Source organism: Ammospiza nelsoni, chromosome 4 (genome assembly GCF_027579445.1).
Source record: "Ammospiza nelsoni isolate bAmmNel1 chromosome 4, bAmmNel1.pri, whole genome shotgun sequence".
Taxonomy (NCBI): Eukaryota; Metazoa; Chordata; class Aves; order Passeriformes; family Passerellidae; genus Ammospiza; species Ammospiza nelsoni.
The window spans coordinates 49832064-49953959 of NC_080636.1; the positions used below are offsets into that span (position 1 = coordinate 49832064).

At 39.9% G+C, this 121896-nt stretch overlaps 5 protein-coding genes across 14 annotated transcripts; 3 read left to right on the forward strand and 2 right to left on the reverse strand.

Moving 5' to 3' along the window:
* The first annotated feature begins 1658 nt into the window (after positions 1-1658).
* Positions 1659-45864, forward strand: TBC1D9 (TBC1 domain family member 9). Of its 3 annotated transcripts, none has more exons than XM_059470667.1 (21): positions 1659-1920; positions 15320-15430; positions 17887-18005; positions 19613-19841; positions 20771-21032; positions 22133-22340; positions 25118-25324; positions 26699-26869; positions 27324-27474; positions 28860-29074; positions 30422-30539; positions 31467-31752; positions 32448-32577; positions 35287-35385; positions 35513-35581; positions 36855-37095; positions 40139-40204; positions 41448-41534; positions 42422-42496; positions 42635-42735; positions 43675-45864. In XM_059470667.1, the coding sequence occupies exons 1-21, from the start codon at positions 1794-1796 to the stop codon at positions 44392-44394; spliced, it is 3792 nt and encodes a 1263-aa protein (XP_059326650.1). In that variant the 5' UTR covers positions 1659-1793; the 3' UTR covers positions 44395-45864. The 3 variants fall into 3 exon arrangements, with proteins under 3 accessions (XP_059326650.1, XP_059326651.1, XP_059326652.1); XM_059470669.1 differs by lacking the exon at positions 1659-1920 and adding an exon at positions 11752-11873; XM_059470668.1 differs by lacking the exon at positions 42422-42496.
* Positions 45865-47060: 1196 nt separating this feature from the next.
* ELMOD2 (ELMO domain containing 2) lies at positions 47061-57106 on the reverse strand. The gene is made up of 8 exons (XM_059469882.1): positions 56902-57106; positions 55691-55719; positions 54996-55090; positions 54005-54134; positions 53070-53203; positions 52426-52494; positions 51245-51378; positions 47061-50885 (listed from the first exon to the last, which is right to left on the reverse strand). The coding sequence occupies exons 1-8, from the start codon at positions 57044-57046 to the stop codon at positions 50728-50730; spliced, it is 894 nt and encodes a 297-aa protein (XP_059325865.1). The 5' UTR covers positions 57047-57106; the 3' UTR covers positions 47061-50727.
* Positions 57107-62209: 5103 nt separating this feature from the next.
* Positions 62210-83061, forward strand: MGAT4D (MGAT4 family member D). The gene is made up of 15 exons (XM_059470725.1): positions 62210-62300; positions 67921-68084; positions 69511-69640; positions 70369-70502; positions 72337-72383; positions 73210-73323; positions 74593-74668; positions 77731-77842; positions 78402-78532; positions 79065-79172; positions 79594-79787; positions 80742-80820; positions 80929-81007; positions 81715-81827; positions 82338-83061. The coding sequence occupies exons 1-15, from the start codon at positions 62210-62212 to the stop codon at positions 82362-82364; spliced, it is 1599 nt and encodes a 532-aa protein (XP_059326708.1). The 3' UTR covers positions 82365-83061.
* A 1588-nt stretch (positions 83062-84649) lies between these two features.
* CLGN (calmegin) lies at positions 84650-104789 on the forward strand. Of its 5 annotated transcripts, none has more exons than XR_009418399.1 (16): positions 84650-84917; positions 88469-88639; positions 89411-89481; positions 91257-91315; positions 92571-92712; positions 92896-92977; positions 93705-93897; positions 95730-95919; positions 96296-96409; positions 96973-97129; positions 98016-98231; positions 99050-99169; positions 99347-99485; positions 100859-100950; positions 101270-101350; positions 103027-103148. XR_009418399.1 is itself a non-coding variant. In XM_059471319.1 (16 exons), exons 2-16 carry the CDS (start codon positions 88478-88480, stop codon positions 103711-103713), a joined length of 1926 nt encoding a protein of 641 aa, XP_059327302.1. In that variant the 5' UTR covers positions 84650-84917; positions 88469-88477; the 3' UTR covers positions 103714-104789. The 5 variants fall into 5 exon arrangements, 4 of the variants coding, with proteins under 4 accessions (XP_059327302.1, XP_059327304.1, XP_059327303.1 ...); XM_059471319.1 differs by lacking the exon at positions 100859-100950 and adding an exon at positions 103642-104789 and having other exon boundaries at positions 103027-103154; XM_059471318.1 differs by lacking the exon at positions 100859-100950 and adding an exon at positions 103639-104789 and having other exon boundaries at positions 84653-84917; positions 103027-103154.
* A 1573-nt stretch (positions 104790-106362) lies between these two features.
* On the reverse strand, positions 106363-115129 carry SCOC (short coiled-coil protein). Of its 4 annotated transcripts, none has more exons than XM_059471323.1 (4): positions 114965-115129; positions 109332-109403; positions 109148-109231; positions 106363-108593 (listed from the first exon to the last, which is right to left on the reverse strand). In XM_059471323.1, exons 1-4 carry the CDS (start codon positions 115026-115028, stop codon positions 108451-108453), a joined length of 363 nt encoding a protein of 120 aa, XP_059327306.1. In that variant the 5' UTR covers positions 115029-115129; the 3' UTR covers positions 106363-108450. The 4 variants fall into 4 exon arrangements, with proteins under 4 accessions (XP_059327306.1, XP_059327309.1, XP_059327307.1 ...); XM_059471326.1 differs by lacking the exon at positions 114965-115129 and adding an exon at positions 111363-111386; XM_059471324.1 differs by lacking the exon at positions 114965-115129 and adding an exon at positions 110046-110121.
* Between the last annotated feature and the right edge of the window lie 6767 nt (positions 115130-121896).

Here is a 121896-nt window from a genome sequence, read left to right on the forward strand (position 1 = left end):
TTCCTTGCCAGTATTTGTTTTCAAACATTCTCACTCCTGTCATGCTAAAGAAGCAGTGCTGAGGAAGCTGTTGGTGAACTGGTTTGGTGACTTCTCATCTGTCTGCTTGCTGGTGGCTCCAGAGGTGCCAAAAGGAAGGTGCATGATGGATTTGGATCACTGAATTTCAGAAAAAGGGCCAATTCTGCTGTTACCAAGATGTATACCTCCTTTTTTCTTCTTTTTTTTCCCTAGCATCACACTGAAGCATGGTAGTTGTGCCATTTTTAGGGCACTGCTACATTAAAAAATCAGCTGCCATTAAATGTTTGTTGCCTTTCCTTTTACGTTAGTAACTGGCTCAGCTGCATGTAGTCTCCTAAGGCATGTTCAAAGAGCTGTTTTTCTTCTCAGCTTTATCATTGTCACCTTTGTTATCATAGGAAGTTTATTAACTTCTTTGGAGTTTTCATTCTTAAACTTTTCCTGTTTTCATTCTTAAACCTTTCCTGTTTTCATTCCTCTGGAATATCGCAGATGTTGGAATTCATACCTTTATCTGTATAGTGATGCAGTTTGCACATGTTAAAGCAAGCAGCTCTATTAATTAGCTAGTCAGACTTAACTATGGACTGGTTAGTGTATCACTGAACTTTGTTACAATAACAGAATAATTAATCTGCCCAGTGCTAACAAATACTTCCAGGGTGAGAATACAATTGTTCTTGCACAGTCTTGTGGAAGCAGGTCCTGACAAACAAAGCTTCCTTCTGTTGTGGCAGGGTGAAATCTTTGGTCAATAGAAATAGTAGGGTTGATATCATATGTCTGAATTTTGCCAAATAAATTTTATTTGTAACAACAGATTGTATATAAAATTAACTTGGTCATAACATCTGGGTGTAAAACCAACCCACAGAAAATGGTGGGTTTTGGCCAGCTCATGAAAGCCTGGACTCCACTATAAAGTACAGCCTGCATGAGCAGTTTGTGCCCAGAACGTGGCTTCATGTCGTGTTTGGGGCTTAATTTAGCCTTATCAACGTCTTTAATAAAACAAAGACACATATCTGATCGGAAAGTAACAATTTTATACCTCAAGGGAGGGAGGTCAACGTGTACAGTCCTTTCCTGACAACTTGGAAACCAAATGGCATTCGGAGCTACAAGGGCAGAAAATGTGTTATCTATACACACTAGTGTTCCCTTTGAGTATGCTTTGTTCTAGGGCTCTTGAGGTTCCCAGAAATTACCCCCGACTTTAGCAGGCGGGGTCTCGCCGGAGCAGAGGGGCAGCATCCCCTCCCTCACCTGCCGTGCTTTGGATGTGCCCAGGACGCGTTTGGCTCTCCGGGGGGAGCGCCTTGCCGGTTCGGGCTCACCGTGTGCGCTCCGGGCAGGGCGGCTCTCGGTGCGCGGCTCCGGCCCTCAGCGTCCCCGCGGAGCGATGCCGGGCGCGGCCCCGCCGCCGCCGCCGCCGTGCCCGTGCCCAGGTGCGGGGCGGGAGGAGCGATCGGCGGCGCGCACGGCGCGGGTGCGCGCCGGTCCCGCGGGTGTTGGGCGAGAGGCAGCGCGGAGGGGCCGGGCCGGCGTTGATGTCACCGCTGCGGCGGGAGCTGCCGCCGCCCCCGGCCGCTGCAGCCGCCCCTCCGCGGCCGGTGGAACGCGGGTAGGCGGCGGGGGCCATGCGGCTGCTGCCTCCGCCCGGTGTCCGCCGGTGCCGCGGCGGCCGGGCATGGTGGCGCCCGGTGCAGGCGGTGCGTGCGTGAGCCAGCCCCCAGCCCGCCGGGCCTGCTTTTGTCCGCGCCGGGAGCATGTGGGTGAACCCCGAGGAGGTGCTGCTGGCCAACGCGCTGTGGGTGACGGAGCGGGCCAACCCCTACTTCATCCTGCAGAGGAGGAAGGGCCACGGCGGCGATGGCGGCGGCGGGGGACTGGCGGGTAGGGGCGGCGGCGGCGGGGCCGGGCGGGGCCCTCGGCGGCTCCCGGGTGCGGGGTCCCTCAGGGCCGGGGTCCCTCAGAGCCGGGGTCCCTCGGGGGCCGGGGCGCGGCTCTCCCCGGTCCCACCGCCCGCCCCAGCCCGGGAATGCGCCGCGGTTCCCACGCGCATTCGGTGTGGGAGCGCACCGGTGACCCACGGCTCCGTGCATCAGGGTGGGACTGCCGCACGCTCTGGGAGAATTTCCTTGCCGAACCTTTAGCACGCGTTCCGTAAAAAGAGGCGGTGTTGTAATTCAGAAATTTACGAAGGAAATAGATTTGCTTCGCCTTGTCCGTATTTTGCAGATGTCCTTGTGAAGTATGTTGCCCAAATGCTTTGTTTCCGATTGCTGGCAGCTGGAGACGTTTGGGTCATACTCATCTAGGTCTTAATAATACTGTGCATGTATGTTCATCGAGGTTTTCCACCCTTTCTTAGGCAACGCAGAGAGATATATGAGATATATGAGATTGGAGATGCAGAACCCAATGGTGTTTCCTCTGGTACTTCTTGAATTGGTACAGAATAATGAAGCTGCTTCTCCTGAAACCTGCACACTGTGCTTCCTTCTGTGCGCACTTCCATGATGATTAGTACTTCAGGCTAAGCAAAATAAACATACGGACTGCATCTGTGTTTGGTTCAAGGTTCTGTACGTGTTTACTGTGAGATTAAGTGTTTCTTCAGACCTTCAATGCTCTACGGACTTGTAAACAGTTCATAATGTAAGCTAAGGCACTGCTGTGAAGTGTGTTTTCATTTCAGACTGCTGAGGCCTCCAGGCAGTGTTGTGTGTTGCTATACTGCCTTGTTCCTGTGTGGGAAATGACCAGCAGCCACTCCACATTGGCCGTACATTTCTACATTTTTTAACAGTCCTTTGAAGTGTGGACAGGATTGACAAACCCATATAAAAAAAAGTGTTTTGCCTCAAAAGTTCATCCTTGCTTTGCTTACTGAAAATTTGTTTTCAGGCTCTCCTTTCATGGATTGCCCCCTGGCCTCATAAGGTCTGAAAAGACATTCTTCTACCTTTCTGACTTTGTTATCTTTGAGTTAGAGATGGTTTTAGAGAGCCATCAGTTTTCCAGTCATTTCTCAGTTATTGTGGAGACAGGTTGAGAGTTTGGGGTTCTGTTCTTCAACCTGCTTGCACAGTGCATGCATACCCAAGTGTTCTTGCAGCTGGATGTGTAATAGTCTGATTGGTGATACCTCTTTACAGATGGAGAATAGACTTCTGGAAGATCTTGTCCTTGTGTGGAAGTAGGATTCATAAATGTGCACTCTTTTTTTATTTCTCTGTGGAGGCCAGAATAAGCCTGCAGCGTTTGTTAGAAGCTCAGAACAGAGAAATAGTTATTTGTTTCTGCCTTTTGGAATTTAAATATTTGAGTGCTGTATCCATTATTTTAGTATGTGAATGAAGTCTGTATAGTCCGGATATGAGTATTATTTAGAAGGCGAAATTCTCCATATATTTTGAAATGGGCTGTCAATGCTCTTACTCTTAGCTCTTTTTAGTGCCTGGAATTGCAGCTGCTGTGGCATTGAGGTGGTAGCCACGAGTCAATTTCCAGGGGTTTTGTTTGTTTCTACCAGAAAAGGGCTGGTAAGAAGTTGTAGCTTTTTCCAGTGTGTTGCCAAAACCATAACGAATCAAACCCCTGTAACTAACTCATTTGTTAGAGTCAGCAGGGTTTAAAGGAACCTATGGGAACTTACCAGACCTTGTGCTGAAAAGACAAGGGTTTGTGACACACAGAAGGTGGGAGAGCAAGGGAGGGATGGATGTAATCTCCAAGCCACTGCCAATGTGACAGGCACAGTAATAAGTGCAACTTAGGTTTAATTTATTTTTTTTTTCATGGAAATGCTGGAGTTTTCTGCTGGTTCTGTTAACAGCTGTTCTGCCAGTAAAGGGACAAGGAAGGTGGAGAAAGCCAGTGGGTTGCTCTTGGTAGGAAAGACTGATTAAAAGCAAGGTATTGAAGGATCTAGCTGATTCTGAGATAAAGAATGAACATAGTAAACAACATACATAATTTGTAGTAATTACAGCATTTAGGATGACCCTTTGGAAGCTCCCTAGATGACACTGACCTTGTGACAAGGGTGGAGTTTACCTGGTCAAAAGTACTTTGGGTGTGGTAGGTTGCATTTTTTTTCTCCTTTATTAGTGACATAATACTGAAATTTGGTCAGATATAATCTAATAAGTTAGCCACCCATGAATATGGTATAAAATTTAGCTTAGTTGCTCTGTGGGAAACTAACTTACATGTCCTTGAAGTTGACTAGAAATATTGTATACAAGATTTTTAACTGTGCTAGGGATGATCTTAATTCATATTTGCAAGAGAGGATGTAAATACAGCTGTCCTTTTTTTGTGTGATCTAATTTTTGCTGACTTACACTCCCTCATTATTGACTCTTGAAGTCATTTGTCTTGAATTGTAGAGTGAGAATTGACTTTCAGATTGATGGGACTGTGGGTAAGATGGCATTAGATGGCTGCACCATGTAACTTAAGCAGTGGCTAGACGACAAAAAGCATTGATTCTCTGGCATTGCCCTCAAATCTGGGTTTGCCATGAAGCTGTCATCACCAAACTGATCAGGGCTAAGTGTACTGCCCCTCTCTCCATCTGTGAATGTGGCAAACTTCTTTTGGTGTGTCAGTCTAAGGCCAAGTATTTTATGTAGCCTTGGGGGTGGGTGCAAGTGCTTCCTGTTGGCTTTGTGTTGGAGCAGAACAACAGTGCTGGAGTTCTCTGTTCTCCTGGATCCACTCTGAGTGCCTCAGTGCTTTGCAGGAAAAGGACTGTCAGTCACTTTGGGGGAAGGGGTGGAAAATCTGGTGTTCTCCTCTTGGACTTGGTTTATGCAGCAGTTGAACAGAGAAACTCTTATTTAAATACCTGTTTGGACATTGGAGACCTTTTCTCAGCTGTATTGTATTGTAACAAGCTAGGAGAATGATGGTGACCTCTTAATGTGTCAGGGCAGCGCTGATTAGTGAGTCCATAGCAGTAATCTCTGCTAACAAGGTGCATTAGATCAGTGGTTTACTTCAGAGATAGAGCTTTCCTCATAAGCAGTGTGGATCCATTTTTATACTGAATCAGGGTCTGGACCCATTTAAGTTATTGTGTCACTGTCATTACTGGTCACATCAGTGGGGCTTTTCTTCGTAATTGTGCCTTAATTGAAGGGCTGTTTGGATTTTATTTTCCTTTTTAACAAGGATAAAATAGAAAGGATTTTAAATTGGATTTTAAATTGGATTTTCATAGCTGTTCTGCAAACTCACATTATCTTGCATCACTGCATTAATCTTTCAGGACAAGACCAAAAAATGTACTTTTCTGCTTTAAAGGTATTTGATGGTTGATGAGCTTTTTCTGTAATTAAATTGTTTCATGCCTTCCACATAATGCCATGGTCAGGAGTTTCATCTTCCTTTAGTTCACCAACAGGGAAAAAAGTATTTTCTTTCCTCATATTCTTCTTGCTTCTCTGGGCAGCCAGGTCCTTTGGCCTGTATGACATAATTCCTTCTTCAGAGGAATGTGGTGTATTTATTTCCACAGCAGCCTGCATCATCTGTTGTTGTGTGCAATCTGTAGCAGAGGCATTTGGACAGAACACAGACCCAGATCTCCGCCATCATTTGGGCACTGTGCCCTCTGGGACAGTATTACTTTATGGATGTAAAGATCTTGAACATGCCATAAACCTTTTAAACAACTAAAAGGTAATGTGTTAAGTATATCTTGCATTCAGATGCAACGAATAGGTTTAAAAATGCCTCTTCTTTCTGCTATACTGTGATAACGTTTGCCAGACTACTTCAAGACATTACAGTAAGGAATTATTGCACCTGGTAATGGGTGGCAGAGCAATGAATTCACTTGGAGCTTACAGGAGGAGACCCTGAGGTGTGGTACAGTCAGCTGGTGGCTGCTGTGCTCCTTTTGCCTGTGTACACCAGTGTGTGTGAAGCAGAGGTTAAATTCCAAGTGACTTTGTTTAAATGTTATTGTGAGATCTCTGAATCCCAAGGGAAGTAAGTTGTTCTTAGCAAGAACTGTTTTAGAAGTGAATTCCTTTGCAGGCAGGGTATCTGTACTTACAGCTGGGACAGTGCCTGTGTGAGAGATGCAGGAGGAGCTGTAAGTCCATGCCATGTTGCCAAGAATGATTCAAATGTTTCAGCAGAAGAGAGCAGATGGAAATGTGCTGACTTCTGGTGATAAAAGGATCTGATGAAATACTACTTCTCCCCAAATATTTTTGCAAAAGGAGTTGTCATTTAATTTCCACACTGGAAAGGCAAAAAGGAGAGGTTCTGAGCTCGGCTGGCTGATATGACATATCAATGTCAGATCTAATATAATTTTTAATGCTGTGACAGTGTTCTAAATTGAAAAGCTTTTCTGCAGCCTGGCTGGACAGCACAATTAGTATTTCACATTTGGAGCTGAGATTCTGTCTTGCGCACAGCCTCTCAGTTCAGAGAGTTGAGGAAGAGATTACTTGAAAACTTGTTTATGCTTAAGACTCAGAAAAGCTTTTGGCCAGTTGATCATCTGCCTGAACAAAGTATGGTCCATGTTTTAACAAAGTTGTCACTTTCTGCCTTTGTTGACTCAAGCAGTTGGGGTTTTGCATGTCAGACTTGCATGAGTACAAAGCATGTGCTCTCTGATACTTGAAATACAGTGTTTATCAGAATGGATGCAGTTAGCATAATGGGTAAGGGTGGTCCGCCTATCCAGCAGCTTTCTGTGATTGTTTTGGCACACAGAGTGGAAGCTGGTCTCTCTTGCTCTGCTTTCCTTTCTCAGTACATCGAATCTGCTCTGATTCTCTGAGCTGCTCCTTAGGCTCTGCTGTGGGTGTGTTTGCTTCCCCACACCAGTCCATTTCCACTTCAAGGAACCTGCAGATGTCTAGGGCTGAGTTGGTGTTTGATTCCCCACACTGACTCACAGTCATTCTGTTGAATTCCCAGATGCTTTTCCTGGTTCCTCACTTCCTGCCTAATACTTCTCTGCATCTCCAGCTCTTCTGTTGGCACTAGAGACAACATCTCCAGTGCCTGAGATGTAGCTTTGCTTCTCCCTCTAATATTTCTTGGTCAAAGACTTTCCTTGCACAGTAATTTACCTCCGACACTGTGAGCAGTGTGGCCTCTCCAGGCTGCTGAGCTGAGCTGCCTTTTGCCATCTTTGCCCTTGAAATCATGTTACTGTTTGACACGTGGAATTCCAGGGTGGCCTGCTCCTTTTCCTGAGATCTCTGTAGGAAACTGTGTTGGAAGTGTTGCACAGGATCACAAGATAGTAACCAGTCAGTCTAGGCCACTGACTGATTTTCTGCATTATACCAGAGTTTGTATTGCTTACAGGGTTTTTGTTATTGTTCTTTGGTCCTTCACTGAAAGGGGTAGATGTAGCACTTCTTCACATCAGTTTCCATATTTCCATTACTGCATCCTGATCAATGTTGATATTCAGAAATTACATTTGCGTTTTGACTTTAAATCTGGTGCTTAGGTGATCTTAGGTTCTAGAGGGCTTCTTCCAAATCTTCCCATTTGTTTTCTTTCCAAAAGAAAGGTTGTGTTTTCTATGCTGGATTTGTGATTTTTTTTTTTTCCCCTGAAGTTTCCAGGTAGGGGTGTTTGAATTTCTACCACAGCAGTAATCTTGATTTCACCAGTACATTTTTAATGTTTTGGATTTTATTGTTCTTTCCTCATAATCTGTCTTGTTCTTCCCCTCTGTTTTTTCCAGTATTTTATCAGCCAGAGTTATTGGGATCTTCCATTCAGCATTGCTCATTTCCCTGGTAAAGTGCCTCCTGTGATAGCTATTGAAATCTGATTTATCTGCAGGTGTCCAATCAGAACTGTGAAAATTTAAAATTCTCTATTTCTGAAGCTATTGCTTCTTTTCAGATTTAGCTTGTATTTCAACATGCTTCAGGTCTGCTCCTTTGAGTTCAAGCTGAGTTTACTGTGCCCCCTTCAGTCCTCAAACTAGATTCAGTTTACAGTAATTTTTCTTAGGTTAGGAGTGATGTTTGGAGGTTTTTTCTGTTTTGTTGTTGTTGTTTTTTCTTAATTTGCTCATACTTACTTGATTTATTCTTTCATCTTACACAGTTTATCTGAATCTTATGTTGGTGCAGATTCAGATTTAAATTTTCCTGTTGGATGAAATTTATTAAATTTGCTTATGCTCCTGTGACAAAATGGGATACTTTAAAATAATTAGTTGTGAGTGAAGTTCAGTGACTTCTCTGCTGTTTTGATACTTGATTATGCTTTTCCTAAGTGTTTTTTACAAACTTACGAGTAATTGTTTATATCACACCTGGAAGGCATTTGATAACTTCATCTATATTTTTCTCACCATTTTCCCTTAATTTCATAAAGTCTGGTGTGATTGATATGTAGTATAAATTTTTTTCAGTAGTGTGAGATAAGTTGTTTGGGGTTTTGTCAAAATACCAGTTTTCTCAGTGCTGTAAGCCTTCACATACTTGTAACTGTGGCATGTCCTGTCAGTGCTCATCTCTTTCTGTGAGCTCCAGTTTAGCAGAAGTTACAAAATGTTGAAAAAGCTGAAAGTCTAAACCCAACCAGATTTAGGTTCAAGTTAAGATACAGATTTTTTACAGGGTTGGTCATGAGTTGTTTGGACACCTTAACAAGTACAGCTGATAGCTTTTAAATTAACACATTTGGAGATAAGCTGATTCAATCACAATTGTTAAACTTGAAGGGTGGACGAAAGCTTTATTGTTTCTTGCTGCTTTATCTCTTGGTAATCAGGCCAGATATCACACCAGCCCTTCCCAAGCTTTTTCTTTAAGTATTGGTGGTTAGTTTTTCAGTCTTCTCTCATTTGTGTTCATCAGCTTGAAGACAGAGAAGGTAACTACTGGTTTTGCTGCTTTTCTCACTAAATGTCAGTAGAGTGACAATTCTTCCTCAGAAGCAGTCTCACTGAACATGTTTGAAAACTCCTGTGCAAATAAAAGGGTGGCTGGACAAATCTATAGAACTATGTTGGTCAGAAAAGAGAGCAGCAAAGGCAGGCATCGGGGAAAACTTAACCAATCCTATGAATTCCTTCTTAATTATTTAAGAAATATATATAATTATTAATTTATTATTTCATTAAAGAATATTAATTGTTGTAAGTCCAGAGGAAGAATTTTGTTTTCTTGATGCTACATGAGATGCCCATATAGGGCACATGGGAAGACAGTTAGAAAGTAAGTCTTCAGAGGTCATTTGACCTTGATTTATATGAATGAACACCTGTTAAAAAAGTGTAGCCCTTCATGAAGTTTTAAGGGCAATGTTGTGGGTATTATTGCCAGTAGTGGAAGTTTAAGACTCGGTTATTTTTGTGTGGTCTGTAATATTTTCAATTTATATAGGCATTCCTGTGAAATTAAATCAAGTAGCATTGACCCTCCCTTTGAAAAGGATTTGTCCATAGTATTGCCCATGGAGTTCAGGCTGTTGCTCTAGGTCGAGTTTTGACAGACAAGTAATGGGATGATCTCATCCTGTAATAAAAAATGAGAGAGCTAATAACATAAACTGCCTTGAGAAAGAGTGGAAGAGTGAGGATTCATTATCCTTAGTATGAAAAACAATACCTAGTGCTTTATGCTTCAGTTATGTGTTGTTAGGAGTTCTTGTTTTTATAGCTTAGGAAGCAACACTCCAATTTTAGGAAGAGTTTATTCATTGTCCATTAAATCAATATAAAACTGAATGCTCAGGGTGTAAATAAGATTTAAATCAACCCTATTGATTAGAGCTTTCTTAAAGATCAGCTGACATCTACAATCTGAAGAGGTGCCGTGGGTGTTTCAGGTTTATGAGCAGAGCTCATTATGTGTCCATCTTACTTTGCTGGAAAGACGAGTCATCAGCATGCTTTAAATACTGAGGGCCTTTTAAGCAGTATGTGTTTGATTCAGTGTTGGAATGTCACAGTGCCTGTTTTGAAAAGGTCCTGCTTGTGACACATGTGACATTCCCAGTTTTCCTGGTTGTGCTGTTGGGCTCCTTCACAAACAGGCTGCTGACATCCATGAGACTCTTTGAGTGACAGCTCATGAGCCTGGCTCTGAGAGTCACCTGTATTATATCTCAGCTCTTTTGCAGGGTATTATTTTCTGTTTACTCTTAATGCTAAAAACATGTGTGCTCTTTGTTTATACATTTTGAGATAAAGATCTCCAAACAAAAGGTATTTTGAGGTGTGGATTCATGTGCACCTGGAAGGAGGATGAGACAGGGCAGGGCTCTTGTCCCTGTGAAGAGCCATGTGAATAACACACATTTTGCACTCTGGCAAACTGGGGAAGGGAGGGCCCAGCAGTCAGTGGCACCAGGGCATCCTTCAGCTCGAGGCAAAGGGTGACACATGTTGCCTGTGTCACTGAATGGATGTGTCACAGCTCCCTGGTGTGTGCTGAAAGCACCTCTACTCTGAGGTTTGAAATTGCTAGGAAGCACCACTGTCTGTTACTATCCCAAGCTTTTTGGTGCTTGCTGTGCAAGACAGCCAAGGCTGCTGGTAGTTCTTAAGCTTTGAAGTGCCATTATTTATTATAATTCATTGGCATCAGTGTTTTAATAAGGTACACTAGAGGTAATATATAATCCAGATCCTTACTTTTGAATATGTAATCCAATTTAATTTGAGCAGGTAAAACACAAAAGCTCTCAATTATAATACTGCTGTGAGGGGGACTGTAGAAGGGTGATAAAGACTACTCAGTCTTTGTGGTTTTAATGACAATGTGGCTTTCTGTGGAAGAGGGTTACTGTTTGTCATAAGAAAATCCTTTGCTAATAAAGAGTTTGTTCATGTGTACACTGCATAAACTTGCTTTTCCTTTAAAAACACAGGTAATTGATGTTTTACAAAGACATTTGCAAGTTATTATGAAAGAAAAGAAAGAGAGAAATATTCCTGCGGCAAATATCTGTGTCATGAATATCCAACTAGTCACAGATATTGCGACTTAGGGCAGGTGTTTGAGTCATGTACTCTGAGGTGTGCATGCTTAAAGTGTACCAGGTTGGTTCTGCAGGTGATCACCTGATTTCATTGCTGTTTGTGGGTAGTTTGTAATCAGTCTGGACTGTAAGTCATCTGAATACTGGTCTCTGAGGAGCAAGGACTGCAGTGGTGCTTGGAAGAATCTCGTCTGGCTGAAGCTGTTGGCTTAGTTTTCAAACCAAGATGACCTGTCTTTCTGAAAAATGCCCTTTGGTGAGATAGGAATGATTTGTGAAGGGGGTCTGTGTTATGGAGGAGGTCAGGCTTCATGTGGTCTTAATCCCTTGTAGCAAAAACAACAGGTTGAAAATTGGTTGTGGTTGGAAGGATGCAAGTAGAGCACATCATACATTAATTAATGAATATAAACGACTAATCTGTACTTTCTGCAAGGGTTATAGGCTCCCCCTCCAGCTTCTGACTAAATATGAGCCACCACTGAATGTGGTCAGGTAAGTAAAATGCAGTGTGATTTCTTCCTTCTGCACAAAGTGCATTGGGTAACTGAACCTCTCTTCCAGTAATTCCCTCTGGTGCATTGTATGTCCTTCCAGTAACATGATGCAAGAGCAATTGCCCAGGCCCTCAGCCAACTGTGGCTTTGTATTCCCTGCTTCCAAATACTACATATCATTATTTTTCCTCTGCTAATGCCTGTGTTTTACAGAAAAGAAAGAGAATACTGATCAATCTTCTGGACCTTCACTTTAGAATTCAAGATTGCAAAAGAGGAACCTGACTTTATTGAAAAGTTGTATCAAGCAAAGTGAAGGCATTATGCCTCCCTTTTCCCCTCCTGCCCCATGTATAGGTATGGTTGCTCTGGAAATTTGGCATGTGTGTGAGGGGACTGTTTGTCCCCTCATGGTTACTTACCCAGTGAGGTGGTAGAGGCATCATCCCTTGAAGAATTTAAAAAAAGACTGGATGTGGCACTTGCTGCCATGATCTAGCTGAACAGTTAGAACATCGGCTGGACTAGATGATCTTATAGGTCTCTTCCAGTCTTGAAAATTCTGTGATTCTGTGATTCTGTGAGTGCCTTTAGGACTGGGGCTCCCATCAATTAGCCAGATGCTAATCCTACAAATTACACCGTGTGCTTTAAATAAAACTTGTCTCATGAAAACCTCTTGCTTCAACAAGGGCTTGTAGATCTAGTATTCTTACATTGGAAATTTCTCCCCTTAGTTCATTATGCAGTCAGAAACCTGATGAAATAATGGGAAAAAATTTGCAGTCAGTATAGTCATGCGATTTGATGCCTGGGTAATTCACTGGCTCTTGCCCAAGGGCCAGTCTGATATAAGGAATATGATTCTTGGTTGCCTGTTCTGTTTCTATAGAAACTCAGTTACCTAATCATGTCTGAAAAGGTACTTGCTACGTGAAGAATTCATGAGCTAATGAACAGTATTAAAATTCTCTTAATTTTTTTAAAATTTTCATTTCTACTTCATGTAGAAAATCCTCAAACAGATTATCAGTATGAACTGCTGTGATTTCATTCTAGTTGCATCACATGTCTGCATTGCAAAAAAACCCAACAAACAACAAATACCCAAACCCAAAGCAACCAACACTGATCTAACAACACAAAAAGGAATAGAACAGTTCATGAAGGAGAGCAGGCAGGCCCAGCTGCATGATTGCACGAGTTTTCATGTGATAAAAACACATGCTTTTTTTTAATATCACACATATCATCTGTCAGAACAGCTATTGCATGATACAAGTAAATGTTACTGATAAACTGTCAGTTGCAGTTAGCTTGCTAAGTGCGGATTTGAATTTCCCTGTGATGTTCTGGAGTTCTGTCAGATTTCTTCCTTTGACCTCGCTACATGGTTATTTTTTCAATTTGTTTACTGAAAAGCCCCTGAACAACTCCTACTTACTGCACCATTGGAGAGTATTCTTTGTTTTCTTTTCTTTTCCAACCTGCCATGTGTTTTTTCAGTCCCTGCTGGCTTCTCTCTTTTGTTGGTGTTTGGTTTTTTTTTTTTTTTCATAGTGCTCTTCATATTTCTTAAATACATTGCTCTGTCTTATAGTGTTTGTTGGCACAGGGCGATGTTCATCTCCTCTCTACCATATCCAGGGGAGAAGAAAGTAGGATGGGAAGTTCCTTTGAACCTAATGTTGCTGTACAAGTCAGTTGGTTTATTCTGATTTTCTAGTCTTACCTGCCTATCTCAGGTTTTACAGCACTCCAAGAACTAGGGGCAGAATTGTTTGGCAGGACCACCCATATGCTAATGAATTTGGAAATACAGCAGGAGGAAAGAAACAAGCGTGTTTTTAAAGAATACAGGGAATGAGCAGTGTTTCTGTATCTCAGAACAGATTGCATTTGGCCAGCATACAACTTTATTTAGATATTACATCATGCCTGTTGCATATTTATTACTGTCAGTAGTCATGTGAAGCTGAAAAGCAAAAAGAAAATATTCCTGCTGTATTTGCAGCAAACCCAGCTAATGAACAAAGTGCAGTGTCTGCTTGGTCCCCACTTTAGCTGAGCAGTACTGGCGGCTTTGTGCTGTACCTTGGTTGAAGTGACATGTGCTTTCTGGGCCAGGGCCATACTGCATTTGTGAAGCTCAGATGGAGAGGAAAAAAATAATTAAAGGCACATTTTAACCTACCTCATTCTCCCGAGTTTGAACGGAGCCAGGGTGTATCTAGAAGGGCTGGTGGAGAGTTGTTCAGAGGAAGCTTGTCAGTGTACAGCCAGTAATCAAAATGTGAGAGAGATGAGGGGCAATGAAAGCTAGTGAGACAAATGCACGCTGGGGTATTTTACAGTCATGTTTTGTGTTTGTGTCCTGTAATTGTCAGATAGCTTTGGAGCACACCTTACCAATGGCCTGATGTGCCCAGACTTGTTTCTCATGTCTTGCCTAACTCTTGCATTAAGAAGTGGTGCATGTTAATTCATTGAGCATAAAGAGATTACAGTTGATCCAACATGAGAAGATCTGTATAAAACAAAATGCAAATAAAAGAGATAGAATGGGAGAAGTACAAAATCACTGCTAGGTGGGGCATTTCTTAGTATCAGTTTCAGATCACATTTGAGGGATCTACTGAGACGGAACAAGGGTACTGCTTTTATATCTTTATGATGCACAGCACAAATCTGAAGAAACAGCAAGGGAAGCAGTATTGCATATACCAGTTTCAGCAGAGAAGAACTAATAAAACTATGACAGTAAAAGTTTAACACATGAGACTTGAAAGGAGAAGAGAACTTCTAACAGGAGAGTTTTAAAATGCTTTTGGTTCATGCAGTTTATTTTGGCTATTTGAAAAAAACCTCTAATTTCTGCCCTAATAAATATTTTCACAAAAAATCTCTGAAAATTCATCCATTTGTTGTTTATGTATTTCAAATTTTTTTTTTCCCAAACAATTTTCTGAGAACTTCAACATGAAAATTTAAATCTGACATTGCTGCAGGGGAGATGAAAATTCTTTGTGGAAGTGAAAAACGGGAAAACTTTTATGCAGTTTTAAAAAAAACTATGTAAAAAACCCTCTCTTCTTGCAGAGAGTTTGGGAGGGTAGAGTTTTGTTTTATGTGTGGTTTATTATAAAAATAGGATCTAGAAATTTTGGAAGTAGAGTTAGGAATTATTGGTAGCTGTTGGTATGCGATTGTTGGTGGTTCTCTCAGTAGCAAAGAATTTTCAGTGCTACTTCTGGAAAACAGTATGGCTTTGTCTTTCCTCAGTATCCTTTCATCTGAAAAACAGCTTGACTCTTAAGGCATTTTAATCCTTCCTACCCTAAATAATCAGCTGTTAAGTAGCAGAATTATTTTTGCTGGAAGTCTTTAGTTTTACCTAGCTGACATTCAAGTTTTGAACCCTTATAGGATGTATTGTCTGGGACTTCTTGTTGGTGTTGGAGGAGGGTTTGTAGTTGGTAGGTTTTTTACTGCTCAGCGTTCCAGCAGTGTATGAAACACAGGAGAAAACAAAATAACTTTTAAACATGAATTTGTAACACAGCTACCTTCTGCTTTGCTTCAATTTGCCTGTCTTTATGCTAGCATTGATGTACATTAAAGAGTTGAAGTCTTGTTTAAGCTGAAGATGTTTCCCTGTTAAATCATTCTCCCTCTTTACAGCCTGAGACAAGAAGCACGAGGATGAATATGTAGATCTGGGTTTTGCTGTGGAGGGTCAAATGGAATGGGGAGGGGCTGCAGAGCCCTCTCCTGTGTATTCATCAGAATTTCCTCTCCTGCAGGTCTCCTTGTGGGTACTCTTGATGTTGTGCTGGACTCCAGTGCCAGAGTGGCACCATATCGAATCCTCTACCAAGCACCAGACTCCTTGGTCTACTGGACCATTGCCTGTGGTAAGGACAAATGCACTGATGTGGGTTTTTATTCTTCCTGGACTCTGTCACATAACATAATAGAGAGCATCCTTCCTGCTGAGCACAGTCCTGTCAGGACAAATAAATGGGTCAGAAGGAAAACCTGCTGTAGTGCTGAAATTCAGTGGCACTGGAGTTTCTGCTAGTCAGACTTGGAATGCCAGAATGGGAGAGTGTGTTAACCACAATGACTGAATGCAAACAGAAATGGAGCAGGGATGGAACATTATTTTTTCCTACTTTTCTTCTCCCAAAGGTGTTCCTAGACCAGCAGTACCCATTCCTCCTCCTTGCATGCTCTTCTCCATGGCCAGGGCTCACTCCTAGAGCACCTCTGAAGTGAGCATTCCTGGGTGAGAGAATGGTGGGAGGAACACCTGAATTATAGCACCCCAGTTACCCACGCAGGGCACCTGGCTTCCCTTGCAGTGGTAACCAGGAAGAAAATGCAGCACCAGCACTCACACAAACACTGAACAGCAAACAGTGAGACATTTCCTGTCTGCTCCAGGATAAATACCAGCTAGATCCCAGGGATGCCCTGCTTCCTGGATGTTTATTTCAGACACTGTGTGGTCTTTCTATGTATGATGTACTTAGAAGTCAGCAAGATGGTAGCTAGGTTAAAGTTAACTATAGAACTCTATGTTCTTACACAGATGCAACAACTTTTAAGAGCTTTGGTCTTTAATGCTCCAACTTGGACAGATCTGGTTATGGTCCCATAATAAATAAATGTACCATACATGTAGAAATGTATGGTGCTGCTGAACTGTGAGAATTTTGTTGTTCTTCTGAGAAAGATATTGTGGATTTTATGTAGAAGTACTCTGTCTTCATTTAGGCTAGTATTAATAAACATGCTCTTCAATTCTGAATCTTAGCCCTAATTGAAATTGCTAATATAGTTAATTTATATATCTGTGATTTCTGTTTGTGGAGTATTTCTTAAATGTTCGGTCTCCTAATACCTGGTTGATAGTTTAGTTGTTTTGATCAAATTAAAAGACTGCATTGGTGTAGTCTTGTCACTTGACTTGAGGGGAATAGTGTGGATCTTGCAGGGAGATAAAATTTTACAGAGAGCAAATAATTTATCTCTGCAACCTTGAAGCTGAGCAGCCCAGTGTTCCCTAAGGCTCTGTGCTGTGGTTATTTTATGAATTTGCAACTAAGCAATTCTTTCTGAACTGATCAAGGGTTGTTGAAATTATACAGGTTACTAAGGGCTTTGGCTGCTTTTAGCTGTGCAACTCTCATTTGTTCTGCACTGTTCTCTAAGGGTAGACTGTTGGTTGTTTGGTACTTGTAATCTGTTTTTACAGAAGTTTGTCTTTTTCTCCTGCCTTCAGTAAAGAAACAATCTCCATCTTCAGTAAGTAGCTGTACAGAGCGACTTGAAGAAATGCGATTGTTTTGTGATTTGTTTGTGATGTTTGGTCTTGCTCAGTGCAAGAGTATTCTGAGGATGAAAGCAATCCAGGGGGGTTTGTCTGTTCTAAAATGACTGTTTAGACAGATTTGGATGTGAAATGTCTTGGATATTAACACTACTGATCTGGGCCCTGTGAGGATTCTGGCTGGTGAATCTGAAGCCTTATGGCTCTGGAGAGAAGCCTTGTGAACAGCCCTTTCTCCAGTGCAGGGTTGAGTTAAAGGTGTCACAGCTTAGAGTTCTGTTTATTGAATTATACAGGAGAATTTTTATTTACTTTTCAAGAACAGTTGATGGTCTGGGAATGCAAAATGCTGTACACAATCAGCCTTTCATATTGTAGTAGCACTTCTGTGTCCCATGCCAGTGTCCCTCCCAGTGTGCTGTGCTCAGTTGAAGGTGAAAATGGTGCTATATTAAGTTCTGTTTGGAAGTGAACAACTTTTTTAGATCCTTCTCCACCTATAAAGTTAATTCTTCTAACAGTGGCTTTGTGTGTTTTTCAGTTATAGAACTGCTATAAACAGGTTTTTTGTGATAATGGTAATTATATGCATTTTCATGCAAGTTGCTATGTTGCAGCTATTTTCATTTTTATTTCCTGCCACTCTTGAGGGCTCTGTATTATGAAGTGCAGTGTTTTAACTGTTAAATTTGGTTTCTTCCCCTTTCCTGAGAGTCAGAGTTACTGAATAATTTACCTTAAAGGCCAGTGTTGGTAAAATGGTGAATACTTTTAATATGCTAAGATAGGTAAAAACTTTCCAGCAATAGTGATAAAATAACCTGTAATTTAAAACATTGCAGCAAGTATGTATTTTAGCCCTGAACAAAGAGAAAGACCTTGCCTGTCATGATGAATTGTTGAGAAGTGGGGTGTAGGTTTTGGGCTGATTGTGTGGTCTGCTGTAGGGGAGACTGGGAATTAAAGGGACATTGACACTAGTGAATTATTTATTTTGTGACTTTTGGTTTGTTTGTTTGTTTGTTTTTTATATAGGTTGCTCGAGGAAGGAAATCACTGAACACTGGGAATGGCTGGAACAGAATTTGTTGCAAACTCTTTCAATCTTTGAAAATGAGAATGACATAAATACATTTGTCAGAGGAAAAATACAGGTAGTGTATTAATTACTGCACTTGTTGTTAGTGATAAATATGACTGGGGAAAGAAAAATGATGTGAATTTGAAATAAATTGGAGCTGGTAGTTCCCAGGCTGCTCTGCCTTTTTGAAGGACTACCAGATGCTAAGTAGCAACATGTGTGTAAAAATCAGGGAAACTGGGAATAGTGCATGTAGCTTAGAACAGTGTGATTTTAAAAGAAAACCATATAAATATATAGGCAGGTCTTAAGGCATTGCAAGTTCTAAAATTAATTGCACTGTCTTAAACTTTGACAGTTGTCTGTGCTACTGTTTTTCCATTGCAAGGCTTAATTTTAACTTTTTTCATGCACTCATAATGTCTCCTCCCCCTCTTCTGTGCAGTTAAGTCCTGTAGTATTGGTATTTGCACTCCGTATAGGTGTTAGGGTTGCTGGTTCATTGATTTGTTTCCTTGGTGGCAAGTGGGAGTGTTGATTTTCACAGAATTTCTTTTTCTCTTTGTAGGTCAAATAATAACTATTATACTGGCAAAAAGTACTTTTTTTGTACTAAGACTTATCTAAAAATACATACTTTTTTCAAAGATTGTAAGAAGAATTGCTGTATTTATTGGTGTGTGTTCAAAGTATTGGCTTTGTCTCATTCCTCTTTTAACATTTTGTATCATATGTCAGCTCTCTTAAAAATCCTACAGTTGCTTGTGTTTCCTCAGTGAATCAGGCATGAGTGCTATAGATGGTCATGGAAATACCTTATATGTGTGTTTTGAAATATAATCCTTAAGGAAATTGTTGCTTCTTAGATTTGGATCAATACTAAATGTGAACGATGTTTCTCTGTCTTATACTCTGCTCTTCGTGTAAATATGGAGCAAGTTGAAGGCAAAAAGTCACAAAAAAGGCAAAAATTTTATAACTTTTATATAAAAGACAATAGAGATTGGGAAAATAAGCAAATAAAACAGAGTATAGAACAGAAGGAACCGTAGTCTTTAAAAATATCAAAAAACATCTTTTGACCTGTTGCCTCTTCAAATTTCATGAGGGTCATCTGCACGTGAAAGTGGGAAATTTTTTCCACTCTATTAGTAAGTCTGATTGAAGATTTTTTTTTTCTTCTTTCTTCTCCCCCCCCCCCCCCCCCCCCTTTTTTTGCTCTTTTATGCTCAAGGTCCAATAAGAGGGGTCATAGAAGTAATATAAAATTTTCTGTAAAGAACAACAGTTCCTTTTTTTCTTCCCTTCAGAAAAATGTCATGTGAAATCCTGTGTCTGTTTCCCCAGGAAGAAAGAGGAAAATACTGCAGGCCATGGGTGCTTCACGGGGCTGTTAGGAGTGTTTGAGTTAGGTTGGATAATTTAAAACAAGGCATTGGCAAGGGGGTTGGTGTTTGGTTGCTGTTGACATGGGCACAGCAGGGAGTAAGGCCATCAGAAAGAAAACCTTGAATAAAGTGAATAACTACACAAGCCAAAGAGTGAGCAGAACAATAAGAGCTCCCTGAACGACTTCCTTGGCAATGCAGTAACCATTGTGGCCTGGATGGCAGTGGGAATTAGGATATCTGATAGCCCACGGCCACTAACAGGATGTGTTCTGGTTTTATTCCCTGTCAGGGCATCATTGCTGAGTACAACAAGATCAATGGCATCAAGGAGGATGACGACACTGAAAAATTCAAGGAAGCCATAGTGAAATTTCACAAGCTGTTTGGGATGCCAGAGGAAGAGAAATTAGTGAACTACTACTCCTGCAGTTACTGGAAGGGAAAGGTTCCCCGGCAGGGCTGGGTGTATCTCAGCATCAATCACCTCTGCTTTTACTCTTTTCTCATGGGCAGGGAAGGTATGTTAGCAGTGGAATGGTAATTTGTGCATCTCACAATGGTTAGGAAATCTCCTGTAGCTTGTTTCTTTTCACGTACTGATCACTGAGGGTACAAAGACTGCTGAGGAAAGGAGAAGCAGGGAGCAATTCCCTGATTTGTCACACTGTTTAACTGGGTGCTTGTTCCCTTGTTTGTTTGGTCTTTCTCAAAGTAGTTCTCTGTAAAAAGGAAATAGGGACAAGATCACACCAGTTCTGACTTTCTTTTCTGCTCTTGCACAATCCTCACGTACTACTCTGGCAGACTTTGCAACCTTAAATCACACATCTACATTTGTTCAACACCAGAACATCAAAAAGGTTTCAGAGGAGACCCAGAATAAAGAACTGCTTAGTGTGGATGCAACCAGTCTGCTCTGCAGGGAGCTAATTCAAGGCACAGTGGAGTTGAGCAATTCAGCACTATTTTTGGTTATGGGCAAGGGATCACTCTTGGGATTTAGCCCCTGCTTTAAGGACACCATCTGTATTGGTCCTGGGAGAAAAGCTTAGGTTCTGTGTGGCTGTAATATTTGAAACTTTTTGCTGTATAAAAATAAGACAAGCCTGTCTGATGTGTTCAGACTGTGTTTCTTTGCTTCCATAGGAAAAGGAGATCAGAGTCTGAGCTAGTGCAGTGACAATGATAAGTCATGTTAGCTTACCTGGCCTTGCAATGCTTGTGTGGTGTTCTAAATAAAGTAAATGATATTTAAACTCTTTTATCTCCTGTTTGTCAGGTGACAGTGGTTTGTTTGTACAAACGTGATCTATTTATGCTGTGCTCCCAACTTTTCAGGGTGCTAGAAAAAGTCAGTTGAATGCATTTTATAGGACGAAGAAGCTAAAAGCTCCTGAATATGCTCATTTTTGTACTGAACCTTGTTTTTTTGTTTGCTCCTGTTCAGCAAAGTTAGTTATCCGTTGGGTTGATATCACTCAGCTTGAGAAGAATGCTACGCTGCTCTTCCCTGACATGATCAAAGTGAGCACGAGGTCAAGTGAACATTTCTTCTCAGTATTCCTTAACATCAGTGAGACATTTAAACTGATGGAACAGCTTGCCAATATAGCCATGCGACAGCTTTTGGACAATGAAGGATTTGAACAGGACAGGTCATTGCCCAAACTGAAAAAGAAATCCCCCAAAAAAGTGTCTGCTCTAAAGCGGTACGTAGCATTGCCTCTTACTCATTTGTTCCTCCCCAGTCCTTGTACTTGCAGGATTTTGTCCAAAAGTTTTCTAATGTTGCGGCCATTTACTGCTACTCCAAAAGAAATTATTGATTCCAGCAGTGGCAAAATGTGAATAATTATTTAAATATAATTACTTGGTATCTTGTTGAAATAGGAATACGAGCATGTTGCAGAAATAAGCTTTCTTGAGCCAAATGCTCATTTGTTCAGAATCTGTTTAGTGTATCTCCTGATACTGGCCACATTTTGGTATCTGTTATAAGGCCATTTTATGTCTGTATGGGAAGGTAATAAAGTGATTAATGTGCTGTTAAGAACTATACCTAGTATTCATATTTTATCTTATCACTGGAATTGAGGAATTAGAGTCTAGATTAACAGTTCTGTCTGGAATATAGTTTAGGTAATAGCAATACAGAAATTGACATAAAATTCTAAGGAATGAAAAGTTATCTGAAAAATATTTCTTCTTCTTTTATATCACACTTCAGCTTGTTAGTTTCTTTTTCATTTTTTCTTTATATGTCATTCATGTTAGTGTACCATACAGAATTATAGCCAGTGCTTGTTTATATTTCTCATTATTTAGTGACATCTGACACGCATTGTATCACTTTTGTTTGTCCTTACTGTTGAGTGTTTTGCGCTGAATGCATTATCAAAACTAAGTCTTGAAATTGTTACCAAACTCCAACCTTAAGGATTCCATAATGTTAATAAAAAAGCCTCAAAGAAGCATTTTTTTATTACTATTAGCAAAAAATGGATTCACTGTAGTGAATCCAGAGAGTGCAGCTGAATATGGAAAGCTCACTCAGTCTTTCCTCTCTGAGAAGTGAGGATGAATGTCTGAGTCAGTCATGGCAGACTTTTTTCTCAGGTGGTTTTAGAACCTTCCAACAGTGATGACTGTATCTACACTATAGGCAAATTATTTCCAGCTTTTTGCTGTACACTCCTTGCTTAGCTGAGTTATATGTTGCAGGTAACTTGCAATGATTTGCATAAAATATATCTTAAAATGTATTAATACGTTCCCTAAACCAAGGAAATCTTTCTGTGGGTTTTTTTAGAGATCTTGATGCCAGAGCAAAGAGCGAGAGATACCGCGCATTGTTCCGACTCCCCAAGGATGAGAAATTAGATGGACACACAGACTGTACTCTTTGGACTCCTTTCAACAAAATGCATATTTTGGGTCAGATGTTTGTGTCTACAAACTACATTTGCTTTACTAGTAAAGAAGAGAACTTGTGCAGCCTTATTATCCCTCTTCGAGAGGTAAATACTTGTATTTTTTAATTTATATGGCAATTTAAATAAGCAGTGTCTTATTTAGCTTTGATTTTTTTTATTTTGGTGGGGCTTTTGACTATATTTTTTTATTATTTTTGGAGAAAAGCCTCTTTTCATCCTTTTTATCTCTTGTGAGCATACCATACTGATGTGTTCTAGGTAATATTTAATGACTATCTATCTTAGTTCATGGTTCCTACTACTGAAGCTTGCATGGAATTTTTTCTATCAGTTTTCATAACCCTTGTGAATTCTTCCTCTCTCATATCTTGTATTCTGATTTACAGCCCAATTTTACGTTTTTTGTGCCTCATAGGGAGGAGTGGAGGGTGAAACTTCCTAGAGTGGAAATTCTGTTAAAGAATCTGTCAGATAAGATTTACTTTTGTCAGATGTAATAAGATTCATAATCCTAAAGTTTTGAGTTGCCTCTTCACACAGACTTGCAATTGTTTATTCTTGTATGTGGAAAATATTTTGTCTGTATTTTTCAAATTGGTGTGTTTCCCTTTTCAAAGCTGGTTGCTTAAAGCAGATCATCAGTAAGAAGAGTTTCTTTGATGCAATTAAAAAATAATTATGTTGGGGAGTTTTTTTATGGTTGACTTGATTTGTGGGTTAATGGAAAATTGTGGTAAGTAAGTTTTGGAAGTAGTAGCAAAGCTGATGTAACCAAGGACAGTTTGGCTTGACTGAAGAACCATGGAATACTTCAAGGCACTGTTGTCCCCTGCAAATCATAAAGAGTAAAACGAGTACATGTTCAGAAACTTTGAAGTACAGGTTCTCAGCAGCTTGTTGCAACAACTTTGGTTGTTTGGGATGAGACATTCAGTTATGGTTTCACTGTTTGTCTGAAAATCAGAGGGAATGGCAGTCCTGCAGGTAAAGTGGTGGAGAAGGAGTCAAAGTCTTCATTTAACAGGACCTCTTTTCCTGAATGCAGATTCAGCAACTGCTTTTGATAGCCACAGTCACAGCTGCACAGGATTCAGAGCAGCTCCAAAGCTTTAAGAGACAGAAGTAGGTGAAGGAATAAATGCTTCTGTTTGAACAGCTTCAAGTCTCAGCACCAGCAAGAACAGTAAACCAGGGGGGTAGTGCCAGTCCTCAGAAGATCTGATCAGTACCTGTAGTAATTAAAGGAAACCTTTCTATCTAATGAAAGCTTTGGGTTAAACCTTAAGTTAATTCCAATGTTCTGTAATATCCTGGAGGTGTTTTGACAGATGAGACAATAGCAAAGCATTGATTCAGAAATTATGAAGGGGAAAGATGCTTTTCAGTGGCTGACTGCACTGCTCACTGCACCTTCAGCAGGTGCCCTCTCCAAGATAAAGCACCTCAGATATGTGTGTGTCTCTATTGAATAGGAAATAAGTGGATATCAGCTCTCATTATAGCAGAGCTCTAATTAGGCTTGCTTTAATAATGACTGTCCTGTCCTGTGCCTTTAGAACCTGTATTGTGTGCTGATTGTACTCAGACAGCTTTTAAGTGGAACAGGAAACATAGGGAACACTGTTTAGCTAACTTCAATATGCTATTAGTGAAGTCCTTTAAGTTAACAAGTAGCTAGTAGATTTGTAGTTAACAGAAAAATAAAAGGAGGTGGAGAGAACAGAGAAGTGGTTTAGCCCCTGAGTGGTGCACTGCAGTCTTTAAGTCTTCAAAGAGAATGCATGAAAAATAGTTACCCTATCCATTTACCTAGAGCTATTAATATTGTAGTACTCATGTCTTACCATTGATTTCTGGTTTTAAAAAGGTTAAAGGAGCAAGAGTCAAAGTCCTAGTGAAATTAAATGTCCTGCTTTCTGTTCTGAAGGCAGTAAGTCAGTTTTCATCAAGAAATCATCTAAAGTAATAAAAGCAATAGTTCAAAGTATTTATAATTGTGATTTGTGTTTTGTTCAGTGTATGAACTGCACAAGCTTGATAGACTGATATGTTTATGAGGTAATAGTTGGTAATGTTTAGGGCACACAACTGTTACATAATTCATCAACAGTGTATGACTGATCCCTGAGATTTCTGTGTGTTAATGTGCTTTACCAAAACCTCAGGGAACTCATTCTCTGTACTCAGTAGATTGTGGTATGAGTACTGTTTACAGGCTGCAGTTCAGTTCGATTAGTGACTGTTCCTGTAACAACTGAAGGCCATTGAGAAGCCTCCACCTCTCAGGGTTAGATATTTTCCTTTGTAAGGGAAGACATAGGGCTAATTTCCCTTTGTTGCAAGTTCCTGCGTACTGTGAAAATGCATTTAAAATACCGCTGTGCAACTGTTTTCACAGTATGCAGCTGTAGTACAGTTGTGCAGGAGCATCATCTCAGAAATTGTTTATTCACATGTATTGGCACTAAAAGGTAGGCCAAGGTTTCTGTGACCTGTGCTGATGATGTTAGGAAGCAAGAGAGGGATTTGGAAGTCCTACAAAAAAGCTGATAGATTTGTATCCCACAGATGGAATTTTGTTTTACTGATTATTTTAAAATGCAGTCTGAGTAAAATCAGCTAAGTAGTGCAGGGGAGTTTTGATGGAAAATGTACTGAAACCAGTTGTTTGAGGGATTACAGCCTTTATCTTTCAGGCTTGTAAGCCCTTGTATGCAAACCATGTTTTCTGGCAAAGGGTTGTCCACTGAGATTTGATATAAGGGTGGAAGGAGAATGGCTTTATTGTATTAAGATGGTTTCTTACACCAAGCAGCTTGATTACCTAAAGATCTTAAGCTGTAGCAACTGTTTGTTCCTAGGTGACAATAGTGGAAAAGGCAGACAGCTCCAGCGTGCTGCCCAGCCCACTGTCAATCAGCACGAAAAACAGAATGACATTCCTCTTTGCCAACTTGAAAGACAGAGACTTCCTTGTGCAGAGGATCTCAGACTTTCTGCAACAAACCACCTCAAAAATATACTTGGATAAAAATATTTCTGGAAGCTATATCAGCTCGGATGATGAGGTATGTGAAGGAACACGAATAATTTACTAGAAGAGGATTTTAACTGGTGTGGGGAGAGGAAGCACCTTTACGTTTTTGTAAAGCTAAACCTTTAGGCACAGAAATGTGACCTCTTTTTTGATAATGCCTTTGAGCTTAAGTGTTAAGATTTGTCAGTTAGGATATCTATCTTTTTCATGTTAAACCTAAGAGAAGTGTCATAGTTAATTAAATGGTTAATTGAATAGTACTTTTAATATCTATTTACTTGTCCAACTGAAATGTAATTCTGGAATTCTAATAATTTGAAGAAATTATCAGTTGGCACGAAACTCCTTTTATTCAAGACTTTAGCTGCTAAATCCTGTCTTTTGATTCTTCTGAAAACAATGCCTGAGCTGAGCTGGCTTGTATGTGCACTGCTAGTGAACTTTGGAACATTTGACCTAACAGGAAAAAACCAGCTCTGTCCTGGGCATCAAATGACCCTATTCTGAACCACCTCCTTACATATGTGTGCAAAGTAAATAGTTCTTAAAAGTTATGACTAGATACACTTTTTTAGGTGCTTTGAATGTCAAGCTGCCTGCTGAATTCCAGGTCATATAACAACCTCATCAATTCTGTTAAACCCAGCAAAGTATAATAATTCAGATCTCAAAGTAGAAGAGGCTTTTGTGGTGTATCATTTTGGTATGATGTTGGTATATCTCACATTCCAAGTCTGTCCTAAGCCATACCTTAGTACTGTCCTGTGGAGCCCTACCCTGTTTGCAATGTGTGTGTTCAAAGAATTTTTCTACTTGCTTTGTTGGGGGTGAGGTATAATTCCTGTGCTGTTGTATACCAGAGCATGTAGGCATGTATAGTGCTGGAACTTTTGCTGTAAATGCATCTAAGTGTTCTACCTACTGAATTATAAACACAAATTATTGTAAGCATTTACTACAATTCATAATATGACTGCATATCTAGATATGCATGACTGACTTGCAATTTCAGGCATTTGGTGTGAACTGCTCCATGAGATTTTACTATGATACAGTTTCAAAGCTGTTTGAGAAGTCAGAAAATCCTTTTTCTTCAAAACACTTTTCTTCCAAATCACAACCTAGTAGTCCTATGATGTTGCCAGATCGAGGGAGCTGTTCTGTTGCCCAGGGCTACTTAGGGCTGACATTACCCTAGCAGCTCTAGTTCTAAAATTTGGTTATGTTTCAGGAGAGCTGGTGAGAAACTGGAAGCTATTCTGTTATTCTCTCTCTACTGGTTAATTTCTGCTGGCTTATGTTTTTATTAACCGTTAGCATGTATACATTTTGAGGTAAAGTGAAGTAAAAAGTCCAGACACTGGCTCATCTTTATGCCTGTATTGCTTGTGACTGCTTTCTCCAGGTGTTTACAAGGTCAAGTAGTTTAATTTCTGCCAGCCCTCACAAAAGCCTGAGCTCTGAGTCAGAGGGAGAGCGGCAATTCAACCTCAATGATAACGGAATTCCAACAGCAACTCAAGCTTTAATGACAATGTATCGGCGCAGGTCACCCGAGGAGTTCAACCCTAAGCTGGTAAAATACACTTCTGAGTGCTCCACCTGACTGGAAAGGCTGTCAGATTATGTTTGCCTTAAAACCCATGTTGCTGACCCAGAAGAGTTTGATTCTGACAGACAGTTAAGAAGAGGCAGTATTTTTCACAGAAGTAAAGGCTTGAACATATTGTTGTTTTACCAGTACAAATAACTTCACTACATAAAAGCAAATCTGGATGTAATTCAAGGGGATGTTGTTGTATTCCTGCTCCGAAGTATAACTGCTTCTCTTAGCAGCAAGGTCTACTGGCATAGAAACTGGGGAATGGGAGGAGGCAGCCCATTAAGAAGGTAACTGGACTGCAGCCAGGTTACTTCTTGCTCACTTGGAAGGTTAGGATATTGCAGGCTTTTTAGCACTCAAGATTTTAGTGCCTCGGAGTGTTAGAAAGAGAAGCTGCATCTTTATGCCTGCCTTTCTTTGCTTTTAGGCCAAGGAGTTCCTGAAGGAGCAGGCCTGGAAGATTCACTTTGCTGAATATGGCCAAGGGGTCTGTATGTATCGTACAGAGAAAACAAGAGACCTTGTGCTAAAGGGCATTCCAGAAAGCATGAGAGGGGAGCTTTGGCTGCTCTTTTCAGGTAGGTTTCCCTTTGAATGTGTCTGTGGGATATAAGCAAAGGCAAGAGGGAAGAAGGGAATTCAAAGGTGATTAAAGGTGCACATAATAAGTGTCTGAAAATATTTGGAGTAAGTAAGGCTGTGATTGTTAGCGGGCACCAGACAAGTTTAGACAAGATTTCTCCAAGACCAGCAAATGCCCTTCCTCAAACAGGCTCACATAATTAAGGAAGAATACATAAAAAGCAGAACACATGCTTGGCAACCAGAAGCCAGTTGTTTAGGGACCTTCTAGGCGTTCAGCAACACCAGCAAGCCTAATTCCCATTTATTTAATAATTTCTGGATCCAGTTGAGCTTTTAGCCTTCACAGCAATTGTTGCAAGGAATTCCAAAGGATACTCTAGATATGTGTCCACTTAAAGTTGTTTTTTTTTTTTAAGTTGAACAATTTTATTACTAGTTATATGGAAATCCATCCTACCTCAGACATTCTTCATAACCTATCACCACATGCCTTCTTTAGCTCTACCCTCCCCAAGATAATTACCACAGCTACCCACTCCACTTATGATATGAGCACAAGGGCCTTTTATCTGATGACCTCGTGATGCTTTCAAGTTTGTTCTCTATTTCTTCCCCAGTAATATAGTCATGTACATTTTCTCTTTGCTGCTGGGCACTAGAGGAGTGTTTTTGGAAGATAGACACAGGAATGCAGAGCTCTGTTTTGCATCCTATTAACAGCTAGTTTGGACTAATGTTCACTGTGTATCTGTAACTCATACTTTCTGTGTAGATTACTTTGTGCTACTGACGCTTGATTTTGTTTCTGGAGAAGTTGTAAAGCCAGTAGTGAAATCTCATAGCAGCTCTGTGAGCATGTAGTGGTATCCCTAAGGCTGAGTGCCTTGCCCAGGATGACAGCATCATTTTCAGAAGTAGGAGCAGAACTCATGAGTTTTTGTCTCTTGCTTTTGGCTGACATGTCATACTCTCCGCAACCAGACACTAATCTACTCTGTTCCCAGGGCATGTAGCTTTCTCAGAGACAAGTTTTGAGTTATTTAGGATAACCAAACCCACAGCCAGCTGCAGAGGGAGCTCATGATACCATGTGACTGCATAGTTGGTTTGTTCTTCACGCCTCCTGTTTCGTTCTGGCTGAGAGGGATTTTAACCTCATTATAAAATGCCTGTAGAGAAGACAGGAAGGGCTGATAATCACCAAAGCACATACTTCTAAATTTTTTAATCACCTTTAAAGAAATAATATTTTCATATTTGCTTTTAGAGTTCTTGGTGACACTTGGAATGGAAGGGGAGCAGACTATCATGTTGAAGTACTGTACCTGCTAAACCTTCCATTTTCTCCTGGTTTTTTACGCTGTTCTCCTACTCCTAGGAGCCATTAATGAAATGACCACTCATCCTGGCTATTATGAGGACCTAGTGGAGAAATCAATGGGAAAATACAATCTTGCTACAGAAGAGATAGAGAGGGATCTGCACCGCTCCCTTCCAGAGCACCCTGCATTCCAGAATGAGATGGGTATTGCTGCTTTAAGGAGAGTCTTGACAGCTTATGCTTTCAGAAATCCAAACATAGGATATTGCCAGGTAATTGAAATCCCCTGCACTCCTTCAGTTTCTGGAGTTCCAGTTCTGTCCTTGCAGTCTGTTCCTTCAGTCATGCATGTGAGGGTTTGGCTGTGTGAAGCACACTGAGCTGTGGATGGTGCTGTGAGCTCAGTGCTGCAGAGAGGCAGGAATGCTGAGGCCAGAGGGATGTCACACAAGGACCTGCTCTAGCAGCACTATTAGCAGCACACATTGAGAGATTTTCTGTAAGCATAATTTCTGCTCATAAATCTACAAACTGGACAGATGATAACAGAGCTGTCTACAGAAAATGACAATGTACCCTGAAGAAAGGTTATTTTCATATTAACAAAAAATACCCTCAAAACCAAAACACATTGTGTTCAGTCTTAAGTTTTTATCTATTTTTACCTGTCCATCTTATAATGAAATGTTATTCAATGTATTAGTTATAACCCTCCAGAACCTCCTTTCCTCTTTCAATGATGCCATGTCATCATTCAAAACAATGAAAAGAAACAAAACCAGAAAACAACCGAAAAACCAAGCAAAAACCCCCCAAACACTTGGGAAAAAATAAAGTATCCTAGGAGATATCACTGGGAGTCATAACCATATATCTGTGGAGTTAATGCTGACCCCAGTGCATGGTTTTGAGGTTCTTATACCCATAATTCAAGTCACTAGTTTCTGGTCCTAAATATTTCTTTCATACTATATAATTTTGGTTTATCGCTGGGTCTTTTTTTGCCTTCCTACATACTTTTGCAAAGAAGAAACTTAGATTTATTAGTGTTAAGAAGCCTTATTAATGTCTAACTTTTAAGACTTCCAGATGCAACTTGAGTAAGTGCAAGCAGCTGTAACAAAATGCCATCATAAATTATTTAATGACACATGAGGTACTAAGTAATAGCTACAACGTTTTTAAAGATTATTTAACAGAGAAGCAGTAGAAAGACATTTCAGTTCTGGTCCCTAGAACTGTCACAGTAATTAATAACCTTGAGGTTTGGTTCAGCTACAGTGAGAATTCAGGCACATCACTAGTGCTGTGGGAGGTGTTCTGGCTGCACCAGACCCAGATTCCCCAAGAGCACCTATGGCAGAATATCAGTAGCAGTGTAACAGATGCTTGCAGACCTGGCTCAGCCCTTGATTAGGAAGAAAAATCTTGATTTCTTAAAAAAAAAAAATCTGCCACACAAAACAAACAACCCAAAAAAACCCACCAAAAAGCCCCAGTGAAACAGCAACAAAACGAAAGAAAAGCCTTACAATTTTCTGTGATTTGAAGTTTCCTAACCACTTTTCCGCCCAGGTACAGTGCTAGATATTAAATAATTGTATTTCCCTTTCTTTTAGGCTATGAATATTGTCACTTCAGTGCTCCTCCTTTATGCAAAAGAGGAGGAAGCTTTCTGGCTGCTGGTGGCTCTGTGTGAGCGTATGCTGCCTGACTACTACAACACAAGAGTTGTTGGTATGCTTTGGGGACATGTTTGAAATGACACTATAAAAACTGACCAAATGAACTGGTGTTATTTGTACTGAAACAAATATATGGGTGGGTGCATCTGTGCATGCTGGTGATGAGCCAGCCTGCTCAGGAGAATAAAGGCAATTTCCTAAAGAGGTAATGTTATTGTTAATAGTTTATCACCTACTCAGGGTCAGATGACATTCTAAATTGGGGTTAAGTAAAGTAGATTGTTAAGAAAAGATGGGAGGCTAAAATTTGAGTTTTAGATGATCCAATTAGCTGATTAAGGTAAGGTGGAAACAGGAGCTTTAGCAGTTTGCAATAGAAGTCTTTGTGCCTGTACCTCTGATGTGGAAGGGCACAAATATCAGAAAGCTGTTGTTGTCAGATGAGCTTCCTTGTGCATGTCAAAGACAGTGACTTCAATTTATCATGGAATCTGCTTTTACTATAGCTCACAAATACTTGAGATACTCAGCCTTAGAAATTGTTCTTCCTGGCCTGTTTAAAACAGTAATATTGTGGCATGGGAATGTATAATACAGAGTTCTCTTGAAGTAAATGTGAACCCTCACAGTCACTCTGGCCTCATTCAACAGGTGATGCTGAGGTCTTGCTCCAATTAGTAATGGTAATATCAAGCCACTATTTAACTTCTGCTACTGCTAGACCAAATTACTCTGTTCTTATTTATTCTGAAGTGTATTATTAAAACAGAAAAAAACTTATTAGAGTTCAATTTGTATGTATAGTAGTGTAATGGAGTCTATTACTCATTTGAAAGTGAGAAAATGTGCATAAGCACCATGCAAAATATTCTTAGGATTTTTATTTATATACATAAAATATATAGGAGTTTTTTTCCTGCCCTAAATGGCAATGTATCAGTTGCTCCTGAATTAATTCAGCCTTATTTATCTTCAACAGGAGCATTGGTGGATCAGGGTGTCTTTGAAGAGTTGGCTCGTGACTACATTCCACAGCTTTATGACTGCATGCAGGATTTGGGTGTAATCTCCACCATCTCCCTGTCCTGGTTCCTCACTCTTTTCCTCAGTGTAATGCCATTTGAAAGTGCAGTGGTAGTTGTGGATTGTTTCTTCTGTGAAGGAATAAAGGTGATATTTCAGTTAGCACTCGCTGTCCTCGAAGCTAATGTAGACAAGTTGCTTAACTGTAAAGATGATGGAGAAGCCATGACAGTCTTGGGAAGGTATTTATTACAGAAAATTAAGTATCTTCGTTTTTGTGGTTTTGGTTTTTTTTTTTTTTTGCTTGCTTTTCTGATTTGTATTCTATGTTGAAATACTAAATTTAAACCAGTATCTTATATGTAAACCTTTTACATACTTGTAGTCTCCTCTCATCCATGTAAGGTGCTCCTTATATTATTTTAAAATAATGCTAAGTGACCAACAAGATGCAAATTCTTCTTTCAAGACATTCGAATAAACTTCCCAACCTAGTTTTAGAAATTTAACTTGATTCATTATTTTAGTGGATTACATGGGTTTTGTTACTTCAGCCTGCTATCTTTTATGTATTAAGAAAAAGCCTTGGTGTTAAGGAAGATTGTTTTGGGAATAGACTAAGTTGGACTCAGAATAATTAGATAGGATCTTGAAAAAATAGATTTCAGTGGCTTGAGTCTATCAGAACTAGTGCTGCTGAGTGTAACTTCTGCTTTTCTTGGGCTTGGTAGTGGTGTTTAGTTTTCCATATGCTTCTGGAACTTTGGAATTTTTTCATAATAGATTTCAGTAGTAAAACCTTAACTGTTCCTAGAGAATGGTTTTATCACTTCTACATGTAATAATCAATATGTAACCTGTATGCTGTTAACCCTCAGAAGGGAGGGCATACAAATTTATCTTGAATTTCTCATTTCTTTATTTTTTTTCCCACCAGATACTTGGACAGTGTAACTAATAAGGACAGTACTCTTCCTCCCATTCCTCATCTTCACTCCCTGCTCAGTGATGATGTAGAGCCTTATCCTGAGGTGGATATCTTCAGGCTAATCAGGTCTTCCTATGAGGTAGGATAAGACTTCTTAACAGGAACTTACCAACTAACACAGCTTCTGCTCCACAGAGGAGTTTGATACTCTAGTTTGGCTTTGCTTGAAACAGAAAGGACATAAAAGAAATGCAGACTCATCTGAGAGACCTGAAATGGAGCAAGGAAGAGGAGTTAGACTTTCTTCTTCTTTTAACCAAGACTTTTAATTGGAACTGTTTTCAGAGAAGTGTGAGGCCTCAAAGGAGAGCAGCCCACAACCGAAAAGTGATTTACTAACAAAAGGCTGAACTTTTAATTTGAAAGGAGTTAATTCTCATTTAAGCTTTTTTGTGCTTTTCCAAACTGAAATAGTAGTGAAATCTGTATGATTTCAGAAGACCTTTCTTTTATCAGTGAAACTTTGTTTTAAAAGTGCTGATTTTGACCATGGGCCACTATATTCTCTACTATCACCAAAGCTAAAAGAAAATCCAAGTGAAAGGAGTTGCTAATAACTAATATCTATTAAAGGGCAGGACAAAGCCTGCAAAACCAGCTAAAATCTGCACTGCTTTAATTGTCCTTAAATTTAAAAAAAAAAGCCATCAGTTAAAATATGTCTGGTTACTCTTACATACCCATATTTTATAAAAATCAAGGAAAAACTGTAAAGATTTTTTTCTCTTTAATTTCCATTATTCCCTTCCATTGATATGGAGTTGATTTACACTTAGCAATAGCACAGCTTTCTACAAAGGCACTTCCTATGGCCCTAAGCCCCCCTTGCTTTAATACACCAAATTTAATAAGGAAGTAGGCAGTCCTTAGTGTGTTCTGTGCTGAAGGGGAAAGTGTGTCAGGATAGATGGATGTTTGGTAGATGTCAGAATGGCCAGCAAGGTGTTAATGTGAAGTTGTGTTTGCCATGCATTTTTCCATTTTCCTCATCATGAAGATTGCTTGCATTGGCTTAACTGCTCTAAAATGAATCATCTGACTGCGTGCAGAGCTAGTTTGTCTTTTTGGGGCTTTGGCAGCACAGAACCTTCTATGTCCTTCTAGGTAAATAACCAACTGCTCTTCAGTATAATTAGGCAAAACAAGTTGCATGGTGAGTGAGGAACCATGAGGAAAGCAGGAGCTGCTTGCAAAGAGAGAATTCATTTCAAGAAAGTTGCTGTTAATTAATTTATTTTAAAAACCCTAATAATTCTATAGTAAACTGCATAATAACTGGAGTTTTAAAAGCCTGTGCATAACTCACTAGCTGTCTGTGGAGTGTAGACTCACAATCGAAGCTGTTACATGTTTAGCTCATTTAATTTGTGTGTTAGCTAGTTAGGAAAAAAATTGCCCTTCAACATTTCAGCCATGTGTAGAGTGGTGTCTGGCCATACTAACTCGAGAACTGACACTGGAAGGTCTGGGCTGTGGAAAGGTTTGATACAGCTTTGACCTTGAACAGGTGACATCTTTCCAACAACCCCTTGTACAATTTGAAATTTAGCATGGACAAAGGACCATTCCCAGATGGTAATCACCTGCAACCTTGCTCTTTTGAAGACTACGTGAGTTGTAGTATTATGGATGGGAACAGACCATCTTATTTGGCCCTCCAGTCCAGTAAATAAACTGATTACTGGAATAGGTGTAGCCTCAGAAGATCTGTCGTTTGAAGCTTTTGTGAATACCTGAAATACCTCTGTGATACCTGATATTCATTAATATCTACATTCTGCATGTTTATCTACATTCTATTTTTGTCAAGACTTCTTCATCTGCAACATGCTCACAAGTACATGAAGCATTTTTTTACTCCCTAGGTACAGGATAAAGATGAACACCTTTATAGATAAACGCAGCTTTAAGCATGAATTTCATTTTACAAGGATATGCCAGCATATTATGACCTGCTTATGTAGATGCACTTGCACTGGAAATATAAATCCATCTTCTATGAAAGTGTGTCCTGCCACCCCTTTATGCTTTACATGTGGTGCAGTTGATGTCTGGCATTTTTGTTCCTGCTGATCATCTGTGCATTCCTAGGCGTGTGGATTTTGGATGGCAAGAAACGTCTGCTTATAATACTTCTACAGAAACGAATCTTAGGGATTTGGCATTCCTCTGCATATGTAAACATGGAATATTATTCCTAATAGGTTTTCCCCCTATGATGCTTTTGTAGTATGTGCAGGAGCTCCCTGACACTGTTATGTGCATTTTTGAAAAAACTTCTGAAAATAAGACTTGGGTATTAAAGAGCATCTTTTCCTAGTGGAAATTGCATTCTTGCTACTTTGTTTCAGATCCTCAGAATGTAAGGACTGCTGTACTGTCTCAGCCATTAGAGATCCAGCTAGTTTAATATTCTCTTTCTGTTGTGATTATGAGACATTCCAGGACAAGCTGAAATATAACTCTGCAGGAGGACTTACCGAACAGTCTATTCACAGAGGCTTGCCAAGCAAGAAGTTTCTACCTTCTGAGATTACAGTTTGAAATGAGAGAGTTTGAAATTGAATACAGACCTTTCAAATTAAAATAAGCTATTGGGAAAAATAAAATCTAGTGATATAGTCCTAAAGTCTTTGTAATTTTGTAGTGTGTTTGAAAAATGCAATAACAGCAGTTTCATTTGTGGTACATCACAAAATTAAATTAATTTTTCTAATAAATTAAAGGCAAGCTGAATATTCTGAATATTAATACACAGACAATCATGTACTGCTTTTTCTCTTTCAAGAAATTTGGAAGTATCCGGGCAGATTTAATTGAACAAATGAGATTCAAACAAAGACTGAAAGTCATCCAAACCCTCGAAGATACTACAAAGCGCAATGTGGTCAGTACTGAAATATAATATAATAATGTGCTTTGCACAGAATAAGTTTAGTCAGTTTCTGAACTTAACTTAGCTTTTCAGTGAAACATGAATTTCTAATCTGTAACTGTTGATGTTGTTTCCAAAGGTACGGACTATTGTGACAGAGACTTCTTTCACTATCGATGAACTGGAGGAACTGTATGCGCTTTTCAAGGTAAAGCGAAGTGAAGATAAGGTCATGTGCCTCTAGGAGGTGTAAATGTTCATTTTGGTGTGGGAATCTGTCTTTTCTAAGCACCAAGTCAAGTCTGTCAGTTATTGTTTGGTATCTTGATACAAACTTGGATTAGCTGCTGTATTGTTGATACACAAAAAAATCCTAAACTCAAGCAGTTTTTAAAACATTGAGAAAGGTTTAGTTCACTAATTGATTTGTCCATGGAAAAAAATATATACTGCTAAAAATATAAAATGAAAAATGGGATAGAGGCTTTTGATCAGTCATTAGAAACTAAACATATGTGTCTCTCTACCTGACCCAAGTTTTGGAATTTATCACAATTATTCTGTTATCTCAGATAGTTAATACTTCTGTATAGCAGTAGCTGATTTTTGCTATTTTAATGCTTTAATGCATTAAATGGGAATTAAATGCCACGAAGTGATGTGTCTTTGTAAGTTGGTTGTACAACAGTGCCATCACATCCACAAATGTAAAGGTGGGCATTTAAATGTGTTAGCTTCACCTTCCTGCACAGTGTCTTAAGTTACTTTCTTCCTCTTTTTTGTTATGACAAGAGATTTTTTTAAAATATCATGAAGAATTTATATCCTGTTAATTTCCCATCTGTAACAAAAAGTCCTAGTTGTCCAAATCCTGCAGTGCCTTCTTTCAGTCTTCCATGAAATCAGTGAGACCAAGTCCCACAGTCTTCCTGGTTAATCACTGTGCAGTGATGGGATCTTCTCTAAGCTTCTGAATTGTTTTGAATTAGATTCTGGCAAAATCAGCCCCAGAACCTCCACTGACTTCAGTAAGACTGAAAGAACAGTGCATTATTCACTGTTTTTGAGAATCTACAAGAAATATTTCAAATCAACAGCTATTTTAATATGAGTAAGGAATAAATAAAGATTTCACGAGCCTTCTGACTTAGCTGCATGATGAGGCTGACTAAGCACAACAAGCCTGGGAAGTCACAGCTCTGGCCAAAACAGATATTTCATGTTTCATCTAACTGAAAGGCAGAAAAAGTTTTGCTTTATCTTCTTTTTTCCTTTTTTTTAGTAGAGGGGTGGTTTTTTATGCTATTTGGAGGAGAAACCCCTTCCAAAAGCAGAAGGGCTGGATAAATTGAAACTCATCTGTTATGTCGCATTGTTTTAAGAATGCATGTGAAGAGTTGTTTGGAATTGTTTTTATCATGGAGGGCGATGAATTGTTCCTAGAGGTGCTGACGGTGTCCTGGTGTTTGCCCTCTGTTCAGGCAGAGCACCTGACGAGCTGCTACTGGGGAGGGACCAGCAATGCCACGGAGCGGCACGACCCCAGCCTGCCCTACCTGGAGCAGTACCGCATCGACTTCGAGCAGTTCAAGGGCATGTTTGCCCTCCTGTTCCCCTGGGCCTGCGGCACCCACTCTGACACGCTGGCTGCCCGCCTCTTCAGGCTGCTGGATGAGAATGGAGATCTGCTCATCAACTTCCGGGAATTCGTCTCTGGCCTGAGTAAGGCGGATCCACGGCACTCTCAAACTAACGTGACAAACCAGTTTGTTTCTGTTCAGCTCGTTTTATCGTGCCTGTGGCAGTGGTTCCCTCAGACCTTAGCAGGTGAATCTGCATTAGGCAGTAGTGTATCACACTGGGACAAGGACAGTACATGAGCAGATCCATTAGGATCTGAGGATTTCACTGGCTGCTAACTCTCAACACAAAATCTAACTGCAACACAGGTGCTTAATGGTGTGTTTCTCTAGGCATTAGTTAGAGTGTGAGGTACTACCTCTCTTGCTTCTGAAATCAGTAACCAAAACTGCAGAGAGCAGTTTGGAAGTCCCCTGAAAAGGAGAAAACGGAGGTGCAGGTCAGAGAGGGAGGCTGAATGTTTTAGTCCTGAAGAAGCAAGATTTCAGGACATGAAAAAGGACATTGTGAGCCCCAGGATTAGCGTGAGGAAGCAAAGATGAGGCAGGAGCCAGCCCCTCCTTTTTTAAATATGGCAGGAGTTGTTTGCTCTAAGTGACCAACATCTCACCATCTACCATGTGTCATTTCGTGGCAATGTGGCATTTCTGCCAGCTCTGTATTTTGATTCTTTTTGAGAGTGAAAAGGTTTCCTTGTCTGGCTTTCAGCAGCTCTTTGTTAATTAACTATGTTTAACCATTGAGGCTCCAAATGCAGCCTTGCATTAAACCTCTGTACAGAAGTAGAAGCACTTGTTCTCTTGTAAGTGCAAAGTAGCTCTGACAGTAAAACTGGCTGCACACCTCCCTTTCACACCACCCCAAAAATCCCAGTGTTTCTTGTGGTGCAGTGATTTTGTATTTGAGGTACTGTTCCATGTAACACACTGGGGCCTTTTGGGGACCCAGAAGTTAACCACTCTTCCAGTTTCCAGGATGCTGTCAGTAACAGTCAGCCAGCTATTGATTGAGACAGCAAATTTTGGAGCCAGTAATGAGTAACATGAACAAGGGCCAGTATTGAGCACTGTGAGCAGAAATGCATGTGAAGTGCACAGATGTGGCAGTAAGCTAACATGACTGAACTAAAACCTTCAGTGGGCAAAACAATTATAAATGCTCATTCTGAAATCTGGTATTTTTCAGAAACTAAGCCCACTGTGGTGTAATTTGAAAACCTTCTTTTTTTACTCCCCTAAAAAGTAAATCAACCCTGCTGACACCTTTTTCAGTTGAGAAGCACGTGAGTGGTAAGGACAACATAGTCAAGAACAATGGACCTGTTTGAGCATATTTCACCATGCCCCAGGACTTCTAATCATTCAATTTCTTTTTCATTGTCCCTACAACAAATAGGTCATGAACCTCCTACTTCAGGTGCCTCTAGGGCCTCAGCTGAGCAAAGATGGAATAACTTTGTGCATTCTTTATGTTTACTCTGTGCCCTGTTACAATAATATAGCCCAAATATAGGAGTGGTTTGCCCAGTGAGTTGTGCTGCTCAGAAGAGGTTTTCAGCCTTGGTGAGGAGCTCTTTAAATTATTCACTCTTACAAAGCTCCCCTGCACTCCTGTAACACACTGCATGATAGCATGACAGCTGTTGCCTGCACATCCAAGTAAGCTGCAGAGATCTCTGCATGGATTCCAAGTGGCCTCCTGCCTCCCGTCGTGTTTGGCAGTGCCCCCTTCTCAGAGCACACAGCTCCCCACTCCTCCAGTGGCTGCTGCTGACTGCAGTCCTTGGCACAGCCTCCTGTCAGAGTCAGCACCACGAAAGCTGTGTCTTACAAGGAGTACTTGAGTGTATTTTATTTTCTTTTTGCAAGCAGGGTTTTGTCGGCCACAGAGTGCAGGAGATTGAAAAAGCAGAGTGGTAACCTCACCACTTCTCCATGCCTTTCAGAGGCAGGATCACCTCCCTTGACCTGCTGGCAATACTCTTCCTAATTTTGAGCAGAAAGGAAGGAGGGAAAAGTGTGCATCAGGAAGCACATACAGATTTTTCTCAAATTCTAGCTATGGAGATTTTCAGTTCTCTTCAAATCTGGGGACAGAGAGAGCAGCAAGCCTACATGTGTCACCCTGTGCCCTGAATCCTATTTTGCAGTTTCTGTTGATGGAGGATGCACAAGTGCAGCCCATTCTGTCCTTTGGTTATGTCATGTTGCCTTTACCAGAAGAGAATGCATTATCTGCATGGTGTGATACACCAGATGGGAACATAATGAGCTTTTGTGCTTAAAAAGGACCATGTTGACAGCAAAATGGCTCATGTGGTTGTGCTCAACTTTTTTTTGGCCTAACACCTGTATTTATTGGAGTGTGAGGCTTTACCAGAGACTGTGACTGTTAGTACTTGCCACACCACACTCTGCAGTTTGCATAGCAGAGGTACATTGACAGTCACCTATAAGGTAAAATAAATCTCTGCACTATCTAATTAGTAGAAGTTCATTTATTTATGGATGGCATGTCACAACAAGTGAGATGTATGAAAGTCTGATTATCTCTTATTTAGTTACTTGAAAATTAACTACTGTCCATTTAATTAATTGGAAGGAGGGGCTTCAATAGACCTCTCAGATTTCATACAGTGTAGATGTGGAAAAATCACTAGAAAGCATTGCCTGAACATCAATTTAGCCCATGGCTAAGTATGATTAATGCTGTTTATTTGAATTTATCTCTTTTTTTAAATTTTTTTGGTAAATATCATACTGCTCTGAGACATGTGATGTTGTTATTAGATCCTCAGACCAGAAAGTTTGAAGTCCACACAAAAAACGTCTTGTTAAGTTCCAGCTGGAGGCCTTTCTGAGTGATAATGCCATAACCACAGACAGTTTTATGAAACAGGCATTTTAAAAAGGAGCCAAGATTGCAGTACGAAATTCAGGGTAGATTTGTCTGTGTTCTCTTACTGTTTTTACTGTGTGAAGTCGAGTGACTGCCTTATGATCTTGAGCTTTAAAGGGATAGAGTACCTCCCAGCAGAGTGAATGTAGCAGCTGTTATTGTGGCAATAACAAGTCAAATGGCACAGAATGCTGACTAGTAATGTACTGCATGTAATGTTGTGTAGGTGCAGCATGCCATGGAGACCTGACAGAGAAGCTGAAGCTACTGTATAAAATGCATGTTTTGCCTGGTAAGTAAATGATGTTAAAATAGCTCTTGTTTTGCTGAGAACAGGAATTTGGAGCAGAGTTGTTTATGACTGGCTTTCCCAATTAAAAATTAATTTGTGGGAATTAGTGTATCTGTTTATGCAGCAGTAAAATAAGGAAGCTTCTACTCTAACCAGACAGATTTGGAAAGTCTGAAAGCCCCCTCACAGCCCTGAATTGTTCCCTGCACAAACATATAAATGTCTCTTGCCTGTTAAGCTGGGGTTGGTGATATCCTCCAGGCATAAGTCCAGTGTTCTTCAGCATATGTTACCACAATGCACTCCATTTAAGCGTTGGAAAATTAAGCTAGTTTGAAATGTTCCTGCATGTCCTGGCTCCTCATTTCTGTCCCCAGGCTTTCTTCTTGATTTCCCCTTTGGGCTGGCACAAGTGTTGGTAGGGAGAAGCTCCAGATGGTTTCACAGATGTGTTTTCCAGGGAGCTGTACAAAGCTGGGCTCAGCTAAGTGAGAGAGGCAGTTCAGGGTGGAGAGGGGATGAAAACACCTCAGAGCAGTTGTGAAAATTCTCTGCTGGAGCTGTGTCCTCTCTGGCTTGTCACCCACATGCCATAAAGAACCCACTGCTGTCCTTACTGAACATTGCTGCTGCTTGGGTAGTTTAGTTCTTGTGCACATCTACATGCTGTGGTAAACATATCTAAAAACTTTAGAGGACATTCCCCTTTGTGTACTTTGAACATGGCTGATTGCTCCCAACTTGTTTTGTTTGGAGGCCTGAGTGATTCAGTAATTTAAATGGGAAAAAATACTTTCAAATACTTCAAATACTTTCTAAAAATACTTTAAAAAGACATTGAACTATTACCAAAAATATCTGGTTTTAAGAATGCAGTTTCTCATATCTGGGGACTGGCAAGCTCATTCCAAATGATGAGAGGTTGTTTCAAGGTAGGAAAGAGGGCAAACCCTGCTTAGGACACACTGAGCTGTACAGAAGAAAGTAATGGAAGTTGGCATGGGAGGATGTGTAAGCCAGCCTCTAGAAGCAAACAGCTCCTTGTGATACAGTATTGGATGTTGGGAAGGAGCCAATTGAGGTCCAGTTGTTCATCTCCTGTGAGTTAAAAAGAGATGATTCCTAGCACATCAAACCCTTGTACTTCTAGAAATCTACATTCTAAATGTATTAATGGAAATATCTTTCAGTTTTTAATTAAAGGGTGAAATTTTTAATGAAAGAATCTTACTGTGTTGCTTAGATCCATCCCCTGAGCAAGAAGAGCCAGACTCTGCTTTTGAAGCTACTCAGTACTTTTTTGAGGACATCACACCAGACTGTACACATGGTAGGCATCTTCTGTCTTGGGCATGGGAAGATGAGGTGATGCATTTCACTCAACATGTCTTTTTAGGGAGCTACTTTTTAATTGGATTAAACTTCGTTAGCAAAGTATTCTCTGGAAAAAGTATTATGAAGCATTTGTATGCGTGTTGATATCTTGAGAGGTGCAGGCATGTGTACACTCAGAGTCCCCCTGAATTGTGCATTGCAGAAGTACTTGTAGAATAACTCCATGTGTTGTAATAGAAGTAATTTTGTGAAGAACAAGAATAAATAGATTGGCTTTCAAGATGTATCTGGATCAGAACTTAAAACATTCTAAAACACAGAGAGCAAAAGATACATCAAAATGTAGTTCAGCAGTTTGAAATCTCATGTGCCCTTACGAGAGCCAGGGCCTCATCACTTCTGCTTTATTGACTTTCTCTTTCTTGTTATACTTGATGTGAAGTTTCTTTTTGATTCAAGAAAAATATAACCCATCCTTCAGGTTATAAGTGGGAGGAAAGTTGTTTGAAAATACAGGTAAGAGTTAATAGTCTAGAAATGGCAATTTCAGCTCCTGAGAGGCAAGAGGATGCACTAGTACAATCACCAAGCATGTATCATGCTAGGAGGTGTGTTGTGTTAGCATGGGTTAATCATTTTACTATGTGGACAAAACCTAAGGTTGTCCCAGCCTAAGCAGTGACAGTATAAATTAAATGGAATTTATGGGCAGGTTTAAGGGTAAACAAAGCCAGAATTTATACCTGCAATTTTTCTCTGCTTTTTTTGCAGAGTTTGTAAATATTTGTAAACATTTTGTTATTTTGCACTGTGCATGTGAAAACAATGTCTGTATCTAAACCCACACTGATCTCTCTCTCCCCCTGCCCCTCCACATCCTAGTTGTTGGCCTAGACAGCAGGAGCAAACATGGAGTAGATGATGGGTTTGTTACAGTGAGTCTGAAAACAGACAAAGGTATGCTTGGTGTCTCCTTGTGAGTTACATCTTTCATTTCATGTAAAGATGCTCCTTTTGAAAACGGGGAATAAAGGGAATAATTTGAGGTTTCTTCATGGACTTTTTCTCCCTCTCTGGGTAATTTGTTGGCAATAGGCAAGAAGAGCTCACAAGAGAATCGAAATTACCTGAGAATGTGGAGCCAAGAGAATAAATCCAAAGCAAAAAACACAAAGGACTTACCCAAGCTAAATCAGGTACTTCTGCTGCCACTTTTCATTAAATTTAAACTTTCTTCACATATCTATAAATATTCAATGTATTAACACTGAACAGAGGTTTTATTTTGAGCAGATACTTTTTTACCAGAGTAGCAGTCAACTGATTGCAGAAGTTTATTGTTTACAAAATAGTTTTAACTGGCATTCAGCTCCCAAAACATCCCAAAAATGAGATACACACATGTAGGAAAGGTAAAACATATTATTTTGATCTTTAGACAAAGGATGTGACGCTGAATATCACCAGCCAGCTCTTCATGTCTAATAAGCATAACCTGAAAGAGTATTTTGTGTTTTGTAGTTTGTACTGCTAGTCTCAATCCCCTCAGATCCACAGCTGCTGGGGAGGAGGAGGAGACCCATTGGGATAGCTCTTTCCTCCAGAGAATGTAGGGAAGGTTTATTTCCTGTAGAACAGTGATTCTTACTTAAGGTAGCCCTGAGCAAATCTTCCCATCTCATTTGTCAGTTTTGAATTTCAAATAATTGTATCCAACTAAGTTACTCCTGTCAGCTAAATGCTGCAGGACTTGATTGTTCATTACTTCTCATCAGTTTTAGCGAACCCTTAGTTATACTTAGCATCGTTCCTACAAGAGAATCCACCAAAATCAATGCAAAGTGTCTCACTGCTCACCCTCTGTTGCCCTCCTGTGGCTGCAGTGAAGTGTATTTGTGGTATGTTGGACAAAACATCCAATCATTTATTCTAAATACCTTTTAGAGATGCTACATATGTGACTGCCCAGCCATAGAGTATGCTTCCTAGACTGCACCTGCATTATTTCAAATTTCACTTCAGTCACGTAAACCCTTGTGTCCTGCCTCAATCCCAGTGTTTTAAAACTGGTTTGGAAGACGTCAGTGTGATTTTTTCCTGCTCGTGTTAATGTTCCCTCCTCCTGTGGTGTTTAGGGGCAGTTCATTGAGCTGTGCAAGACGATGTACAACATGTTCAGTGAGGACCCCAACGAGCAGGACCTGTACCACGCCACAGCTGCCGTGACCAGCCTGCTGCTGGAGATCGGGGAGGTGGGGAAGCTCTTCAGCATGCAGCCCCCCGGCGACACGGACAGCAGCAGCTGCGGCAAGGCCGCGCAGGGTGAGCTGTTCCCCAAGAAGGAGCAGCAGCAGTTCCCCCTGGAGCAGCACAAGGCGTTCCGCGGCGGCCTCGCGGCCGGCGAGGAGGAGGCGGCCGGCACCGACGGCGCCCTGGGCATGCACATGGAGGACATCAAGCTGGAGGACTCGTCTCCCAGGGACAATGGGGCCTGCTCCTCCATGCTCATCTCCGACGACGACACCAAGGACGACAGCTCCATGTCCTCGTACTCGGTGCTGAGCGCGGGCTCGCACGACGAGGACAAGCTGCACTGCGAGGACATCGGCGAGGACACGGTGCTGGTGCGCAGCGGGCGCAGCCCGGCCCTGCGCCGCAGCACCAGCCTTGACAGGGACTGGGCCATCACCTTCGAGCAGTTCCTGGCCTCCCTGCTCACCGAGCCCGCCCTCGTCAGGTACTTCGACAAGCCCGTGTCCATGATGGCCAGGATCACCAACGCCAAAAACATCAGGATGAGGGGCAAGCCAATCACCTCGGCCAGTGACTACGAGATCTCTACTATGTCGGGATAAAAGGCAGCTGGGTTTTTTATTTCAGTTTTCTTTTTATTCTCTATTTATTAGTACCTGGCAGAGGCCCTGGTATTTTAGTTGTTTTCACTAATGTGAAAATGTTGGGGTGCAAACATAACTATCTTCAAGTATAATCACTCTTTCTGTGGGAAATGTTACACATGCAGATTTTATTCAAAATACAGAAAAGAAAATGCTTGTCAGTGAAGTGTGTGTATTATTAATATTGCTGTCCGTGTATAATGGTAAAGATTAGTTCTTAATTTCTAAATGTAAACTTAATGCCAATATTTATGAGCGTTTTTAAAATAGGCATATATAGAGATCTGATGCTTGGGGAAAAACAAACAACAAAATGGGAAGAACCTAAAATTTAAAGGGACACTGTCAACCTGAAAAGGACCTCAGGTGAAAATAAGTTCCAGGCAACATTCTTGAATCATAATTTTATTTAGTATTTTTTTTTTTCCAAAGAGGAATGCTTTGATTTTACTTTTCTGAATCTATGAAAGACCACTTCAGTGACACCTGCCTGGCTCCTAACTTCCTGTGCCTGAGACTGGTATGCTCAAGTGAGAGCATCCCAACCTAATGGGTTCACCAAATCAGGCAAGTGTGGATCAATGTGATGGTTTCTGCCCATTTGACTTTGCCAGCTGGGGCCACCAAAGGAAGATCTCCAGCATGACCCTGCCCAGAGCTGTGTCCCCAGCCAGTGGACTTGGAAGCTTTGCTGGTGTTCTCCAAAGACACTGTATGCAGGTCCCAGAACAGATTGGGAGAGTCTCTTTTCAAAATTTGAAGTCTGTTTTTAAAAGCTTAGGGGAAAAAAAGTATATATGTATCTGCTTCTAAGGCTGGATCTACAGCACATATAGCTTAGTTCTTAAAACTAACCTTTACCACCAACCTATCATATTCTTGTTAGATTAATAAAAGCCTGTATTGCATAAGTCTTTATTTACTACAGTGTAAAGCAGCAGTAATGAAATCTGCAAGATAATGTAACTGAATGTTTAAATCTTACTGAGAACACTGTCACTTTATATGAAATGAATAGTATCCTGTATTGACTTACTGAATAATGTGTTGAAATGAAAACTGGAGCACCTGCACTTTGAATCCTTGCTTTTTTATACAGGTATTTGGGATTTTTTTTTAGATTTTGTTAGCTGTTTTTTAATTCATATTTGTTTGTTTCAGGATCATGCCTACATGCCTAATCTTTATTTGCTGTTTTGAGAATATTTTCTGTAGAATACTGTTGATTTTTATACTCCTGTATAATACTGCATCCACGTACCTTGCAGGTTTTTTTAGCACAAGCTATGTTTAATTCTTTTGTTTTAAAAGAATGCTTTTAAACTGTCAGATTAAGTGGTTTTTAACCACAAATAGGTAATGTGAACAAATAAAGTACACTCTGCACAGATTTGATTTTTAACTATTAAAGTCATGCTAGAGGGAAAATGAGGTGGTTGTGCTTTATTACACAGACAAATGTTAGTATGTCTCCTGGTAATGGTATGAAAAAGCACTGTATGCTGTGGCTGTGGATGGGTTTACAGATGTGTCAAATAATGGTATTAATCTGAAACCATGATCACCATTTTGAATGCTACTGCTTTGTTTTAATTTAAGAAGCCAAAGTGGGGGCTTTGTTACATTGTCTGGCAGCTGAATAAGCTGCCATGGAAGTCTTCAGCACTAAGAATTAGCATCTTTAAGTGGACCACTGACCTTTTTAAGTTCTCCAAAACATTTTTCTTTTAAGAGCTTGTCAGCTTTGTTCCCACCCCACCCACAGCAGGGGATGCAGGGCTTGACAAGAATTATTTTGCTCCAGTGCCCTTCCTTACCCTCCTGATCACATCAGCAAAGCTCCCAGGTGTGAGCCCGCTCCTCTTCAAGGATGGCATTGCTATAGGCAGCAGCCAGGTGAGCTGATCTTTCCCAGTTTGGTTTGGATGAGGCTGCCCCCCTGATCAGGACACCTGGAAGTGTGTTTGGTGACAAGATCTGCTGTGCCTGCTCTTTAGTAGCAGTGTGGGAGCTGCTGAACAGAAAGCCACACAGGAATTCAGGTGACCAGCATACAATGGTGTGAAACTTTGGGGAAAATGATAGTATTTTTAAAGGCTTACTGTATGTACTGTATTCATGCCAGAAGATATGGAGTGAAAAAAAAAACAACAAACCAGCAACACTTGAGGGTTTCTATCTCTAGAGTTGTTCTCCAGCTTTTAAATGTTGTTCCTCCTGAGCAAAAATGCTCAGATTTTGAGTTGCCTCTGAGAGTTAACTTCCAGGTCCTTCAAATAAAGTCACTGTTGTGGGGTTTTGGGGGGGGTTGGGTTTGGTAGGGGCTTTTTTTGTGCTTTGGATTTGTTTTAATTTTTTTTAAGCTTGAGAGAGTGCTTCTTTTCAAGTGAAGATTTTAAAAGAACTGAAACAAAGCAGTAATAAACCTGTACCACTTGCAGCAGAGCACAGCAGCCCATCTGGGAAACAGGACTGAGAACCAAGGACCTCTCAGCAAGCTGGGGGCAATCTAGGAGGATGGGGGGAAAGAACAAACTAGGAGAAAGCTTCCACTCATATCCCAGTGCAGGAAACTGAAAATTGTTCCATTTTCTAGCAGGCCAAAGACACGACTGCTGACAATATTTTGGACTAACCCGTTCTTTATTTGCTACCATTGTAAACATCTCTATTACACAGACATCACAGTACACATTATTGCTTTTACATTGTGGTAAACAGGAATTCCTACTGGTATGCAGCTGTCTAAGCACAGTGTCATAAGAAGAAACTGCCCACAAGTTGTCTTGGGCATGTCTGGGTTGTTCCCAATTCCCCAGAGAAAGACAGTATCTAGAATGGCACAAGAAACACCAGTCCAAGGATGGGTCACCGTGGTACTACAGCAACACAAACAGCAATGACAGGGAAAGCACAGGCTACATCTTCACCACATCACTAGCAGTATTGTCAAGGGTGCCGATTGCTCAACTCCCACCTAACTAAACACAAACTTTTCCATCATAATTCCTAAAAAAAGGCTAAGTTATTTCTTTTGTGAAATTCTATTTAAACTAGGATGGAAAATCTGGAAAACCAATGGAACTATGTGTGTGTTTAATTTTTGTTGCATTTTTCAAAGACTGCTTTTTGTTTTGTTAGATGTTGCATTTTTGTTTTGCTTTTCAAAGACTGAAAGTCTGACACTATGTACCTGGGGTGTTTGAATTGGCCCCTTTTGCCCCTTAGGACAAAATGCCCTATTCTTTACAAGGCTGTATCAACTGGCACAGCCAGTTTGAAAGGATTGTTCCTTTCTTCCTATGTAACACTGTCTTCACATGGCTTTCCAATCAAGTTCTTACCTCTGAAACAACATGTTTACTTAGTGAAAGACTAGACTTTACATTTGCTTGTAGTAAACTTCTGCTTATCTCCAGATAAATTTGATCATAGAGTGGCACCGTGTTTCAAGCATACACTAAACAACAAAAGTGAAGGTAGTTTGTTAAACATTTGCTACAGGAACAACAACAAATTTAGAAAACCACCCTTTCTCCAGTTTTAATTTTTTTTTACTACTATTGCATAAAAGCTTTCACATAGTGAATGTTTTAAAGAGGCAGCAAGTTAGAAAACTAACAGCACTTGCAAGTTCTAAGATAATATGTGTTTAAAACATGATGGTTAATAATACTGAGTTTTTAACTCTTATTATAACCTGTGAGCAACAAATTCTGATGTTCAAGAATGTATCACCTTGCAGAAAAGTGGCCTACCTCCATTTCCAGTCTTCCATAACCTTAGGATTGTCACGTTACAACAGAGTTAGCAAAAACAGCACTGACTAGTAAAGCCTTGTCCTTGCCTTCTCTAAACACAATTTTACCTATTTCAGTACATTTTCTAGCTACCACCACAACACAGCTAACCTACCAGGGGTGCACACAGGGACAGCCAGGATTAGTCTACAAACAGTGAGTGACTCCTAGAAAGGATTACTGGGCTAGCTGACCATACAAATCCACATGCAAATCCTAACTGGCTCCCGGGAAGGTGCACTGCAGCCTAAGATCAACATTCACCTGAATTACTACATGCAAACTAATGCATTCCCTCGTGTCTCACTCACCTGCTGATGGCTGGCTTTACTGCCACAGTTTGCTTCCCAGATCACCCACTGATTTAGGAAGAAAAAAAACTAGCAAAGATGCATTTCATTACAAGCTCGAACTACATTTAACACTAAAGCATCTCAGGTGTGTGGTAGGAACCCTGAGACTCTATGGTTGGGCTTTAGAAGCCTCAGCAATAATTAAATGTCAGTCTCCTGGTGAACAAGGAGCCCAGTGGAAGTTTCAGTGCTGGAAATGAATTTTGCAACTGCAGGGAAAAACAGAAAAAAAGCTGGCAGACATAGCTCAGGGGAGCCTAAGAGATGGCTCAAACGATTCTGGAACTAGCTGGCAGGCAGAAGATGAACACAAATGGCATCTCCTTTGCTGCTGCTGCCAGACATAATGGGAATCATTTCTGGAGTTCAAAGTCAGTCGTGTTTTGCTTGCAAAGGAGAGCTACAAGCCATAGAGAAAGTTACTAATACAGACAAACTCAACAGAAGATGGGGCTAGAAAGGAACCACCTGGGCCATTTTCCACTTCCTTCCTTGGGTTTTTGGCATGTACAGGGTCTGCAAAGCTCAGAGAAACAGAAAAGCAGGGCCCTCAAAGGAGGCTGCTCAGGGCTGTGTCCAGGTGGCCTTTGATGCTCTCCAATGCAGTATTACACATATTATATTTCATACTTATGGAGTGTAATAACACTCATTACAAACAGGGGGTTGTCTTTTCTTTTTTTCCCTCATCATGCTTCCATTCATTGTGTTCAATGCTTATATTCTTCAGGAATCTCTTCTGGAGTAGTCATTGACTAGAAATGAACTAGTTTACCTGAGATGATTGAAAAAATACATGAAAGCTTGTATAACATACAAATTTTATGCCACTGTGAACCATTCAGGTATAAGGTGAAAAAATCTTTCTCAAATTACTCAAGTTTCTAAGGCTGTGATCTAGTTAGAAGACTCAAAATAAAAAGCTGATTGAAAACAGCAGAAGGCACTTATTTAATAGAAGGTCTTAGAAAACAAAGTGATGGTCATACCAAATCCATTTAAAGTTGCTCTGAGCAATAATTAGTCACAATACAGACATGAAGTTCTATCTATTAGATTGTCTGAGGAGGGCAACACTAAGGAACACATCAAAGTTGCATCCCTTCTATGGAAAATACATCTTTTTTAGACTTGTACTCAGATGTGAATTTATTTTTACAAAATAAGGATTGCAGCTGCAATAAAGGGGTTTTTTAAATTTATAAAAGGACTAAAGTAAATCTGTTGTATCTCCCACTAAGAATACCCCCTTAGCTGCTAAAAGAAAGGGCTGACACCAGATTCTGAGTCAATCTTTCTCATCATTTGAAGTCAGATTAGAAAGAATCAAAAGTTTTTACAATAGGAATACTTCTAAAAGAGTAGCTTTAGCCTGAGGATCTTATTCTCATGCTGATGACACGTGGTTCTTTTTGTTTGTTTGCAAACTAAACTTCTTTCAAGCATAGGAATTGGCTGGTACAAATCCATAAATAAATTTCCTTTTCCAGAAGTAATTTCTAGTAAGTACAATATGCTGATGGATGAAGCCTCTTTTCCAAAATTATAAACAAATAACACATCTCCTTTGAGGACCTCTTAAATGCAAAGAAATTTAACATTGTTGAGTGAATGATCGATGACATATAAAGGAACAAGAACACAAAGAATCTAAAACCACAATAATTTCAACTAAACCTGAACCTCAACCATTACATTACAAGGTTGGAATTTAAATTCAAATTTGAAAAGCACAACTTAAACTGTCTTTTAAAAGACCATTAACAGTCAAACCCATTCATAGAAAATATGATGCAGCACAAATACCTGCTTCACATTTCTGCACCAAGAAGTATAAAAGAAAATGTACAAGTAAGCAATCCAGAGGTTCTTGAGATTTGTGGGTTGTTTTTGTGTTGGTTTGTTGGCTGGGTTTTGTTTCCTTTTCAGAAAGCTGCCCTTTGGAGAATAGCATAAAAATACCTGTAAACAGAGGTTGATTGTCCAAGCTTTCCTAACTGAATTTTGCTAATTTTCTTTTTTTTTAATGTAAAAAAAAAAAAGTTCTGTTGTTAGACAGTTTTTGGTGAAACACACAAACTTTGCATCTGAATGCATCACTCAATTTTTAATACAGAACCTCATGTACTGCAGAGGAATTAAGGTTTCTTTGTATCTTGTAAGGTCAGTGCCACACGGTAATCCAGTAGAAGTCCCTTAATTTTTTCATGGAATTTCTCTCTGTACTGGTTGAAGTGCATAATGCTTTCTGGTTCCTCTTCAAACCAGAACTTGTCAAACTCATAAACTAGATAACCTGTGAAGAAAATAAAATACAGCCAGTCCTAGAGTGCTCCTTTAGACTCTCTTCATCCCCTTAAAACAAGGACTGTCCCATCCTGATCTACAGCAAGCCTCTGGATGCTTTAATAATAACTAAAAAATAAATCTGCAAACACTGAGTTTGCAGACTGGAACATCTAAAATACAGAAAGCCACAGAAATGATCCTTAAATGTACATTTCTGCAGCACAGTGTTTAGGCAACAGGTGCATTTCCAATACAGGAGGCAAGCAGCTTGCTCTGGCTAATGGAGAAGAGTGGAAATGCACTCCAAGGAGCCCAAACTCTGTGTTGTGGCCACCCCTGAGTACTAGAGCAGCTGGGGGTACTCACAGTAGAACTGATGGAAGTGCTCCATCTGTGGCAGCCCAGAGACCATGTTGTAGAGATGGCCCTTCAAAGCACCATTCTTGAGCAAGCTGTATGCCATCTCTGTCAGATTGATCCCAACTATGGCATAGGAGTACCTGCAACACAAACCATGGGTGTGCAGTATGGACTGGGAGACTTAAAGGTTCCCTGGCACACTCTGCTCTAGGAAAGCTCTGACAGTCCACAACTGTCCTGTGATACTTGTAAAAGTTACTGTGAGATTGAGATGGCAAAGCTAACCAGCTGACTTCAACTTAATCATTTGAAATCCTTAGATCTGCTGGAATATTGAAAATTGGATGTGAAAAACATTGCTGCAGTGTAAATGGAATGTCTACTTCAACCTGCTGCTCAAGCTGAACGAATCTGGTTTTCTGTAGCATGGTATAAAAAGTATTAGAATAGAAATTCTTAAACAACAAGTTTTTGTAGAGGAAAAAAAAGTAAAAATCAATTAATTTCTACCAATTATGTAATTGAGCAAAAAGTCTCACATAACCTGTTGATGACAGAGTTGCACAGGGTAATGTTATTTACAATCAAAGTCACAAAGGGCTCCTGTTTTTTGGTAGCTCATCAAGTTAACAACGAGCTAGACAGATCAGATTATTTTATCTGACTGGTTTAAGAGCATATTTCTCTGTAAAAACTGCTAAATACCTAAATATGCAAAGTTTTTGAAAACAAATTTAAACAAACACACCACCTGTTTGTAAATACTTATTACACAGCAGAAACCCAGAGGGAGAAAAGGACCTTAAGAGGTAATCTAAACTATCCCAACACAGGATCAGTAAGAAGGTGAAAAACAAGTATGAATTTCTAAATCTAATCTAAGTCTACTATAAATAAAACCAACTACAACGTTAAAGGCATTTACTATGTTAAATAAAGATGATATTTTGCAACATTTTTGCCCCAACAAATCTATTCTGGGAAAAAAAAAAAAGCTGCACTTAGTTCCCAGCTAGAAATTGCTTTCTGTGTTTGGTTTCTCACATTTTTCTATTTTGACCCTTTTTTCATCCTTTAATGGAAAAAGCCCACATGTATTTTCCTCTTTACCTTCCGGACACATGTTTAAGAGTATTCACTTAAGTTCTGACATAGAAGCAGCCAGAAAAAACTCTGGAGTGACTTACCCCAGCTTTGGGTGACTGGACCGAGAAAGGATCTGACGAGCTTCACTGGTGTAATGCTTGCTAAAATACCTGCCGGTGTAAAATAGTATTTTAGATTCTTTGGGAAAAAATACTGAGTTCATGTCAACATTAAAATCTGTACCTTTAAACTGAAGGCGAAAATTAGCTTTTAACTGGGATATGGCACAAAATAAAAACCATGGAAAAGGCAGCAAAATAAACTATATTCAGCGTGAACTAATACTGTAAAAAAAATAAAAATCACTGTGATCTGAACATCAAATATGAAGTTCAACCTAGTCCAAAAAGTTAGCTTAGCAAAGATATGTAAACTTGCCTATTTTCCATTACAGTAGGAATTTTTACATTCAGGAATTTTTAAAGCTTTTGACAAGTTAGGTACAACCTACTGACTCTATCATAAGGCAACAACAAAATAAGGTTGGGCAAGTTTCTGTCCCTTCCCTCACTTCTTGTCCTTACCCAAGCACATCATATGTTTACAATGTGCAGCCACCAGAAATGTAGAACACAATACTTTTTACTTGCTTCTACTCAGTTTCTATTAGAAACAGCATTAACGAGAGAAAAGACAGACACTGCAAATCAGTTACAGAAAGCATGAAATCCCTCTTTTCACTTACACCAGGTTCACCAGGCCCAGCAGCCCCATCCCTCTGAAGTCAGTTTTAGGATCGTCGCCCTGGAAGCCGATGTCACACCACTGTTTGCTGATTCTGGCCTTCAGGTTCTCGTGAGGCATCAGCAAATTCCAGAGCTGCACAAACAGACTGCCATGTTATGTCACGTATCAAGTATCCCAGGCCACAGCAATTGAGAACATTGCTGCTGCCACTGGAAACCATTCACCAGGCTGGAACAGGGCACAATCTGCATGCTGCTTTTCTCTGTGAGTGCCAGTCTGGGCTCTGCTACAATGGCTCACTCCAGCAGTTATGGAAGTTATTATATTGAACATCAAGTGTGCTATTTGCCCTTCACAGACAAAGGCGCTGCAGGAATACTGAAGAAACAAAGACTTGTTTCGCTACAGAAATTAATTTGTGTATCATTTTGTAATAGGACAGCCATAAACTGAAATATAAATGCTCAGTGAATACTCATTTAACACGTCACTGCTGGGCCTTCCATAGCAAGCTGAGATAATGATGAAGTTTTATCTTCCAGCACCAAACCACCTTCCTTGATACTGACTGGGATGCAGTAATAAGAAAAAATTAGTGTCTTTTTTATTTAGTTATTAGTGGTTTACAACGTTAGACGTGTGCATAAGGTTATAAATCTTTTGCATCACCAACTAATTTTTCTACATATATATTGTTATGTCTGATTTCACACAAAATAACTCCACTGCAGGTAACTCTAGCTTTTTTCTTCGAGGTTATATTTTAATATGTCATTTCTGCAGTTTGCAGTTCTGCTTTGCAGTTTGTAAGCAGAAAAGAGCTTTAAATAGGCCAGCTGGTAAGAATGTTACCAATAAGTTCTTTCAAGGTGTTGGACTTGGAGGGGGGGAAAAACCAACCAAACAGCGCATGTATTTTAAAAATTATTTCACCTCAATCAACTGTTCCTCGTGTTCTTCATTTTCTGAATCATATGGGACCTTCCTCAGGTTCTCCACATCCAAATACAATTTTTTATAACCTGATATCTGTAGCAAGGATATATGCAAATTTGTCTTAAACCTGAAATAATGACAAAACACCATAGAGGAGATTTAAATAGGCTACTCAGCCATGAATTCTAGCTTGAATTACAAAATAAGACCTTTCTTATGTAAACACCAGAATTAGGAAGTGCTTTATGTGTACCTTTATGAACTACAGCTGGTTAAGTACACTTCCATACTTTAAACATGTCTAGCTGATTCCAGGGCTGCAGTCAGACACCACTGCCTTCAATTATGGGGAAGAAAAAGAGAGAAAAAAACCACCAAAAAACAAAAACAAAGCCCCAAAAAAGCACACACACACACACAAAAAAAAAAAAAAAAAAAAAAAAAAAAAAAAAAACCCAAAAAACAACAACAACAACAACAAAACCTGCTAAAATCTGTCATGGCACAAAACTCCATGTATCATCCTGACCATTGTACCTTCACCCACCCCCAAACTTTTTGTACATCTTACATGCAAAAAAATGAAAAAAAAGAAGAAATTTTTTTCTCACTCACTAATTACTTATGCAGATGAATGCACTCACTAATTACTTATGCAGATGAATAGATGAATGCAAACAGTAATCAGGCATCAGTACATTCTCTCAAATATATCTAAGGAATTATATAGTTCTTGTAATTAACTTATGCAATGATCATACAAGTCAGAATTATGGAGTACCAGAAGGGACTTGCAAACAGACACACAGTAATGCCAAATCCACATGAATGAAACTTTGCAGTTCATTTTCTAGAACTGATGAGAACATAACCACATTCATTTTCAGATTTCATTCTGAACACCTGCGTTGAATATAAACATTGCTCAGGTTAAGCAGCTGGAAGAACATGGAAACAAGTGAGAACAGAGAAAGGTCTCCAAACACACCTTGTGTCCTTCTGTCCAATCTTCTTTGCTTTCATGACATCTCTGACACACTTCTCCACTTCAGCTTCCTCAATGTGTACAGCATTTCTCAAAACCTAGGTGGTTAACACAGTAAAGAGTTCATGAGCAATGAAAACACTGTCTACTTTATTATTATTGCTCAGCTTCTCTCTGTCTGTTGTGTGTATTATTTGCTATCAGAGGAAAAGGGTCAGTTTAAGGCAATTGATTACAATGCACTGGCTCCAACTGCACGTAAAACATCTGCAATAATTACATGAGAGTGTGATTTGTGCTTTGTCAGGCTGTAAACAGCAATGTTTACATAGGAGTTGCATAAAGAATAAATACAAAGCTGGAGAGTTGCTTGCTGTAGGTTCTTGTTTGCTTTCAGCTGCTGACTTATATTCTTCTTACTCCAACTGAAACAAGTGCAGCCAAGAAAATGTTTCAGAATTAGAAGACAGGTAGCTAACAAAGCTGAGATTTCACTCAAAAAAATGTTTGAAGGGCCATGGGATTATTTTTGAGAAACCTTAAATAAACTCAGCACACAGAACACAAAATTCCAAGTTCTCTCTGTCCTTTACTCGTCTTCAGTTTGCCCCTTTCAGAAAGTGGATGCATGTGTTATTTTCCTGGGATCTGCCTCTGAAAAAAGGTTTTATTACACTTTCATCTCTGCTATCTCTTACCTTATTTTTTGATGATTCCAGTGAATGTTCTGCAATATGGAAAAAAGTAGATTTCACCATTAAATTGAACTGTTTTAAATAATTGTCAATAAGTGTTCTTGCAGTATATAACCATTATAAAATTCTGCATCCCTTTTATACATGTAATAAAAAAGTAATCAACCTTAAAATGAACCGTTTATCAGGTAACAGAATGTCTTAATTTACACAGATCTTTTTTTATAACTCTTCAGTACAACGCTGAAAGTAGATCTGGATTTTTTAAAGCATCAATTACATGTACAAAACAAAGGCAAATTAGAAAAGGTGTCAGGAGAGAAATATGTCAATTGATATCTTCCTGTTTCATATTTATTACTGAAGAGTAAGGAAGCACGGTCATTTCTGCAATTTATTCAGCAGTTTCTTGAATTGCTATTTTGACCAAAATTCTGCGTCAAGCAGAACTGTAAGTTAAATCACTCTTCCTCACCTCCAAAAAATGCATTTATGGATATATAATAAAATATTAAAAAAAAAAAAGTCAATTTTTTTAGTAAAGTAAGGTAAAAACATATACACAAAGTGACGGGAAGACTCTGATTCATTTTTTGATGACACTGGGATCTCCTTAGCAAGGAGACAAGGAAGCTGGTTCTGGCATTCATTTAGAATTCTCACGGGCTAGCTGGGGTGAAAGGCAGAGTGCCAACACAATTCTGGGGCGCGCACCAGGTACCGGTGTGAATTGTGGAAGCTGGTTCTGGCATTGATTCAGGATTCTCACGGGCTAGCTGGGACGAAAGGAAGAGTGCCAATACAATTGTGGGGTGCACACCAGGTGCTGCTGTGAAAGCAGGAGGCTCAGGGGAACCTGCTCTATCCCTACACGCCTGGGAAGGAGCCTGGGACAGGAGGGGCTCGATCCCTTCTCCAGGTGAGCAGCCACAGGAGGACAGACACGTGCTCAGGTTGTGCCAGGGGAGGTTCAGGTTGGATATGAGGGCAGAGCCACCCCCGAAAGGGCTGTCAAGCACCGCACAGGCTGCCCGGGACAGCAGTTCAGTCACCACCATTCCCGGCGAGGTTTAAAGGAGGTGCGCATATGGCACTGGCAGACAGGGTTCGGTGCTGGGTTAATCGATGATGACGACGGAGGTCATTTCCAGGCTAAATGACGCTGGCACTACTGCCGCTCCGAGGCGGCCCCGCGGCCCCGGCCCCTCCATTACCTACGCTCAGCGTCCTCCGCGCTCCCGGCTCCGCGCCGCCCAGGAGGCGCTGCAGCTCGCACTTGCCCGTCAGCAGCCGCAGCAGCCACTTGAGCCAGAAGCGAAAGTAGTGGCTGTACAGGAACCGCCAGACGTGCGCCCACATCTCCGCGGGGCCCAGCGCGGCCCGGCCCGCCCGCGCCCCGCGCTGCCCCCTCGCGGCCGGGCCGCCGCCGCCCCTCAGAGCAGCGCGGGCGGGCAGCGAGCGGGGCCCGGCGCCCCGCGTCCCGCCGGAAGCGGAGCCCGACCTGGAAGTGATCGCGGGCACGGCGGGCGGCGGAAGTGCCGTCTGAGAGGAGGCTTCCCTTGGGAAGAGGCTTCCCCTTCCTCACGGCCCTCACCGGCTCCGGGCGGTGCTGCTCGCTGCCCGCTGCCCGGCGGAAGTGCCGCCTGAGAGGAGGCTTCCCTTAGGAAGAGGCTTCCCCTTCCCCACGGCCCTCACCGGCTCCGGGCGGTGCTGCTTGCCGCCCGCCCCTTGCCCCGCTGCCTCTGCTGCCCGCAGAGCCGGCCTGAGCGCCCGGTGCGATAGCGAGAGACACTGGAGAGAGACATCGAGTGCCTGTTTCAGAGTTGCACAACCCTGGGCGGTTAATCCGCACACAATCCACACACAGATCAAGCGCTCCAACGATCAGCACTTCTCCCTATTTATACGTTTTAGTAAACAAAGGGGTTGCTGTTCGTTGGCTGCAAGTTACACAGTTCTTGTAATACTAATCAGTATTCTGGTGGTTAATGTTGTCTCACCTCTGGTGCTCACTAATCCCGTGCCCGGGGGGTTTGGGGCCGGTGCTCTGTGAGTCGGTCGGGATCTGCCCCTGCCGGAATTCCCAGCGGGAGCCGATTCCAGCACAATTATTGAGTTATCTTCATTGGTCTCTTCCTTACCTTGGCAGTTCTGCCAGGTGTCCTTGTGGCCCCTAAATTCTGCATTTGTGGTGGGCACTGTGGTGTGATGGTGTTCACACGGGCTTTCAAGTGAGAGAAAAGGATCTGACTCCATTATTCAGAAGGCTGATTTATTATTTTATTATATATATTACATTAAAACTACTCGAATAGAAGAAAAAGTTTCATCTCAGAAGGTTAGCTAAGCTAAGAATAGAAAGATAGAATGATAACAAAGGCTTGTGGCTCGGCTCTCTGTCCGAGCCAGCTGACTGTGATTGGCCATTAATTACAAACAACCACATGAGACCAATCACAACTGCACCTGTTGCATTCCACAGCAGCAGATAACCATTGTTTACATTTTGTTCCTGAGGCCTCTCAGCTTCTCAGGAAGAAAAAATCCTAGGAAAGGATTTTTAATGAAAAGATGTGTGCGACACTATGGGGCACCCACTTTGTCCACAGCGGTGCGTCCTTCTTCCCAAGCTTTGTTAGCCTCCCCTGGCTCTGAGAACATCGAAGCCTGTCCAGCCCCAAACCTTAACAAGACAATTCCACCAAAAAATAATTTTTGGTAGAACACCTGGACATCACCTAGAGCTTGTTGGGTGCTCTCTTTTTCATGACTTAAATCTCCCCTCTTGCTGGTTAGTCTTGAAAGTAGATAAAGATCAAAACACCAAAGGATATTCTTTCTTAAGAAAATTTTTACATATTCCACATCTTGCAACAGTTGGGCTAGATGATTTCAAGGAGTGTGTTACCATGGACCTTGCCTTGCCTTTGCTGAATGAAGGTTCAGCCTGAGTGGTCCATTTAGTATCAGTCACTGCTGCCATTGTATTACAGTTTATTGTTTCAGTAAACATGGGTTGAGCACGGAATTGTATGCAAAATTTGGAGTGTTGTAAGGGAGCTGGCAGACGTGCCTGACTGCATTCTGATATATTTTTTGATGTGTGGAAATTGAGCTTACTTTTACACTAAATCAAAAGCCACACAGCAAGTCTGATGGCCTATGTCCCACAGAGGATTTCAGAGCACAGACCAGCTTGCTTGGCATCCTCTCTCTGGGTTCTGTACTCACGGGGGTGCAAGGCTTCATGCGGGGAAACCACTGATATGTGAACCTCAATTGTTTAAACAGAAATTACATTTTGTGTGGAATGTCAAGAATCAAAGTAACTTTTACTATGATTTTTGGAATTTGTTCCACTTTCTATTGTTATTTACTGTGACAATACATACACACAATACATTATTATTGTTCTATCAGTTGTTTTTGCTTCCAGTCTCCAGGACTGATGTGTAGAATATCTGGTGTTGGCAGTACATTGCACCACACTTCTCTGTGACAGAATTAGGTTTGTTGAGGTAAGCTTGACAGATTTTAAGGTCTTGGTTTAAATTAAGCCCTTCTGAAATGTGAGTTTAACAGATGCAAGCTTTAGTCTTATACTTATTTCTGCTTATATGATGTTTCCTTTACTTTAAATCTGTATTTTAAAGTAAAATCTGTAACCAATTAATGCTTTAAAAATATTATAGCACGCTTTTTTGACTGGTTTTTTCCACAGCTTTTTGTAAATTGCAAGACAGCAAGCATGTTTGATTTTGTACAAATGTTAGCACGTGAATCATGCAAGATGTCTCTGTAACATCATGTGCAGTCAGTTAATAAATTCTATTATTAGAATTCTATTATAAATACCATGCAGTAACTTTAAAAAAATCCACCTTCTTCTTGTATTCAGTATTTGCCTTCAAGTTTCACCTTCACAGAGACTTTGGTAGAAATAAAGATCATAACCTGTTTATTTTTTTAAATCCCATTTCTTGGGTGAGCAGCAGGGCAAATAACCAGCAGCTGGATCTGTCTCTAGTCAGAAAACTCTCCATGGCAGCAGCCATTACCTGTTACTACTGGCAGTTATTCTTTGTTCCTACTCCTTTGCAGATGAAGGACATGAAAAATAATCTACTGCTTGGCTCAGCCAGAAGCCTGTATAATGTCAAATATTTATTTTAATGTTTCTTTTGTCTACCCTTGCTTACACATGGATGTGTGAAAACAGTATAAAGATGTGGAGCAGTCATCTGAGCAAGAAGAAGCTAAAAGGAAATGTGTGTTAGATTTCTGTTAATCTTATCTTCAGCAGCCCTCCTGCTTGACCACATCATTTACATGTTCGTTTTAGCTTTATTACAGATAGAACACCAACCAATAAAGATATTTTATTCATTACTGGGGGGGATATTTAATGCTCATTTTTAGTTCTTAATCTCTATTTTACTGCAAATGTGCCAAAATCTACATTGACCCTCCATCCAAATTTGTGCCCTGAGCTTTTAGTTTATTAAATGGGAGAGGGGAATGGTGATGGGGAGGCAGTAAAGAGGATTGTGTTGTGATTGCATTGCATCCTATTAGCCAATTATAAATGCATATCCAAAGTGTAGCTTAAAGAAGATTTCTCAGTAAAATATTTCAATGGCACAAAAACAGAAGGTAGGGGGAAGTTCACAAGAAATGTGTGTACAGGACAGGAATAATGAGGTCTAACTCAAGGCTTCCCGGCAATTTATGGGGCCACACTGAGATTTTTAGTTCATGTATATACTGATGCAGGCTACTAGCAGTCTCCTGCATTTTTAATGAATAATAACATTTATAATTCAAAGTAATTAGTAAACAGAAATATAAACTCATCCTTATCATAACTCAAACACAGGAAGGTCATGCTGACCTTGCCAGAGCAGCAATATACAATTTGTGAGGTCCCAGATTTCCAAAACAGACATAGTTGTACTGTTGTTAGTATAAAGAGGGGCATATAAAGGCAGCATTGATATTAGGACTCCAGCACACCTGTGTCTGGACACATCTGTTGTAGAATTTGGCATTGCTCTGCACCACACCATTCATTTTGCACACAAAATCATTTGGGGGTTTGGTACAAAATGAGGTAAATTGTTAAGTAAGCAAATGGAGAAAGGGAAGAAGAGACACTGTATTAATAATACAAGCATATTTTCAGAAAACAAATTGTCTAGATTACTATGTCCTCTGGGTAAATAAGGTAATGAATTATATATGCTAGTAATACATTAAGAAGTAGATAACAGTTTAGCTAGCAAAAAGCTCACTGCTTTTGAGAGCTGCCCAAGCCCAGTCTGATTTCTGAAGCTGTCTTTTGCATGTTTGCAGCACAGAACAGGAAAGCATATTTTCTTTGTCACAGCTGCAGAGTGAAAGGTGGATTTGTGAGCAGGTAGAGAACATGTCAAAGCAAAAGCCACTAAATACCTGCTGATCAGGTATTAGGAGGAACATTTTTGTCCATGAAACGTAGGTGGTTTATTTAGAACTGTGTTGCTGTAAGTGGTTCCAGGAACCTTGGTAAACGAGGTATCTGTTCCCTTTATAAACTATTGTTGTAGGAGATGTATTCTGAGCAGTGACTAATTTTTTGTTTCCTTATGGATTGCTGGAGACCTGAAAAGGCAACAGGTGTGTGTCTGAATGGAAAGGCACATGTGTGGAGCAAGGACAATGGCTGCAGTATAATGCTGTTATCAGGTACAGGTACCTGTGTACCACTAGACTTTGGTTGGGTGAGATGTTGCACCTGCTTGCCCTCCTTCCTCTTTGAAGGGGAACTCAAAAGCTTGGTTTATTTACCTGATTCTGTGATTGTGCTAAATGCATGTATTAATTGCACACAGCTTGCCTTCCTGATACAATCTCACAAGCAATATAAAAACAAATGCCCCATTTGTTTTGAACGAGTCAAATAATGTTCACCATTACAATGTTGTGCAGAAAAAACATAACGAGAAGTCTACGTTCAAAAAGGAGACAGAGGAGTTCTGTAACTTTATTCGTGAACAAAGGGAGGGATGAGGTATTTCCCATGGGGTCTCTCAGATTGTTGGAGGACACAGCCCCCTTATTATCCTGATTTTCCCAGGCACATCACCATCTTCCTTTCCCCATTGGCTGAGGTACCGGGAGGTACAGACTTCCCAATTCCCCCTTAACGTGCGCACACACGCACCACCCCTTGCACAACACGGTTCTATCGAGTCTTTATTCTTTTTCTCCAAGTTCGGGAATCAAGCATGACCTGGGCTGAGCAGTATCCCTGTCAATTAGTAACATTTTCTGAAACTGCTAGTTTCTCTCGTTCCTTCCTTACCTGCAGGTCTCTGGGCCTAGCTACCAGCAGATCCACAGCACCTGTTTGTAAGGACACATCCATCTCATTCCTTCCAATGCTATGACTTGGGCAGGGCAGCGCGAACACGCCCCGCCCGCGTTTCCCCGGCGCTGCCGGTGCCGGTGCCGTGCGGGCGTTGCGGGCAGTGCCCGCGGGAGATGCGGCTGCGGCTCGGGCAGGTGCTGCCGGCGCTGTGCCTCGGCGCCGCCTTTCCCCTGCTGTGGTTCGCGCTGTGGCACGGCGGCCCAGGTGAGAGCGGCGGGGGAGTCCCGTCCGTGCCGTCGGTGCGGGCGCGGAGGGCGGCGGGCACCGGCCGTGCCATGGGGCAGCGCGCCGGGAGCCCGCCCGCTACCGGGGCAGGGCTAGGATTAAAAATACAGCCCTAAATTTAAGAAACTATAAAAGTTTCTTCTTGCCTTTTTTCCCCTCTCTTTTTTCCTCTTTTATTTTCCCCCCTCTTTTATTTTTTCAACTCTTTTTCTTACGTTAAGATGGAAAGGAAAATCTAAACGTGATTGCCGTGGCTGTCGCTTTTAAACTAGCTTTGATTTCATTGTTGTGGAGGATAAAAGTAGCATTATCAATCCCGTAATTGTATTTGGGCCTCGTGTACCGTCACTTTTTTCCTGTGCATATTTCCAGGACTAGAATGCCGAGGGGAAAAAAAACCCCAAGTTTTTATATTTTATTTCTAAACTTTAAAATGATACGCTGCCTTTTTAGTAGGTTATGTAAGTGGTATGTGCCACATAGATCTTCATAAAGCCATGTCTAAAATTCTCTGAGCCAATGTAAGAAAGATAAAACTGATGATACTTTCCAGAAAGAAATGAGGTGGTCTTTCCAAATAGTATCTCTGAGACTTGCAGACATGGCTTGTTGTGGGTGAGGGGGTGAGTTATTGGTTTGTTATTGTTATTGGTTTGGGGTGAGGGAAAGAGAGTGGATCTCTCAGTGCTTCCTACACACACCTTTGTAAGAGGTTTGGTGTTACAGGTGCAGAAGAATTGGAATAAACCACTTAGTAATTTCTGGGATGAACACAACTCCAGGTAGCGGATAATTTGTTTATATTAATTATTTCTGTAACAAATAGAAGTGGTGTAGAGATCTTGGCCCTGCAATTGCGTATTGAATAGAGTTGAGACAGTGCTGATCCTCCTGCCTTTTACGGTGGTTTGCCTTACAACATTTTATGTTTCCTTCAGTGGCACTCCTGTGAGGGGTGGGGAAGGAAAAATGAGGAAAAATCTTAGGAGACTGAAATCCAAGAGAGGTCAGAATGAAAGTGTTTGTCCCATTCTGCAGTTACCATTGTGTTGTCTCGTGGTTCGTGTTTTGAGGCTCCTCATTGCTGACATTACATTTTAATTTTACTTTGTTTTTGACGTTTCTCTGATGGCATTCCCTGCTGGGCTGTTTTGCTTTGGGATTTTGTTTGTGTTTTGTTTGTTTGTTTTGGGCAAGAGGGATAATGTGTTGTGGTGTATATGTGTTGCCTTAACTTCTCTTTCCACAGCTGGCTCCTCCTCCACAGCAAACTGAGTAACTAATTCCTCTCAGAGGGTATAATTTTCCTAATTACTGTTATTTGCACCTGTTTTGTAACTAACTTTTGGTCATTGCATCTGTAAATACATAGTCTTTAGACCCTCATGCGCTTGGTAAATCTCACAAATGTGCAAATAAAATAGTTAATATTAGTAAGTAAAGGAGAAAGTAGCAGTACGTGGTGAATGACTTTGTATTATGTTTATTTTACTGAAAATATAGTCTGTGCTCCCAAGGGGTGTTAGAAGACAAGCCTTGTACCCATCCAGAAAATCTTAAGAGCAGCCAGCCATAGGTAACAATAACAAAGTTGTTACCTTTTTCTGCAGAGACAATTATTGGGAGCAGAACCACTGATGCTCTGTTGTTGTCACAGGGTGCTTGTTTAAGAAAATGGCTTGTAATTAATATTTTGCTCTGAAAACAGGCAGATGTCTCTGCTTAGATGTTGTTCAAGCTCTGGTTTTTTCCTTCTGCACTGCTGAATTGGCTCTCCATTGCCGTGCTTAGAGCATTGTAGGAATTCCCACTTTTGGTGCCTCTCAAAGCACGATGTGTATTTTCTTTCCTGATGCCCTTTTCCCTCAGCCCACCAGTTACTGAGAGTCCAGCTTGGCAGCTCCCATCTCTTTCCCTCATCTGTCAGATGTTTCCTACTCATTTTCTCTCATACATTTGTTAAATCTCCCCTAACTTTTGTTAACTTCTCTGCTCTGCCCATTGAAGTGTTTGGGCTGCTCTTGATTTTTTGGCTACAGTCTGTCACACCAAGCAGCAGTAGTCAGCAGTATTCCCTCTGGTTTCTGACTATATAATTGTTTCTGGGAAAGCAGTTGATTTTGGGATAGTGAATAAGCTTTGTGAAACGAGGACAGCGCACCCAAGCTCAAGACTATGGTCTTAAGCACTTCTATAATACAAAAATAGGTTTGGGGTTCTGAGAAATAGCATACAACTTACAGTATGTGTAGTGCTCTTCTCACACAATATTAGTTATTGTTTTCCATGTAAATACTGATCCATTAAAAAAAAAAATCAGCCTTATATAAAAACAAGAAAGTAAATGTAAGGAGGCAGTGACGATTTTGCCACTTGAAAAGCAGAAGGCAAAACCATATTATAAACTCATTATGAACTTGCATAAAGTTTCTTCGGAGGAAACAGTATTCATGGGTAAAAAGAAATTTTGGTAAATAACATTCACCAAAGAAGAATTTTTGGTCTTTGAGAAGAAATTTTGGTTTTTGCTGAATAACAGTGAAATTTTTGTAAGTCACAGCAACGAGATAAATCGGATCATCTATTTTGGCACTGCTTCTTCATGTTGCTCTCAAGGGTTACAAGATTAAATCTCTCTGCATTGGTTTGTAACACGTTGCTGACCTTTTCACCTAAATTTGTGGGATACTTAAAGCTGTGTAGTTTTACTGGCTTCAACATGTGCAATTTATTAAATAAAAATTCTGCTGCTTCTCACTGTTACTTTAGTGCCTAAAGAGTAGAGGGACTTAGCCATAAATGTTGCGGCACAAAAGGAGGCCAGATATTGTTGGGGTTTTTAGAGAAAGGGGTAAGGGAGCATTTCAGACCTCTCTTTGTTTGCTGTGCAGTGTCTGGTCATAACCTCAGACATGTCCTTCTGCTTTCCTAGTGCTGCACACTGAGCCTTGAGGAACAGAGTTTTGGCTAGAAATACCTTAGCTGGTGGCTAGGCATTTAACTGAAGGTGCATATAATTTGTTGCTACTTCAGGAAGAGAAGTAAAATAATTAAATATTTAAAATACCAACCAGAACAAAGCAGTAGCAATTGCTTGAAGTGAGTGAGTACTACCTAAAAACCAAAGTATACCAATTATAGCCAAGCACCATACAATATCCATTCAATTTCTGTATTTTTTCACTTATTTTAACAATATTGCTTTCCTATATGGTGATGTTCTGACTGAATGTTTTAAGATCACTTTTCACTACATTCTAATGTAGGAAAAGACTTGAGTCTAAAATTAGGATTGTTTGCCAACATTTAAGAGAATATTGTTAGAGCTTAAGTTGTATTTTCTTTGAAACAAGTTTGCTTATTTCTTTTCAGTTAGAGACAGTATTGTTCAGTAAATTGTTCAGTAAAAGCATTCTGGTCCTGTTCCCAGCCTGCCCTGTGTGGGAATAGAGGAACCCCATCTCCCCTGCCCCACGTTGTGCTTTTCTTTGGCACAGTGCTTCTCTAACATTTTGGAAGGCACAAATAACACTGTGCTGTAAGACTCTAAACAACATAGTTAAAGGTAATGCGCATTGTTGAATTTAAATGTTTGCCTAAGAACTCACTGTTCTGACCTGAGATGGGGGCATTGTTTGGAGATTATCTTTTTTTCCCTTCCTTACTCGGAGAGCACAAAACTTGAGCGTGCAAAGCTCATGTAACAAGATTCAGAGAGGTATCTGGTATTAGATCAGTTATGGAGAGATAATAACCTGCTGGTTGTTGGTGCAAGGCATGCCTCAGTGGTTTAACATGCCTCATTGACCTGAGCAGTGGGCAGTGGTTTCAGGCACACGGAATGACAAGATCTTTTGTAGTAAGTGTGCTTATATGGTTTTCTTTTAAGGAGTCCGTTAACCAAATTTCAGTTTCTCAAAGAAACAGTCTTTAGGGATGATAAGCAATTCAGCTTGTAATCAAGAAACAGGAACAAGAGTCACTGCTAGACTTTGAAGTGCTTTCTTCCCTCCTTTCTGCCACTCCAAATTCTCCTTTTATTTTCTTTTCTGTTTGAGTGCTACGACGAGATAGTGAGGAATTGTCCCACAGCTCTTAGATAGTGCCAGAAATCATTAATGGGATTGGAAGCATTTATGATCACACACACACACTCACACACACGAGTCTATTTCAACTCAATGACTGTTGAAATATTTTGAGTGTTTACCTTCATAATGCTTTCCAAACACACATTTTTTGACAAAAATTTAGTAATAGTTAATGCTGCCTATTTACATGTGCTCTAGTAAAACTTAGAACATTTAATCTTCCATTTCAAACTATATATTTTTATAAGAAATTAATTCTTCACCACAGGTGAGTGAGTATTATGTTCCTTGTGTCAAACCCTTGCTTCCTGAGCCACCAAAAACAAATGACATAAGTGATTACTAAGGATCATTCTTAGGGAATCCTACCTCAATCAAGAAGAAGAGTCTTGTTGCATGCAGCTGAAATAATCCAGATTTCCCCTTCCTTCAGCAATGCTAAATTTATGTTCATAGCTCCATAGTATAAAATATTCATATATACAAATGCCTTTCTTGCAAGTCAAAAGATTTTTAAGAGTGTCAAAAGTTTTAGGAAGCATTCCTTTAATGGGGTTTTATTAAACATCCTTTAAAATTTTAATGAGGTAAATAATGGTAATACACATCACATGTTTACTTCTTTTTTTTTCTAACCACTTTCTTCCTAGGTGTGTTAAAATTCAGTCTTCCAATCACACATTTATTGGTTAAATTAAGGACTTGTGTTTAATGCAAATAAAACCCCGTTTATCCAAAATGCAAACTAATTCCAGTTTGAAACACCTCTGCAAATCCTCACAAATTGGTGTTACCTCTGTGTTTTGCTCTAGTGCCTTTTACAGGTGACAATCTCTGGGAATTCACTTTTGCAGAGAGACAATGGTGGGATGTGGAAAATGAGAGCTGCCACAGATAAAATCTGGCACAGCCCACAAACATAATGGGATAATATGTTATCTAAATAACACCATTTAACTAGGGAAAAAACCAAACCAACTCCACCACGACAAAACCAATAAAAGAAGCAGCATATAAAACATTTTAAAATGAGACAGAAGTCCTCTTCCTCTTTCTTTACTAATTGTTATTGAAGTGTTGCTTTATAATAACTGTCTTTAGTAACAATTCTTAACATACTCATAGATGAAGAGTGTAACTCATGGACTGAATGCTTCTAATATATCTGTTTATTCTTAATAGTGTTTGAAACACAAGACAAGCCATTATATAATTATACTTTTCAGTGTTAAAAGGGCCATCATGATTTGTTGTTTGGTGAAGAAAGGAGCACCTTCCCCTGCAACTCACAGATTTTGTATTCTTGGTTTTGACTTCACTTTACCTTTACCCAGCTGTTCTCCCTAAACTCTACCTTCTTAATATTCTTCCAGACTACCTCTTCTCCTGAATAAACTTTATTATTGTTTACGCACTTTGGCGATGTGATCGTCTGGACCATCTCCTAGTTTTGAACTTCATTCCATCATCAATCACCTTTTAGAGAATGAATTATGTTCTTATTGCAGGAAATGGCTTAGATACGTACGAACAGCAGCTGCTGGAACTTCAGCAAAGACTGTTGTATGCTGACGTGGAAAACAAAAAAATATCACGTGAACTGAGCAGTGCCCTAGATGAAATCAAAAATATAGCTGCAAGAGGAATGAACGTGACAAAAAATCACAGAGGTGTGTAGGGGTTTGCTTTGGTTTTTGTTTTGTTGGGGTTTTTTTAGGACACCAACATGTAAAGTTCAGTGATCTGGCTTCTTCCCATTGTTTAATAGAACTTTTTAGTTACCTTGCCTTACAGGCTGTTGTGCACCTCTGTCTGTCTGCACACTGGAGTTACATGCAATAGATGGACAGTCTGATTTTGTAACCTAAAATAAATCATGTAATTGTGCACAATCTGTGTTTTCCTCCCTGTTGGGACTGGCAGAGCCTCACTGAATAATTTTCCTTTTATTTTTACTTACCCTTCTGCTTCCCATTCCAGCCATGTTTTATTATACAACCAAAATGGAAAGGTTGATTGCAGTCAATGGAACTGAGCTCCCCTGCCCAATATTTGATAGGTACTACTACCAAACAAAGAAGGAAAGCCCTTGAAAAGTTGTGGAGGTGGTTTCTGTGCAGCAAAATTCCAGTTTATTTAATGGCTCAACAGTGTAGAAGGACTTGTGGGTCTCTCTCACACACAAATCTCTGGGCAGATATATATGGTTGCTTCAGGGGGTTTTAAAGTATTTTCTGTAAGGTAGGAAATCTCTTTTTGGACCTAATTTTCTGTGGGAGTACCTTTTGGAAGTTGTAAAACTTAAAATACTGCCCATTCAGTAAGCCTCTGCCCTTCTCAATCTAAGCTGAGTGAGTAAAGCTGATGGTGGGTTTTGTGACACATGTATGTAACTGTGAAGGGTGGTAAATTTTGGGAGTTATTTTAGATGCATTCCTTGGGAAAAGTAACTTTCCATCCCAGTCAATAAATGTTCTTTTGCTTTCATCTTTATTTTAAAGTAGTAAAGAAAAATAAAATCCCTGCATTTCTCTTAACTGCTACAGCCTTTTGTTTCTTGAATAGTTTTTAAAGGCCTGTATGTGGTCATTATTTTTACCATAGGACTTTGTAAATAGAGAACCTTTGCTTCTGCTGTGAAAACCACCATGTGTTACTGTTTGGGGAAAGCATTTAAGTTTATTAAGTAGTTAAGAAGGTTATTAATCAGAATCTGTGTTTCTTTTCACTTTAAAATTGTTTGCCTAGCATGTAAAAAAAAAAAAAAATCCCCAAACCAAGCAGTTTTTTACTGCTGCCTTTGCAATAACTACCTGCTGTGTTTTAGGATGGCTCAGTCCTGCAAGTGTGCAGGGAAATACAGATGGTACCCCAGGATGTTCAAGCTGAATGGGAAGCTCTGGGAAATTCTCAATTCAATATAATGTAATATATATGACATGTAATAATTTCTGAGGAATAGTTCTGATTGAATAACCTTGTGTGTGGTGATCTGCCCGTGTTCAGCTGAGCAAAACAGGTGAAGAAATAGAATTCTCTGCTTGCTTTTGGTTTTATGTGGGTCTCTGTGTTTGCTGTGTCTTTAAGGTGAATTAAAGTCGAAAGAGTTAACCCTGCCCAGAAAACTTCCCGTGCACCTTACAAACATCTACTACTATCTCCCTCACCTGCGAGAATATGAAGATGCAATTTTCCCAAATGTTATTTTTGGGCAGCAGAGAACTGGAGGTAGGAAATCAAGTTTGGCTTCTATTTGCTATATGTTTGTATTTTTATCAATTTCTAGCAATGAAACATAATCAAGAGTTTTAATAGATTTTCTCCCTTAACTTTCTAATGTTGCCAAGCTGAATGAATTTTAATAGCAATAGCAAAAATACTTTTAAAATGCCCACCCCTATTTGAGGTCTTTATCTTAAAGACCTGGAATAAAAATAATTATAAAATAATAATTATAAAATATAACAATAACAATAATGATAACAATAATGATAATAATAATATAATATATATTAAAATAATCTTAATTGAAAAATATTATTTTTTTGTTTTAATCATATATTCATATGGCTAAGATGCAGTAGCAGACATTTTCCCCCCACAAAATGAGTATGGATGAGGAAGCCAAGGCAAATTTGCCATGCATTCAGTTTGCCAATGTGAGAAGCAAAGGGAAAGGTGATGTGATCATTTAAAGGATTATTAATATATCTTCAATGGAGCTTTTTTTATCCACATGAGAAGTCAGCTGGCACCTGCAGAAATCATAATGAATTCCAGTGAACTATAGTACAAATTTTAAATGCATTGTCGTCACTGTCATGTGACAGCAAATGCTGTAATGGTATTTCCTTAAATATTAACTGTCACCACTTCCATGGGCACATCAAATCAAAATTAAAATGTGATTTCAGTTTCCCTTTACTGACATGGCTTGAGGCATTCTCTCTTTGCAGTCTCCCTGGTGATGGGTATTCCTACAGTGAAAAGGGAAAAACAAAATTACCTGATTGATACTCTGCATTCCCTGCTGTACCAACTCTCTGAGGAGCAGAAGAGGGACTGTGTAATAATCATCTTTGTAGCAGAGGTGAGTGTGCATGGAAAGGTGCAGCACGCTGATAGAAAATATTATTTATGTCTAAATGTAATAGTGCAAAGTGCTGTTAGCCTTTGTTACTTATCAGCTGGTTTGATAACACGTATCTTGCAAAGCACCTTGACGTATTGGAGCTTTCTGCGTGTGTTTTGGCATTTCCCATGCAAAAGAAAACTGTTCAGAGCCTTGAACATGTTTGGGAAAGTAAACAGTGCTCAAGGTAAGATATTAAGGACAAATGCTTTTTTTTTCTCACTCAAAACCACCTTGATTACATCAGAAATAGAAAAAGCTGCAGAAAGGAATTAGCTAGTAATAGCTTCTAGCAGGTAAAATGACTGTGCATTTATTCAGAATTCATATTTATTATTCATATGTCTTTGTCCTTCCATAGACAGCAATGAATTAATGCCTGTAGTCATTAACAGTTACAGTTTGCTATTTTTTTATTATTTAGCCATCCCTTTTGCAGGTGTAAAAGTGTCAAACAGAGTATAGTTCACTTTAATTTTAGCCATGCCTTCCAGTTTTCTGTTTGGATCCCAATGATGAGTACAGAGGACCAATTTTATTGTAGTTCATCTTCAGCATTGTTTCTAGGAGCTGATCTCACTTTGCAGTTGGTATTTTGCAATACCCTGGCAGTGATGAACTTTGCCTGGCTGCCATTGAGGTAAACATTTTATTACAGGGCTTTGTATTGAGGATTCTGTGAGCTTTTAAGGGCTGACTTTTGAATAGTTTCCCTCTGTGCAGAGTCCTAATGTGACACTTCAAACAAACAGGAGCTGTGGGTGCAGTTGTGGTCCATATCAGCCAATTTAGGGTTAAACTGCCATTGTAGGACCCACTGTCCCTTTCCTCCCAACCCAAAGTCATGTTCTCACAGCTTCCATCTTTCAGCCATGCAGTAAATTGGAGCAGATAACCATCCTGATCTGAGAGCTGATAAGAACATTTTATTGCGAGAGGAGGGCAGGTGTGCTCACTGGTCATGAATCCACACCTTCCTTCTTCCCACAAAGTTTTAAAAGATCAAGGTGAAGGTTTGCATCATGGGTTAAGCTTGAGTAACTTATTGACTGAGAGTGAGTTTTAAGTTCTGGATGTTGTTTTTTCTTACCACAGTTCTGTATTTCACTTTTTTTTTCTTACCACAAGTTTAACATATAATTGGTAACAATTATATACTAAAGAATTTGTTTATTTAAAGAAAAAATCTGAACTCCTAAGACAGTTATTCTGTTGCTTTAGAAATAAAACTTTTCACTCTAAATGTAGTTAACAGATATGTTTGGCACACTAACATTGGTACTTTTATGAAACAGCAGTGATGAATGTCCTCAAAATTTCCAAACATAGAGCTGTAAGTTTGTTGTATTAGGAAGAAATTAAATAAAAATTTTAAGTATTGCTGGCTTTAGATTATTTTGCTTAGGAGATTTTTCTCATCAGCCTTAGGCCTCTTTTGTGATTTTTGGATTATTAACCCAAACCAGTTTTTTTTTTTTACTGATAGTTTTATGGCTGTGCTTTACTGGCATGGCAGAAGAGAATTTTAGCCAGAAAACAGCCTGGTCTTCTGCAAAAGCAGTGAAAGACAGTGCCAGAAATGGCAGCTGGAGATGGCTGGAAACAAAAGGGAACTATAGTGAAAGTTTGGTTGGCTTGAAAAGCCCATACTGCTCCTTACTAGAAATGCTGCTGTAACATACCACATTTGTTTGGAAGGAAAAAAAATTCAGTGTTTGCATATGCCTATTCCCTACAAAGTGTTGTTTAATACAAAACTGAGTGACTTTTAATGAAACCCTCCCTTCTTTAGGTGGATGCAGAGTATGTTAAGAGTGTTGCAGAAAGTGTTAAAACCAGGTAAGTCCTACACTCAGCCACCAGTGTGGATGTATTTGGAGCTTTTATGGAAAGAACTAGAACATTTCAACGCTGAAATGCACCTGAGGCAAAGGTTTCCTTTTTTTCTTTACTATTTTTCAGGGAGGCAATGCACTTGGGACAGCAGTGGGGTTACATTTGTAATTTATAATAATTGCTACTGCATGGTGGGCAACATGAGATGGGCAGTCTTTGCCCTGCCAGGTTAACCCTAGAGATGCCAAATGGAAGCTTAGTTCCCACTGCAGTTCTGCTTGCTCTTATTTTCCCTGGACAAGATACCTGGAGGATCCCTTGTCTTCCTCATTTCAGGGTTTCTGCACATCCTGCTTCACTCAATACCTACAGCAACTCAAACCCTCAGATCATTTTGATTACTGCTTTATGGCTTTTGAAAAAATTGCACAGAGTGTTTGCTTTGTCAGGGTTACACAGTCAGATTGATATTTTTTCTCATAATGCTGGTACTCTGATGTGTTTAATCTTTAGTGTTATCTTTTGTTTACTAATCATAGGAAATGGGAAACTCAGTTTTAAAACCACTGCTCTACCTGTTTTGTGTTGGGGTTTTGACATGATGCAGTTAATGCACCTGAGGCCTGATTGTTTGTTTTTGTTGGGTTGTTTGTTGGGCTGATGGTTTTTGTTTAGACTTTTTGATTAGTTGCTGTGTGGTTTTTTGGAGGAAAGGGGAAATTTGACTTCCAGGTTTGGCTCCCAAAGGAGGTTACAGGGCAGCTGCTGTCTGTGGTTGCCCCCACAAGGGTTTTTGAGGAGCAGGGTCTCACTGGGGTTCTCTGCCCAGCTTCCCCAGAGAAGTCCAGTCTGGAGTCCTGGAGGTTGTTTCTCCTCCTGCTTCCTATTACCCAGACCTTTCCAACCTGCAGAAAACGCTCGGAGATTCTGAGGACCGAGTAAGGTAAGAGTAAAGCCTTAGAACTTTGCTAAGAGTGTAAAATGGAAAATTCAGAAAAAGTCAGCATTGTTTGAGCTGATAATGTCAGAGCTGAAGGACCTCATTTGTACTGGTAAAAAGAATTTACAAAGGGGTCTTGGGAAATACTATTCTGCACATCAGCTTCAGGGTGAGAGCCAAGGCAGTTCCTTTAGGTGTTGGCTCTGGGCATCCAAGAGGTTTTAAACCTGATGGATGATGCCAACAAGTAATGGGCTATATGATCTGTCATAAGGGAAAAAAGAGAAAAATCTTTAATGTCACTGATGAGGGAGAGTCTCTGTGAACACACAGCCCACATGGCCCTCTAGCTAATCACTGACAGCTACTGTGGGTTTAATTAATGACCTAAATTATGGTGGTCATTGGGCTTTTATCTACTCTTACTACACCCTTCATAGTGATTTCATTCACTCCCATGCCCCAAATTCAGTAAGACAGATTATAACCTTAAAAATATATATATTTACTGGAGGAAATTTATTTTCTTCATCAACAATAACTAATTTATCAGAAGCCACTGCAACAATGCAGCAAGAGAGTTGCAGTACTAAGAGTTTAGGCTGGAGGAAATCAGCTAGTATATTTACATATATGTCTTTATGTATATTGGCTTTATAGATATGTGTTCATACCATAGACCATAAGCAAGTTTACATACTTATAATTTAATTTTAGATATTATTTGATTTGGATCAGCTATACTTTTATGTTAATTAACCACAAATAAATTACTCTGTAGTCTTTCAGTGTTGATTATCAAACATCATTATCGTCCTCTGGTAAAATGAGAGACTGTACTAAATATGTGTTTATATTTAGACCTGAAAATCATGGTTATCAACCTGCTCTTGTGCTGTTCATATGTAAAACCATTTACTTTTTCATCTATAAATAATCCATGTGTCTTTATTTCTACTTTTCATAAAATAATAAGTAGAATATTGTAAGTCATTTGATATTAATAACTTGTTAGAGATTTTGTTTCAAGCTCCATTGACAGAGATAAATTTTTTTTTGTTTATTTAATGTTAAATTTTACAGGAAAATAAAATTATTTACGAATGTTTACACTGATCGTAGGTGAATGCTTTTGCACTTAACAATGGGTTGGAATATACAACCTTAAGATTTTATTTTAGAGACAAAAAATGCAGAGCATTAGAGGTTCTCTTATTATAGAAATAATAAAAAAGCTCAAAAAGCTTATCAGAATTTGCTGCTTATGTTTAGGTGGAGAACTAAACAGAATTTGGACTATAGCTTTTTAATGCTGTATGCTCAACCTAAGGGAACGTTTTATTTACAGGTACGTCCATATTATCATTAAGTATCAGCAATAGCTCTGTACTGATGCTTAGTTTTGGCAATTTTCATTTTAAAGGCCTCAATAAAACCAGCAATCTTATGTCATTTTCTGTGTATTTTGCCTCTGCTCCTTACAAGCATCCACATATTTCTGTATTTATCTACATCTTGCAGCCAGGTACTGTTTGATTAAAGCCATCTCTCCCTTCCTGCCATTTGTGAGGCTGAAGAGCAAGGTAACTGAAGCATGAAACCCTCATTTGATTAGGTTGAGAAAGTCAGACTTTAGTATCTTTTTACTTACTGCAGCCAGGAGAAAGAGTAGTGACAGGTTCAGGTTATAGCCCAGATGGCAGTGAAGTGAAATACTTCAGACAGGGACATACCAGTACAGTGATACTTGAGATAAGGTCAGCTACAACTTGGCACAGATCCTTAATTCTCCAGAAAATACTGTGTTAGCCTTTAGGAGGATCCCCATGCATTCAAGCTCAGCTTTAACCATCATTCAGGATTTGTGCTAATTTGCACTCCGTAAAGACCTTAATCACCACCACAGATTCCAACATTTATAAGAGCTGCTCAGTTATGTAACAGGTCTAAAAACCTATCTCAATAACTTTTAAAAAGCTCAGAAGAGCATTTTGCCTCAGAGTTGGTGTTCCATAAGGACATCACAGTTTCCTGGAAGCAGGAGTGTGCAGGACCTGGCATCTCCTACAGTTTTTTTCAGGATTCAGCAAAATCCCATTTGAGCTGGGCTACTTGAGAGTCCCCATGCTCTGTTCTCAAACATGGCGTAGGTGCTCAGGATGCAGGTGGGCAAACAAAAATGCTGTATTTTGAACAGTTATGGTTTCATGGAAAATGAAGTATTCTCCTGTGGCTTGTGTGTATTTTTAAGAACATTTTCCAAGTTTACTGAGTGCACTAGAGCATCAAGGTGTAGGAAACCCAGTGAAGTGAAACATTAAGATGCTGTCAGACACTTGATGTTACCAAGTTCTCCAAGGGTTCCTATTTGCACCACAATTACTTACTTTTGTATTTGCATTTCTAAAGCAATGGAGAGCATGTGTTTTCTTATCTGAGGCATTATATAACAACTGAGCTGTGTTATTAAGGACAAAGCCTGGATGGTGGTAGTCTGCTGGGAGCTATGTTTGCTTTTGGAATTTTCTCAAAAAGGAACTACACTTTCCTCATCCCATTCCTCATACTGTTCCTACTCTATCCCATTCTTCATTTCTGTGTCCAGCCTGCAGCTGCTCCTGTAGCACAGATGCTGGGCTGCCCCAAACCTGCTCTGTAGAGTGCAGGTGAGAAGCACAAACTCAGTTATGTCCTCCTCTGTTTAGAAGTCCTGTGTTAAAGGAAAGCAAACAACTTAAAACTGCTTTTCCTTAGACTGGTACAATATTTACCTCAGCAATCTTAAGCAGAACTTGAGCTAGGTTAGATTTTTGTTTGGTTTAGTCAGGAATGGCATTGACTGAGTGGCTGACACCAACTCCCAAACCCTGAGAGAAGATAAGCACACAGAGTTAGTCCTGACGTGTGCAGCACAGCTGATGCCATGGGCCAGACAAGATCTTTGCTGAACAAACACTTGTTCTAGGATCCTGCTGAACCAGGATTCAAGTCTTTTTGTGAAGTCCATTGAAGCTAACAGGCTTACTGTGGGCATGAACCCAACCCACTGATTACCCACTGATCAACTTGTCTCCTTAAAGCTTTTTTGCCCCACCTCAATAGAACTTTGAGGTCCTTGTTTCCACTTCCACTGAACCTCCCTGCAAGCACCAGGGACCCTTGAAGCACTTACAATCATGGGATCAGCCATAAAAGCAGGCAATCCAACCCCAGCCTTATAGTGAGGGCATGCACTTGTTATTTCTTGTCCATGTAGTTCACTGCAGGAATCAAACATTTCAAATCTGAAAGAAACACACATACAACAGTTTTAAAGTGTTTTCTATTAGCAGTGAGATGAAACAAAAACTAACCATTAAATAAATCTTGGCTTCTTCAGATAAAATCTCTTATCAAGTTCTAACTTAACTTGTAGTAGTTTCCTGAACTACTGCTATGATTTTTATTGCCTCATGTGGAACCTGGGAAAGCTTTGTGCATATATATATATATATATTTGTAATATTCATTCCCAGCAGCATTTCTGTAATGGATTTAAAGCCCGAGCAATATCTCAGTGAGTTCACTTTAGATGGAATTTATTTTTCTTCCCCTCACTAGACTCTAGGTTGTGCCTGCTATTTGGTGGAGCGCCCACAGTTTTCAAATTCATTGTCGGTGAGACAAAATGTCAGTGTCAAAACAGATCTCTTAATTTCAATTTTCTAACTCCATTCTGCTTTTTCCTGGGTTCACTGCTGCCAACACATTTTTTGTCAGCCAGCCCCACACTTGAAGTGATGCAGAAATTCAGCTAAAACCTCTGGGCCTGATCTCTCAAGCTCTTGATGATGACCCTGCTGGCTCAGCTGAAGACCCAAAAGCAGCAGGAAATTATGTTTTGTTTGGCTGGGGCTTTTTCCCCAAAGGATTAATTTTCTAGCTGTTCAACGTTCTGAAGCCAGCTCCAGCACGTACAGCAGTTAGAATAAATTACTGTATGATTACACTACACCCCAGCAATATTTTCCTGAATATTTGCCTCCTCTTCCTGTGTTTTCACACCCATCCTGAATTCAAACCATGAATTACTCACTCCTTAATTATTTCTGGAATACATTTATTTCCTTTGTGTCGCTGCCTCCAAGCTCCTTGTCTGGATTCACAATCCTCCGTTTCAGTGGCAGGAACAGCTCCTGGCCTTTCGGATGCCCAGTCCTTGTCTGGAGGCCAGGCAGCCATGAAGCCTTTCCCATTTCCTGGATGGATGTCAGTCTCCTCTTCCAATACCCTTCAGCTCCAGGACATGTGGTAGAGCAATTAAACACAGCACAATTTTCATTTTCTTGTGGCAGTGTCACCACCCCCTCTGCAAACAATACAATCATTGCTTGCCTTCTGTTTTTCTGTTGCATTCCCCCCTCCTCCCAGCTGGAAGATGATATTATAGCCAAGCCTGATTTTGTTGAGAGCATAAAAAGCTTTGCTGCTCAGCAGTCCCAAGATTGGATGGTTCTTGAGTTCTCACAGCTTGGATTTATTGGTAAGTATTAAGACCTCAGCAGGATCAGCTGCATTTGGAGCTGTGTAGGTGAAAAAGTCAGAATCACATCTCAAAGCAGGGAAGAACCTGCATATCAAAACTTTCTTGGTTCTTCAGGAAACAGCCCTCTGAAAGTAGTTTGATTTTTGTTCTCTTTAAAACTGCCTTGTTAACACAGAGTCTCTTCAGCACAGGATCTATAACTGAGTTCCCATAAGGAGGAAATTGTTCCACCTCAGGGAACTGTGTGCCCCTGTAATGTGTAGTTCTCTTTTCAAGAAGGGAATTTGAACAATCTATAAAAAACCCCCAAAACTTCCTTTTCTTTGTGGAGGAGAATATGCATCCCATATCAAAGGCCTGGATGATCAGAACACTTCAAAGCCAGATTCTATGTGAAGTTTCTCATGAAATATCATAATTACATTAATGTGTGCAAGGCTGGTGTGATACTTAAATGTTTATTTAAATAAATTCCATTTAAACACAAAACTGCATAGCAATAAAAAGATAACTTCTTGCATAGCAATAAAAAGATAACTTCTTGTCTTGCTTTCAGGAAAATTGTTTAAATCAGAAGACTTACCACAAATGGTGGAATTTTTTCTCATGTTCTATAAGGATAAGCCTATAGACTGGCTCATAGACCACCTGCTCTGGGTTAAAGTGTGCAATCCAGAGAAGGATGCAGTAAGTATGCAGTATTTAAGGGCTTTCTCTAACTATGTGATAAAAGATCCATAACTTAGAGTACGTTAAAGCCTGCCAAAAACAACAGAAAGAGGCAAAATGATGAATATTGAAATGTAACCAGAATCCTTCTTAAGAAGGTCAGTTTTGGTCAAAATAGTTTAATTAGAATGATGTGGCAAGACTAAAAGTTGAAATAAAGTTTACCAGAAATAGTTAAGAAATCAGTCAGTTTCAGATTTGAGTCAATTTTTGTCACCCTGAGCGTGATTCATCACGTACTCTGCAGAAATCCATGAATTACTGGTGATTGAGCCTTCAAATCTAAATAACAGCATGAGTGGAATGATGAGTTTTGGTCTAGAGACAGTGTATGTGACAGGAGGTGACTGTTAATTCAAGGATAACTCATGTAAATATGGATAAAATATCTGAACCCATACCCTTAACTACATAATGAAATTGCCTTATGGAATGTAGCTTGTCTCTCCTTGGTTAAATAACCCTTCCCTCCCTTTTACTTTGTTTCTAGACACACTGTGAGAAGGAAAAGTCAAAGCTGCGTGTCCGTGCTAAGCCATCTCTCTTTCAGCACATGGGAACCTTTTCATCCTTGGCTGGGAAGATACAGAATTTGAAAGTAAGAATGAGAAATCAATGCCATATTTTTACATGATATGCTTGTGTTCTGACTTATTTCTCAAATCAAGGACCGCATCTTTGGCATTATGTGGCATTTCAATATCCAATTATGTTCTACAGGCTTGGTAGGGAATTTTGATGTGGCATCTAAGCTGCAGGCTATGAAATGGCCTCCTGTGAAAATTGTTATTTTTAAATCTCGGCAGCTAAGAAACAATCAGTACAGCTCTGTCTACAGATTGTAACATTGAGTCCAGTGATTACAGTGAAATCAATATTCTATATGTATTAAAAATAGGTGGTGTGTTTTTTGACACTGAGGTGGTTATTTTCTGGAATAGTTTCCTGTACTAATTACAGACACCAATGCACTTTTTTTTCCATTGTATGAGCGAAATTACATTTCTTTATATCAACAGGATAAAGATTTTGGAAAAATGTTGCTACATAAAGCACATAATAATCCACCTGCAAAAGTGCACACAAGCCTAAAAATATATGAGCAATATACCCTGGAGAAAGTTTACAAAGGACAAGACTGTTTTTGGGCCTTAGCTCCAGTGGCAGGTGACTACATCAGGTTCACATTTTTAAATCCACTAGAAGTTGAAAAGTAAGTATTACATGATATGGAACATGGAAGCCTACATATATCCAGTTTGGAAATGCTTGATTCTGTTTGGAGTTATCGGTGCTCAACTGTTTATGCAAACAGTTGTTACTAAAAAAATCCCATGATTTACTATTTATCTGCTCTTCTTGAGCAGATCCCCTCCTGAAATACATGTCTTCATTGGTAGTTAGAGAGCTTCTGAATATTTTTTCCTTTTATGTCTTCAGGTAAATACTATTATTTATTTCTTCAGGTAAATATTTTACATGATAATTCTCAAAGGAATTTGTTTTCAACTAATGAATTTCATCAATGGTGAATATTTGATATCAGAGGAGAGAGTTTGATGATTTAACTTCTCCTTGTTCTTTTTGAATCTAAAACCCTAAGGACTCTTAATGCCAGAAATTTAAAACAAAATGGGGATTTTTATTTATTCTTAGATGGTTTTGCTTGGATTGTTGTTTGGTCAATGCTCTTGCTTACTGGCTATGAAGGAAATTCTTTAGAAGCACCTGAGTTGACCAGTATTGATAAAAAAGGGGAATTCTCCTGGCATGTAGTATATGGCCAGGTAGAAACAGAAATTTTTGCTGCCACTCACCTTCCAGAAGCCCATTCATTCCACTTCAGTGTTACAATCACAGGAACGAATCAGAGGGCAGACCTTCCTTAGCCATTTAAACATGGAAAGTTAATTTATTTGGAACTTGAGCACTAAAAATGGAGAACACTTGCCTTTGTGGTCCCAGAGAAAGATGGTTTAAATAGTTGTTCTGTTTAAAATAAAAATCCTATATTATGGTTTGGTTTATAGTTTCAAGGGGCTATTTCTGTTCTCTGTAGCCCAAAATATATAAAGAAAAGGTATCTGAAACTTTCCTTCAAAGAATTACTCCCCTAGAACTCTTCTGAAGTATAAAATACCTGGAAATAATACACCTCTATCATCAGGTACTTGTTCAGAAGTGGGAACGTGGAGCACCCTGGTGATAAACTGTTTAACACCACTGTGGAAGTGCTGCCAGCTGATGTAAGTCTCTCCTTTAGAACCATATTGCATTTTCAGAATGATATTCAGCATAAAATGTCGCAACCCAGAAAATACTTCTTGAAATGTTATTGTTTTATTTTTTTACAGAAAGCACTAAGAAAAGAATTGATTCACAATGGCAGAAAATTTAACTACCCAGCAACCAAAGATGGATATTTAATAATAGGTAAATTATTTCTTGTTACTTCAAAACCAGTAATTTTGTTCCTACATGTAAAATGTTTCTGCTCTTAAGGATTTCATTAACTCTTTGGTAAATTCAACATTGGGAAGGGAAGGGAAGGGAAGGGAAGGGAAGGGAAGGGAAGGGAAGGGAAGGGAAGGGAAGGGAAGGGAAGGGAAGGGAAGGGAAGGGAAGGGAAGGGAAGGGAAGGGAAGGGAAGGGAAGGGAAGGGAAGGGAAGGGAAGGGAAGGGAAGGGAAGGGAAGGGAAGGGAAGGGAAGGCAAGGCAAGGCAAGGCAAGGCAAGGCAAGGCAAGGCAAGGCAAGGCAAGGCAAGGCAAGGCAAGGCAAGGCAAGGCAAGGCAAGGCAAGGCAAGGCAAGGCAAGGCAAGGCAAGGCAAGGCAAGGCAAGGCAAGGCAAGGCAAGGCAAGGCAAGGCAAGGCAAGGCAAGGCAAGGCAAGGCAAGGCAAGGCAAGGCAAGGCAAGGCAAGGCAAGGCAAGGCAAGGCAAGGCAAGGCAAGGCAAGGCAAGGCAAGGCAAGGCAAGGCAAGGCAAGGCAAGGCGCCTTTGCATTACTGTTTGTGGTAGTGTATGGTGTCTGATCAATGACTCTCCTATTTTGATTTAAATATCACCAGTGGCAAAAGCCAAGACATCTAATTAGAAGGAGAACTAATTGCAGTCCCTGTAAAGAGTCTGCATTTTTTTCAGGGGCTTTTGAAAATGGCACAGCAGAAGGCAGCATCAGCCAGGCAATAGGAAGAATAGAGGCCATTCGTTTATCAGTCAGCTCTGACTCTCCAGTCTGGGCAATACTCAGTGAGGTAAGCACGGCAATAAAAGCATTTCTATTTCTCATTATTAAATGAATTCTGCTTCTTCCAGTTGTATACTACGGGTAATCATTCATGTTTCATTTTGAGTGGAATTTTGTGTGGAAAAACACAAGTGAAGAATTGTGTTTATTATTTTCAGGAGAGAAATTAAACATACTTCATTGAAAGTGCTGGAAATGCTCATGCAGGATGATTCTCCAGTTTTGCAGTGCTGTAACTGTACTTGCTAGAACTTGGGTTTTGACAAACAAAGCTCTTTTCAGTCACCATCTTCAACATTAATTACATTATGTCAGCATTTTCAGATGAGCCTCTCATTTTTAATTCTACCAAGTTTTTCCCCAGGTGTTTAAATGTCAGTAAGTCATAAATAGAAATTCTTAGCAGAAGTCACTGAAGAGAATTACTGCAGCCTTAAACTGGAAGAAGGGAAAAAACTAATGTTGTAGGCAAAGCTCCTGCAGATTTTAGAAAATAATAGGTTTTGGTTTTTTCCAGGTACTTATCAAGACATCTGAAAACTGAAAAAAATACATTTTTGATGTGTCACTTGTTATGTATTTCTGGAAAACAAGGCTGACTTCAACAAAACAAAACAAAAAGACTGGGACAAAAGATCCAATTCCATTCCCATTTAGTTCTTAATGCTCTGTATTAGGGAAGAGTTGGGATAAATCTTAGGTCTTTATATGACAAGGTATATGAAAAGAATGTTAGTAATTTCCATAACATGTTCTTGAGAAATATGTCATGTATAAACATTAAAAAGATATTATTACAAGCAATTGATAAGGCATTACAGCCTGCCTCAGGGACCAAAGCATAAAGGTGTAAGGAGTTTCACCAGAAATAAAAATACAGGCATTTTTGAAAAATATTCAGGACACGGTGTTCAACTCCATTGAAAACACTGGTCAGTTTTGTAGGGAAATTAGAACTGAAGGAAAAGTTGTCAATATTCATTGCAGATATTTAAAGTAGTTCACAGGAACAACTTAATGTTATGGAAATTGATCTCGGAGTTAATATAAATGTGTTTCAGCCTTAATGTGCCATGAGTTATGTTAAATTTTTTTTTCAATAAAAATTACCTACAAATTACCATGTGAATAACTTGAAACTTAAACAAGTATTTTTTGGAAGATTGTATAACTTCTCAGTGAATTGTGCATTGAATTAATTACAGGAAATAAGGGTATTATGTGTAACTATATTTTTGTAAAAAGAAAATCTATTTAAATAAAATTTTGGATCCTGGAATTGGATAATCAGCGTGTACTGACATTTCAATTCTTGTCACAAGTTCAAATTCAACATAAATTTGAAAATAAAGGGTAAACCACAGCAGTCTCATTTGAAAAGATTTTGGGAAATGACAGTCTGCCTTGGACATCTAATGATCAGAATTCCTTAGCACATGGAGCACGACTGCACCCTCATTCCCCTGCACAGGCATTGCATCCTGACAGCAGGAAATAAACCTAGAATATACTAAAATAATAGATTTTCACAGTAAATTGAGATTTCTCTCTAGTTGTTGAAGGGTATTTTCAAGCTCAAAAGCTTATCAGAATACTTGAAATTGTATTAGGAAATGACTGGACTTTAAAAAAGTAAATGAAATTTTCCATTCTGTGCTGCCAGCTTGGTGCTTCATTCCTCGTTTCTGTTTTTACACATTTTACACAACTGTAAATCAGAGAATACCCCTCTCATCAGTCTGATGTAAATGAGGTTTTACCTGATGCTGTAAATAATTAAAGCTTCACAAGAACCATTAATTCTCACAAGAGCAGAGGTTTCTTGCGCAGTCTGCAGAACCCCAGCTCCACTGTAAAACAAAAGGAACCTCCTAAGGGGAATTCTGGATTTTCACTGAAGAGGCAATAGAGGAAAAGCAAATATTCCAGCCCCAGGAAGCTTACCACAAGGGAGAGCAGTGGAAGAATGTGAAAAATCCATGTATTTTATGATTGGCCTTTTGCAAATATTAAAATGAATGTTATATGTGTTGTGTTAGAAAATAATGCTGTATTAATTCTCTTAAGCACTGTGTTAAATATAGTTTTAGGTTATAAAAATTGTTAAAATAGAAACGATGCTATGTAGGATGCTTTGTTTAACAGAAAGGACTTGCAGCGAGATAGCAGCCACAGGACACCTAAATCTTTCAGAGAAAGGGAATTTATTGCCTTCTTATCAGCAGAAACGAACTTCTTCCCGCCTTGGAGGCGCTGTTAGGATTAGAAGGAAGAAGCTGACAATGATCAGACAGAATCCTGTGTTTGAATGGAATTTATGCATCATGTATGAAGTGTACGAATATGCAACGGGCTATTGTTTTTAAGGGTTAATCCTCTGCTAACGGGGGTCCTTTTTCGGGCCGTGCTGCCCAGAAAAAAGTACTCGGACGTCCATAACTCTTTGTATTTATTGTCTCATATTGTCCTAATTCAAATTGCCCAAAATATTATTATTCTAATTATCAGCGGGCGATTGGCTGAGGCGCCCCTGGCGGGGCGGGCCGGCAGCCGCGATCGAGCCGCGCATTGGCTCTCGCCTCAGCTCGGGCACCTCCGATTGGCGCAGCCCGCTGCCCATCTGCCGCGCCCACACACCCTCCGCGGCCGCTCCGCTGGGCCGCGCCGTGCCGCGCGCGCAGCGCCGTGATTGGCCGGCGGGGCGCGGCGCCGTGATTGGCCGGCGGGGCGCGGCACGCGCTGCGGCAGCTGCTCCCGCAGCCCCGCGAGCGGCGGGGGCGCCGTGCGCGTGCGCGGCCGGGGATGCGCGGGGACCAGCGGCCGGGCCCTGCTCGGGCTCCCGCCGCCGGTAACCGCGGGCTGGACAGCGCCGGGACCGCCGCCGGTAACCGCCGGTAACCGCCCGCCGCGGGCCGGGCAGCGCCGAGACCGCTACCGGTAACCGCGGGCCGGGCAGCGCCGCCGGTGACCACCGGTAACCGCTCGCCGCGGGCCGGGCAGCGCCGGGACCACCGCCGGTAACGGGCCGCCGTGGGAGCAGCGGCGTGGCGGTGCTTTGTAACCAGGCCGAAGAAAGGGCGGCCGGTGGCGGCGGCAGGTGCGTGTGGGGTACGGGGGGTGAGGGTGGCTGCCCTGCTTCGCCTCGCTCCCTCGGTCCCCGGAGGCGGCCCACGGGAGGCTCCGGGAGCTCGGCCCGTACCGAGGCGGGCGGGAGCAGCGGCATCGCGGCCTTGGTTCTCGCTTGGCGGTGTCCCAGAAAGCCGGTTCGTGTTGGTGCTGACGGCACACCGGGTGGCCCTAGGGTCTGTGTTTTCAAACCGGGAAATAAGGTCGGCCTGAAGGGTTTGGTGGAGCTCGCTGTGGCAGCGCAATGCCTGGAGCGCCTGCGGGAGCGCGGCGCTGCGGCTGGAGCGCCGCTGAACCCCACATGCGGCATCCGTGCCCGCGCGGGGTGCTCAACAGCACAGCTAACGGGAGCGGGGGACAGTGTCACACCCAATAAAGGAGAAATGTAAAGTTGTGTGAGTGCTCTTGCGTGTGTTTCATGGAGCAGTTACAGCTTATGTCAGGTTTATGGCAATGTAGGAGAATGAGGGAGGAATAAAGCAGCCCGTGGGTACAGGTGGAAGAAGGGGTGTGTGAAAAAATCCTCCACTTTTCATGGCCCTGGATGGAATTGATATTTGCCCTATGAAAAGCCCGCGTGTTGATACTGGATGCAGGAGCTTTGGACTTCACAGTGAGAACGGCTGTCTTATTCCCTTTCTGCTTGAGAATCCAGAACTCCCAGAGTTACATGGAACAGGCATGACCGTTTTCAAAGTCCAGAAAAAAGTTAGTAATCTGGAAGATCCTGACCCCTTACTTAGTTCTGCAGCAGATGGAATAATGATGTCACCGACTAATGTCATGTACACAGTGCACTAAACACCATGATACAGAGGTGCAAAGGTGGACACAACCCAAATCAGATCATTCAGCTGGGAAGGGACGCCAGGAGGTCTCTCCTGACCTGCTGCTCACTACAGCAGCAGCCCTGAGGCTGGTCCAGCTTGCTTGGAGATTTTTTCTGGACTGTCTTGGAAAACCCCAGGGGCAGGGACTGGGCAGCCTGTATCAGTGCTCACCTGTCCTCGTGGGGATAAACATGCTGATACCCAGTCAGACCATGTTTACAGCTTGTGCCTTTGTCTTTTACAAATACTGGTCTGTGTCTCAGGAAAAGCAGCTTGTTGCTTTGGGTGCAATATTGTGCTGATGTTGCAGCACTGTTGCTGGTCCCTAGAGCGTGCTTTGCTGGCTTATGCTGATGTGTAGCTGTGCTGTGGTTACCCATGGCAAAAAGTGACCAAGTTATACAAAATATATGTTAAAATTAAAGTCTGAACTTAGATACATTGACAAGACTGCTAGTAAAGATGTTTGGTGTTTTGTGAGAGCCACAGGCTCTTCCAATGTGCTTCGTTTTGTTAACAGCGAGAATCCTTTTGGCTTATTTGCATTGCCACCTTGAAAATGGAGTAAGAAAAGTTTCTCATAGTCTTCATGTGTTAATTAGGAAAATTCAGTAGGTTTTAAAGATAATTAAATGTGTAGTGTGAAGTTCTGTTTTGAGACCAGAATCTCATTGGCTTAGGTGAAAGATTTATCTTATATGCTAAGACTTTAGTGTGGCAGAGTTCACAAAAGTGAAAGATGTTGTGGGCTAGTTAAAACCATGTTTGGCTGGCAGTTGAGTGATAGCTGTGATTGGTCTTGATAATGTATTTCAGCATTTCTGGGATTATTTTAAAAGTATATCAAAAGGTCAAAGGTTAAAACGCACCTTCTCTTCTTGAAGGAAGAGGTAAGAGATCCAATTGAAAGCTGAAGGAAATTAGGGAAGTCCTAGGTAGGATCAGGGAGTAATGGTAAGATTCAGTGGGAACCAAGTGAAAGCATCAGAAATTTTGGAAGGGGGCTGTTTGGAAAGGTGAGAACTGGTGTTTCCTCTTGGATGTCCGTGTTAGTCTGTGTATGGAGCAGAAGTGAATGGGGCTAATTAGAGTAAAGTTACAGCTGTGTAAGTGGAAAGCATTTTGGATCATACACACACACCTGGATGAACTGGAAGAGGAAGCTGTGCCCCTCATGCTGCTTTAGGAGAAGCAGAGATCACGTGCATGACGAGCTAGCGAAGGTAAGGTAGGCAAGCTGCGTGCTGAAAATGCAAGGCTGGTACTTGGTTAATATTGGACACCTTAGTTAGGAGCTAAGCAGTCCAGAAGGTATTGATGTGGAATTCTTGGAGTGCTTGTCCTAATGTGATGGGTAGGGAACAAGAAAAGGGGGTTGGTAAAACTGATACTCCTCAGACAGAGGTGTTCCAAAATACACTGTAAGATTAAACGTTCACCTCTGATAAACTCAGTTACTTCAAATCTTCAGGGCGAGATTATTTTCAGTTCTAGAACTACTAAGGAGGTCTATGAACTAACAATATCTCTAGTTTTAACCTAAAAATAAAAAAATTCAAATACAAAACACTAGAAAATTTGCAGATAACTATTGAAGTGTATCACCTGAGGAACCACAGACTCACCATCTTCAAGCAAGGTTGTAAAGTCCCACAAAGAACAGCAGGAAGTGTGGATAGTAGTGGGGGAGGAAAAAAAGAATGGTAATATGTTTAATGTAGTTTTGTGGAAAATAGGTGTTAGTCCAAAAAAAAGAGCTTTTGATTATTTCCTAGTATTGCCATGGTACTGGTGTGTGAAACAGTCCTTTATGGTATTTGTGTAGTTTGTGTATGTCCTGGCTCTAGATATAATCAGTGCAGTTAATGTTAAATTAGTAGATCATAAAAGAAATAAAGCCCTGATACTGTTTGATCTCTATATGTGTTGCTTGATAAAACTTGGAGGTGTTAAAAAATGAATGATGAAGTAATTATTGGTGCAGTTACAGTGTTTGAATTGCTTCCCACATTTGAGAAAGAAAAGGAAAGAAAGAAAAGGAAAGAAAGAAACTCACACTTTGAGTATAAGATAGTATCTATAATTGCTGGGACATTCAGAGTTGTAGTGATAAACAATTCAGTCTCTAGGGAGTGATGATGTGCCTGAGAGGGTGGCTGCTCTCTCAGGTGCAAAGGTACTCAGCACCAGAGCTTTTAATATAACCACTAGTGGCTGCCAGTAATGCAAGGCTTGACAATGTCTTAAAATAGCAAAATAAACACCAGCATTTATTTAAGCTTGCTGTGAAAGGGATGTTAGTTATTGCTGCATTATAGAGACTGATTCAATTTAATCACTTGTTCATATTGTTTATGAATGAGAAAAATAAAAGCAATCTTGCTTAGTTCTTTAAAGGCATACATATTGCAGTCAGATTCTTGCTAGATTTGGCAAGGTAAAGGAACAGGCTGTGAGCACTTCCATAGGGAAAACAGGAGGGGAAAGAGAGTCTGAGTCGGGGCTCAGTAATAAAAAAAACTTTTAAAAAGCAAATTAAGACAATATTATAGTGACAACACTTTTTCATAGTTATTTCTCATTATTTTAATGGGTTTTTTTCCTCTTTTAGATAAAGTCTGGGGTAAAATTGAAATAATACTAATAATATAGTTGAATTTATATTTAAAATGTAAAACTTTCAATTCTGCAGATAAGCAAGATGCACTTCCAGTGGGACTGGCTGTGCTTGGGTGTCCTGATAATTAGCTCGGTGACTGCAGGAATGGAAAGTGAAGAAAATCTGGATGCAGATGTTGAAGTGGAGAATTTTGACAAGCAGTCCCAAGAAGCTGATGTTGACAGAGATAAATCTTCTCTAGAGGTAAGATTACAGAATTCTCTAGTTCAAGCTGGTTGAATACAAGATGCATAGTTATAACTAGAGCAAGTTAATCTGCATTTGACAGCTGAGTGGGTCTCAGATGTGGCAGTCTGAGTTTTTCACTTGCTACATGTGACATTCAGGGCAAACTTAAAGAATGACTCTCTTATGCCCAAGTGTAAAATCTCCTGCATGTGGTCAGTAGTCATGAAAAAGGTTTTTCTTCAATCTAGATACAGAACCTTTTGTTGCAAGTCCTAACATGACACTTGTAAAGAAGTAAATGGAAAGCACCTTGGTCTCACTGAGACTGACTTTAGACCAGTTTCTTGACTTCATCAGTCACAGCTGCCTTTTGACACTGTCTTTATTACCAGAAAATCTGTATGCTATTCTTCAAAAGAGATGTAGGCAATAGATGGGAAAACAGAAGAATGGAAAACATACAAAGAGAGAAACAGGGAGGAAGCAGATTTGGTGCAGGTTCAGAAAAATTTTGGGGATTTTGTTTCACAGAAGATGTAACAAAGCTTTAGTTATGAGCTTTGAACAGAGGAAGCAACTTTTAAAGTTCAGAGATACAAAACTGCTCACAGTTGGAGGGATGCACACAAAGTATTGAAATATGGAGGGAGAGAAGTGGTTTTATGCTGCTAGGTATTTCTAATTAAGAGGATCTGTTGTTCTGCCCAGGTAGATTACTTCTGGAGATAGGAGAGTGTATTTCAATTGTAATTTATGTTGGGATGTGTATCTGTACATGTCTCTTAGGTTGTGTACCAGACTCCAAAGCCAACTGGGGAAGTGTATTTTACAGAAACCTTTGATGAAGGAATGTCGGGGTAAGTTTATGTCTTAAAATGATTAACTTCTACTTTCAGCAATTTTCACTTACAGTGGCAGCACTTGTTTTGTATTCATTTTTCTGCTACTGTCTTTTAAATATTTTTATGGGGATTAGAATTGGGAAGACTATTAAGGCTTGCTCCAAATACATCATAATGTTAAGCTGGACACTTAACATTTCAGATATATTACTCTCCTGTGTGTGTTTTAAGGAGGCTTTTAATAAACTCTGATTTGTGGACATTGAGAAAAATAATCTAAAGATTGAGCCAGTTGGGTTTAAATAGCTGAGAGGGTGAAGTGCCATTGCACTTCAGTAGCAAACACTTTCTTTCCACGTGATCTTAGGTATGTGTCAGTTCTAAGTGTTAACTGCAAAAGCAGCACCTGTGATGACAGAAAAAAAAATAGAAGAGGTGATAATGGTTGTTAAAAAACCAAATAAACCACTGAAATCCTTGACTAACAAAACCACTGAAATCCTTGACTAACAGCTATAAAGATTTAACTGGGGTACTTGAATGATATCATTCATTCAAGTTTCTAGGTTTTTTTGAGAACTGTTCAAAGATTAATTTGTCTTCCTACTAAATCTAATGTTCAAAGTTTTAGCTACAATGCTTGGGATTTTTTGGTCTAGCTTTGCATAATTTACGTAAGACTAAGGAGTATGAAAGAAAGATTTATGAGAAAGTAAGCATGCTGCCTTTCTTCCCTGAAGTGTGGAAAAGAATTATATATAAATGGACTAGGTAAGAATAGCATAGCTTTTCTGAGAATGGGCCTTGAAAATTTTTTCACATGACTTGTAGAGATGTTTTATTCCTCACTGGTCTCTCTCCTGGTAGGCTGAGGATCTAGTGTGCTATTTATACTGTGAAGCTTTTCCAGCATCTTTGTTAACAGTGAACAAATGTGACTGCAGTTCAAGCAGAAAAGAGAAAGTATTCATCCCTGGATCACTCCATGCAGAGGAGAGTTCAGAAAGAATGCAGACAGTTCTTTCCAGAATGAGTTATTAGAATGTATTCTTGTGGCTGATACAATAAAGAGTTGAGCAGTGCTCTTGGCTGTAGATATTCCTGTGCATGGCTCCAGACAGAACTGCTGTGTGTCCAGATGAGGGGGGACTGCCCTTTCCTTTTTTCCCTTTCCAGAGGAGCACTTTGTGAGGAGACTGTGCCTATCTTGTGATAATACCCTGAATGGGATGGCCAAGTCTGCCTTGCTCACAGAATGGAGATCAGGCTGTGTTTGCCCTGCTGGATCTCCTGTGTGCAGTACCCTTGGAATCTTGCACTTGTCCCTCTTGTCCTCTGCTCTGTGTGTGTACTGCTACTGTCAGATAAAGTTAAGATTCATTTGGCTGAGTTCTTTTTCTTTTCTATTGAAAGGTATTATTTCCTCTATTGAAGGTATTATACTTGAAACTTGCTATTTTCAGTGATTTTTTACATTAAATGCATATTACATTCTGAACTTGTATATAAAACTGAAGTTTATTCAGAATTAAATAATTCAGGATTTAATTACTTTAGACTTTTAATTGTCTATTCATTTACATTTTTAGGAAGTATTTTGAAATGCTGTATTAGACGACTCTCCTTTAATTTTTCTTTGCATGTTCTTAGAGCTACATGCAGTTCCATGATGCTGACTCAAAATCAGTATTACAGGTTCACAGCCTAGAAACAAAAGCTATTTTTCCTTTGTTTGTTAAATAATACAGCTTTGCCTAGATAGATCAATGACCAGTACAATTTTTTTTTAGGTGGGTGTTGTCTGTAACTCTGAAAGAAGACATGGATGATAATGTTGCTAAATATGATGGTAAGCAACTTTATTGTTTGCCTCCCCTGTGTAGTTTATGATGTTCTGTTGCTTTTTTGCTTGAAAGAAATATTTCTTTGAGAAATAGCACAGAACTTGTCTTTGAATGTCTAGATGGCAAAAGTCAAAAATGTTAGTTTGTAGTTGCTCAGTGGGTTATTTAGTGTGAAGATAACTTTTTTGTCATTCCAACAATGTATTGCCATGGATGATGCCAGAATAAAATCCTGTTCGTTTATAAGTATTGTTTCTTTAGAACTGTCTTCTCTGAAACCCTGTGAGAGAGATTTATCACTTCAATTTCAGTTGTTAAATAGTTTTCTGAAGCATTGTGTTCCATTTTGCTCCATCTGTCCTGCTACTGATCCACGGATTGGTCTCTTGGTGTAGCCTCTGAAAATTAAAACAGCATATTTTTTTAAATACTTTTCCAGATTGCCTGTGCTTGAATTTAGGGCTCTTCAGTGGTTCTTGTACAATTTAGTCTTAGAGTAGCCAAAACCAAATTTGGAGAGCAGTAATGGAAACAGTGTACTGATGGTTTAATCATTGCAGTTTGCACTTGTGATTTCCTAGTCTAGAATTGGCTGCTTAAGCATTCTTCAAAATTACAGTGGATTGTCAAAGTAGGGTACTTTGTGCTGTGCTCTTTCCTGGAAAAAACCCCAGTGGATCTTGTGATGTTAGTCTCTGAGAAAACGTAACTGCCCTTTTAGAAGAAATCTTGTTCTTTGGATATTGGGCATGTGTGTATTTATCCCAAACTTGGAGAATGTACAAATATAAAATCTTCTATTTTCAAAGCTGTAAGCTTGTTTTGGACCAAACCTGGTAATTCCTGGAAAGACTTTGGGGAGGAGGAGGGAACTTCATCTACCCTGTGATTAGATTTGACTCAAGAGATTTTAATTTTATGTAAGCAGAAAAAAGTAATGATGCAGGTCTTTAGCTTTACACAGTGCTCTGTGACTCATGTTTTTTGTGTGATGATGGTAGAAGTAAATTTAAAATCTGGAGAAATACTTTGTTTCTCTGGCCATTGTAGGATCCCACAACCTAAAGATACAGATCTACAGGAATAAAGTTTACTTAAATTTGAGAACAAAAAGAAATAACATCTTTGACATCAGATGCCAACATTTCTGCCCTATTTTGGCAGCTAGGCTTTATTTGTTACTAACCCTTTACTTTCAGCAAGGCTGATTTCTGTGTTCACACTGCATTTTTTCAAAGACTTTATGCATGTATGTTTTAGGAAGATGGGAAGTAGAAGAGCTGAAGGAAAATGCAATGCCTGGAGACAAAGGATTAGTGTTAAAATCAGTGGCAAAGTATCATGCAATATCAGCAATGCTGACAAAAACATTTGTTTTTGATGATAAACCTTTGATTGTTCAGTAAGTATTCGTTCTGGTTTTTTATGTTTATTAGTAATTTAAAGCATTTTGCTAGCATAGAAGTGTTTTGACGGTAGGTACTAATGTGTAGTCTGAATATATTCATAATGAGAACTGCAGATTAGCAGTTAATTGATATTTTTCTGCTACTCAGAATGTTTTTCTCACTTTCTCTTTGCTCAGATATGAAGTGAATTTTCAAAAAGGCATTGACTGTGGTGGTGCATATATTAAACTTCTCTCCAGTAGCAATGACTTGAATCTGGTATGTCCTCTTGCTTAATATTTGCTATCAGTTGTTCATTTGAGGGACAGCTTGGCTCTGCATGGCTGGTGTCTGATATGCAGGACAGAGGACTTTTGTGTACATTTAGTATGACTTTCAGAATTAATAGAAGCCAGAGGATCTTAACTCATAACTTGAGAAACCATTTTACTGATCAGCACATGCATATTACTGTGTATTCCAAATACAGAAAACATAGATAAAGATACTGTGACATAACTGTGTATTGCAGCATACTCTGAAGGAGAATAACTGTATCTGATATTATCAGGGTTGTTTGTTGCTGTTACTTAATGTGGAGAGAAAAAGGTACTTATAAAACACTGGGTATTAATATGCTGGGGTTATCTTTATTGGAAAAGAAAATTGTTATGAAGAACAGTAACTAGTTCCGTCCCATCTTTTAGTGTAGTGTTTGTAGAGGGGAAGAGATACTTGGGTGCTTTGATTTGTAACAGGCATTCCTACTTAAAGATAAAATGTAAATATATAAATGTATTCATCTTCCTTGAAGAGGCTGAGAGTTAGTGCATTCCCTGGAAATGGAGAACTCCAGAGGGCTTGAATTCCTTCATTATTTACCCCACCACTTTTCATTTACCTTTTGCAGATAAGTAACTATGCTCTGCACCAAGACAAAGAAGTACCAAAAATGACATAATAAAGTGTCCAGTGTATCACATGCTCAGCTTTCTTGCTTCTACAGGAATACTTTTTTGACAAAACACCTTACACAATTATGTTTGGACCAGATAAATGTGGAGAGGATTACAAACTACACTTTATCTTCAGGCATAAGAATCCTAAAACCGGAGAATATGATGAAAAACATGCTGAACGTCCTGATGTAGACCTAAAAAAATTCTATCTGGACAAGAAGACACATCTTTATACTCTTGGTATTGTTCAATTCTTAAAAATGGAATTCCAATTCTTATGTTGGAAAGGAGAGATTAAAAATGTGGTTTTGTCTGCTGAAGCTTTGTAATTGAGTCTTTGTTTATAATAGCTTGTTAATTCTGAGTGCTGGTTGTTTAATGATTTGGGTTAAATGGTTTAATGACAGGGCTTAACTGCAGGACATAAAGTAGCTTTCAGATGCTACTGCATAATATCCAGTTACAGGACAAACTTACCAGCCCTGACTAGCCTTTACTGATAAATTTACTTCAGCAATTATTATAATAAAACTGTTTTTACTGGGAAAGATAGCAGAATGTACAAGTGCCCAATATTCTGAGAAGGTGTCAGAGTTCAGGGGAGTTCAGTTCAATCTGTAGCATGCCACACACCACTCTTCCCCGTGTTAGGAGTTCTCACAAGCCCTGCACCTGAAGCAGTGTGCACACACAGGTCAGCACAGACTCTGCAGTGAGTAAGTGTGGGCTGGTTGTAATTCATGTGACAGTTCCTGTACCAGTGAGCTGTACAGAGAAATAAAAGTTAGTTTTTATCCCTTTTTCTAACTTCTGAGGAAGAACAGCAGTCAATGGGCTAACCTATGGCATGCTGCAACCCCAGCCAAATTGACTGTACTTAGCAACTTCCACTGAGGAGTAATAACAGAAGGCATGTTCAAGTGCTGTGCCATAGGAAAATAATTCAGTGGTTTCTAAAATGGATTGCTCTAGTATGCCACAGCAAACTTACACTTTTAGATAGTCTTATTTGCTTGAAGAATCTCATAATAAAGGAATGCATGCATTCCTGTATTTGGATTGTTTGTTAGAAATTATGAATCAAGGTACTTAAACTTATTGCATTTATTCTGTTATACTTGTTCAAACAGACTTCTTAGAGCTGTGTGATTCCAGTGCATTTATGTGACTGATAACAGGAGTTTAAAGATTAGTTCTTTGTGTTTTATCTAAAGGTGATATGGGGGTTTCATTTTTACATTTATGGATATTTTAATGCTGTTGAAAATTTCAGGGTGGAAGGCCATCATTAGGTATTATCAAACTGTTACAGGACCGTTACTGTGGTTTTCTTAACCTGTTTTTAGAAAACTGTCATAAAAGTAGAATAATAATTACTTTTACTTAGTAATCTTCATTCTGTTAAATGGCCAGTTGAATCTGCTGTTAGATCAGTGAGCACACTTACAAGTGCTTATTAGAAATAGATCTGGATGCATGTGGGTACCAAGTCTGGCAGTGCTCAGTTCTTACCTTGGCTTCTCAGTTACTCACACTTGCTAACATCCAGGGAATTCTCTTCAAATGTGTGAGCTCTTGCAGTGTGGCATTTGAGGAAAATGGCTTAGAGAGGTTAGAACCTGATTCAAAGTGCTGTTTTATCCTTCTGCTATGGTACTGGTACAGTTCTTGTGTTCCCATGCTTTCAAGTGTGAGATTATAATTTAGTAGCAGAGATGCCTTTTGGGACAGAGACTCTTTTTTCACTGTCTGTGCTTTTGAAGTAAAACCACAGAATTTTGCTCAAGTTGGTAGGTTTTTGAAAAATCTCTTAGAATATGTTTGGACATGTTTCAGCAATTGAATTTTCTTCAAATTTAATCTTTGTGGGCCTGATGCTGGTCATACATCCCCTCAAGGGCAATGTTTTGTGTCCAGATCCAGTGCCTGAGTGAGGAGTCTGTCTCCTCTGCTAGTGAGGATCCTGTTTGCTCTTATTTGACTAAGTCTGTGCTTATTCTATAGTTTTGTTAAATGTATCTGTAAAATTAAATGGCTACCTTATTTCTTCAATATAAATTTCTTCAATTTAGTGCTAAAACCAGATGATACATTTGAAATATTAATCGACCAAACAGTTGTCAGTAAAGGAAGTCTTCTTGAGAATATGATACCTCCAGTAAATCCTTCCAAAGAAATAGAGGATCCTACTGATAAGAAGCCTGATGATTGGGATGAGAGACCAAAAATACCTGATCCAAATGCTGTCAAACCCGATGACTGGTAAGGAGAACATTCGAAATTTCACAATGTCTTTTACATACAGGTTGTTCACTTGAAAGATTTGACAGGTTTTATTTTGGGGTTTGCTAATGACAGTTGGAATACATTTCACTAAAAGCACTGAAGTTTGAAAACATATTTGAGGTGGGCATAAGGAAACAAATAAAATCATTATTTGCTGATTTGTTATAGAACAATGTAAATATAATCCAGATATTTATAAGCAGATAATTATATGGCTAATGCTCATGATCAGCGAGTCTAATTCTGTCGTGTTTTTGGAAATCATCTCTTTCATGCCAGTTGTAGTCCTCTGAACAGAGCATTGGTGCAAAGTCAGGCTGCTGTATTTTCTAACAAAAGTCTGTAATTGAAGGGATGAAGATGAACCTGCCAAAATAGAAGATCCTGATGCTGTTAAGCCTGAGGGGTGGCTTGATGATGAACCACAGTATGTTCCTGACCCTAATGCAAAGAAACCAAAGGACTGGTAAGTGCAGATTGCTAATGTGTTTTTCAGATAAGACTGTTCTCTGTGGCAGATTATTAGTTGTGGAAGTCAGTCCAGATTTCATTGTCTTTTGAGGTAGTAATGTGGAATGTGTAAGGTATGGCCAAATATTTGTTGGTATGGGGACTGCTTCTATAAAAACATGAACTTGTCATTGCCTTTGTTTTCTGAAGATACATAAGTAAAAACAGAGTATGAAGGTCCCCTTCATATTCAAAGAATTTGCTACAGTTTAAGTTGATAACTTGAAATCATAATGTAAGTCTCAAAGGGATCTCTAAGCATCCTGGGCAGAGGATGCTTAGAGGCAGGAATGCAATTGAAGTCAGTCATGCTGTGGTTATATATGAACATATATGGCCTTTAAGTAAAAAGGTGTAGCACTCCTTTAAAAAAGTGTTTATGCTGTTGGGTTAAGTTGTTTGAGCTGGTCAGAGTTCTGGAGTAGTTACAACAACACACATAGACCCTAACTTCAGACTGCCAGTGTTTGACACCTGGCTGATCTTGAAGCAGTTGTTGGTCATTTTTTTTCTCTCTAGGGATGAAGAAATGGATGGGGAGTGGGAAGCCCCCCAGATCCCTAATGCAAAATGTGAGACTGCCCCTGGCTGTGGAGAGTGGGTGCGTCCCATGAAGAACAACCCAAAGTACAAAGGAAAATGGAGAGCACCTATGATAGATAATCCTAACTATCAGGTAATAGTCAAATTGTTGGGCATGGCTAAAAGATACAGGCAGCAGAGCAAGCAAGTCAAAGCAGTGTATTTACTTAGGCTTTTCTGCAGTGTATTTATATTTTACAATGAGTCTGAAAACCCTCACTAATTTGAGAATTTTTTGCTTTTAATTTGCCTTTTTTTTTCTTTTTTTTCCTTGAAGTATACTGGGAAACAGTAATGCTTCTTGTATTAAAACAACTTAGCTGTTTAAAGTTGCCATTTGTACAATTTTCATTGATACCATTTATTTAGTATGGTCTTCAGAATTGTATTCTGAATTACATTAGGCTTTTAAATGTCAGTCTGTTGAATTAGTCTCTTTTTTTAATATTAACAAATGAAGCCTTTCAGCAAGCAAAATGCCTTACTAGTTCAATTTTAGAGGAAGCTTCAATTTTGGATAATTAAAGTCCTGTCCTCCCCTCCAAATATAAGAGGTAATCAGCTGGATATTAAAGAGAGTTACTTTGTATTAGTTATGGGAGTACTTGAAATTGATGTCTGTCTCAGAGGGTAAGATCCTAAGCAGGTTTGCAAACAGAATTTGGCTCTAATTTGCACAGGTACCATAAGGCTGAATTTTCCTTTGCTAAAATTTTCTCTAACACTTCTGGTAAGAGTCAGTTATTACTGTAATCTCTACAGTAAAAAAGAAAATAATTGCTTAGGAGATCTGGCCTAAAACATGAAAATTGAGACCCATTTGCCAAAATCCTACAGGCTATTTCCAGTTCTGTTTTAGATAGATTAAACTCTACTGCTTGTCTTTTTAAAGAAAAGTTCTTATTATTTTGAAATCCCTTTCAGAAGCTGTTCTTTTGGTGAGCTGTAGGTAATGTGATTGTGTTTGTTTCTGTTAACAGGGAATCTGGAGCCCTCGGAAAATACCAAACCCAGACTACTTTGAAGATCTTCACCCATTCAAGATGACTGCTGTCAGTGCTATTGGTCTAGAACTCTGGTCTATGACATCTGATATCTACTTTGATAACTTCATCATCTGTTCAGAGAAAGAAGTGGCAGATCGCTGGGCAGCAGATAGCTGGGGCTTGAAGAAATTGGTAGCAAGTGCTAATGAGGTATAAACTTTGCTATGTTCTTGATATTAGAAAGTAGTAAGGGAGCTGTGCTGTTGGAAGAATTTTCCGTCCATGCTGACATTAATTTGTCTGCAATCAATTATTTTGCTGAGTAACTGATAGCTTTTCTGTCTTGTAGTTTGGCTTTTTACCTTTCCCAAATGAATATTTTCTTGAGGTTAAAAGGGTACTGCATTTTACTTAAACACCGAGTAAGAAATTTACTTCCTCTTTGTTTATGTGTGAGCCTGTATCCGTACCTGTACACACAATGGCAAAAAAAATTTCTTTGAGTGCCCTTGTTCCACTGTGCCTCTCAAACTTCTTTGGTGCTGATGTACCTCTTACAGACATGCACCAGGCACTTGCCTGAGAGTCTCTACTCTCTAAGTCAGAGCTGTACTGGGAGGACAGTTTACTCCCTGAATAATTGGCTGTCAAAGGAGAGAAGGTGATGGTACAAGTGGAGCCAGCATTGCTCCTCAGGAACTGCTGCCCTCAGGCTCTTGATACTTTGGGAGCTTTCAGCTGAGTTGGTACAGTGTGCAGGTATTGCTTTACAAAGCTGAGTTGTGGCTGGTCTGGTGTGTGTGGAGTTCTACATCTGTTCCTCCTTACTCAACACCTGCCACTTATTTGCAATTGGTAAAGTTGTTGCTTTACCAGTACTGAAATGCATTATTGCTGTAGTCATTAAAAAGCAAAGGTAAAGAAGGGTTTTGGACAATATAAATGTATACAGTACACTTCATAAACGTATTTAAGTGTAGAGAGGGATATAAATACAATTATTTTAATTTAATTTTTTTTTAACACAGCCTGGTATGTTTAGTCAGTTGGTGACTGCTGCAGAAGAACACCCATGGCTCTGGGTTCTTTACATCTTGACTTTAGCTCTCCCTGTTGGTCTAACTGTGTTGTTCTGCTGGCCAGGAAAGGTTAGTGAAATTTACTATGTTTTTATTTGGTTTTCTTCTTAGTACTTTATTTGGAAACTCTTGAGCATCTGTGCAACAATGTGCCCTTTTAATATGCCATTGGTATTACTTAGCTTACAGTGCCTGTTTAATTCTTACCTGGAGTTGAAATATAAATAGATTTTTCATTTGTTGTAGAAATCAGATGAATATATTGACTTCAAGAAGCCTGATGTATCTAAGCAAATTACAAAGAGAAAACTAAAAGAAGTGACAGAGGATTTTGAAGATGATGAACTAGAGGAGGAAAAAGAAAATGAAGATACTGATGAAGATGGTAAGATGAGTGAGAGTGTGTGTCAGCTTGCAGTTTGGTTAAAGACATGAATAGAACCAGTTCATGGATTTCATTGCCAGTGATTACAACCTGTTTTCTTAGACTATGTGAAATGTGCCTTGCTTTGAGCCTTTTTTTGTCTTTGGTAACTTCCAGTGAGTGGCATCCTGTGGCTAATAGGTCTGATAAATATAAGCAAAAAGTAAGGCTCTACTCAGCATTTCTGCACTTTCAAGAAATAAACATGCTTCCAACACAATTTTTTTATGTTTGTAGACTGTGACACATATGTTGTCCCTTCTAAATATTTCATATATTAAACACATTTTAATTATTCAGATATAAGTACCTGAAGTAGTTAAAGTCACTTTATTCTTTAAAATGTGTCTGGAATAGCTTGAAGTCTTCTAACATAAATCTGCTTATACCTCTCTGGGAGGGTTATACTTGAAAATACAGTAGGCTTGAAATTCTGAAGCCTGCAGCTTCCTTTATATTGCTTTTTAGCAACCTTTTGCACACCTGCAGCGGTGTGTCCTGCTGCCCAGGGAGAAATGAATGACTCAGTAGGTTGAGCTGTACTCCAGCATCCAAGAATAAAACCATCCCATGTTACAGAATCAAAGACACTGGCTGCTACTCAGCTGTAGCTTTGAGGTGCTGTTAGCATTTCCCTGTGTCTATATAAAGAATAAAAATCAAACTCCTGACTTCCAATGCATTATCTTCACTTTGATGAGAAAAATTTTAGCTTCAGAATTCTGTAAAATTCTGCCTTTTATTTCAGTCTTCCTTGGTGAGAACAAAGTAAGTGACAAGGGACAAGCACGGATAGAGACATAGCAGACATTCATGTTGTGGTGGGTCTTTGTCTTGGTGCTGCCATCACTTTGTGTTGCTGACTGAAATTGGTGGGTTTGTCTGTCTTTGCACCATGTTCCATGAGTGTGGATGGCTTGTGTCTGTGCAGGAGGCATCACTCAGCAGCAGCAGTTCCCATGCCATCACTGACACAATTGAGTACATACTTGCACACCAAACTCAGTCCATTTGCCTTGGAGAGCCTTACCCAGGCACTTCTTTATTCTGGTTATGCTCCATACACTCTTTACTTTAGCCTAAATTGTAGGTGTGTGATTTCAGTGCTGTATCTTCCTAATTTTTCCTTTTGATCTTACTCTCCTCAGCCTGTTCTTTGCTCCTGAATTACAGACTCTGTTTTATTCTACCCAGTCTTGATGCAAATCATAGTTTGTACATAATATGCTGCAGTTGCAAGGCTGCCATTCCTCAGTTCCAATATTCAGTTACTTGATTTAATTACAACACATCACTTAATAAATAATACCTTAAAATGTGTGTTTCAATGTTAGAAATAAGGCCCGGGCAATTGCAGAGGAACGCTGTTCAGCTCCTACAGCTTTCTTAAATTGTTCTTGGAACAGCTGTTCATGGTGGTGCAAAGGTAGGTTCTATTTTAGACTGTTACTTTTAGTTACTGAAGAGAACACAGAGTAAAACTAACTTAGCTCGCTTTTGTATGACTAATCCAGGGTTTTCAAATAAATTCTAGGCTTCAGAGGGAAGGATTACACTTTGCTGTCATATGTCTCCATTGTTTCTCGCTTTAAGAAGAATTGCTTAGCTTCCCTCAGCTTCCTGCCACCTTTTACATTTGCAAGTTGAAATCTTCCCTTTTTTTCTATTGCTCTTTTGCCTCTTTGTGTCAGAAAGCATTAGAGAAATTGTCCTCTGCCTCCTTTTCCTCATTCTTTTTGCTATAGAGAGAAGAGAAATGGAGGAGACAAAAAGAGAACTTATAAAGGATAACACAGAGAAGATGGAAAGGGAGGCTTCTGTTTCAGGTACTGGGAAAGGGAAGCAATTTGGGCCAGGACGTAGAAGTGGGTCTCTCCTATCTGTTTTCTTCCCTCTGCTTCCTTGTTGATGGTAGAACTTCAGTCTGGTGGATGTCAGCTTCCATCAGGTCCAGATGCAAGTTTCCTCTGAGATTTCTCTCTATGGTGTCCATAGTCATAAATATTTTCTACTAGTACCTTTGTCTCCTTATGGTTTTTACGATTTTTAATGATTTTGTTCCTTCATAGTCATTACCTCCTCCTTTGATTTTTTTGGAGTTGAAGGCAGTGGGGTTTTGAGCTGTGGAATACTGAGTGACTCAAAATCCACATGGTATCTTGGGACCATTTAAAAAAGAAAAAGGAAGTGCAGCACAAAGCAAATTTTAGAAACACTTGACAATTTCTTTAACACCAGTGACAATGAGTTGCTGGCAGAGTACTTCTTGAAAGGCATTGTCCATGGGCTTTACTGCTTTATTTTGTTCTGTGTTAATTTTTGTGGCATTGTCTGTTTGTCTGCTTTGTCTCCTTGCTTTCTTTGACCTGTATAAAGACATTGCAGGAAGTAAAAATTGTTGCCACAGAATGGAATTTCAGGGGCACAATCTGAACCTTATTTGTCAAGTTCTACATTTATTTATATGAAATAATGCTTCAATTACTATTATGGTTAAATTTAAAATAATAATTTTAAATAGTATATTTTTCCAGTGGTGGGTTCTATAGCTTCTGATATCTGAAGTACATTTTGGGAGAGTTTTTTCACTTCTATTGAAACTTGTACTTGTGGGAGGAGCTGGATTTGCATAATTTATCATTTCCAGTCTCTTTATTAGAATATGAGCAAAGACTTTGTGAATTTCTGCCAAGCTCTTCTATTAAGGGCTTATTTTTAGGACTGAGATCTTTGTCTGCATCTCATAAACATGATCTTCACTATTTGGTCATACTTCTCCTTTTGATAATAGAAAGACATAGTACACATGAACCAGGTATACTGACATATGGCAAAACTGACTTCTTAGTTCATACCAATTAGTGAAGCTCTGGCTCAATTTACAGCTATATTGCAGACAGAGTTCTTGGGACTTTTCAGTACAAAGATTCGACTTCCTCAATTTGAGACAGAAGTCTGAAATATTTTAACAAATTAGGTATTTCTAGATTTTCATCACCAAGAATCAGGAGAGTCATGTCTGATATCTGACTACATTCTTAATTTGCCTGGATACTTTTGTTTCAGTTTAACTCAGATGCAACAGTAAGAATTTGGTGTGGATACAGATTTTTGGTATTTGTTTTTGGTTTTTCCCTATTTTTTTCACACCTAAGCAGTGCTTATGAGACATAGGTGTGACCTGACAAGGACAGAATTGAGCACTACTTCCCTGCTGTTTTTAAATAAGCCACTGGCAGACTGTTAACTTGCAAAATGCCAACGAATATCCTTTCTGTCAGATTTAAGATTTGTAAAATTGGTTGTTAAATCTGGCAGTTATCACTTTCTACTAATTCATGAGAATTCTACTCTGTATCCCAGAGATGTTTTTATGGGTTATTCTAAACAAGCAGTTCATTCTAGGACTGAAATTGGCTTATTTTCCTTACTGGTGTGCCTGGATGTAGTGTATCATAGTAATGTAGTTCTGTTTATGAAGTAAAATTAACTTCTTCTGCAGAAGGTGAAGGTGGTGAAGATATTTATGATGATGAAGAAGAAAATGGAGTTCCAGATGAAGAAGAAAATGAAGTTCCAGATGGAAGTCAAGAAGGTGATAGGTCAAATAAATCTGATTCAGAAGATGAGGTAAGTTTGCATCTTTCCCTGCTTTCTCCTTGCCATTGTCTGACATTGTACTTCCCATCGCTTTCAAACTGGGAACACCACATCTGATTTAAGCACAGTAGCTTTATTTGTAGCTCTCCAAAGGGAACAGTAAAATGTTTTAAATGCATCTTACTTCAGAAGCAGAAATAACATTAGCAAAAGGTCCTCTTTAAGGAGTTGGTAAATTAATTTAAAAGTTACTGCTTTTAAACCAGCAAAGACACAGGCAGAACCAAATTTCTGACATCAGTTTACAGCTCTCTTTTCTGAATATAGACGTGAAAAGTCTTCTACCCACTTTATTAATCATGACATTAGTAGTGTGGAAGAAATGTCCCATCACTTAAGCGCTGCATTTAGTGATAAAAGGACTGGGGAATTCAGGAAGAGGAGTAGCACAGTGTGCCAGTTTCAGTAATTACGATGAGTTTGAACTGTTAATGCTGAATGTATTTTTTTCCAGAAGAAGGAAGCTGATGAAGGCATGGGAGATCGCCCGCTGAAATCAGTGCGCAAAAGAAGAGTACGCAAGGACTGAGTTATTTCCAGCTGCTGTTTGCAGGTCTAGAGACAGTGACGGTAACTTTGGGTGTGCCACCTCAGTGGGCCTGGCAAATTCTGAGCTTTGATGGGAAAGGAGGGCTCATTGCTCTATAACCTCCTGTTTTAATTCTCTGGCCTCGTTAACCATCCCAAAGTTCCTCAATTCCCCTTTTTTAAGGATAAACGCTATCTGTGAAGAGTTAGCTGGTATTTCAGATTCAAAATAAAAGGGAAATTACAAGCTGACCAACTGATTTTTAGGTGAAGATTCTTAAGATTTGAAGTTTCTTAGAAAATAGTATTAGTTGGAGATAAACTTACTCTAAATATTTTTTTAAATAAATGCATTATAATACTTTTGTAGCTCTAGCACAAAAGAAGCCGTTTACAGTTTTCAGCTTAAAGAAGATGGTAGTATAGATGTAGCATCTATAGCAGTTCACATTGCTGTGAGAAAAGGTATTATTTTCTGTGCAGAGCTAAATGCAATAATTGTTTTTGTATGATGATTTTGTGCTAGGAACGATTTTTATTGTAAATTATTTATTTTAGTTGATCTTGTTACATGGATGGTCACCTGTTCACTTTAGGCATTGGTTGCAGTAATTTATTTTCAAGATATATTTTAAAATAGAATACAAGTGGTAATTGATGTGGTTTGTTTTACTCTTGAATGCAGGTATCAAATCTGCAGGTCATATACAGATGATTTTTTCAAACTTTTATAGTTCTCATGTTCAAAACCAGAGTGGTATAACCTGTTTATAGAATACTTGCTACATGTATATTGTCACCTAAAAATATTTATTAATTCTTGCTTAATATGAAATTTATTAATATAGATAAGAATTTTTGATGGATTAAGTTTTTTACGATGTGAGTAACTTGGGTATTCTCATAGTTTAAATAAACTGCTTATTGTAAAGAAACATTGTTTCGTTGAAGTTCAGCTGTATATTAAACAATAAAATTTCAGTCACCAGAAACCTCTTGCTGCTTGGCAGCTGCCTGTAGTAGTGGTAGAATGTGTAAATGCTAGCAAAAGTATCATACATTAAAAGTAGAAATACACTAATTCATAAGGAATCTAACAAATTTTCTTGTGCCTGTCATAAAATTTGTCTGCTTTAAAAAGAAGTATTTTTCACAGCAGATTCCACAGAAGTCTGTAAGAAATGAATGCCTAACCCTGATGAAGGAAGTGTCCTCAAGTGCTTGTTTTGAAGTGTTCAAAAGTTAATGATATTTGACTTCTGTTTGGTATGAATTACATGGAAATGTCTCTAGGTTTTTGTTTAATTTGGGGCTTTTTGTGTCTTCTTTAAGTTTATTGCTGTTCCCACCTCTTATTTAGGGCCTCTGTGCAAAGGGTAAGAAGTGAAGACTCCAGGTCACTCCTCAACAATAGACAGAATCTCTTAGCAGTGTAGTACCCTGCTGACACCTTTTACATGAATTATATCATTTCAGCTCAGCTTTTCCATGAATTATGTCTGAGTCTGATAGAAGTCCTTTGGAATTGTTGCAGCATTTGGGTGTCCTGGGGGGCTGGTTTGTTTGTTTTCTTAGGGGTTTTGGAGGGTTTTTTTCTCTGATAAGTTACTATCATTTCTTTGATGTGATTTAGTTAGTCCAGGGATTGGCCACCCCATGGGGGATTCTCATCTTCCTTCAGGGTTCTGAATTTAAAGTTCCCATAAAGTCTCGATTGACGCCCCATGAGTTTGATCACCTAGAATCTAAAGATAACATACATCCTTCTGCACATCAGCTGACTTGGATCTAGATTTATGCTGGTAATTAGAGCAGAAATACCAGAGATGTTGAGGATTTAAGGCTTTGAGGTGGAAAGCCAAGCAAAAGGGCAACCCCTGTCCATTGACACAATGCAACAGTGAGATTTCACACACTTCCTGTGCACTGTCCATTTTTATCTGAACAGGTATTTCAGGAAACATGGTTCATCTTGCTGTCATGGTCACTTGAAAGATCTTTAAATTTGAAAAAATAATGATTTTCAGTTCCAGCATGCCTTGCTATTAAACCTGTCAGTCATCTTTGGACCTCTGTAAGTAGCAAGACCTCTAGAGGCTGCACTCCCTGTGACTCTGCTGTAGCTTGGTAAAAGAGCTCTTACTGAGGATGCCAGATCCCAGACTGAACACCTGATATGCAGGGAAGGCCAGGTAGGACTGAGGCCCTTTTATTAATTACAGTTGAAGCTACTCTTCAGTTGGCATCTACATTGATGAAGTAATAATTCTGGGTTCTGTCTAATGTAAAGCTCACTAAAAGTGTAGGACAAAGTAACATTTCTAACTTGGCTTAGCAGTCTCCCACATGGAGAAGTGCAAGTTTGAACTTTTTTACAACAGTGGATACAGTCTACCAATCCTTTTACTCTAATAAGAACAGAAAAGTAGACAAATTTAAGATTGATGGCTGAAAATAGCAAGGGAGTCAAGAACAGAAACTTTGTTAAAACCACATTCATTAACTCAGGTTCAATATCAAATACATCTGGTTTTTCAGACAATTCAGCTGTGTCAAAACCTTTAAGATTACTAACCCTACTGCTTTTTCACCTTTTGACTACAGATATTTATGAGAAGTTTTAGGGTTTACAAATGTTAAACCAAACTAATTGAGACAAATGAAAAGTTTTTATTTGGTGTAAAGTCAGAAATACAACATCTTTAAAATGTTCATAAGTTAAATGAAGGCCACAGTAGTGGGATGCCAAATGGCATGGAGATGAAATAACTGCTGTATACACACTGATGGGTAAAATACCACTATCCAATGTACAATACAAACCATGATTTGAAAATAACCTTACACTGGAATTGCTGCAGCCTAACAAGCACATGCTGTGTTCCCAGGTGACCTGCAGTGCACATGGAGGTGACAGTGGTGTGTCTTGAAAGCTACGGTGGCTGGAATGCAATGCAATCTTCATTTGTCAAGTGCTTGCTGGGATTTTTCTTCCTTTAATGCTCAAACTCTAGACTAGCCATGTGATCTACTCTACCTGCTAGCAATTCTTGGATTAATTTAGAGTTCCAGTAATGTGAGAAAGTAGTCCATAGAAGATAAGAATTAATTTTAGGTGTTGGCAAGGACCCCATGACACAAATGGTATCATTCACTGGATTTCTTGACCCAGACATTTAACCAGCCCTCAAGACTGTACTATTAGTGCTTTGTTTGCAGTCTTTTGACTTTGTTTAGTGTCTTTTGACTCTGGTGAGCACTGTACAACCATTTTAAATGGGGAGAAACTGGCAACCTCACCTTTGGGAGGGGGGAACCTCACAATGTCAACTTACACTTGAGACACAGCAGTACCTAGCTAAGAAACTTGGGATTTGAGAGGGATTTGTTATTCTATTACACTGACTCATTCACACCATGCTTGAGGGAGAACTAGAGGTTTCCTTTAAAAAGGTCAAGCAAAATGGCTTCATTACTGAAGCAGCAACTCAGCCCTAGCCAACACCCATAAGTAAGTCTGTAGGGCAAGATGAAACAGGTGCAACTAAGTACTGCTAAAATTTACACAGTTGTTTGTATTTCAGCTTCTGCTCTCCCTTAATACTGACTGTGCTGGACATGGCTGCTTCTGTGGGAAGTGCTCAGACCCATCATCTGGGCTGAGCTCCCCTACAAAACCTAACAACATCCAAGACAGGAACAACCAGCACCTTGACACCAGAGCAGCATAGTTTTGAAAGGCAAAATCCACCTTTGTTCCACTGCATCCTTGTGCTTTAGATGTTTTTGTGCAGTGCCTCAGGAAGCACTTTGCAAGTGTAGTTCTGAGGCAGGAAAACAGCTGCTCTGAGGCCTGAAGCAAAGACAAGTTTGGCACTGCAGGAGGACAGTAAAAGGCAGGAAGGAAAAGACTTTTTCTCAGTTCCTCACTGCACTGCTCACGAGCATGAGCAGCATTGCTGACCACCTCTTGCAAAGTTTATCACTCAGGTTTTTACTTAACTTTTCCTCACACAACAGAACTTCAGGAAGATCATACATTGTGATGATGTGCCTGGGCATTCTTCAGGAAAATGGGAAAGTAGCAATGGTTTCAGGCATACATATTACATCTGATACTGCATCAGTTTGGTATTGCCCTGAAAAGTTGCTTACCCTTGTGGCTCCTCTTACCTTCCCCTTTCCCAAAAACATCTGAGGTGTTTTTCTGTAAGTAAGCCCTGCAAACAATGTCATACTGTTCCTACTTCACAGAAATGCTTAACTGGTTTATAGGTTTTTGTTTTGTTTTCAGAACTATGAACAGTACTATGCAGTAAACACATCTCAGGGGCAAAAAAGTGATGCAGTAAACTCTGAATATTTTTATCAAATGGGGTTTCAACACAATATTGTAACACAATATAGTCAAGAAATCTATCCTAAGACCTCAGAGTACAAACAGACCTTTGTTTAACCTGACAAACTAATCTTCTTTTCAACAAGATATGGTAATTTTTAAAACAAATACAAAAATTTTGTAATTATCTACACTACATTTGCACATTGCTTAATATTAATACACAATCTTCTGTCTCCTGTTCATGATAATGCTCTTAATTCCATTTATTATCAAAGTCTATAATCTCTGAGGATCCAGTAAGCCACAAACTAAAGTAATTTAGCTTATGTAGCCTATGCCAGTTAAAACAAAACAAAAAAACCAGCAGCAATACAATGACATAATCTGAGCCCACCCTTACTTCCTTTTGCTTTTTGTGTCAGTTGTTTGGAAAACACTAGATGCTGACATCAGATTTTCTATATACTGTCCAAGAACTTGGTTTTCTGATTTCAGTTTCAAGTTTTCTTCCTTAACAGCATCTACTCGTGCTGAGAGATCTGCGAAGGTGATATTATAAGAAAAATGTTAGACACTGTTGTGAACAATAATGAACATGTTCTATGGGCCTACATCACACTAGTTACACCTTTAATCCAGAAGGCATTACCAGAGGGTATTAAGTTATAAAACATTTTCCTATTCGTGTTTTACCTAAACACCATTTTCCTCTATTATTTTGTAGTACAGTACTTGTTAAACTGAATGCTAGTCTGTAAGCTTATTACTTTCCTGAATTTTTGAATTAGGCTATTGCAAACCAAATTACTTGGAAACAAGAGTTCAGGGATGAGCAGCCTCAGATACGTGTCTTCTAATAAGCACATTATTAGCTGCATCACCTGTTCTACTTGCTGTGTACTACCAACGTTGAGCAAATGTAATGTTGCATAAAGAGGAAGAACAAAACTATTTCCACGACCTTGGTTTTGTACCTTCAACTGCATGAAGTGATATACTTCTGGACACTGTGACTAAGGGCAGAGCAGTCAGGTTCTCTTCTTTTGCTTATTACTGTGTACTTGTAAAAAATCTGGTACATCAAGCTGCTAACCTTCGAGCGTGTGCTGCAGTTCCAAAACTTGATTAATAAGCCGTGTTTTCTCTTCTAATTCCACCTGATTCTCAGCCTCAACAGCTGCAATAAAGCATAAGAATTTTAGTGCAACCTGTGTCAACAGTTAGAAATTATACTAAACAGAATACCAATGAAGAGCAAGAACATTAAGAATTTATACCATCCATATCGGCGTTCATCATTGTGGCAGGGGCTCCTTCCACTTTTGAATAGCGTTTTCTTGAGCGGTACTCTGCTTAAAGAAAAAAAATGGAGGCAGCAATTACTGGAACTTCCATTATATTTGAATTTTAGATGTATTTTTCTAATTCTGAAGGGTCGGTGCTTTAGCCTAAGGCAGAGCAACCTTTTTCACCATTCTTTAATTATTTTTCCTAGGCCTCACGCTGTACATCCCTACGGTTCGTTGAGTAACTATGCCTCTGTTTACAAAAATAACTGATCTAGATTACTGCAAAGCATGAGCTGCCGCCGTTCCAATGATGTAATCGTCGCCCTCTCAGCTGGCATCATTGTGGAACGGGTTATTCTAGAGCGGCTATTCCCGAAGGCCGGAATGGCTCTGCGCTGTCCCCCCAACACCCCGGGCCGGTGCAGGGGCCTGCGACACGGGGCTGTTCGCCTCGGGGCCTGGCACCCTGCTCCTATCCCCGCCCGGAGCTGCGGGCCGGGGCCGCTGCGGGAACAGCAGCACCGCGGCCCGGGAGCGCCGGCCGGGGCCGGCAGCACTGCAGAGGGGCGGCCCCGCAGCACCGGCCGGCAGCCGCCCGGCCCCGCCCGCGCATCCCACCGTGCGCTCCCGGCCTGGCTCGGCACTCCCCGCGCTCGCTCGCTCGCTCCCTCCTTCCCTTCCTCCCTTCCTCCTGCCCCGCACCTGCCCCGCTGCCGCCGCCGCCTCCCGCGGGCTCTGCCCCGGCCCAGCCCGCTCCGCGCTCCGCCGCCAACGCGCCTGCGCCGCGCGCGGGGCGGGGCGGGAGCGCCATGGCCCCGCCCCTCCGGGCACGTCCCGCTGGGCGGCCAGTGAGATCCAATGGTTCTGATCCATTCCTGCTGTGCTCATGGGCCGGCCGTGCCCCTCACGGCACATCCCGCTGGGCGGCCAGTGAGATCCAATGGTTCTGATCCATTCCTGCTGTGCATGTCATGGGCCGGCGGTGCCCCTCACGGGCTCCTGCGGCCGTGCCCCCTCCCGGCACGTCCCGCCGGGCGGCAAGGGAGATCAAATGGTTCTGATCTATTCCTTCCATTCCTTACGCCGCCAGTGTTCAGAGCAGCGGTCCTCAATGGCCGGTCGCTCTCCATAGTGTTCCGAAGAGATTAAGAAAAGGCATTTGTTCCCCGATGTGGAACCCCTCAGATTTAGGGGTTGGCAGAGCCTGAGGCAGGTCCGAGGAAGCAGCGCGTGTGTGGGTGCCGACAGCTCCCCGGTGCTGTATGTGGGCTCCGGGAGAAAGCAGCCTCCCGGACGGGCTGCAGCGGCTTTCCCTGCCGCATTCAGTCCCTGTACGCCCGGCCCAGCTGCTTCCACTCGGGCACGTCAGAAACCTTTCCACAGCAGGGTCCAGAGCAGGACACTTGTGGTTAGCTCCGTGCCGCTGGGTCTCACAGCCCTGAGATCACATCACACATCATCTCAGTAACTTCGCGGAGCTGCCCTCACCTAATGGCTCAGCAGCTCCCGAACAACACTCCTGTGTCATTGTTCTTTCCCTGGCTGGAATAACCCTCGCAGAATGTCACAGCGCAGTCTGTGAGCCACGGCAAAGCAATGGAAAACATTCATGACCTGAGCTAATTTTGGTGGCTTCACTGAAGGGACTGCACTGCATAACTTGTAGTACTATGTAGCTTGAACTGTATGTTGCATTGAAATATATTCATATTGTATCCGTAAATTGCAGTAATACATCTAGCTGTAAATAAATAATTCAGTGCTGTGCAGACATTCAGGAAGATAAAGGCATTTGGGAAGTGAGCCCTCTACTGTATTTTTAAACACACTTCAGAAAGTGTATATTTCTAACATCATCTGGCTGCCTCCACGCTGTTATTGTGTCAATGACTTTTTTTAACCTTACAATCAGATAAATTCAGATTAGACTGAATGCTTTTCAAGGTCTGAAAATGTACTGCAATTAGTGTCTTGCTATCCATCTGTAGTGGAAAATGCACCCGTTTCCAGTTCCATTACCTGGTTTAGTTAAACATCTCTACAAAGGGCATTTTCAACACAGCAATTCCTCCTTATTTCTTGCAAGCAGTCTTCTCAGGTGGTGGGTGGGCTTTAGGAGCTTGTTGGAAAGTTTCCTTGATTGCTGTTTTTAAATGCCAGATTTAATGCTTGCGCTGTTTCAATCTTGCTTGCTGCACTGGCAAACCTGACAATCAACAGGTTCTCCTAATTCTTTCTAATGAGACAATCTCCAGCACTTGCATCAACAGGGGAAAAAATTATGGCCATATTCTCCAGGTGTGTACAAATGGAGGGAGACCCTACTTACCTGGTAAAGGATGTGCTGTGTTTTTATACTGTAAGAGGGGGAAAAATATTGTGGGCTGATCTTGAGGAAATGCACCCCTCTGCTGCCAAAATTCCACTTTTCTTGCTGCATTACAGTTGCAGATTGTTGTCAGAACTGTCCCAAAATGAGCAAAATGGGGAAATCCTTGATGTTAAATTAGAGGACAGAATGGAAACCACACATATTGGCTCCTGTGCTGCTATAGCTAAAACAGTAGTAATTTCAAGAGCTGCTGGTTTACCTCCTGTTTCCTTTTTGGTATGTGTACCGTTGGGGTTCATTCTGCTTTGCCTGGCTGTGGTTTCTCACTGTAGTACTTTCTTTTGATTCTGAACTCTAAGCATGAGCACCAGGATGAGCTCCTTTGCTGAAATCAGCCTCTGTGAGAGGTTTTTTTGGTTTTCCTACAGAGAAAGCTGTTGTTTTGAGCTCCCACTGTTGGCGTTGCAGAGGGGTTATCAGCAGAGAACAGATGATGTGTCTGGTCTGCAGAGTGCTGTGGGTTATGAGGTTAGTTTTGAACGGTCCAGGGACCAAGAGGTTTGGATTGGTACTGCTGGGTGCAAATTCCACAGAGAGAATGCCTAGATCATCCTGTGCTCCCCTAAAAAGGCTGGCATTCCTAACCCTTCTTCTGTATTCCAGGGCAAAGAAGGCAACTCCAGAATTCTAAATATCCAGTGCACCACTACTTTTAAACAAACAAACACCAAAAAACATGCACACACTCAAAAACCCCAAAACACAAATGCAAAAATGCCCAAACCAAATATATCACAAAATAAAGGTCCACAGCCCAAAATATTCTTGTATGAGAAATCAACCAAGAAACCAGAAGCTTAGCGTTATCATGATTTACCTACTGCCTTTTAAAATTCTTTACCTCGCCTGTCTTGCATTGCATAATATATTAAAAATTGTGTGGGCTTTAAATGTAAAGCTTTAGGGACTTAGGAAGTATCCCCAGCAATCAGATTCCTTTTATAACACAGATTCCTTTTATAACACAGGTTCCTTTTATAACATAGGTGCCCAGGGAAGGCACCTATGCATATTTTGATACCAGGTTGGGTTGGAGTGTTGATCTGGCAGGTCCTGCACTTGGGTCACAACAACCCCAGACTATTTTCTAAGGCATTTAGTTAAATCAGAGGAGGCATTCTGATATTGTCATTATATTAGATTAATAACAACAAGTTTCAGTTTACAAATGCAGCTATCTGTACTTACTTGTATCCTAAGTTCTGGTTAGAGTTTCTAAGAGTAGCTGATGCCATTGGCAAAAGGAATTAATCTATTCAGTTTCACTGAAAGAGCAATTTTTGTTTGAAATAAAACAGCCTCCCTAGGATAAAATACATCATTAATAGTTTACCTGAGTTCATATACAGGTAAAGTTGCAAACTGAGGAGAGGATTTCATTGCTCTGCACTCAGACTCTCAGTCATTGCTGCTAACGACAAACATTTTCAGACATTTTGTTTCTGAAGCTCAGTTTTACATGCTGTTTTCCCATGGCACACGGTGCACAGCAGCAAGGCTCTGGCTTCCCTTGTGGCAATGTTCCAGGCAGCAGAGCTGACAGAGGCTGCACTGTTCCCCACCACAATGGAAATGGATCCTGTTATGCACTAACACAGGCAGGCATTGTAACCATTGCTGACATGACTTTGCTGTTGCAACTGCACTGTTTGCTCCTTTGACTAATTACTGCCACAAAGAAATAGACAGAAAGGAACACGAGTGGCTTAAGTGCTTTTCCTTGCATTGCTGACTGCTGAGACCTTTTACACCAAATCTTCATTCTTTTGCATATTTGCAGAAATAACACACTCTGAGGTTCTTTTTTCATGTAATGTTGCTTTACACCAAATTCTCTGCAATTCTTATTACTCTTTCAGAATAACCTTAAATAACCTTAGTAAGATAATTTCTAGGTACTCTTCAATGAGCAAAGAGGGCCTTGATCTGCTTATTCAACATTAATTGGAAGTACAGCAAAGAAATTTTTGCACATGTTGGACAACATTTCAGTGTTTTGTTTTACTTTTGGTTTGATTTGCTCTGTTTAGGTTGGTCATTTTTTGAGGGAACTTTATCCAGTGCTTTGAGTTTCTACAATGAAAGATATTTCTTTCATTAAAGGTGAAAATATTTTCACATGTTTTGCTTGATTTCATGTGCTGTTAATGTTGCTATTAAAATACTTTCCAGTAAGTTTCTATCTTGCTACCATTTTGTGTTTGTCTTAATTTACATGTTTTATTTTAATACCTGCATACTTCACAAATAGACCAAGCTCTGACAAATTGTCTTCTTGAGAATAGCTTGAGCCAGCCACATCTTGGTGTCAGTAGCCCTAGATGATGTACAAAGAAAGTGTGTTCAAACATCCAGCTCAGCCCCATCACACTAATATGGAACTGCTAATAGAAAATTATCTTCTAAAAATAAGATTAACTTAGTGGAATTTGGGGTTTTTTAAAACATGGGAGGTAAATACAGCATGCACAATAACATTCTTAAAAAAAAAGAGGGGAAGGAAATGTAGCTTCTATTGTTCAAAGAAGCCCTCCAGAACCCTAGCAGTGTGAATAAGCACACCTCTTTGGCAGCCCTGCTGACATAATCAAGTTGATACTCTGGCCAGACCTTTCTAAATAATTTATTATTAATTCATATTAACTCACTTCATTTTTCCACTGTGTAGGACTCTCCGACTTCCCCTTCCAAGTAATTTTATTCTATAAGTGGAGAGGAGGATGGTGGAGGGATAGGCAGACTGTGCTTTTGTCATTTCTTTCAAACAATTAAATGCCTAACAGTGAGGATTTAAAATATCACCTTATTTCCATTGCCAATTAACTTCCATCACTTTTTGTGAGTTTTCACTAGCATATGTCAGAGGTTTGTTATTCTGTATACAGCATTATCTGTATTTCATTTGATAGTAGTAACTACTGAGTAAATACTTGTGTAAGAGTGTCTCTCTAACCAGAGAAAGGCTCTATGTGCTCAGATGAGGAATGTATATCACCCAGGGCTAATATATGAAAACTGGGGTAGCCTCGTAGCCTCCATTCCCCCAAACCCTCAATTCTTAGCTCATCAAAAGGCTTACTCAAACCACGCAACTAACAAAAGCTTGTTTGAGGGTATTTGCCAGAAATACCTTGTAGCTGGTGATCGGGACAGCCTTTCCTGCTCTCACAGTGCTGTTGTTCAGCCTGTGGAATTTGCATTGTATCAGCGGAGTGCTGCAGTCTCTTACCTGAGTCGTCTGCCAAAGAAATGCTGGTGAAGGTGCCATCCTCCTCGTCCAAAGGCGGCTCCATTTCTCTGCCTTTTCCCAAAGTTTGTGAGGTGTGTGTTAGGCTTGGCAGTTGTCAGCCATGTTCAGGGCACACGTGATCCTCTGTTAAACCTTTAATGAGTCCTGCACAGGTGGCGTTGGCAGCTGCACACGTCTTGCTCTGTGCCGGCTCCTCTGAACCTTGAGCTCTTGGGCGGAAATCGTTCTGCTAGAAACTTTCTCTCTTCTCACTGCTTTCTCAAACACATGCTGAACAAATCCTGCTGCTACAAGTTCTGTCTATAACAGAATTGTATCCACCCTGCCTGGCTTTCGGTTATCATTCTCCTTTGTTTTCTCTAAGGCTGCACAAGGGATTTTCTTGGAGGGGTTTTTGATAGAGGAAAGGGCAAAAGTAACTTAGTGTTCAAGAAATGCTGCTTACAGTCCATGAAAATGCAATGGACTTTGGGCTGGGTGAATTTCACTGGATACTCTTACTGGGCTGCCTGCTGTTGTTGCAGGCTTTGGAGGAGAGGGTTGTGTGGGAAGTGCATCTGCTGGTCTGGGGTACTTTGAGTGTGTGCCAAGGGAGGGCTTTGGCTTGTTCATAGCCCTGTGTGAGATGCAAAGCTGTGTTTCGGGTCAGGTACAAACAGGCGACGTGTGTATTTGTGAATGCGAAATGTGTGGACCCCGACAATGGGAGAGCTGTGAATTATAATAATAACTGAGGAAAATGAAGCATGGAAAAAGGCCTTTGAACCTATCTTTTGTTTGCAATTAACCCTAGTTGATTTAGGAGCAATGGAATTGAGGTGTTAAAGATGTTGCTTTTTGCTTGCATTTAATCCACAAAAAGCTCTGCAATAATAACCTTTTGAGGTATAATTTTAGAATATTACTTGTATCCTTGAAACTATAGCTTTGGAATATATATAAAGGAAATATGCTTATCTCACGCCTTATTGAAGCAGAGAAAAACAGCTTGAGAAAGGAAGATGAACATTACCTCAAGGATTTCTGGTTTCGACCAAAGGGAAGCTGGACATCACTGTTATGAGATTTATAGTCTCTGCAGTTTAAAGGGGGACACACATCTGGGGAGCTGGACCCCACTAGATGGGATTCGTCTTTCTTCTTTCGGAAACTGGACTGTCACCATCTGGGGATACTCCTTTGAGATACATCCTGAGAAATTAAAATCACAATAGTGTATAGAATTGTGATGTAATAATTTGGAATAAAAATTGCTGATGAGTAAAAGACTAGAAATAGAAACTGCTGAAAAAAAACCCAAAACTGATGGGTACCCCTATAAATACCTGTAACCATCAATTATCGGCGTGCAGTTGGAGGGAAAACTTCCCCCACTGTACCCAGCGCTGTATTGCTCATACTTTACCATATTAATTAATAAATTGATTGCTGCTTGAATATTGGCCTAGTTAAGCTTCTTATTCATAACACCTGTAATGTGCAACTGGTGAAGAGGATTGGGTCCAGAGTACCAGGCAGAATTCCAAGCCCTTGATGACTTATTAGGTGAAACAAATATGGCATTTGTCATTTTCTCTGACCAAAGTGACCAAAGCACAAAAGCAGCCTGCTGCTCCTCCCTTGGAGCACTCTGCAGAATAAGGTGTGTGTCAAAGAATGACAAAGCCCATGCATGTGTATCTGTTTCTTCAAAGCCCCATACTTTAGTAAATATTACTGTCACTTGCATGCAAATGCCCCATTCAAAGATCTCAAGTTTCCTGTTGTTACACACCTGGTTTCTAGAGGAACCTGCAGTGGAATGAAGTCATGTAACACATTTGCTCAAGTCATTTGTTTCTTGCTTATTTTTGGATGTTGTCTATTTGAGCAGCAGCTCTGCTGGCTTTCCTTTAGTACAAGTCTCCTGGAGGGCTGTTGCTGATGGCATCTGTGGCCAAGCTGGTCTGGAGAGATTAATTATTTAATGTGACTAATGCATTTAATGGACTTGATGATCAATAGTGCATATAACAATACAATAGCAGGAAAATCTCTGTTGAGAGCGAAAATGTTTTCAGATATGATAAAAGCAATTTCTGGAGAAGGAGCTGGTCTTTGGACATATTCTTTCCCCTACAAAATGGGCTGTTTCCCAGTGACTTTAGTAGAATTGTGCACTAGATCTTAGTTTATTCATGAATCTTAAAATGGTGTTTCCTTAAAAAAAAACCCTGAAATTATGTGAGAATCTTCATGGGTTTTATTTTTAAAATGCATGACTTGTGAAAAGGAATGAAAGTTAAAAAGGATACTTGTGAACCGTGACAGGAACTGAACACAAATGTGAAGTATCTTAATGTATTAAGGAGAAATTCTGGTACTTTAAATCTAAATCCATGAGTCACAGCATTTAAATGGTGGAATACTCACTTTGCTCCCATTCTTCACTCTAAAAATATTCTATCAAGGCAAGGGGGTTTTTTAAGAGGTTTAAGTTTTTTTCTTTTTTTTGAAACTGTGGAAGTGGTTACAAGGTGTTATCTCTTGTACTCATGTTTGAGTAACTTTGCTTACCAAATTCCCTGCGTGGGAATTGCATCATCTTGAAGAAAAGGTTTTCAGTTTTGATTTGGAAAAGCTGACTGAAATAAGACAGACAGGACTGCATCTGCCAAGGCCAGGGAGAAGGATGTTGTGGTAATCAAGATGAGGATCAGAGTTTGAGCTCTGTGGATGGGTAAGGAAAGTCATGGCTTAGATTTGTTATGAAGTAAGAACATACAAGACACCTCTAATGGAAAGTACAGGTCATCTGCCTCGAGCAGGTGTTTATTAGAACAGTTGTCTAACTGTTAATTGCAGAGGAAGTGGGAGGAAGGGTGAAAAGACAGATGAAAGAGGTAAAGAATAAACTGTAAGAAGGTTTCTAGCACTGCTTTCATGTGTCACCACACCACAGCCAGAAGCTGATGGCATATATCTGATCATAAGGTGAAAGCTGGTCTTTTTCTTCATTATTTCATTGTTTCCTCAGATCAGCAGCCTTGGTGCTGTAAAGTTGAAGGAGTGTTGCGCACCCACCCTTAGAGGTGGTGACTCTCATGAGCTAAACTGAACCACCAAGCCTGCAGGACTCAACAGATGCACCTCTGCCCCAAGCTCCAGCAGAGCAACTGGCTGGGTTTAAATTATTAACCAGGCCCTGATTTATGGGTTTTCCCCAGCCCTGTGTTTTGCTGACAGCAACCACTTTCCTAGTGAAGTTTGATTTGATCCTCCTTCCTTGCTTCATAATGTTTGGGTTCTCTTCAGTGTCATTTACTGAAATGCTCTTGGCTGGGGTAACAGGTACATCATTTTCTCCAGTTCATGTACAAGCAAACCAGCTTATTTGTTAGTTAAGGCAACAGGCAGAATCTGGCAAAGAAGTCATCACAGAATTTGCTGCTCTCTGGAATATCTAAGGGTGGTAATTGGGCCTTTTCTTCTTCTGACATTCAATCCATGGAATAAAGCGTTAATGTCAATTGATTTATGTTGTTAAAAAGATACATAATTCTGTCTCAGTATTACACTTCACAGATATAAAGCATTGAGTCCTAGTGAGTCATTACTATATATATAGTAATGATTATTATTGAATACAGAATATACTATTCTGTTACTCGGGATCTTTCTCCTATGGTCCCCAAACAATCTTTTCTATGTAATAATTATGAGTTCATGTGAAAGATAGCTTGTAGCTCAGAGAACTTCCTTGGCTTCAAAGTTGGCTTTTGTTGTTTTATTTGCTTGCCTGTGACTTTCACATTAACAGCATGGTTCTGAAATGCTTATTTGCAGATGTCACTTTAAACAGTATTTTTCAAGAGTTTATTTTTCTTAGAAAACAGGTGTCTGTAATTATCTTCTTTGACCTTGGGACTTATCAAAGTCAAACAGGTAATCATCCAATCAGACAGGGTATCATTATCAGAAGAAAAGTAATTATAATCTGAATATGTTTGAACATGATTATTACAAGCTTTAAACAGTTACACTTCTGATTGGGGCAGAACTAAAGACATTATCACTTCATAATTCACATGATGTGACTTCACTTACTCTTGTCATTTTGGAATATGAAGAGCTAAATTTGTTGAATAGTGTAGTTCTTAAAACTTGTGTAAATTTATTGAATAGTGTAGTTCTTAAAACTTAAAACAACTTTTCCACTGGTATCTATAAGAAAGAAAGGTTACAGGCAGGAGATGAAGTGCATCACTCTGATGGGGACTTTGGATTCAGATGTTCTTCCTGATGATAGAAAAATTAGTATTTTGATGTTGCTGCTGCTGCTTTTAAGTTCAGTCATAAACAAAATTATGCTGCTGGTGTCTGTAGCCAGTGTTGCAGGTGGTTTTTCCATAGTGGGGAGCAGGGAAGTGACTGTTCAGTAAAAAATGTGACTGCTGCAAAGAAAGCACAGTTGTCATTTTTCCTCCTTGCTTGTCAGAAGCAGAAATATCTCTGTGCCCTGGAAGCAGGAACACAGAGACCAGAATTAGCCTCTGTTGCAGCTGAAAGCTTCCATGCTACTAGAATAATGTATGACTAGCAATTTTAGTTTCTAGTCATGAATTAGAACAAAATGTTCATGTTCTACTCCTGCTGTTCTGAACTAGAAATACCCTTTCCTCATTTGCTAGAAGAAATTTGGGAGAGAAGGGGATAAAAAGCTGCAGAGTGACATGGACAAGATGGAAATCATTTGGGGTTTATGTCATGAAAACGCTGAGATAAAAATGATAAAACAATTATTCTTTAAGTCAGTTGTTGAGTTGCCTAATTCTTGCTGGACTCAGAACTGACATTTGGGACCCAGATGGGAAGTGTGTCAGTTAATGATGAAATCATCTGGCATGCAAAACCAGGTTTTCTTTGGGCTTAATGGAATTAGGTCCTGGAAGTGTTTTATTGCCATTGAATGCCTTTATCTTCTCAGAAGTGAAAGAGTAGATTTTGTAATTTTTAAAATCTGCTTTCTATCCAAAGTTATTGACATTTCTGTCATTTGCTAAAATTAATCACAATTTCCTAAATCTGGGTGGATTTTTCTGAGAGAGAAAAAACCCTGCTTTTTCACCTTTTCTGCTAATTCTAGTACTGACTTGACACTCTGCATGTCTATTTCTACTATTTCAGAATTCTTGACTCTGTTTTAACCCCAGTATCTTTCCTAAGGGATCTGAACTTGCTTAATTAAGTAATTTATCTAATCCTGCTTCAAAAATTCATCTGTTCTGCATCACAGCTAATCCTGAAACTTGGCATGAAACTATGCACAGTTTATTTTGCATTATCATGCTGTATTCTTCAGAAGGCCTGATAGCAAGGTTAGTGGACATATTTTCAAAGCACAAAAGACTGAGATTTATTTAATCTCTACCTTTAGCTCAAGGAATTTCCTGACCTACAAACAGTTCAGGCTGGATGGACTGTTCAGTAGCTCCTCTTAGCTGTTCAAGCACATTCCATCAAAAAAGCTGTACCCAAATTTGAATAGAAACTATTCATATTGTGCTATAAATAGTGTCTCTCATACCACCACTGAAGTTATAGCAAGTAGATGGTGTTAGTCTTGAATTATGGCATCTATTGGAACAATGGCTTCTGTCAGTTCATTGGGTGTCCTGCAGCTTCCATCAGTTCTGTTCAACTTCATTGGATCTGAATGTTTGTAGCATCATAAGCACAGAGAGCATTTTTAGAGGAGGAACCCAGCTGAATCAAGGTTGAAATGTGTGTATCTTGACTGAAAACCCACAGTCTCACTAAAATGCTTTTACGTGTGCTTGTGTCACTACATTCTTGTGCTTCTAGTCATCTTCCTCTTTCACTGACTGGACCAAATACCTTTTCTTGTGAACAAGTTTGGGACAATAGGATTTAAACCTCTGTTTCATACTCTGATATCAATAGCCCTGTCTTTTGCATGATATTTACTGACAGATTTTCAATTTAATGCAGATTAAGAACCTGTTTCAATTAGGCTCTTCTTGCTCTAATATGTGTAGCTGACAAATAAAACAATCCATTGCTTTGGAATAATTTTCAGCTTTGAGAATGGTGAATATTTATTAAATAGTTAGCATTAATAAATCCAATGTTCCATTCTCCAAAATAAAAGTATTTTTCCATAATAAAATATAAAGACCTAAGACTACTTAATTTATTGTTTAAATATTTTTAAATCATATATTGCTCATATTGTTTCAATAGACACTCATTTACGAGGATAATCTATATTTCTGTCTATACTCTGTCCACACACAATTAATTTGTAATAACATTATTGTGACTGCAAAGTCAAGTATTTAAAATTGTGGGTTGTCATAATTAACACCTTGTATTTAACCTATTAAATTTTCTCCTTTTTGTATTTTGCTTTGTGACATACAATTTGAATATCATTGTATTCTGTTGGTTTGGGTTTGTTTTTTTTTTTTCCCCTAATGATTTGTCTCAGTGTCTAGCAAGGCTGGTGTCAAATGGAAACAAGTCTGTGGAACAAAACAGCAGTCTGTAACCTGGAAACCACAGGTGATAGTGGCAATGGTGTGAGGGTTACAGGGACAGTGGTGTGAGGGTTAGTTACTCAGACTATGCCCTCTTTTTGATTCCATCTCCTTTATTCAGACATTTTGTAAAAGTTTGGTTCTTCCCTTTTCTTCTGTCACTTCTCAGTCCTCGTACATCAGATTAGCTCTCCTGGGTATTCAGGTATCTCATCACACCTAAACTCAACTGCCCCCTGGTTTGCAGGTCACCTTCATTTGCTGTGGTACCTCAATGAATCAGCTCCTTCTTCCTCACCTTTAGCTTCCCTCCTCCATTCATATTCCTACACTACTTGTCAGGAGAATTCATCTGCTTCCTTTCCTATTCCA

Bases quoted from the DNA above. Each gene is read 5' to 3' on its own strand.
- CLGN (XM_059471318.1), top strand. From the start codon at position 88,478: ATGCACTTCCAGTGGGACTGGCTGTGCTTGGGTGTCCTGATAATTAGC. The intron at 99,486-101,269 runs GTAAGATGAGTG...TTTTTGCTATAG, and splicing joins TGAAGATACTGATGAAGATG to AGAGAAGAGAAATGGAGGAG. The intron at 103,155-103,638 runs GTAAGTTTGCAT...ATTTTTTTCCAG, and splicing joins AATCTGATTCAGAAGATGAG to AAGAAGGAAGCTGATGAAGG.
- SCOC (XM_059471323.1), bottom strand. From the start codon at position 115,028: ATGGAGCCGCCTTTGGACGAGGAGGATGGCACCTTCACCAGCATTTCT. The intron at 109,404-114,964 runs GTAAGAGACTGC...TTCTTTAAGCAG, and splicing joins TTCTTTGGCAGACGACTCAG to AGTACCGCTCAAGAAAACGC. The intron at 108,594-109,147 runs GTTAGCAGCTTG...TCACCTTCGCAG, and splicing joins ACTGCAGCACACGCTCGAAG to ATCTCTCAGCACGAGTAGAT.
- ELMOD2 (XM_059469882.1), bottom strand. From the start codon at position 57,046: ATGTGGGCGCACGTCTGGCGGTTCCTGTACAGCCACTACTTTCGCTTC. The intron at 55,091-55,690 runs GTAAGAGATAGC...TTAACCACCTAG, and splicing joins TGGAATCATCAAAAAATAAG to GTTTTGAGAAATGCTGTACA. The intron at 54,135-54,995 runs GTGTGTTTGGAG...TCATTATTTCAG, and splicing joins ATTGGACAGAAGGACACAAG to GTTTAAGACAAATTTGCATA.
- MGAT4D (XM_059470725.1), top strand. From the start codon at position 62,210: ATGCGGCTGCGGCTCGGGCAGGTGCTGCCGGCGCTGTGCCTCGGCGCC. The intron at 62,301-67,920 runs GTGAGAGCGGCG...TTCTTATTGCAG, and splicing joins GCTGTGGCACGGCGGCCCAG to GAAATGGCTTAGATACGTAC. The intron at 79,788-80,741 runs GTAAGTATTACA...CTCTATCATCAG, and splicing joins AATCCACTAGAAGTTGAAAA to GTACTTGTTCAGAAGTGGGA.
- TBC1D9 (XM_059470667.1), top strand. From the start codon at position 1,794: ATGTGGGTGAACCCCGAGGAGGTGCTGCTGGCCAACGCGCTGTGGGTG. The intron at 15,431-17,886 runs GTAAGGACAAAT...TTTTTTATATAG, and splicing joins CTACTGGACCATTGCCTGTG to GTTGCTCGAGGAAGGAAATC. The intron at 40,205-41,447 runs GTAAGTAAATGA...TGTGTTGCTTAG, and splicing joins TAAAATGCATGTTTTGCCTG to ATCCATCCCCTGAGCAAGAA.